Source organism: Leucopleurus acutus (genome assembly GCF_964270905.1).
Source record: "Leucopleurus acutus genome assembly, chromosome: 9".
NCBI lineage: Eukaryota > Metazoa > Chordata > Mammalia > Artiodactyla > Delphinidae > Leucopleurus > Leucopleurus acutus.
In genome coordinates, this window is record NC_139144.1 from 79,433,915 (window position 1) to 79,578,093 (window position 144,179).

The window sequence follows — 144,179 nt, forward strand, 5'->3', positions numbered from 1 at the left end:
TTCAAAGTTTATCTTATTTGACTTTAGAGGCCCCTCATACTCTTTGAATCAATTTCATTTAAATATAGAAAAAGATGTTTCTGTGGAAACAAAACCACATCTACGTAATTTTCTAGTGTAACTCTTTTTGGAAAATAGATTTTTGAAGACTTGAGGCATAATATTAAATTCTGAAGAAAACAAGAATAGAATATATAATACTGCTGGGCTTAGCATAAATTTAAGAATAAAGAGTTGGGAATAGTGAGGTGTGTTTTTATATGATAAATAAAAAATAAAATACCAACCAGCAAACGAGTTGCCTAGGATAAGAATAATCATTAAAAGATGGCAGTACTGCAGGCAATACGTAAACTTTAAAATGATCATTTGGCCACGATAAGTGTCACTTCGCATTATGAAGTTTTCTATGCTACGCCTTTCCTCCACTGAATTTCAGAGATATGATTCCTGAGGTCTGTAAGGCTATTCTGCTTCTTACTACGAGTTGGAGTTTGAATACTAGTCAAAAGATCCTTTGTTGAACAAAGGAAAGCACCTGGTTTGCCAGAGAGCTATTTCCCATCCCTAGCAGATTCTGTGCTCAGTTACAAGTTTGCAGGTAAAAATTACCCATTTCGATTCTCAAGGTCATTCCCAAGTGAGAAGAGAGACCAAATGGACAATGTAAGAACAGATACAAATCACACTGCGCATTTTCCATGATTCTCCAACAGAGTCAAATGAATGAAATGTGCTTCAAATATTACAAATATCAACAGCAGTTTAATCTTAATAAGGACAGGGGGCCAAGGAGAAGAGCAGAGAGGGTAGTAGATTCAGTACCAAGGGGTGTATGGAAGGGGGCAGCAGGTGCTCCTTTGCAATCACCGAAGCCTTGGGCTGTCCTTGCATGAGTGATCCCAGGGCAGCCTGGACTACCTTAATATCCTGCTGGTTCCTCTCCCTTGTACTTCCACCATCTCCCTCAGCTTTGGCTACCATCCTGATTTCCTGTAATGTGTGAAAGATCTGTCTTTCCACCCAAGAGTAGAAAGATGAGAGGTATTCCCACCAATGAGCACTGTACTCTCACTGCCTCTTCCCACCGTAATCATTGCGGTACTGGTCAGTCATCTCAGATGTTCACTTTCTTGATTGTGAAGGAAATCTGGATTACAAAACAAACATGACAAAGGTAAATAACAGATATAACTGTATTTGATGCAGATTAGCATGGCTATATGACATTAAACCACCCCTTTTGTATCTGTTATCTCTTTCCCCTTATGGATCCTTCTAGATGGGAATTTGCTGCCTTTCAGCAAGCTGGTTTATATCCTTACTTTCTCCCCTTTTGTTACAACACGAACGAGATATTTCATTTTACCCATTTTCCCCCCTCTGAGTAATGAGTTCAGTTTCGGCTTTATTCAAATTATAATCTCTGTTTATATTCAAAAAGGATTTACAGTGATTATTTTTCTAGTTGAATTCCAGGCACCTCATCAAAAATTGCTTTCTCAGGGAAACTTGCTTTATCAGTTGGCCCAGAATCCCTTTGACTGAATCCCTCAGAATCTATTTTCTCCCTTCTTCTTTTAGGCGTGGCCTTTCTAAGGGCATGATTACCCCCCTCCCTATCACCACCATCACCTGCCATCTGAGTTTACCAATCTCTCTTCTTAAAGTCTTACTGAACTTTGGGTTCGGTTTAGCCCTTAATTTTTTCTAATAATCACAAGTATGCTGACCTTGCCCACTGGATGACATAGTGAGCCTAAAATACAAAAAGTAGTTAATAAATAGTAATTTTTAAAAATCTCTTAGAAAGAGGCAGGAAAAACTATATGATGGATTCATTTAGCTATTTAATTTATTTTAAAAGGTTTACTTTAATTATCGATACATGGACTTAATGCTTATCTTCTCTGGCTATAACAAATAGTTGAGTTTGATTTACTTTCCTTTTTGAGAGACACTTTGTAGATCCTAACTGTTAAACATTAAAATCAAATCTCCTTTTTGAAAAGCTGTTTTTAAGTATGCATGTACATATGGGGAGTATGTGTGTTATAGATTTCTTCAGAGCTCATGCATAGTCAGTGCAAAAGGAAAGAAGATATTTATAAATTATCGCCGGCACTCATGAACTGTGGTGAACATGGTAATTGGCTCATGTGCGCAGCATTGTATAAAAAGTTGATCTTCCACTGGCCTATCCTTATGGTAAGAAGGACCTCAAGCCTTTTATGCTCACCTTGTAATTTCCTTTAGTTTTGACTGTTTCCTCACTAACATAATCTTCAGATTATGATTTAGCTTCCCCGATGGACTATGGAAAGAGACCCTGTTTCATGTGGATGCAGCATTCCAGTTCTTGGGTTGTTTTTTTTCTTTTACTGTAAATTAATACTGTCGTTCTGATGCCAGAACCGTGTGGGAATTTTAGTTACAGTGAATTAGCTCAACTGCTGATCAAACACTGACAAGAATGAGTCACTGAGCCTTCAAAGCAGAGGACTAGAGCCTGGAACGGGGTCACAGAATGAAGTGCTAGTCAGTACAACCTGCTGTCACTCTCAGCAGCCTTTCCTGGGCCAATTCTTCTGCAACTTCCATCTCCATATTGACATATAAATGTGTTCTCACAAAAAACAACGTTAATTAGAACGATCGTTTCCTAGATCACCCTTCAAGATACAGTGTATCCCCAGGTACTGTCAAACTCCCTAAGTCTGGATTCCAGTATCTGTGCCCTGTTTCTAAGGACTAAATTCTCAGTGCGCTGAGCACCCTGGAGCCCTGAAGCAAGCAGGGAGTAGCTGGAGCTCCAGAGGTGCAGCTGGGCAACTTCTGCAATACTATGATCAGAAGATCTCCTTCTTGAAACTAATATAATGTTATATGTCACTTATATTTCAATAAAAAAAAGACCTCCTCCTTGACCCCCTCTCCAGGAATGAACTCTTAGAAGAACTCTATATCAATAAGGTAGAGAAAATATATTCATTTAACTAATATTTATTAAGAACCTGCTTTGTGCTAGTGAGATACAAAATAGAACAGCTCCAGCTTTATCAAGGTTATATTCTCATGTCAGCAGGGCATGTGGGGAGCTAAAGAATAAACACATGAACAAATTAGGAAGTTTCATGTGTTAATAAGTACCGTGAAGATAGTCAAATGGGAAGGTGTTATAGAGAAAGACTGGGGGAAAAGAATACCACTAAGGGGAAGATGGCCAGAAAATACCTTCTGGAATGGAGACAATGAAGTCTCAACCTGAATAATGATGATCTAGGGGCTGCACATGTGATAGAAATTCAGATGGCCAGTGTGGCCAGAGGATGGGGAGCCTGGTGGAAGATGGCGTGAAATATAGCCAGAGACTAAAGGATGGAAGCGGGTGGAGACAAGAGTGAGGAGTTTGGATTTATTTTAGTTTCAGGTTTATTAGAAGGTTTAAGCAAAGTAGCAAGAGCCCAATCTCCATTTTAAAAACTATAACTCTGGCTGTTATATTGGTATGAATTGTAACGAGGTAAATGTAGAAACGAAAGTTCAAGTAAGAAGCAATATCCATGGCTCTGGGAAGCGATGATGATGGCTTAGATTATTGTAAAATGGAGGTTGAGGAAAGAAACCCGGATGGAATATAGTTTGGTTTGGTCAGAGGCAGCAAGACTAGCTGAGAAATGAGATGCAGGGACGAAAGATGGGTGGCTCTTTCTGTGTTGATATATGAGCAACTGGGTGGTTTGTGGTTCCGTTTAATTAGAGGTGGTAGACGATGAGAGGAACAGATTTGAGGGGGCTGGAGGAAGCTAGGGAAATAAGAGTTCCTTTTTGGCTAATTTAAGTCTTAATTGGTTCTTAAACATCTAGCGGTAGGAATAATCAGAGCAGAACCCACTGTCTGATTTTCAAGATAGACATCAGGGTGTCGATGTAAATTAGTGTATCCGCAGCATGTAGATAGTTCTAAGCTATGGGACTGGATAAAATCACGTAGGAGAGGGTTTATACGGAGAAGATAAGAGGCTGAGACCTAAATTACTCCAACATTTAGAAATCAGATAAGGGAAAGGAGCCAGAAAAGAAGATGGAGAAGAAGCAACCAATGAGGTAGAAGGCCACTAAGGAAATTTGCTAACGTTGAAGCCAACAGAAAGTATTCTAAGGAGAGAGAAAACCAATCAAATACAAATAAGAGATTGAGTAAGATCATCATGGCGAAATGGCCATTGGATTTCACAAGTGAAGGTTAATGGGACCTTGGAAAGTTCACTTTCTTAAGATATTATATCTGATGACAGGAATGTGATATACCACTTTTTCTATTTAAATTTCATAACCAGTCCAATGTTGAAAACAATTAAGTGGAAAAGAGTGTTATCTAGACTATAACATTCAGCATGGAAATGTTGACTATAAGTAAATGTAAAGAAAAGTGCCGTGCGATATAAAGGACAAATTAAACAGTTCTCATGACATCATCTGGCTTAAAATATTTTCCAGTCAAAGCAATTTGTAAATGTTAGAGTCAGTGTCTGCAAAGTTGAAAGGTAATTTTTATACTCAGATATTCCTAATGTCTAGTTTATTGAAGTCTTAAGCCACGTATATTTTAGCCATGAAGTAGAGATACATTGGTCCAAAAAATCATTTGAGTTAAAGCTGAAAACTATTTGTAGCAGATAGAAATAACTTTCTATGACTTAATATATTTTTTCCTCTAACCCAAGGTATGGTGACATGGTACCAAAAACCATAGCAGGGAAGATTTTCGGATCCATCTGTTCGCTGAGCGGGGTCTTGGTCATTGCTCTGCCTGTCCCAGTGATTGTATCCAACTTCAGTCGAATCTACCACCAAAATCAACGAGCAGACAAACGGAGAGCACAGAAGGTGTGTATTCAGTTCTGTGCAACCACGATTTAGTGTCTCCCATTTTGTATAGTAAGCTTTAAAATCCCCTACTGGCTATTCAGTGTTCTGGATTTGGTCGATAGTTGCATCAGTCAGCACAAGCTAAATCATACTATAGTAAAAAAGAACCTTCATATCTTAGTGGCTTAAAGCAACAAGGAGTATTTCTTCATCATGCTACAGATTGGTCTGGTGATAGGAACTCCATCTTGACAATGTGCATCTCTAGTCATTCAAGCAGGGTGTGAAAGGACACGATGAATCACACTGACTCCTCAAACCTCCTCCTGCAAGTGGGCCAAATCACTTCCATCTCTACTGCCTTAACCAAAGTAAGTCACATAGCCGTGTGTAACTTCAAAACAGGCAGGGAAAGACAATCCTCCTGTGCAACCAGAGACAAAAGGAAAGAAATATTTGGTGAACAGCACTAATGATAGTAGTAAAACCAAAGATAGATTCTTGGCAAATTTTATGAGAATCAGATTTCTTGATCTGATTCATCTAGTCTCTGTCCATCAGGGATCAAGCTGCTTCCAGTAGACAGGGGCTATTAAAGGGCACCGAAATAGGTCTCGGATGTCCAACATAGTTGACACAGGAAGTAGGAGAAATTTGATCATTAGTAGCTGAGTTTTATTTTTGGCCCAGCAGTTTACTGTTTCTCTGAACTTCACATCAGTGAACTGATCTCAGAGTAAACAGGTTGCATACTCCTTTGTGAAAGCAGGAAAACAATACCTACATCACAATAAGATTAAGATTATATGTAAATGTATATAAGCATATCATAATATTAACAAGATTTAACATTTACTGGTGGCTTCCTATGTGCCAGGTATTGGTTTGATGGTTTTTTTTTAAAATAATTTATATAGTCTTCTCAACAAGTCTAGAAGTTAGTTACCATTATTATTCCTATTTCATAGATGAGAATTCTAAACTACCCAGGATTTGAGAAATTCTAAGGTTGCATACCTAAAAAATTGGAGAACTCTCACTCAGTCCCAGGGATCTGGCTTCCAGGTTCATACACTTGAACACTAAGATAGATGCCTCTCAGAAAAACTGACTACAAGAGGGAGGGGATATGGGGATATATGTACATGTATAGCTGATTCACTTTGTTATACAGCAGAAACGAACACACCATTGTAAAGCAATTATACTCCAATAAAGATGTTAAAATAAAGAAAAACTGACGAAATGTTAGCACACTTCCCCTCCCCATTCTTTGTCCAAATAATCACCTTGAGAGTCAGGGCCCTTGTTACTTAAGAATAATTATGGAAATCTCTTTTACAGTTTCCTTAAGGCTATGGTGCTAGATTTCCAGGATTCTTCATGGATACTGTATCATGTCCTTTAAGAATAGATTTATTTTTTTAATATCAAAAAAAGCATTCATAACCATGACTAAAGTGGATGTACAGTATTGGCTATAACTCTAAAATATCATGAGAGATTTTGGTGCAGTTCATAACTGGCTTTGTAGGTAGTTCTAGAACAGGATTTTAAACGTGCTTTCGAACAATGTTGATCTCTTTAGTAAAGCAAAAAGTATACTTTATACTTCATACAGTATAAAATATAAAACCTCGTAAAGTAACTCTTTGGGAAGTTCAGGTTAATCAACGTGGTCACACAGCATGTTGTCCAGAGAATTTGTTGACATCCATTGTCAGAGGTCTGCTTCCTTTAGCAAAGAATCACTCTTTTAGCCTTGTAGTTTCTTGCTTTATGGAATCCCCCATTTTTGGACAAGTATCAAGCCTTTAACGAATTATTATAGAGAATAGTAATAAATAAAACTGATAATCCAATAAACAAGGCACCCTCTGGGCAGTTGTAGTCTCAGGCAGGCCACACTTTCACAAGCAGAGATGGAGGAATTTTGGCCACAGTTGGCCTCCATCAGGGCTTGTCATGTACCACAGCTGTGGCTCTGCCCACACACTACAGTCTCTCTACTGGGTACACACAAGTGCATCGTTTAAAAATAACAGAAATCCTACAAAAAGCATAGCTCTCCAGCATCCATCCATCTCCAGTCTAGAAACAACTTCTTTAATATAGCCACCTATCATTCATTTTCTCAATGCCAAAAAAAAAAAAGAGCTACCTGCATGAAAACTGTTCGAAGTACAAATCTGATTTTCAAATAAACCAGTCTTCAGAATATCTGTTCTTTTTTTAAATTTTGTCATCTGAAACAAGCAAATCAATATAGAAAATCTTAGAATGTTTTAGAAGCTTTTTTATCTAAATAAATTTAGAATGTAAAAATAAATAAATATGATATTTTAAAGTACACTAAATTGAAAAGCATGATTTATGAATTTTTTATCTTTAAAGTATCTCCTGTATTCTAAGTTTCTGCCATAATGCAATGAATTTTAATATTGTGACTACTAGTATATAGAAAGTCAAATATAATAACCTAATGTGATATGTCCAGTAAATAGTCTGTGACCAAAAACTGAACATAGTCATCTAAGAAAGAAAGGTGGATATGGAAATAAATAAGTTACTTATCAAGGGATATTTTCTATTTTCCTTCCCAAGAAATTTTTTAAAAAACAATAAACATTCGTTAGGCTAAGATAGTTTCGATTTATCTGGAACTGGGTGATTTGACAAATATCAGAGTTATGCAAAAATAACCAGCTGATTCAGTCAAGCAAGATGTCCATTCAGTAAAAGTGTCAGTCAAGCTGAATAATAAATATTACAAAATGCTTTTTTAGACCAGAATTGTTTATGTTTAGTCCCATTGACAGCACCAAGCTCAAGCAAAACCTTATACACAATTAAAATAAGATAGTCTTGCATATCTGCATTTGCTCTTTTCAATTAAAATAGCAAGTGTTCAGTATCTGAAGAAAAATCCTCTTCTACACATGCACACACACACACACACACACACACACACACACACACACACACACACCAGAATATAATGGCAGAATGTGGAGACATTCGGTCTCTTTTCTTACTCTCTTCAAATTTCTGAATCTTATGTCCCGGGTCCTGCGTCCTCAATGTAACTTCCCCTTGACAGACCCAACTCATAGGCATTTCTCTCTTCCTCCCAAATCTTACGTCACTTGCTATCTCTATTCTCTGTTTGGCAATTCTGTTTGACTTTATTTTGACTTTTATCTTTTTATGAGTATTATCTTCTTAGCCAAAGCTTAATATATCTTGAGAGCATTACCATGTCTTGCATTTTAGTGCCTTATACTTATTTCCATTGTTTAATCTACTATTTCTGGTATTCTGGTTGAAGGCCAGCATTCAGCAGACATTTGGCATGCTGTGCCACAAGACCAAGTAAACCAATTAAGTCATATAGTACTGTAGTAAAATGAAAGAAAAGTCGTGGCTGAAACTGAGATGGGAGGTTCTTTTTCTAACACAGTACATGACTTAGCTAAATAGCTATTCTGTCTCTAAAACAACTGTTTCTTTTTCCCTAAACTTAGAACTACTTCTGTGGTAGTGGTTGCCATAATATGTAGGTTTTCCATTATGGAAAATATGTCATTTTCCTTTGTTGGACAGTATTTTTGGGTAATGTACATGTTTCATTTATGAAAGAAAGTAATATTTCCTAATACTGAGGCTAAATGCTTGGAGAATGACATAGGTGAGACTAGTAACTATGATATAGGCAATATAATTGCATGCAGTGGTTGCAAAAAAATAAAAGAAAGAAAGAAAGAAAGAGGAGGGGAAGGTTGAGGGAGGAAGGGAACCAAAAAAGGCAAATATATATTTGCTGGAACATTGAATGTTCCAGGAGCCCAGTGAGACTTTAGGACTGAAGTTTCAACAATACCCCTTTCTGGAAACCCAATGTATATTTATATTACTTATTTCTGAATTATTACGTCAATTCTAAGTCATTTCCAAATGTGCTTGTCACTTCCCGTTGTTTTATTGAGTCTGTTCTGAAATCCTGGCTGCACCGTACAGCTTGAAGTTAAGCATTTTCTACCTTCCAACTTCATTCTCTAGTACTATCTCAGTATTTTGAGTCATCTAAACACTATCGTGCCAACCAAGAGCGAAACTTGTCTATTTTTCCCATCACTTATAACTATGATCTATGTACAGTTTTATTTTAACCTGGAATCAGCACACACGAAGAAGAAATTCACAGAGGAAGAGAGAAGGGACGGGGTTGAAGCCAGATGATATCTTAATGCTATTCTGCAAGCTTCCAACATCTCGGTGCTACTGTCAAATGCTGTGGGTGTGGGTAAAAGGGCACCTTGGTACAACTGTGGAGGGAAGTTTGGTAAAACCTATCAAACAAAACAAACACACACACCCTTAGATCCAGGAATAATGCTGCTTCTAGAAATTTGTCTTGCAGATCGGCTCATCATGACGTTCCAAGCAGGCAACATTTCTTGTATTAGCAAAAAATGCCTTAAAAGTTAATTGTGGTTGGCCTGCTAGCTAAATGATGCTTCTCATTCGTACAGTGGCATATTACACAACCGTAAATAAATGAGGTGGCTTTATGTAGATATGGGAGGAGTCCCACTTGTACTAAATGAAAACAGCTGAGTGCAGAAGAGTGTGCAGCATAGTCTCCTGAGTAAAAATGTATGCGTATATACATAGGAATATATATTTGCTTTTATATGTCTAGAATACTTCTGGTAAGATTCTCTAGAAATATTGCCAGTGGTTGACTCTGAAGAACAGGAGTAGGTAAGTCCAGAGAGACTTACTTGTTTTTCATGTACTATTGTAGTCTCAAAATTTTTGTCATATGTATATATTCATTCTCCATTTAAAAAATCTAGATAATTAAAATTGTTTTATTAAAAAGAAGATTCCAGGGCTAGAGACTGAGATAGTCTTCCTCAGGGTTGTTTAGAAAGGGAAAAGACGGAGTCATTACAAGTAAGTTCTTACCCAAGCCACTCCAGTTTCTTCCTTACATACACTCGTTATATGTGTCACACGAACAGAATGGTCACCAAAATAGTGCTTCCCAGGAAATGAAAACCAGACTCATACCATGACAGTCTGGGGCAGATATACAACAGCAGTTTTAAAGTAGAACAGAATATCAGAAGTCCAACCAGTAGACAAAGTGGATACATTTAGGGTAGTGGTAAATTTTTTTTTTTTTTTAGAGAGCCCATGTTGTACAGCGTCTACACTGGCCAATTTAACAAAAGAATTGCAAAAACAGAATTTGATATTTGAGGATGCAGATACAACTGAATAGTTTTCTTTAAAGGAAGGACTGAAGGAAGGGAGAGAGGAAGGAAGGAAGGAGAGCGGGAGGGAGGCAGGTAAGAAATAGAGAGGAGAGGGGAGGGGCGGGGTAGGGAAGAGAGGAGGAAAGAAAAAAAAGAAAGGCAGTAGCTTCCTGGAACTTAGTTACTAAATTTAAAAGAACATTAGTTTAAATGAAAAGAAGTTGGCTGTTGGTTTGCTGGGTCTTCATTTCATTAAGTAACTCAGATTGGGATAAGTGAAAATATAAGCCATACTGCTATTTTTCTCTTGATACAATTGACAGAAACAACACTGAAATAACGTGATCTTACTGTAAAGACTTAATTACAATTCTTAAACGTATAACCCAACTCCAAAGTAGTTCATCCATCTCACTGATAAACGTTAACTAAAATAAAGCACTTCAATGGTGAAAGTTTACTTCTCAGTAGTTACATGTGAGAAGCTGGCATGCTTTTAAAAATATGTGTGCCGACAGTAGGATTATGTAAGAATGCACTCAGTGCTTTAAGAAATCCAGTCATAGATCTTAATAGGACATTGCTTCTTCTTCTCTTACAGAAAGCCAGACTGGCCAGGATCCGGGCAGCTAAAAGCGGAAGTGCAAACGCTTACATGCAGAGCAAACGGAATGGCTTACTCAGTAACCAACTGCAGGTACGAGTCAAGCATTTCGTTTCCTTTAATGTTCAAATTATTGGTGCAATATTGATTTAGTTCTACTTAACCATATAATTTTATTGTGGGTAGTTGCGAAAATGGCTATGAAACAACAAAGGTGTCATCTTTTAATAACCTCACTCTGTACCATCTTTTCTCTTTTTTTTTTTAAGAGGAAAGAAATGTGTCTTTTCTAGAACTATCCACGAAAATTGTTTTCTAACAATGGCATCCCAGGCGGAATACAATGACTGTGTATGTTTAGTATACAGATTATGGTTTATAATACCATATTTGCACAAAAACAAACCAGGACTCCTTGGATAAATAGCCAATTCCATGCCTGTCGCCCTGGACCTTACTGGCTGGAGGCTGGAAGCTGGGCTATGAAATATTGCCAGTGAATCATGATTCCTATTCATGGTCGGGCAATATTTCTGCACTATCTCACAGAAACTTGGGAAAAGTCAAAAATTCTCAACGACTCAAATACCTAGGTTGTTTTTTTTTTAATTTCAAAATTATGTACGCTCCTTAAAGTTCATTTGAGTGGCGATGCGACGGCGGGAGAGTTGACATCTGTCTTGTTTTACTTCTTACTGAAGAGGGAACACCATTCTGTGTTATAAAGTTCACATGGTATGAAATATAATTTGAGAAACTTTACTTTTACCTCAAGACTCTCTTTTAATTTTTAGGATTCCAATCATCTTTACTTACATAATAGCTTTTGTGTACGTAAGCATGAAGGTGGTTTCAGGATTATCTAAGTACTAGATTAAATATTATTATCCCAGGCTTTCAAAGGTAGCTGGGAGATGAATGAGTAAAAGAAAATTAAATTTTCAACTCATGGAGGCAAGTCTAAAAGGCCAGACCGCTAATTTGATGAAAACGTAAATGCTGATTATCAAACTCAAAAGCAACTCTACATTTGATCCATTTTAGTTAAAAAAATAAATAAAATGCTGCCATTTAATCTCAGGAAATAGGCCAGATCCCTCTGTGGAAATATGTGGCTGAGGTTCTCATTGTTTGCAAATAAAATAGAAAACGCTTCTGTCTTCTCCCTGTTAACAGTCCTCTGAGGATGAGCAAGCCTTTGTTAGCAAATCCGGCTCCAGCTTTGAAACCCAGCACCACCACCTGCTTCACTGCCTGGAAAAAACCACGGTAAGGAAAAGGCAGGACTGGCTGCCCCTGCAACTCAGACAGTAATCCCATTGGTTTTTGTGAATATTTAATGCATCCAAGCACAATTTCACCATCTGCATTACTGCAAAATATACTAAAACCCAAAAAAATCCACAGTAATTGAAATTACTTTGAAAGACTGTAGTGACATTTCAACTTAGAAAGTATTTTAGAGACTTATTAAAATGTTTTTATCCTTAGTGGTAATCTTAACCCTAGGCTAAAATATCAGTTTAATGCAGATGGAAAGCTGTCTTCCAATAGCTGACTGCAAGTCCTATAGAATATCTTCTCCTGATTCTTAAAATGCTGATTAAACAGAAATAAAAATAATGAAGTTTAAGTGTTCCTGACATCTGGATAAAGGGGATAGCAATAGTAATAACAAAATAGAGAATAACTGAATATAAGCATTTCTTTCATTCACAGGTATAATAAACAGAGATTGATCATAAAAACTATCTGTTCTCATAAGAAAATGACGCATTTAATTACTGGCATACCCCTTGGGGCTGAGGATTCAGTCTGCCTTTCTCCACTTGTAGGCTCCCAGTTGGACCGCCTCTTTAACAAAGGCATCTGTTTTCTAGCTAGCTTGTCAAAAGGGATCACAGTCTGTGACCACAGAGCAGAATAAAACTTTCACCGTATTTGAATCAAGTCTGCTTGTTCACTCACCAGAGACACATATTTGTATTCTCAATTCTGACATACTGTCCATCCACTTATTCATATACTTATATAGTCTTTCAACCAACATGTATTACTTGTCTGTTACGTGCCAGACAGTGAGCCAGACCCAAGATACACCGTGAAGTCAGGTATGGCCTCTGCCCCCCTTGAGCCTGCAGGTTTGGGACAAAACATGGATGTTACTGGAGAAGGACAACTAGCAGGGGAAGCAAAAATGGGGCCCCAGTAGACTGGGGGCAAAGAGGGTGGAGCCAGAGGGTACCAGATCAGGCAAAGCTTCCTGGTGGAACTTGAGTTAAGAACCACAGGACCAGTATGAGTTAGTTAGGCAAAGAAATGAAGGGGCTAAAAGTTGATGTAAGCACCTGAGGAAGACTGGAACTTAGCCTAAGAGGAAGTAAGAGAACTTGAGGGTGGTCAGAGGAAAGAGGGTACCATGGCACAAGTAGAGGAGGAGAGGAAGGCAGTGGCCAGATAACTTTGTGTTTTGGAGGCACGTAAAGAATTTTGATCTTTATCTCGTAATAAATGGAAAATTATTTGAGCGCTTTAAACAGATTATATTAGTATCTTAAATAAAGATCTATACTTTATTAGGATAACTCTTTGAAAGTTAAATGATAACAATAATCAAATGTATGTATCCCTGTCTTTTTCTTTCTATTTCCATTTTTTGACTATTTTACCGTTTAGGGCTTTTTTAATCAAAAATTATTCAATACTAATTAATATAGTTTAAATTGAGCTACCTACAAAAATATACCTTAACCAGCCACAGAATGACTTCTTCCCTTTCAATCACTGATGAGATAAATTAGAATGTCACGCCTTATGACTTGTATTATGTATGTGAAATGTGCATTGTAATAGAAGAAAACAGATTGTGACTCCTTTGTGAGCTGTATTTTTTTCTATAAAATTTAATATTTAACATGAAATTCTGTCTCAGCTGATCATATTATCCTCTGGACTCTAAACAGAATGTTAAACTTCATTTACTTCAAAATGCTTGTCTCAGCAAAGAAATGGCAAAATGAGTAACTAAAACAGTATTTTTCCTATTAGCCAGTAAATTCCTTCAGTTGTTTTACTAATATTTTAGGATGAGAGATGATTAAGTGAAATTTGGCATGGACAAAGCCTTCTATTATAAGGCTATTCCCACCCACACAAAGAAAAAAAAAAGTAATTGAAGATATTCTCAGTAGTTCAGACCAAAAATGTTTTCCCTTATGTTTCTGAGGTAAAAGTATAGCATAGGCAATTTAGGAAGCAATTCTTTATTAAATATTTTAAAAGCAGATTTTACACTGTGTTTCACTAAGGTGTGGTATGTGAGATGATGTCCATCACTGTTGGCTTCTGGGTTAGAGGAACATAGACAGAGATCATGGGCCCAGCCAATGATGTATCATAAAGATAAGAATGTAGACCTCAAAAGTTCAGTGCTAACCCCTTCTGGGTCAAATATAAAGTGATGCATTCTGATAAATTTATTTTACTTATTGAATAAGTCTTATTTTACTTACTTAATAAGTCATATTTTTCTATATACTGGGAATATTAGAGGAGCATCTAAAGGAATGGGAATTGTCTTAGTTATCTCATTTTCTAATTAAAAAATATTTTCAATCCCATGTGAAAATATTTGCTAATATATAACAGACAATCTGACTTGGAACATTCTATTAAAGTAGTCTCTTTCTCATAACTTCAGTCTGTCAATTTGTTTAAAAATAAAGTACATGTGAATTTACACATTCCCCACGGGTATTATCTATATTCATTTTTGAGGGTTTCTAATATTTAGTTGATAACTTCCAGATTTTATATTTAACTTAATAAATGATATTTCAAGGTAAAGTTAGTCTATAAACGGATACTAAATCAGTCTGTGTATATCAATCTCAGGGTCTAACTAGAGAGATATTATTTTCACACAAAGGCCAACAAGAAGCTTTGATATTCTAATTATCATGAAAATGATATTTTTTTTACCCATAAGATAGTGTAAATGTACGTGGGCATATTTCATTTCTAAAAAGAAAACTATTCAAATCTTTTTTTCAGAGGTAAAATGTGATAATACTGTCTGTCAACCATACTTCAGGAAAAACAATAAATACATTTTTTTAAGTTAAAATGTGTTCCTGTGCTCTCTTCACATTTCTTACCACTATGGAACAGAATCACGAGTTTGTGGATGAACAAGTCTTTGAAGAAAGCTGCATGGAAGTTGCAACAGTTAATCGTCCTTCAAGTCACAGTCCCTCTGTCTCTTCACAACAAGGCATCACCAGCACTTGCTGTTCAAGACGACACAAAAAAACTTTCCGCATTCCAAACGCCAACATATCAGGAAGCCACCGAGGCAGTGTGCAAGAACTCAGCACGATTCAGATTAGATGCGTGGAGAGAACCCCGCTATCTAACAGGTACCTGAGATTAATCTGTGCGCGTTAACACACCTGTGCTGCTTCTCAGAGCACATCTCCACCTACTGTCATGTTGCCACCTCTGTGGCAATTAAATCCTAGTTCCTCGGGTCTAGAATGAAACAAAACTGGTCTGAAACAAGTAGGAAAATTAATCTACTGTAATATTCACTAAGAGTCAAAGGTGTAGCTGAATCAGTACTAAAAGAATAGAAAGAAGAGAAGAAGGTCAGGCACACACAAATGTATTCTTACCTCTTCAACCTCACAACTTTTTCTTGAGCAGATACCTCTACACTCAGGAGTCCCCTAAGTCAACACACATGGCCTGAAATGATAGTCAACACAAGCAAAAGAGACAAATTAAATTGACATTGATATGATTGAAAGGTATTCAACAGCACCCAAAAATATTCAACATAGTTAATGTCACAGTGAAAAATAAAACTATGCCCAAAGGAATCTTTTGAATCAGTATACAGTTTTGATCATAAAGGTATTTGGGGCCTCAACAAACACAAAACTCAATCCAATATCAAAAAAAGATAAGCAAAATGCTGAAATTGTTTACCTCTGGCGAGTTTGTGGACAATTTAAGTGAAATTTTTCTATTGGTATTTTCCCTTTGCTTCTGTTTACGTGCTACTTGTTTTGACCAAAATCATACATGTGTAATAATAAGTATGAATAGTACATTTCAACTAGATAAATCATTATAAAGATCAATTTCTGTCCAAAGAATTTTCCTTTGTTCTTCAAATTAAAAAGCTTATCTTTTCAGATTAACAATCTATTAATTCAGTGCTACTTCTTTGTTGGCATCCAACAGTCTTTGTGGAAAAAAATCAGATGTCTCTGGGATTAAATGGAATATTATTATTCCATTATTATTTCATTGCTCCAATATGAAATGTTGGAGCAATGAAAGATTTCTGTCTCTAAGATATTCTACCTGTATCTTGTTTTACATTTATTCCAAAACAAAGTAGAAAATGAAGAAGTGTTTATAAAGAAAATCTTAGCACAAACATTTTAATTAAGTTTTCTATGGAAAAAAAAGTAGTTTAAAGCTCCTATGTCTACCCTCCTTACTCCTACCCTCCTTCCCCCTCCCTACACAGAGTATATAACTCATGCAAGAATACCACTTGGGGAAATGTTTAAGTATTAGTAATGACTAACTTGAGTTCTTAATATTTGGCTGTCACTAAGTTGAGAGCCTTAAGGGCCTCATATATCCCAAAGAGACAAGGTAGTAAAGAGATTCTGTGGGCAAAAGAATTGAGGTTTATCCACAGGGTATGTCCCTTTCATGATGGTATCTCAAACCTCTCAGAGGTCCTGTCTTAAAGAAAACTATTTTACTTTGCTCAACTTAGGCTTTCCAAAACTCACCTGCTCTGCATTTTTGTAGAAAACACTTTGAGAAACACTGATTGAACCAAATTCAGCTGGCTTTTAGACATTCGTTCGATGTTAATGCCCTAATGTTCACGTTAATTTATCTTAAGGTTTGGTGTTTCATTTTTTTTAATCTTGGTGATTGCTTTTAGCCATTTAAAATGTTACTTATAAACATGAAAACATGTATTCCTCCGTTATTGGAAAGAAAATTTTAAGGAAACAACTCACTTTCTTAAATCTATGTTTTCCTCATCAGCCGATCCAGTTTAAATGCCAAAATGGAAGAGTGTGTTAAACTAAACTGTGAACAACCTTATGTGACTACAGCAATAATAAGCATCCCAACACCTCCAGTAACCACCCCCGAAGGAGATGACAGGCCAGAGTCTCCTGAGTACTCAGGAGGCAACATTGTCAGAGTGTCTGCTCTCTAAGACAATTGGAATCAGGTCCAAGAGAATTTGAGCCCTGGCTGTGGAAAGAATCCCAACGTGGAAGAAAGAAGAAACAATAAACGTTTCGCAGATGAAAACAACAAAGCAAGGACGTTGGTAGTGAAACAAAGACAAAGTTTCCAAACTTGAAGATGGAAATAAAACCACCAAAAGGCATTTCTAGATGGAGTCTAACCTGTCAAACTGAGAAATAGTCTGTGGCCCTTTGACTTTGTGAATGAGCACAATGAAATGCCGCCTATCGATGCTTCTTATGACCAGAACTCTTTTTTTAATAAAATAAATAAAATAAATCTTTGAACATAATGTTCCAGTTGAATGCAAAACAAAAAAATACGGAAAACATTTTGATAAAAATTTTTCCTGTTAAAACCATGAACATTGGCTATGATGAAGATTATTATTACACATTTAAAAAAAAAAACCTCATACAACACGTTTGCATTGACTGAAGGAAACCATCATAATGCATGCTAGAATTCTTTGGAGCCGTGATCTCAGTTTCCTTACGTTGTCTTCAGAATCGGCATGATAAACTATAATTGTAGAAAGAGGGAATTTCTGTGTACTTACAACAAGCTGATTGTTCATGTTCCATGGTGGGCTGTGCAAATAAACTCCTTTTAGAACTGCAGTATTTCTCATGGGGATGCTCACTAGTAAATCTAAAGTGTTCAGATAGCTCAGTATTAATTATTGTTTTACCTTGCACCTAGATACTGTTACAACTGCAATAATTCATTGTACACCTGTTGTATCAGGAATCAGGATTTTCTGTTGTTGTATTTCCAGATCTTCTTAGATACAGTAAGAGCCACATTCCATAGAAAAACTTCTCGTGTCGCCAGGTTTTAGATAACTTTTTAATCCAAAACCCTTGTGCCGTAAATGTTTTTCTGTAATATTCTTTGGTCCACTGTATTCCTGTGACAGTGCATCATTTGTTCCTGTATTTCTATAGCACCTTTCTATTGGATTTATCATCATCAGCTGGACTAATGTTTTGTAGTTCAAAGGACTTTCCTACTTTTGTATTCTCCAACAAGTTATCTTATAAGTAGATTATCATCATCGTCAATCCCCTTGTCAAAAATCAGGAAAAAAAGGAGTTGACATCTATGAATTATCTCTAACCTTTTTGCTGTTATGGAAAAGCCCAGATACTGGATATATCATTGTATGTTTCATGAAAAGAATTGGCTGGGATTAGCATCACAGGATCAGTGATCCCAGAATCTCACTTGATGTATTATTTATTTTGCTTTAGATCTCGAATACATTTTGAGAATAACTAGCGTGAATTGAAATGCAGAGATAAACTGGAGTGCTTTATGCAGCAATATTTGTTGAAAGCATGCTTTCTACGCCACTGGGGAAGGCAGCACAGATTTGTCTCAGAAAGGTTCCTGCATATTGCAAGGAGCAATTTTCTCCTCTAAATCAGGAGGACAGGAGTTTGATGATGCAAAATTGAGCTCTATGTACATTTAACTGAAAAGTCTTGATATCTTTTCACCTTTAAAATATATCAGCAGACATGTCTGCACGTGACAGTGTAAAAAAGTTTTATGTCCAGTGAAAAGTTTTGTTCATTCCAAACCACCACTGTAAGGAATAAGTTTAGCTTCAATACATGGAAAGAGTTAATAATTATCCCTCTACTATAGAGATTTTAAAATGCTTATCATAATTTATCATAAAGAGGAAATAATCCAACCATTTTCAAGTAAAGCCAGAAATTCTTGCTTCCCCTTTCTAGACTAGACTAGCTTCCAGAACAATGCTGTGCGCACAGTAGATTTATAAACACTTGCTGAGTGAAAGTCAGATAAACTCTACTATCTCATGGGAAGAACTGGCTTTATTCCTAGTATGTCTTTTTAAAAGTTACTAATCTTCCTGAAGCGTGAATATTAATAATTATATTAACACCTGCCTCATGTCACTTTATGCTTCTAGAGCAAATATATAGTGAAACTTCTTTGATGGTATTTGTTGAAAAGCTTTTTAAAAAGTAGGCTAAAGAAAACTCAATCAGGAATACTTAGGTCTTTTGATTCCCAAGGAAAAGTTCTATTTTCATGTTCTTAATATTACACTTAAAAATGCAGTTAGATTATTTCTGTTGCAATTCTGCCTCCTTTTCGACTTATCATTTATCCAGAACTATTAATTTCTTTAGACTTTCAGAAAAGAAAAAAATTTTTTGGTGTTTTAGGTGATTTAAAAATATACTGTGTTGGTGGTGAATGACTATTGATGACTGTGTTAAGTGCATCTGTATTGTAAGTGAAATGTAATTATTTCTGTGTGCCATATGGAGTAACCAAGGTCATTGTTTTTGACAATTTTGTTTGAAATTCGTATATCTTATTTCAAAGGATAGCATAATATCTGCATTATGCTGGGAAAAATAGACCTTTGGAAAATACTTAAATAAAACATGTGCATGCTTGAACAGGACATGGTTGACTGTTGCCCTGTTTTTTGTAGACTTCTTTCCTTTCCAAAATCTAGGGTGTACTACACTCTTCATACATATTTTGGAGAAGCCTGTAACATGGACAAACTCAAAGACCCCATCGATCGTGTGTGACACAAATCTACTCTAAATGGTGGAGATAATAATTTTCCGCCAACAATGGGAATTTAGGCAGAGACTTCAATAGAGAAGTTAATATCATTTAAAGATAAAAGAGTGCCGCTGCTTTAAATAGTCATTTTTGGAAATATCTTGGCAACTACACCTCCATAGCTACTAACTATGATAATGTAAAGCGTATTGCAAGGTTTTACTGGTTTTAAAAAAAGATAGTCGGGTTAAAATCAGTTGTATTTTATATACGATATTTTCAAGTAGAATGCTTTCTACAATGTGTGATCCACAGTTATTAGCCTGTTCCCTAAGCGCCGCTTGCCTCTTGCACAGTGTCGACCAGAGAGAAGTAAGGCTGATACCTGAAACTTATACACTTCTTGATCTCCACTGCTTGAGTTAAGCAAAGAGAAGCTCTGGGGTAATAACTTTGGTCAGAACCCAATTAGATTCTTAGTCAAAGACTCTTTTCTATCTATGGAAACAGGCGATTTATTTGTCTAGCTGTGTGTGTGTGTGTGTGTGTGTGTGTGTGTGTGTGTGTGTGTATTTATATTTATACACACACAGATTTTTTATTCTTTTTTTTAAAATATACACATACTGATGGTTTCTCTTCAACAGGGGACCAAAAGCAAGAAAATGTTAAGAGATTATTAGAAGAAGGAGAAAGAGTAAGTCATTTAGTTAGTACAGAGGGTGCTTTTAACTAGTGATAACTAGTGAGTCTCTTGAGTGGATAGTCTCCATTTTTTTCTTATTAATTATTTTCCTTTACAGTCCTTGATTTATTGAGATGCCAATCTTGCATTAAAAAGGTTCAACACACCTCCCTATTCCTTCAACTTAGTTATAGAGTTGACCTGAAAATAGCCTCCAGGGAGTTATATCAATGACTGCCGACAACATTGCTCAAGAGAATAAAAAGGGTTCTTGATAGATGACTCCTCTGAGTTTTATAAGAAAGCCAACTCCTCTTCCCTAGGGTGTTATTAAAGTGTTTGATTAACTCACAGGTACAAGAATGGTTATTGGTCGGCACTGTGTAAACTTCATCACAACTGTCAACACAATCATGTAGGTGACTGTAATTTTTTGAATTATTAAATTATCCACCTGAGCTGGCTGTGTTTAGGGTGGTAAAACAGTCTCCAAAAAGTAAGATTTTGTACTTATAAGGAATTGTGACTTTTGAACACCACATTTGCTTAAGACAATTATTTTATATATATATATTGCAAAAAGCTTTTAGAGGAAATAATATTAGATCCGTAATGTACCTTCTAATCCTGTGTTCTTTACTGCCCACCTTACCTTTTCCCTTATTTCTCTTCAAGCACTAATCATTCTTTTACTAGATTAGTCTCCCTCTTCCCCTAATCATTTTCCTTTCTGGTTTTTCTATGGAAATCCAATAAGTAACTAATGTTCATTCCATTTATAACTCTAGTTATTGAGTGCATAGGATGGACTAGAGATCGTGATAGGTGCTGGAGAAATAGCATTCAGGAATCCAGACCAAATCCTCCTCAAGGACTTATGTAGGGGAAAACAGCTTGGAGTACTCTCTACTTCACTTTGCTATTCAGAATCCTACATAACAGGTATCGTCCCTTCTGTCGTATTGACAGTCATTTTCTTACTTAATCTCCTGAAGATATCTCTTCAACAGAGTTTACATCAGATGGTGTTCTTTGAAGTACTTTCTAAAATCTCCCCATCATGTCATTAAAATCCTCGTTCTGTAGGGTATGGTTCTCTTTCTGTGGGGGGGGTGGGGTGGGGAGCGGAATAAGAGCGCATGAGTATTTCTAAAGAATGGAAAGCAAGACAAAGCAAACAGAAAAGGAGGTAGAACTTCACGTTAATGATTTGAGCATTGTAAAAACACAGCCTTTTCCAAGTATCCACTCTGCTCTTCCTACCATAGTTTCAAAAGATGTGAAGAAAGCTATTAAAACAGTTTTACAGGAAGAGTACCACACAGTGCTGCCGTGAATCCTAACACCACACCTCAAACTAGTTCATCTGACTATTCCCACTGAGATGTGTGCGAGAATGGCACAACAGAGCAGTAAGTCTAGAAAGAAAGGAAAGTTTATAATTAGTGGCACTCACCAAAAAGTTGGGCCAAGGTGGTCTATGTTAGTTCCAAAACATGGGGCTGGCTGAAGAAGGGTATTAAAGGGTGGGACCAAAGATGTAGACAGAGATTTGGAGGAACCCTAGAAGAAAAGAAAAAAAAGAAAACCCTAGAAAAAAAGGGCTACAAGGTGATAGAGCAGCATCCTTGGGTTTTGATTCTAATTGACAATCCAACATTTTTTTTGGTTTGATCAAGTTAATTCCTTTGTTAGAGCTACACATTACAACATCAAAAGGTATTTATCTTAACCTATTATCAGTTTCTAATATTTAAACATTGATAAATTGCTCAGAGATCTCTCAAGCTCCCCGTACAACAGAGAATGAAACCCTAAAATAGCAGAGTAAGGAACTGATACTGAGAAATGGGAGAGCTAAAAGAGCCAAAGCACGGACCTTGACCTTGGGTTGATGAATCTGTTAGATTTCCTTATCAGAGGCACTGGATATAAAAATTTCAAAAGTAAAAATGTCACACACGATATTACATAGGGCTTAATCTGGACTGAACGTGCTTTATTTTTATTCTCAGCCAACCTCGTAAGAAATGAATGTACAAACCATAGAGGAAAAATTCTGATTCATTCTTTTCAATATACAGGTTCTTTCTTCTGTAGATTCAAAATGGGCACTAAGTAACAATGATTATAACAACCATGAGAAGATAACAATAATAATGACTGATAATTTTTATTTAGTCCTAACTATATGCCAGTCACTGTGCTAATCACTTTCCATGCATCAATCCATTAATTACATGTATTAATCTAAGCTCTGTATTGGCCACATTCTGGTTGAGAAAACTTTAACACTGAAAATGGATGGCTCTGGGTTTTCCTAATTCAAATAATATAAAATTTTAAACTAAATCACAGAGTTCTATTTTGTAGAAATATTGATGCTATTTCTTTTCCTAGAGTAAAAGAGAAATTTTTTTAAATGGGAGGTAGGAGGAAGTCTAATTATATCCCTGCTCTAATGGTTACAATGTCATTATCAAAGATGATCAATTTTTCTTTCCATTTTCTTTGATCTAAGTTTTTGTCTTATCTTGAAAAATGTGCTATTAGTAAATATTCCTGATTGACTATTGGTGAATTAAAATAAAAATGGAACCTAACTGGGAAATATAGTGCTGTCCTAGTTGACAAAGATTTTCTAACAACTCCGTATCAGCATAGCAAACATATTGAGTTAATTTTTCAGGAACAGAGAGAATTATGTGTTAGAGCATACATCATCTCTTGCTCACTCCCCTTCTTGAGCAAGGCTTGCCAAAATTCTCAAGGTTGTTGATCAGGGCTGTAGTTACATGTGCAGCATCTAATTGGCCCATAGTCCACACCCTAGAGGCTTATAATAACAGAACATTTTAGCGTTAAAGTCAAAACCACAATTCCCACACTTCATTATCTTTTGTATCTTCCTCAAATTCCTGCAGACAAAAATTCTGGAGGACGATAATGAAATGCCTATTGGCATTTAATACCACATACAAAATAAGGCACAGAAATATTCAGATAGGCGAAGTGATGGCATAAATCAGTATTCCAAGTTAATATGATACGATTAAAAATATTTTTGGATTTTTCCATCCTCACAAAGAATCCCAAACTTTTTCTGTAGGTAGTTGATAGCTTTTATTTTCTCCTAATAAAATAGAAAGGTTTAGGAAAGGTGTAAACATGGACATTTGATTTATATTGAACTGTAGAAAATTTAATGTACCTTTTAAAATGGTACTTGGGATATTAAAATGGTACTTGGGATATAACTGTTTGTCATAAAACTTCTTTGGGTTTCATCATTTGCATGTTTTATGTTCCAAAATAATACTGGCCTATTAATAATTTATTTTTACCTTCCACTTCAATCTTTCCTTTCCTATTTCTCAAAAGGTAAATATATTACTCATTGGGAGTATCAATGTTGTGTCCAAAACTTTCTTTACATGAAAAATTAAGGTGCAATTATTATTAAAAAGTATAGAAATATTAATATTACATGTGGCCTATGATTTTCAAATCCTACTGAACATGATGATAAATTATAAAAATTTGCTTCCATGAAATAGTAAAATTTCTCCAAATTGTCTTACAGAAGGATAAAAATTCTCATTTCTGTTTTTTCCAAAGTAGGAATATATAGCAGGTAAACTCAACTATAAAAATCAAGCTATATTTTGAAAAGGAGACATAAATATAGTATCAGACAGCTCCACCAGTATCTAAAACAAAATGCATTTATTCATCCAAGTGTGCGCGAGCCCACTAATGAGAGACTAAGAAAGAAATGGGGCCATGGGTGACTGAAGGAACCTGAAACTGTATATGGTTTGGAAGATACAGAGTTTGAAAGACCAGAAGAATTCAACGTCATGTCAGTTTCTTTCACTATCTTACCTAGAATTCAGGTCATTGGCAAAGATTCTGAGAATTTAGTTCAATTACACTGCAGTTATTTACTATTAGATATAGACTATCAATTATGTAGGATTATTTGAAATTAATTCAAGACATTTCCCTCAACCATCTCAACCGAAATTTAGAATGAATGATAAAATGATTATAATAAACTCAATTTAGGAGAATAATGTTAAGGCCATAAGTCAAGAAGTGAGGTTATAAATGCTTCAGTTTATGGTGTCTGAGTGTCTCTGATTCTGATTAACTATGTTTCTGTAATAATCCCTGACCATAGTCAAAATTTAAATACAAATGAACTTCAGAGTGGCTATCGTTCATTTTTAATTAGCTGTACTTCCTTTCTCCTAACAGAGAAAAATTATGTTATTTCTTCTCATAACAGAGAAAAATATATTCAACAACCAAAATACACTTTAGAGCACAGCCTCAACAAACAGTTTTTCACAATATAAGGGAAAGTCAAACAAATAAGTTAACTTAAGCATCCAGTGCATTTCTCATAATAGAAACATGTAATATAAAATATTAGGGGCTTCCCTGGTGGCACAGTGGTTGAGAGTCCGCCTGCCGATGCGGGGGACACGGGTTCGTGCACCGGTCCGGGAAGATCCCCCATACCACGGGGCGGCTGGGCCCGTGAGCCATGGCCGCTGAGCCTGCGCATCCGGAGCCTGTGCTCCGCAACGGGAGAGGCCACAACAGTGAAAGGCCCGCGTACCACAAAAAAAAAAAAAAAAAAGTATCTATGAGCTCCTGCCTTATTCTTCCTACTTTTCAAGGGGCTAAGCCACTTTCTCTGGGCTTTATAATTTATAAGGTTCACAGATGTACACACATGCCCACATTCTCCAGTCCACGTTAGTCATTGTATATGACACTGTGGAGAACTGTGGACACACCCAGAGGAAGGAAGAAAAGTCCCCTCACTCAAAGGGAATGTTAATGCATCCTGAATATTAAGCAGTGAAGATGCAACTCAAAGTTGTGTGACGCCCCCTTAATGTATAGTTTAATGGCCATAGCTTCAAATTATATACATTACAAGAGATTTTCTAACAAAGAAGTGGGTTTTTTAAGGAATGATTCTTGCATTATACTTCAGCTGTGACAAAAACAGTTCTGCAAAGGGGTATAATGACTCTCAGGCTATAGAGGTAACCATTCTATTCATTCATTTTCTTTGTGAGCACATTGTACGTTCCAGGCAGCGTGTTAGGTGCTGGGATAAAACAATGACAAGATCCTGTTCTTGTTGGTATTGTAGGGAAGGAAAAATCATTTCCCTCTACCCTTCTGAGTTCCTGGCTGAGACGCCTTGTAACAAAACATAGACTAACAAGAGAAAAGCAAGCAAAGAAAAATAAAGATGTTTCTTAACAGTATACCTCATGTATATATGTGAGATACTCAGAGAAAATGAGTAAACCCCCTAAGTGGCCTAGAATTCAGGATTAAATACCATCTTAATAGGGAAAGCGGGGAGTGGGATGTAGGCCTCTTAGGGGACAGTAGACGATTTTTAGGAAAGATAAATGGGCCCTTTGAAGAATAGATGGAAGTGGTGATCATTTATGACAAAGTGTGTCTGGATGTGGGGCAGACTTCTAGTCTCCTCTTCTGTGACAAGACTCAGTCCCCGCTGGTTGAAGAAATGCCCGGGGAGGAGAAATGATGACAATTGAGTTGCTTTTGGAGGCTCTATCTTTATGCAGATAAGGGCAGTTCAGAGAACACCTGTTCCTGCCTTTGCTGTATTTCAAGTGCCTATAGTGCCAAATAATCAATATACCAAAGCAGCATATCTTGGAGTGGCAAGTCCTAAACACTTACAGTCATATCCTGGGGTGGCATGTCCTGCTACCTTTCAGTATTTATAGTCTACTCATTGACTTGCACCCAACATAGGCAGACATATATAGATAATTAAGCAATCTAAGTTCATAGTGACATACCAGGAAAAAAGTATCAAGTGCTCATATCAGCAATGCAATGGTGGTGTGGGGAGGAGTTGGGGGATACTTAACATGGTGTTGAAGAAATGGCCTGTAGGAAAAGGCATGTGAGACCTGCAGAAGGAGGAGCCAAACATGCACAGAACATTCCAGGCCTAGGAAGCACACATACATTTGCCTTGGGAATGTAAAGAGCCTATCTATTTTTTTTTTTTTTTTTTTTGCGGTACGCGGGCCTCTCACTGTTGTGGCCTCTCCCGTTGCGGAGCACAGGCTCCGGACGCGCAGGCTCAGCAGCCATGGCTCACAGGCCCAGCCACTCCGCGGCACGTGGGATCTTCCCGGACCGGGGCACGAACCCGCGTCCCCTGCATCGGCAGGCGGACTCCCAACCACTGCGCCACCAGGGAAGCCCCAAGAACCTATCTATTTGATTTCAGTAAAATTCATGGGTTTTAATATTTCCCTTCTACTACCTGTTATTTCAGGCGTTTATATGATCCGGGAGTGAAATTTTTCTGGGTATTTTGAAGAAATCAACAGTTTATCATTCTTGGTTCCTATTTCTTTCCCTTTCATAGTTAAGTGCCAAAATAAAGGTCTTTCAGTGAAAATGACAGCTAATATTTATTCATGAAGCCGGCAACGTGAGCCATTCACTTCCTTTCAACTCTCTGCAGCAGCTTTGGAGTTGGAGTTAGGAAGAACATTTTCCAAGCGAGGAAACTAACTAGGCCTGGGCCACAGCACCAGTGAATGATTAAGATGGAACTAAACCCAGGTCGGCTACAAAGCCCGTGCACATCCCCCCTCCAGCAGAGTCTCTCCTTTTGTTAACAGTATAATTAAATAGTATCAACTCTGCATGTAACACACAATTCTGGATTTCATCACTTAAAGGCAACAGATCTAGCAACAGCTTGTGACTTGCTTATCTCTGCATTGTGTTTTCGTCGCTGAAATGAAGAAGTACTTGCATCAGCCGCAGTTCATTCATTCACTTCATTAATTCAACAGATACTGATTAAGCACTGCTCTGCTAGACACTTGAAATAAAACAACAGACAAGACAAATACGATTCCCATCATCACAGTATCATTAAGCAAATAAAGACACAGATAATATATAATTGCAAATTGTTAAGATTCAAGGTCCAGAAAAGTTCTCTTTGAGGACATATCTACTGGGACTCAAAAGAGAGAAGTGAGAATTATCCAAAAAAGGGAAGAAAAACATTCCAGCTAGTCCCTAGAAGCAAACTTGAAATGCACAAGAGAGTAAAGCTCTTGAAACATTTGAAAACCCGTTAGAAGGGCTGTGTGGATGAGCCACAGTGAGTGACAGGGGGAGTGAACACAGGTTGGCAAGTGGACATGGCAGAAGACATGTCTGAATTTATAGGCCCTTCCACTTAAGGATTTTGGATTTTGTCCTCCATCCAATGGGAAATCATGAAGAATTCTGAGCAGAAGAGTGACAGGATCCAATTTGTGCTTTTTAAAGCTCACTCTAGTTGCTGTGTGCTGAAGAATCATTCGGAGAAGAGAGCAGGAAAGAAGCAGGAAGACCAATTAGGAACCCATTTCAGTAACTCAAGTGAGACACGAGGTGTGGCTGTGTCTCAGAGAACTGGACGACTTAAGGAACATTCTGGAGTTAATGTCAAAGAGACCTGGGACTTCCCTGGTCGTCCAGTGGTTAAGACTTCGCCTTCCAGTGCAGGGGATGCGGGTTCGATCCCTGGTTGGGGAGCTAAGATCCCACATGCCTCCAGGCCAAAAAACCAAAACAGAAGCAATATTGTAACAAATTCAATAAAGACTTTAAAAATGGTCCACATCAAAAAAAAAAAAATTCTAAAAAAAAAGTCAAGGAGACTTGGAAATAACTGGTGTCAGCATGAGAAAATTCTAAGAAAGCTGTCAATTTCTGATGTAAGTAGCTGAGTGGAAGAAAGTGTCATTTGCTGAGACAATCAGGAGTTTTGCTTTGAACATGTTATGAATCATGTAAGGAGCAGTCAGAAGGAGAATTGGTAAATATTATTAAATGTTTACTATATGCCAGGCACAGTTTTTAAGTGCTTTAAATGTATTTATTTACTTATCATCAGAAAAGCCCTATAAAGTATATATAGACAAAAAAGCAGAGGCACAGATTGTCGCAGACTTACGCAGAGTCACACAGCAAATAAATTGCGAGATTGGGATTGAACCCCAGCTTGCTGACTCCGACTCTGAAGCCTGAACAACTCCAGAGATCTCTCCCTTTGGTCTTTAAGTAAGCAGTCAGATAGCAGAGTACAGGGCAGAAAAGAGGATTCGCTGCAGAGTTATTCACTGGGGAATCAACATCACAGAGGAGGTATTTAAATTCAAGGGGATGGAACAAAGTGTAGAATAAGAGAGGGGTCCCTGGAATGGTCTAGGAGGAGCTACAAAGTAGTCTGAGAAAGTGCAGCCTGAGAGACAGGAGGAAGCTGGCTGAGTGTAGATGGATTTCAAGGAGAAGAGAAGGCTCAACCCACTGAATGCTTCTGGAATGTCTAGGAAGGTAAGAGGAGAAAGCGTTTGGGCGATCTGGCACCGCACTGGGCATCACTGAACTGAACAAAAGTACATGATGTGACGTGGTGAGAGCAAAACGTAGACTGCTTTAGAGACTGGAACTGGAGAGAACGTTCTGGAGCTGCTTGGCTCCAAAGCACAGCTCAGAGATGAAGACATTTTTTTTTAATGTATAATCTTTATTTTTTTATTCAATTTCAATGTAAACGGGGAGTCTGTACTTCTCTTATGTTTAGAAGAGGCTAAATTGACAATCTACATTTTTAAAAACCTTTGGCAAGGAAACAGATTACATGGGACCTCTGCCTAATAAAGTTAGACATCACCAAGTATTATATATTTTGAAAGGATTGTATTTGAAAAGACTGTAGATTCTTTAGGTCAAATTTTTGGGAAACAATTACATACCAGAATTAGACTTCGTTGGACACACCACCATAAAGTTTCTCTCTCCATCGATGAAAAATAGCAAATCAGGTTTCATACCCATCAAAAGCCTAATTGTCAAGGAAGCACTTAGGATGAAAACTCTGGTCTCAATTCAGTATCATTACGTTTAATATCCACCTCTAAAAGACAAAGCAAAAAATACAATCTACAGTCATAAAGACTTATTTTGGAAGTTGATTTCTAAGAGGAATATGGGGTAAAAGGAGGTGTTTTTTAAATTTTCTCAGCTTAAATGGATATAATACATGTTCCAGTCTTGGTAAGAAATATCTAGTAGATAGAAAAATAAAGGTTGAAGTTGCAGGAAAGAGAGGAGAAACGTAAAGAGTGAGGAAAGGGAAGGACAAGGCCCTGGATCAGAGCAGGACGGCTTCCTCTGGGGCACCAACGGGCACCTCTCTGAAAGTTTCCCTGGGTGCCCATGTGTGACAGACACGGAATAGTGACGGAAAATGCTCCCCTGCTGTCCTCTTCTTGTGGACCCCAAGGAATTGCTGTGTCTAGTGGGAACAAGCTTGCCCTTCCATTGTTCTGAATAAAAGGAGGAATGACTTTCTAAAGAGCACCCAGAAGTCTCTGAGGCACAAAACCATACCAGGCACGGAGAGCACTCAGAAAAATTGGGGAACAACTGACTTTTTCATTGTTCTTTTTTTTTTTTTTTCTATATTCCTTCTCTGTGCTCTCTTTCATTCCCCAGAGTTGCCCAGTTCTACAGATGAGAAGCAATCCCTGTGATCCAGGGAGAAAATTCAGGAGATGTCACCTGAGTCAGCAAACCACTCACCCACCACCCAAGGGTCCCTGGGTCTCCTTTTCTGAGACCCCTGCACTCAGTCTTACCTCTGGCTGTTGTCAGCAAGTGCTGGGTGGAACACAGTCTAATTAATCATAACTCACAAGAAGATACAGATGATGGATGCAACTCCCAGGATATTTGCAATTGAAAAGAAACCACTTAAGCTTAATGTATCTCTAGAGAAATATTAATATTGAGAGAGAAGATATCTGTGATCCCTGAGTTTTCTCAAGGGAGCCGTCTATTCTGCCTAATCTGCCTATCAATCAAGATGGCCCTGTATACACCAGACACACCACATACCCATGTGAAGGCACACACGCACACAGACATACATGTACATATACTCAGACACACACTAAGACACATTCCCAGACACACACTAACATATTGAGATACACATACATTATACACACCCACAGAGCATGCACACAAACACGCATATACACACAAACACACACAAACACAGATACAGATGCCCACAGTGTATGCTGACATACCTGTGTATGTGTATGGTGTATGTACTGTGTATGGTGAAGACCCGTGTGGCTGGCTAGTAGGCAGAGACAAGAAAATGTAGAAAATTCTAAGTCAGAGCAAACAGTTTGGGTTTATCATTCTAAGTGGAATAGAAAGCCATTATAAGAGCTTTAAACGCAGGCGTGACAAGAACTGATTTTATTTTCAAAATACCACCGTGGCTGTACTCCGGAGAATACTTACAAGGATCAGAGAAGAAGCAGGGAAACCTCTTAGGAGGCAATTGCAGTGGTCCAGATGAGAAGAGAGCTCTCTCAGACTAGAGTGGGAACAGTGGAGACGGAGAAAGTGGTAGATCCAGGAAAGACCCTGAAGAAAGTGCTGACAGGACTTGCTGAGGGATTAGACATGAGACAGGGAAACGCTTAAACAGCTGGGTGGATTTGCTGAAGACGGGGAAGCTGGGAGAGAACTCTGAAAGCAAGAGTTCGGTTAGCCATGGTACGTTTTAAACTCTTGTGATCATTCTGGAAATGTGAAGGAGCAGCTGGATATATAAAACCTGAACTACCAGGAGAGGTCAGGGCTGAAGATAGAAACATAAGAATTTTGAGAATAGGGATGGGGTTTGGAGCATGGTACTAGAGGGTGTTGGGAAGGTGAGCGTGCGCGGAAAGAAGAGCTCTGAGTAGCTGGGGACTGTCCAACATTTGAAGGCAAACAGAGAAGGAGGGGCAGCAAAGAAAGTAGAAGAAACTCTCAGTGAAGGATGAGAGTTTCATCGTGGGTGAGTTTTCTTACTCATTCTCACTCTCTCTCAGATCGCTTGCCCTGAAGCAAGCTGTCTGCTGTGCTGTTAGGTGACCGAGGTAGAGAGGACAGTGGACAGCTGGTCTCAACTTGCCAGTCATTTAAGTAAACCTACTTGGAATTAGATACTTTGTTCCCAGTCGAACCTCCAAATAACTGCTTTGTCATCCAATGTCTTCATGAGACGCCCTGAGTTAGATCCACCCAGTTGGGCAGCTCTCAGAAATTGTGAGATAATAAATATTCGTTGTTTTAAGCCACTACATTTTTTTTAATTGAGGTATAGTTGATTTACAATCTTGTTTTAGTTTCTGCAAAGTGATTCAGCTTTATATATATTCTTTTTCAGATTCTTTCCCCCTATAGGTTATTACAAAATACTGAGTAGAGTTCCCTGTGCTATATAGTAGGTCCTTGTTGGTTATCTATTTTGTATGTAGTAGTGTGTATATGTGAATCCCAAACCCCTAATTTATCCCTCCCCCACTTTCCCCTTTGGTAACTAAGCCACTGAGTTTTGTGCTTAATATGTTAAGAAACAATAGTTAACTAATTCCTCAGCATAGAAGACAGAAAATGCTGTGTAACTGTGTGTAATAAGCTTCCCCTCTACTGTTCTTACTGCTTTACTCTGAAGAGAAAAAAAAAATCCTATCTGCTAAGCGTATTTGGAGAGACCAGAATTGACAGCATCTTTTATCCACACAGAAATGAACCCTTGTGGCATGGACCCATGTGTGGGCAACATCTTCCACCTTCAGCTATTTTTGGTCAAAGTACTACCTACCTGAATCAGTATTTTTGGTGATGAAACACAACCCCATAGGGTCGATATACTGTGTTTCATGAAGGATTCCCAAAAGGAATTGCTTTGAACGTTTCCCAATCTCCCTAAAATTGGAAGGTCAAGACCAAGAAAACACGGAAAGAGTAAGGAGAATGAAGAGTTGGGGAGATGGAAAGGAAAAACCCAGAAGCCCAGGCTCTACCACCACCCAGCTGTGAGACCAGGGAAATGTGTCCAGCCTTTGCGCCTCAGTGTGTACATCTCTGAAATGAATTTCTGCCCATCCCACAGAGAGATGAGAGGGTTAAATAAAATAAAATAAAATGTGTGCAAAGCCCTTTCAAATGACAAGGTTTTAGGGCGATCCTGTCTACTCCCTCTGTTAGTGGTGTGTTGATAGAAATAGCTGATTAGAGGTCAGTGGTTTGTTTGAGGATAGAATACATTTATTCACGTGACCCTGAATGTTCCTCTTTCAAATTGTTCATATATTGTATGAGCTCAGCACATTTTACTCCAGAGCACACATTTCTACCGAAATGTGTCCATGTAGCTTCATAAACCTGATTCAGCTATTCTTCTATTTTTCTTTTATAAATGATTATTAGAAGCTTTGTTCTTTCTCCTCTTTGATAATTCTTGGTCTGAACTATTTTTATCGAATTAAAGACACAGAAAATCTCAGGGAAGGGCTGTCGGTTCTGAGTCGGGTTAACCAGAGTTTTCAGCATCAGTTTCTACTCCCATTTCTCTCTGTTAAAATCATCAAAAAGAATCACAGTAATCATAGCAGTCAGTGGTAAGCAGATGATTGTATTAAAGGCCACTTACACATAAAACCCACACTTTGAGATGAAATGTGTATAAGCAAAATATATGTGCTCATGCTTGGTTATTGAGGTAACTGTGGCGTTGGACTTCAATTTTTCTTTTTTATTAGCTTTTTCCTTTCCTAACCTCTAATATGAAGGAAAAGGGCATTCCTAGGGGAAGCTGCTGATCTCCAAGAATGAATGAATAAAACCATCATAATGGCAAGATCGATCCATCTAACTAATCAGAGAAACATGGAGAATTAGCATCTCTTCGTAAAACATTTTAAAGTAGAACATAAATTTCATCTATTTTTGTCTTTGTCTTCTTGGAAGTTAATTTTTTGTAATCAATTCTTTTTAAGGGCCTTTATTTTAAGAATCACGTTTCCAAAACCCCTGTGATGTGATCTGTGCTACAAACATGTTAACTTGCAACCGTTGGCTTCATCTTGATTGTTTGAGATTTTAGAATATTTTTAATATAAAATATTTTTAAAACACTGAAAAATAGGAAGAATAAACAAACACTTGTGTTCTCACCACTACGACCCAACAAATGTTAATGTTTTGCCTTGTTTGGTTCAGATATTTTTAAGAAATGAAGCATTAAAACGACAGGTGAAGCATTTCAGATTCCAATTTCCTCCTTCCCTTTTCAGGCACAAACCTTACCTGTGATTTGTAAGTTACACTGTCCCTTTACATATCAATAGTTTTTCTACATATATATATATATACACACACACACACACACACACACACACACATACACACACACACACAAATTAAATGAAGTTGAGATGCCAGAATGTCTTTGGTATATTGTAGATGGACACATTCAAATGCTTAGGGAAGCAGGAATTTGGAGTGAATTTGTCATGTGTGTCCCTTTCACCAACCCAATAAGTCTAGAGCAAGGGAGTGTTCAGAAAATACTACCTTTACCAATGCATGGAGAAATATACTGGTAAGGAAAGGATCAACATCCTAAAAAGCTCAGGGTGCTTTAAGCCAGCGATGATATTGAGAGATGCTCCCTCTGAAACGGGCTCCCTGATTCACAGTCTTAAGGGACAGCTGGAGGTGACGATCCACACGGGCAGCAGGATTAGAGAGCAGTAATCAAAATAGTTTAACCCACAGAGATCTTTGGTAGTGGCTAATTGACCTCTGCTTAACCCACAGAGATCTTTGGTGTTCCTAGACCAAATATATTTGGACACTGTATAATATAAGAAAAACATTTTTAATCTTTAATTCTTGTGAGCAGAGTCTTGACTTTTGCTGACACCATGGAGAATCACAATTTGTTACTCAGTTCGCAGATCTGAGCCAGTTTGTAAATGTGGCCCCATAATGAAAGGAGAACCAGATTCCCTTAAGGATCCCCCTTGCCACACTACCACAAGAAAGTTGTGTAAATCTTCTTCCTTGAGTTTCCCAAAGCTACCTGCAGTCATTTACTAGTGTGGCTGTGCACTGGAGAAAGAGGAATACCAGACTCTTCAGAGATTATTGAACTGGCTCTGAGCTAACACTAATCTGGGGAGATCCTATGCAATCCAGTACTCAGAGGAGGGACTTATGGAAGCCAGTGACCTACATTAAATGGGTTATAATACAGAGAAAGGAATGCAAAAGTCAGAGTCCATCTCACAGTGGACCAAGTGGGTGTGTGAACTCACCTGTGCTTACCTGTGCAGCTTCTGAATGTAAATCATGCTTCAACAACAGAAAATATATCCACTGTAGCTCTTTGATCCAAGGAGTAAGGACTGTAAAGCAGGAAGGATCAAATGACAGTGGTTGGAATAGCCCCCTCCTTTCAGAAATCACCGATAATATGTCAGAGATGAGTGCCACTATCACATTTGATAGTGTCCTCTCCATTTAATTCACCTACGTGGTCTATGCCAAAGGCACATGGATTTTGTAGACTTTTATAATCAAGTAGTGTTGCCTCTTGCACTGTGGGTCAAAATGTGATTAGTAGCCTGTTGATATTAAATCTGCTAAATGCTTTTTCTCTAGACCAGTTAGTAAAGACCAAAGAAGCAATTTGCTTTTATATGGCAGGGTAGTACTATAGATTCCATTTCTTAATTCAGGGCTTTGAAGACTCTGGCTTCTCTGTGGTAATCAAGTTCCAGGGATCTTGATCATCTGTTTGTCCAACCAAACATTATGTTGGCCTGCTCTCTGGGTAATATCATTCTCATTAACCCTGTAATTAAACGTGTGGGAATACTAATACCGGGAAACTGAATTCCTGCAAGTTGTCCTTCACCTTGACAAATATGACACCATTTTCTCAGCGTGCAATCCCTTTTCTTTACTTTTTCCCTTTACCTGATTAAAAAAAAAATCACATCTCTCCTCACAATTTTCCCTTAAGTAGCCTCTCTTACAAGATGTGCTCATTTTTTTCTTAACTTCCTGACCATTGCTTCTCTGTGTCTTTCACTGGTTGTGCTTCTCCAACACACACACAAATACTGCTCAGTCTCTGTCATTGCTCATAATCTCCTCACGTGGAGTGTGCTTTTGTGTCAGAATTTATGAGGAAAGAGGACTCCAGTCCAGAAATGTTGAGTAGAAAAGGATTTAAGACGGGGAATTAGAAGCGTACCCAACTTGAGGGCTAGGGGAAGCAGAAGTAAGGCCAGAAGGTTATCAGAAGTTTAGAAGTGATTGCTCGCAGCAATGAGGCCACCAGTGAGAAGTCAGACAACAGCTGCCACAGGAATAAGTGAAGACTGAGCTTTCTGAACATCATAAAAATGCTCTCATTGGAATAATCTACCGAGAAGCCATGTAAGAAGGACATTTTGAGGAATGATCTCCAGACTTATTTCCTATGAAACAGAGGAGAACGAGGAAACAGAGACACTGCTGAGTTAACAGAATCCAATTGTTTCCAAGGCCATAAACAAGGCTCTAAACAAGGCTCTAAACAATCCAATTGTTTCCAAGGCTCTAAGCTCATCACTAATAAACATCTGTCTCTAATTGGAGCTTCTCCTTTAAGAACCTGTATCATCCTGACTTTGCCATGACAATCTCAAATTTGAATCCAAAACAAAATCTTTTTTACATCAGTTCCACCTTCGAGCTTTCTCTTCTGTCTCTGGGACTGTATTCTCCTGAATTTTTGACTTCCATGTCAGGAAGTCAAATTTTATTTCTTCTTCACACTTTGTGAGTTTCATTGTTTTCTACTTTCCATGACTGGTTTCTTTTTTCTCAACGATGCTGGACACATAATACTGCAAGATGTCATTACCCAGTTTCTATATTTCTACATTCAGTTCTCCCACCCTTCAGAGTACTTTTCTTTCCATCTATCCTCCATGCTATATAAATGCAGATTTCGGAAATAAGGCTCTGCTGATAAATACCCATGTGGGGTTCTCCATGTCCACAGAATCTTCAGAATACAGTCCAAAATTTGTACAAGGCCCTCCATTATCTGACCCCAACCTACTTCTGTGTTTTTATCTTCTCCAGTCATAAAGGGCTTCTCTCTGCTGTGGACACACACGATGCTAACACCCATCTCTTTGATTTCCTTATAATGACCCTAACCTGAAATATCCTTCTCATTTTTTTCTCGTTAAAATTTGCCTCATCACAAGTACAATTTTTCCATGATGTGCCAAAACTTCAGCCTACTTTGATGTCTTGCTATTTCTGAAATCCTGTATCTGTACCACACACTTTGCATTTAGCCTTAAACTATTTTTCAGTGTTTTTAATTCAACTCACACATTAATGAGTACCTTCAGTTGCCAGGAACTGTACCAGGCACTGGTTAACTATTCCATGTCCATTTGCCTATCTCTCACTTAAACTGTGCGCTCCTTGAGGCAGGGATTATAACTTATTTTGTTTTTCTGGTCTTCACAGTGTCCAGCGCAACTTATTCTACATAGCAGATGTTCAATGGATCTCACTAAATTGAATTGAATTGGTCTCAAACTTGGCAAGAGAAAAATGAGAAGATGAATTCCAAAGAAAACAAGGAGAGAATAGAAGGAAATTAGGAACCATCATTAGACATCTGATTGTCAGATTGATTCATACTGAACCTCAAGCAGAATAATAGCACATTATACCTTCATCACAGCAATTTTCTTCAATTTTGCCAGAGCACAGCTTACCAGAGGGAAATAGATTTCTAAGCTATGCATGTGTGGAGAACTTAACAACACAAGGGCAGTTAAATTCTCACACACTTAGTCCATTATATATAAAAGGTAATAGACCAAGGCTTAATTTTTAATTCTGGAAAATCCATCTATTTTTTTCCCCTTTAACTGTTCGAGCTACAGGACGCTGACCTTTGACAAGCATTTAAACAATGAATTCTAAAACAGGGGGAACTTTCTCCTTCCTCAGTAAGTAACAGATGCTTTCTGTCTTTCTTTACTAGATCAATCAAAGATCTTTATTTATAGGCCTATTTCTGTTAAACCTTCTTTTAAGAATAAGAAAAAGAATATATTCTGAGAGCACCATAGAAATGTTCTGGGCTGGAGCATAATGAAATCCCTGAGGAATGGAAGAGATGCTGCATCTGATTGCCTAACTTGTCGCTGAATCATTGCAAGGTCCTAACTGACAAAGCTTAAGAGCAGGCTCAACATTTGATTTATTCAGCTCTGTCCAGGCAAAATTACCTTGAAGTAAAGCAGGAGAAATTATGCAAAGTTCTAATAAACTATTAACGACTAGACACTAGGGTTCATAAATTGCTCAGATGGTTAACAAAAAAAATGTCAGCAAAACTCAGGGCAGAACTGAGAACATCCACTTCAAGTAGGAGAAAGGTAAGAAGTGAACCACAGTCCAAACAGGCCAGTAGAGACCTAGCCTATGGGAAATGGGGTTCAAACACTGTCAGAGCTTAAGACACCTCCTAAATTTCCTAGCATTCCCATGACAGTTTCCTCGTGCCATTTTTATTCCCTCCCTCCATATCCTCTCAAAAGCAACCACCGATCTGCTTTTGTCACTACAGATCAACCTGCATTTTCTAGAGTTTTATATAAATTGAATCTCATAGTATGCACTATTTATAGTTTGGCCTCTTTCACTCAGAATAATTCTTTTGATTATTACCGATATTGTTTTGACTATCCATAGGTACACAATAGGAAAAGGAATATGCCTTGGTACCATATCTAAGAAATTGCCTGATCTGGGGTTACGAATTTTTTCTATATTTTCTGGCAGAAGTATTGTTTTAGTTGTATATTTATGTTTGTGATCAATTTTGAATTACTTCTGTTCATGGTCTGAGGTATGGAACAAAGTTGCAGGGTTGGGGGGAGGTTTTTTTGTTTCTGTGTATGGATATCTAAATTTTTCAGTGCTATTTGTTGAAAGGAAGGACTATCCTTTTACCACTAAATTGTCTTTGCCACTAAATTGTCTTTGCACTTTGCCACTGAATTGCCTTTGCACTTTTATCAGAAATTAGCTGTTCTTATATGTAGGGTTTATTTCTGGACCTTTCATTCTGTTTCATTGCTCTATTTGTCTGTTTTGACATGGGTACCACATAGTCTTAATAGCATTATAATATTTTTTGAAATCCGGTAGTATTCATCCTCGAACTTTGTTCTTCTGTTTCACTTTTAAAAAATATTTTAATTCTTTTGCATTTTCATATGAATTTGAGAATTAGCGTGTCAATTTCTACAAAAACACCTTCTAGGATATTGATGGAGATTATATTGAATCAAGAGATCAATTGAGGGCAAATTATCATCTTAACAATAATAATAAGTCTTCTGATTCATGAACGTGCTATATATCTTCATTTCCTTAGGTATTCCTTAATTTCTCTCAGAAATGTTTTATAGTTTTCAATGTATAGGTCTTTCACATCTTTTTTTATTCCAAGAAATATCTTTAACTTTTAGTATTTTAATGTAATTGTAAATGGTACTTGTAAATTTCAATTTCTGTATGTAGTATATAGAAAACAATTTAGTTTTTCATATTGACTTTGTATTTTGCATTCTTACTAAAATTGCTTATTAGTTCTAGTAGTTCTTCTGTAGATTCCATTGGATTTTCTACAGAGACAATCATGTGGTCAGCAAATAGAGTCTGGATTCCTTTTATTTCTTTTTCTTGCCTTGTATAATAAAAAAAAGTTCTTATATATTTACTCATGCAGTAGGCCCTCTATTATCCTTTGACATTTCTTGTAGTATGGTCTTCAGGCAATGGATTTTTTCAGCTTTTGTATGTCTGAAAAAGTCTTCATTTTATCACCATTGAAAAGATATTTTGAATGGGTAGAGAGTTCTAGTTTGATGATGTTTTCTTTCAACACCAGACATTGTTCCACTGCCATCTTGCATACATTGTTTTGTCAAGAACTTGACTGTTATGCTGATGCTTTTTCTTCTCTACATAAGACTGTTTACCTCTGGCTCCTTTCAAGATTTCCTATGTATCACTGGTTTTGAGCAAATTGATTATACTGTGCCTTGGTGTAGTTTTTTTCATATTTTGGTTGAATATTAAGGTTGGGGTCCTTTGATATTCTTGGATCTTTTAAAATCAAACTTGGGAATTTTTCTAACATTATTTCTTCAAATCCTGCTTTTGCCCCTTTCCTTTGAGGATGCCAGTTACATGTATGTTATAGACCATTTGAACCAGTCACAGCTCGATGATGCACTTTTCACTGTTTTTGATTTTTTTTTCCCTATCTCTGGCTTCCTTTTGGTGTAATTTATATTGCTATGTCTTGAAATGCATTAGTCTTTTCTTCTGCAGTGGCTAATCTGCTGTTAGTTCTAGCCAGCATATCTTTCATGTCACACTTTATAGTTTTCATCTCTATAAATTTGTCTTTATTAAAAATATCTTCCCTAGCTCTACGTAATTTTTTAACACATGGACTACCACAATAATTATTCTTTTAATATCTTTGCTAACTTTAACATATATTCTGGATCTATTTCAATTTATGTTTTTCTCCTCATCAAGGGTCACATTTTCTTGCTTTTTAGCTGATAATCTTTGATTGAATATCAGATTTTATGAATGTTCCCTTGTTGAGTGCTCCAGCAAGGAAACGTTTATATTTCCTTAAATATTCTTGAGCTTTGTTTTAGATGTAGTTACATTATGTGGAAATAATATGATAATCCAGGGTCTTACTTTTTTGCTGTGTTTGGTGCCAGTAGAGTCATATTTATTCGAAGGCTAATTATTCTCCACTACTGAGGTGAGACTTTCTGAGTACTCCACCCACTTCCCTGTGAATTATGAGGCTTTCTAGTCTGCTAGTGAAACAGCACAATTCCCCGTCCTATGTGGGCACCAGGCACCATTTACTCTAACTCTTTTGAATATGCTAAGCAGTACTCTTCTGAACACTCAAAAGGGACAGTCTACATATCCACTGAGCTTTTTGTTTGTGCATCTCCCTCTTCCACCATCCTGTCCTCCAAACTCTTACTGCCCTGGTCTCCTGGTATTCTGAGCTCCACCTTTTCTCATTATGGACTTCTCTAGGCTCTACTTAGATTCTCCCTTCTTTCACCACATCTTGGAAGCTCTCTCAAGGCAACGAGTTGGGAAAACCACAGGACTCACCTCATTTGTTACCAGTCTCTTATAGATCACTATCCTTTATTGCTTGATGTCCAGTGTTTTAAAAACCGTGTTTCAAATATTTCATTATTGTTATGTATTTCAGGCAGGAGGGTAAATTTGGTCCCTGTTATTCTATCTTGACTGGAAGTGGAAGTCTTATTTTGCACTCTTAATGTTGATAAGGTTAGACTAAAGAATCTCTTTTCTTATAGAAACAAAGACAGTGTGTATACCTTCCAAATTTTTAAACTAAAATAAAATTTTAATTAAATACATTTAAAGGACTCTAGCTTGTCCTTTAGATAATATCTATCAAAAAAGAATGTGTCAGGACTTCCCTGGTGGTGCAGTGGTTAAGAATCCGCTTGCCAATGTAGGGGACACGGGTTCGATCCCTGGTCCAGGAAGATCCCACATGCTGCGGAGCAACTAAGCCCGTGTACCACAACTACTGAGCCCCCGTGCCACAACTACTGAAGTCTGCGAGCTAAGGCTCATGCTCTGCAACAAGAGAAGCCACCACAATGAGAAGCCCACACACCACAACAAAGAGTAGCCCCCATTTGATGCAACTAAAGAAAGTCTGCACACAGCATTGAAGACCCAATGCAGCCAAAAGTAAATTAAAATTTTTAAAAAATGAATGTGTCACACATATACGAAACAAATGAGTATAACTTTTGAATATACACAGAAAATCAGGAATAAGTACAAGTTAGTAAAATTCAGCAATATATTAAACTGACAATATGTCATGACCAAGAAATTAAAAATAATTTAGGAAATTTGTTAATACAATAGCTCTCTTGTAAAGTAGTTAAGAACATGGACTGTGAATTTAAACGAACCTGTTAAAATCTCAACAATCACTTACTGGTCATATTGGGTTGGCCAAAAATGTCATTCAGGTTTTTCCGTAACATCTTACCCAGACAAACTTTTTGGCCAACCCAATATAATTCTGGGCATGTTCCTTAACATTGCTGATCCATACTTACCTTACCTTTATTATAAAACTGACTTCCTTGGAATTCCGAGAAGAATAAATGAAACACTTTGACCCACTCAGCAAAAATGTTTTCGATACCACATATTTTTTTAAAGTTACTTCCTGGAATATGCATGGAAATTGCAACGTTAGTAGTGATCTGCTCCAATCTCCAACTCTCCAGAGATTTCTTCAGGGAGGTGTACTGTGCTTTTACTCTGTACACTCCCGGTTAAACAAATGTAGATTTAAAAGTTCAAGGATTGCGGGTTAGGCATAAAAGCATTTTATAAATCTAAGACACTATTATATTATTAGGCCACAGGTACAATTTAATAGTTCACTCAGACATTTATAAGACTTGGCCAAGCTCTAAATGCATTCTGCATATCCAAGCTACATCCATTTATAGCTAAAAAGTACTTAGCCTTTGATAACCCAGTGTCCTATCTCACTCAAGAACAGATGACCTCCTTTAGAGCAGTTCCTCCTTCTTGGAATCATTTTGGACAATAGCTTTTGATTCATTTAACCAACTCACAAGTCATGCATATATTAAGTCGTATACACAGTGAATAGATTTATAACATACATAAGAAACACTGTCTAGGCTTATGCAAAATGCTGAGTGGGATATGAAATGGCATAATATTTTCTCTCAAGAGAGACAAGATGTATAAAGATAAAATACTAATACTATAAATGAAAAATAATAGAAAATAGAAAATGCAAGGACCAGACTAGCAACAAATAAATACTGAGCTCAGAGGAGGACAGATTGGTGTGGGGTGAAGTGGTAGAGGAAAGCTTCACATAGGAAGTAGCTGCTGAGCTAGGACCTAAAAGGTCGAGTGCAAGGTAAACTTGTGGAGATGAAGGCATGTCAGGGAAGCACCACAATGCAAGCAAAATCAAGGAGGCACGGGATGTGTGGGATGATAGAGGCAACGAGTGAACCATGGTTGGCTCATCTGGCAGTGTATAGTGACAAGTGGGAAAGTTTTAGGGTATAGGTTTGGAAGAATAAGTTCAAGTGGAAGATTTTATCCTGCAGGTAATTAGGAATGCAGCAGAGATTGCTGGTTGACACAAATACCCACTTTCCCCTCTTTCTATTGTCATCCAATTTCCTGGTTTAATGGGTTACATGGGTATCTGGAACAAAGACTATTTCCCACACACCCCTGCACCTATGAGATGTGAATGAAAGCCGCGTACGCTTCTGCTTCTGGGTATGTCCTCAAAGGGAAGAGGCATGCCTCTTCCCCTTTCACTTTCCACTTTTCTCCAGCCTGCTGCCTGAACTGTGAAAGTAGAGTGTGCCACCTGAGACCAGGTGAATGAGAACACTGTGGAACAGCCGAGTAGCCAGAGAGGAGCCTGAGTCCTTGACACCCTCAGGCAACCAAGACTTGGGCTACTCACACACATATAAAGTCACTTCTATGTCGTGTAAGTCACTGTATATTACAGCCAACCCTGTGTGCTGAACTATTGCTTCCCTGTAGTCCTCCCTTAGCCAGGCAAGACCTAGGCTGGCCAGTCACCTCTGACCTTCATGTACCCGGTGTGTTATAGAAATGACTTCTACACTAACGAATTGGGAAGCTCTGTCTTAGTTAAAACAGGGAACCCCTGGAAGAGTCTGAGTAAGGAAGTGACTTGCTAAAAATTGTGTTTTACAAGAATTAATTTGAGTAACATATAGCAGATCAGTGTTGCCTGGGGCTAGAGGTGGGGATTGGAAGAATTTATAGCGGGGCATGATGGAACTTTTTGAGATGATGAAATGTGCTATATCTTGATTGTGGTTTTGGTTATGAGTATATATATATATATATATATATATGTATGTATTTGTCAAAACTAACTAATACTTAAAATAGGTTATATATATGTGTGTATATAAATATATATAACCTCAATAAAATTTATTAAAGACCTTAAGTTGGCTGTGTGTGCAAAATAGGTCAATAGGAGGAGACAAGAGGTAGGGAGAACAATTTATGACTTCAAACAAACCTTTAGATTGTTTAGACTTGTTCTGGGGAAATAGTGGGAAGAATGAAATTAATAGACAAAAGACTCATTTTGAGGGAAGAAGTAGCAGAATTTGGAGACAAATTTGTCCTGGAAATATTGATTCACATGTGGGAGGATCTGGCTTTTCTATGTAAGGCATGAGCTGAGCTTCCCCACAGGCTGGTGAAGATGCCACATCACAAAACGGAGCGGGAGGAAGATTGAGCCCACTCACTAGTTAAATATACTTCCTCAGTCTCTCCAAGTCCCTCTTTTTCATTTGTAAAATGAGGTTAATGATGCCTATAGATTGCAAAAAAAAGTTGTGAAGAACATAGAAAAAAATGTGGAAAACACCTAGCACCCTCTGGCCTGGCACCTAGTAGGCACCCTGAATGCAAGAGATAAAGAATGGTTGTAGGGCTTCCCTGGTGGCGTAGTGGTTGAGAGTCCGCCTGCCGATGCAGGAGACACGGATTCGTGCCCCGGTCCGAGAAGATCCCACATGCTGGGCCCGTGAGCCATGTGAGCCATGACTGCTGAGCCTGTGCGTCCGGAGCCTGTGCTCTGCAACGGGAGAGGCCACAACAGTGAGAGGCCCGCGTATCGCAAAAAAAAAAAAAAAAAAAAAAAAAAAAAAGAATGGTTGTAATCACACATTATAATAGAAAATAAATGAGCTTCCAAGATGATATCAAAGACTCTCCATTGTGGTTCTAGGAGGTGCTCGGACGTGAGAAAATAACTCAGTTACTAGGAAAGACAAATCCACTTGTAAATCATGGGATGATAGGAAGGGGCGTCGGGTGAGGCAACATGGCAGTTGGCAGTGTGTTTTCTAAAGGAGGAGGCTCCTTCTGCCACAGAAGTTTCAGTGGTGTATGCATTTCTCTTTACCTCCCTTGACTCACCTCCAGGAGTGGGAGTTGAGACGAAAAGAAGCTCTTATAGCATGCTGCTTAAGATTCCCCTCATGTAAGATCTGGTTCTCAGCCCACTTTCTGTCAGGCTTCCTGAGATCTGAAAGCAATGCATAAAAATTCTCAGGCTCGGCAGTGAACTCTCTTGAGCTCCAGACTGGAATTTACAGCCGCCTGTACACACCTCCGTCTGCACGTCCTGCAGGCAGGTCCAACCCAGCATGCCCCAAACCAAATTAATTACCCTCCCACACACCTGCTCCCCCTCCAGTCTTCTGTCCACGTTAATGCCATCGCCAATTTCCCAGGTACAAAATCTAGACATTTCAGTTCTTTCGCTTCTCATCTCACACTCCCCAAGATCGATCTGCTATCATTTTTTTGTGGATTCATCTGTGCTCTGCACTGTGTTTTTGACTTGTGCTGCCCTAGTGAGGATTCATCTCTCTCCCGGACCACAGCAACAGCGATCTAGCCAGTCCCCCTCCAGAAGATCCAATGTCCTGCAACTCCAGAGTGTTCCTTACCTAGACTAGCCAAAGGATGGCCCACCCTGAAGAGCTGTGTAATGGATGTACCTGTCCCCCTGCCCCCAGCTTCTCACTTGGCTAATCCAGTTAAATTGCAGAAACACAAATCACTTCCCTTTCTGAAAATACTTCAATGACTCATCATTGAATTTACAGAACAAAGTCCCCAAAGCCAAATTTCACTCATTTCCTTTCCCATGGTATCTCTTCAAGCCTTCTATGCTCTGTCTAACCACATTGAATGGCAGGCCCTGCTCCCCAAATAATGTAACTTTTTAACCTCAGAGTCAGTGCCCCATGGAATACTCTGCACAAGCTAGCTAAGCTCTTCCTGACTCAGGTCTCCTCGATGTAGCTACCTTCATTCCACTGTCCTCCATCTCATATTCCTAGGCTGAGTGTTCCTATACTAATCTCATCGGTGGATAGCACGAGTGTCTCTCAATCAGATTTTACAGTGCTAGAGGACAAACACCGTCTCCTGTTGTCATCTCTCAATCTTCAAGGCCCTTTGAATTGACTGAGTCAGTTATTCTCACCAGTCTGAAAATAATTTTTTACTTTAAGAAATGGTGATTTTTACAAAAGAAAGCTTTTAAGAGTATCAAAGAAACAGTTATTTGTTTGCAACGTACCCAAAAAGTGAATTCCCTCAACTCTACTATATTAAAGACACTTTTTAAAGTCCCTTGCAGTTTTATTATTCCAGGTGCACTGATACTATAAGAGGCCTTTGTAGTCCACTGCTATAAATGACATTTGTTCCCGTTAAGCAGGCGTATAAGTGTATGAGATGGTTGTCTAAATTAATGTTAACTGTTTTAGACAGTATTAAGTCAGGTAATATATCAAAAATGTAGAAATTTATAGGCAACACCAGAAAATCTACAAACAACAAATGCTGGAGAGGGTGTGGAGAAAAGGGAACGCTCTTGCACTGTTGGTGGGAATGTAAATTGATACAGCCACTATGGAGAACAGTATGGAGGTTCCTTAAAAAACTAAAACTAGAACTATCATATGACCCAGCAATCCCACTATTGGGCATATACCCTGAGAAAACCATAATTCAAAAAGACACATGCACCCCAATGTTCATTGCAGCACTATTTACAATAGCCAGGTCATGGAAGCAACCTAAATGCCCATTGATAGACGAATGGATAAAGAAGATGTGGTACATATATACAATAGAATATTACTCAGCCATAAAAAGGAATGAAATTACTTCATTTATTGAGACGTGGATGGATCTAGAGACTGTCATACAGAGTGAAGTAAGTCAGAAAGAGAAAAACAAATATTGTATATTAAAGCATATATGTGGAACCTAGAAAAATGGTATAGAGGAACTGGTTTGCAAGGCAGAAATAGAGACACAGATGTAGAGAACAAATGTATGAACACCAAGGGGGGAAAGTGGTGGGGTGTGTGTGGATGAATTGGGAGATTGGGATTGACATATATATACTAATATGTATAAAATAGATAACTAATAAGAACCTGCTGTATAAAAAATAAATAAAATAAAAATTTTTAAATGTAGACATTATTTATAATTTGGGCTTTTTTTTTTTTTACGGAGCTCAATACAATATATGCTTGTTCTTTCTGTGACTATATGTCAAAAGAGAAGCAGCCAAAGTTGACTAATTATTCAAATAATTCAAATAATACTCACAGCTGTCAATTACTTGGGCATTTTAGCGAAATTATGGGAAGTTGAGTTGTTAAGGAAATTAGAAAAAGAGATGCTTTTGGTTCTGACTGAGCAAGTTATCTACTCAATTTTTATTTAAATTATGGAAGAGATGAAATCTAGCAGTTGATTTCAAATATTGTATTCCTTAGACTCGTTTTCTTTTAAAAATTACTTTAAGAAACTGGGATATGAAAACATTGAGAATATAAATTGACCTAAATGGGCATATGTTTGTATCGTATCAGACAGCTACATTATCAATTAGCTCAAAAGCCAAACTTGAAATGTAACTGGGCACTTCTTGTCATTTCTCAGTGAAGGCACACACTCTTTTTCTTTTTTTTTTTTTTTTCCTGTACGCGGGCCTCTCACTGTTGTGGCCTCTCCCGTTGCGGAGCACAGGCTCACGGGCCTAGCCGCTCCGCGGCATGTAGGATCCTCCCAGGCCGGGGCACGAACCCGTGTCCCCTGCATCGGCAGGCAGACTCTCAACCACTGCGCCACCAGGGAAGCCCAAGGCACATACTCTTATAGATTACTTTTGGATTTTGGAAATAGTTATTATTACTTTATTCAATCATTTCTTCTCATATATTTCCCCTTGCTAATATTTTTGAACGGTGAAAGTGCTTACAATGTATAAAAATTAGACACAAATTTTTACTCTTTAGAAAATATTTATTGACACGTTTTAATTTTCTTTCCATTTTCTGAGAAATAAACATAATACACAAAATACAGTAAAATGCACTTTTCCCATTTCAAATAAATATAGTTTACTCTTATAAAAAATTTAATAATCTGTGTAATTCACCATAGTATCTTAATCAGTGAAATAAGGCAAAGAAAATCTCTAGCTAAATTGTCACTTATTTTTATGATTCTGTCAACTTTTTGCTGGGGAAAAGGAAAACTATTCTCTGTAGAATTATATTGAGACTTGGAGACTGCCACTTCTTGTTTGGAGAAAGCAAAGATAAGTTCCTTTACAAAGTGTTTAGTGTCAAAAAGAGTCTCAGTTTGGCAGAAAGATAATATCCAGGTCTTTGCTGAATGAACTAAGTTATATGTAAACTTTTTTGTTAATACTTCCTAGAGACCAGACTACATTCTGAATTATAATGATTCCTTTGTATCACTAGTCATTTTTCAAAATTAGTGGTTAAGTATTTAAATTAATAGTTATGTATGTAATATAAACCCAAGTAAGAATTTTAAAGCTCTATTAACAGGGAAGGTTAAAAACAATGCTTCTATAACAGGACGAATGTATCCATTTCACAATTGTTAGGCTTTAAGTTATAAGAACTGAAATCTACTGAATTATACAGACTTAACACAGACTCATATACACATATATCCCTGATCAGTTTAAGACAATGTTTAAGTTTGCTCTTGTAAGTAGTAAGAATATTTTTATTAACCAGCAAAAATCATGTTTAGGTAGTCACCAATCTTCAGAGTGTACTTATGTATAGCCTATTTACCCTCAAAAGAATATATCACCAAGTAATAAAAGTCATTAGTACTGTCTAACTTCCTATGTTAGCAGTTATTTGGAACTTTATATACTAGCAAGCTTATGGAAGTGAATCAAATTTACTGTAGCTCCAATCCCACAATAGCATGGCTCATTTACATGGATGCAGAAATGCTGGTCGAACTATGCCAAAGCATAAACCTCAAAGCATAACTGTGTCCAGTAAAAATCTTACACAGGCTATAAAGTGGGTATTAGATCAGTCCTCAGCATTATAAAGGGCATCAACTATTGTCCAGGTGGTGCCTTATAATATATATACTTTTCCCACTTTCTTCTAAAGGCTGGAACATTATGTGCTTGGGTATCCTTTTATGGCAACATTTTTATTTCTACACACTTCTGAAACAGTTAAGTGTGTGCTCAAAAAATTCACAAGTCCAATAAAATAAATTTGTGGTTTTCTTCTTTGACAGTCTTTATAATTCCTCCATCTCAAAGTGTGTGTTGAAGCTGTTTGCCATGGATGTGTGTTCAAAGATCCTTGACGGGCTTGGTTTCAACAGTTCCACTGAGTGACAAGGCAGGTGCTGATTGGTGTCATTCTTCAGGGCCGTCATTTGGTCTGTCCCAGGCTCCCTTCTATCATAGTAGAGAGCCCAGAGCAGAGTAATGGTGAGAATCATGGCCAGGATCTGTGTCACTCCAATGGAGATCCCCAGAAACCTGAGCACCTGCAGTTGTTTGGTTCCTCTCAAAAAAGAATACATCTTCTTCCCACAACCCTGTAAAAGAAATAACACAGTCAATGTTACTTTGGATGTGTTACAGTGGGTCAAAATAGTGAAAACAAGTCATCTGTATCAGTTAGTGGAACCAAACGACTTGAGTTATAAACTTGAAGACAGTGATTCTCAACAGGGAACCCCTATGAGCAGCTGGAGGAGAGATAGAGGTGTGCACTCTTTGAAAAGCCTGCCCATGTGATTCTGAAGAGTCTACTCCTTCTGCTGGCTTCCCCACAATCTGAAATTGAGACTGGTATAAAATACAACATCTAGAGCAGGGGTTGGCAAAACTCTTTTTGTTAAGGGCCAGACAGAAAATCGTTTAGGCTGTGCAGGTCACACGGTCTCTACTGCTATCAGTCGTCTCTGCCACTGTAACAGGACACAGCTATAGACAGTATGTAAATGGATGGATGTGCCTGGGTTCCAATGAAACTTCACAGATAAAAAGACAGTAGGCCAGATTTGGGGCTTAGGCCATATAGATGGATGACCCCCTGATACAGACTGATCTGAGATTTTTGAAAATAATGTGTCATTATTATTATTATTTGTATTCACTGTTTGATTATAGCTCATTTGGTCAGACATTTTTCCTTAAAGATCAACAATGTATCCCCAGTCTGTTGCTGAAACTTGCCAGTGAGTGGAAATCAATCTGTTGCCTTCCTCCTACTGCACATGTGTGCACACACTTCTGCCCACTGCCTGTAGCAGAAGTACACATGGGGGAATTTCTATCATGACACCAAGTTTTAATTCTACCAGGTAGGGGTTTGAAAGGTACCTTTAGCTCCCCTTCAGGCTAGAGACAGCTGACTTCAAAAGATTAGCAAGGTTTCTGTTTGTGCTTAGTTTTAACTACAAAGGCTAAGGAGTGCCTGTGGTAGATATAGAAGAGATTTCTGAAAGAAGAGGAGAGGAGGGGGAAAAAAGTTAAGAGAAAGAAGAGTCATGACCGAGGAAAATGGGGGGCAGGAGGAAGCAAAGAAAAGAAGGTAGAATGGGTCTAACAATTGTCATAAGTTACCTATTAGGTGATCAATGCATAGGCTACTTGCCCTGTCTCTAGTGAGCCCACAGCATAGAAAAGATAATTTACCCTTCAAAAGGGAAGCTGATTCTAAATTAAAGTGAAAAATCTAGAAAAAGTTAAAATTATAATAAAATTCACGAACTTTGAAGATTCTGAGATTTTTCTCTATTTGGATGATAACAAATTAGCCTGCCACAGTTTCATGGATGTTGCAGAAGACAGAGACAAAGGGCTTTATTACTTATAGCAATAGCAATAGCCAGGGTACATGCCAGTTCCTCAAGTCCCAAGGGCAACATGAAGAAGGCCAGATGATGCCTGCACACACAGAGGATTACATTATGGGAAAGGAACCCCAAGCTTAGGGAACCCTAATATTTTATAATGGGCAGTAAGTGCACCTGCCCCTCATATTGGAGAGAGACATTATCTTCATTATACTAGACAGTAAACAAACCTGCCCTCTTCTCTGAAGGGAGACACCGTCTATCTTCAAGGCTGTTTTCTATGCAAACACCCTTGAAAAGACAGTCCAGAACAAAGGCAGCCAGTGTCTCTACTTGTAAGACACACAGAAATGCAAGAGACCCATGGAAAATTATCTCCCAACAAGAACTCAACTTTTTGAAGCTTTTATTCTGAGTTTGGGATAAAAGCGACTCAGTGCTTACCCTGCTGAGGCAGTCACATGAATAAAAGGAAACTGATAATTATTAAAATAACTGCCTCCTTGTTTTATTCCCCAGATTCCATAAGTAACTAAATCAAGGAAAGCAAGACTATTGAATCAGTTGCTAATTTGTGCATTATACTGGAGGAGAGGAATGAATAATATGTAATTCTTAGATTTCCAAAGACACTGATCAGTAAGTGTACTCTCATAAGCCATTACTCTCAAGAAGTAAAAATCATGTAGAATTAGTCACAGACCCATTTCAATAACTACCATTTTTGGTATACTATGTAATGCAAATGAACAGCAAAACGTTAGCAAAGTTTCATCAATTTCACCCAAAAGGAAGTTAAAATATTTATAATTAATACTACTTAACACTGGTTTAATAAAATCACTTCTCTGGTCTTCATACCTATTTAATACACACACACGTGTGTGCATGGGTGCACGCGCACATGCGCATGTGCGCGCGCGCACACACACACACACACACACACACACACACACACACTGTGGGAAACCAAAATAGATGTCACAATCTCCGAAATTCAAATATTTTTCAAAGAGTTCCACTCAGGTAGTGTATCAGAGCCCATTCACTCTTATGCTTGTGTGTAATTCCAACAAGCATCCTTATAGGACACCATATAGATCATGACCTGTAGAGTCAGAACTGTGAATTCAGATCCCTCCTCTGCTACTTATAAACTATGTGACTTTGGGAATGTTACTTAATCTCTCTGTGCTTCAGTTTTCTCATCTGAAAGCATGAATGATAATAGTGCCTACCTGTTTGGGATGTTGGGAGAATTCAATGAACAAGCACATTTAAACATTTAGAATGTGATCTCACATATGGTAAGAGCTCAGTAGGAATCAGATGTAACTGGTACGTCAGCCCACAGAAGATTAGAAAGCACAAATTAAAAGAGATGCAAAATCTATGAAAAGCAGGTATTAATGGACAAGAAGGAGTACACCACCTTTTCAGAGTATAAAGTATCAAAAGTACAGCATTGTGTCACCACCGATTATTAATGAGACAGTCCTTGCCCACAAGAGCCAAGGTGGCGGTCACTGTTTCTCAAGACAGCGATGTAACTATCCAAAAAGATTTTTGCCACTGAGATGATGGATCATGAGCCTCGTCATGAAGCAGAGAAATCTTTAACATAGTTTGAAAAGAGACAACCAAAAATACTTAATTAAGAGGGTTTAGCTTCAGACATTTGGGAAATTAATTTATATTAACTTATCATTTAACATCATTGCTAAGTAATGCAGCACCAGATCATCAAATCCATCTTTAAAGAAATTGATATAAAATGGCTTTGCATTGTTTAGTTGATTCCTTAACTATGTTTTCAGTATTTATTACAAAGATGGTTCTTTAATGGATAAAGGATCAGCATGCGATACCAATATGTTGGTAATAATAATAAATTCCACAATTAAAGCTAAACTACTCATGAAATACATATGCTGATGATTCAACCCTGTGAAATGCTGTAAATCAATTATTGTTTGATTTCTACCTTTTCAGTAGTCCCTGGTGCTTAAATTTTACCCATATAGATCTTCCTATGGGTATAAGATCTCCCACCCCTTTAGACTAATTCACTCTAAGCTGAATGTGCAGAAAAGGTAATATTTTTTTTTAATCTGTGACTAAAACAAAGCAGAGATTGATAACTAAGCTACAGTCTACTGTGTTTCATATTTTGGCATCAGGTAAAGTCTCTTTCAATTTTATTTTAAACAATCACATTTACCCCAAAAAAAGGTACAGCAAATTATATCATCTAGGATGGTTTGGGAATGTGATATATTAGCTAACACCGAATGTTCTAGAGTGGGAGGGGAACTTGGAAGTCAATAACTCAACTTTCTAACTTGTAAAAATATGGCTAAAAAGCACTTCTACAGTGCCATCCACAAAACTGGCAGAGAATCGTCTCTGAATAGTCTCTCCCCTACATAAACAGTGAAAGCACTAGCAAAAATTGTAAGAATCAACTTTTTTAGAACTCTGGAAATTAACCAAACACTTGCAGCAATCTGGGGAGCGTTTGTTCAAGAAAAGCACCTGAACCTCAGTAAGAACAAAAAGCTTTGTGGCATTTTAATTTGCCTTATTCCCATCTCCCCTCCCCAGCTCTGCAGGAGCCTTGAAAACAAACAGCCTACGATTATGGTAAAAACCCGTGGTCTGGCAGCCACCAAAGGCAACAGAATAGGGTTGGAGCTCCTTCAAAGCCCCATTCTCAGAGAATTGTCATTATTTGTCCTATCTGGTGGTTCCCTGGAAGAGCTCACTTGCAAGGCTGTCTTTATTTGACTCGACTTGCAGCTCAACCAGGGCGACAGCCTTTTCCCCTGGGGATAGTTGTCAAAAGCATTTAGAGGTAACTGTTCAACACTGAGGCTGCCTGAGGTAGTGGATAACAGTTGCACACAATGGGCTAGTCAAAAGTTGAAAAGGAAAAACTGGAGAATGTGAAATCCATAGGGGGTTTGGCAGAGCTCTAACATATTTGTGGGGATCTAGAAAGTTACACATGTGAGTAGAGCTCTGCTCAAGCCCAGGGCTGTGCACAAGCTCAGGAAAGACCTAAAAAGGCCCTAAGATCTCACTTCTGGTTAACCTTGAGGCTCTGTACACCCTTGGCAAAGGCTGGGAGACTTACTGGTTCCAGGTATCTACAGGAAACTTCAGTTCATTCATTAAGTGACCACTAAGCTAAGTGAGCCAAGATTTCAGTGGCCACACAGGACAGCGAGTACAGACTTTACAGAGTTAGTTCAGAAAAGTAATTAATGAACAAACACAAACAACAAACTTTGGGGAGGGGGGAGAATCTGATTTCCAAAGTTGCCACATTGTATTATTTTAAATGTCCAGTTAACAACAAGAATTATAACACATGCAAAGAAACAAAAATGTATGGCGCGCACACACACACACACACACACACACACACACACACACACAAAAGCCATCCCAAAAAAAAAAGCTCTTCTAAAGAAAAGGACTCCCTGCTTCACTAGACAGCCCTTTCCACACGTGGACAACACTAATTCTTAACAAGCATTTCCCTGTTGAAAACTGTCTTCCTAATAAGGATGCAGTAGTCCTAATTCTGCTCTTGTGACTTGTTTTCCATAAGGTAGAGAGCCATATTTGAAGTGTCATCACTTTCCCTTTAACCACTCGCTTCCCTAGGCTAAATATTCCTATAGCTCTGTCATGTTTTCCAAATATAGACACTTCATCATCCTGATGATTTCTTTCTGGATGGTGTTGATTTTGTCAATGTTCCTTTGAAAATAAAACTGATTTCTAACTCTAAAAAACTAGAAAATGCAATGAAATATTAAGACAATCCAGGCTGTTGTGAATGGGTTTGGATGCCAGCGAAAAAAGCTTTTCAGTTCTACCAGAGGAGTGGACATGGGATTGTATCAATATTGCTCGGTCAGGACCTGGCCTCCTTAGAGATCACTGGGCCCGAAGATTGTCTCCCTGTTGAGGTGGGCAAGGGTCGTTTATTCAAAGCAAAGGTTCTAGTGAGACTCCTCAGTTTTTATAAATAAGTCAGTCTTATTACTTCCTCATTTAGTTTACAAAGATAACCCCCAAACAAGACAGAATTTTAGTATTTAGTTTAGTACTAAGTTTGTTATTGGAATTCATTCATTATATTTTATTATTCTCTATCAGGAACTCCTCAGAAAGAGGTGTTATCTACAGATGATTTAAAATAAATGAAATCAATTGATGTCTCTAGGTACTCTAAATTGTATCCAAATGTCATACCAGACCACCAAATTCTGCCACGCTGGAATGTATTAACCTGTGCCCCTGCATACTATTTCCCACTGAAGTGTATTTTAATGTTACTGAAGAACACCATAAGAAATTTCTCTACAAAATTTGTGAAAAATAATATTGAAGATATTTTCCTAGATAACTTAGAGTAGTAGATATAAAATCCCACTGGAAAAAAATACTTTTGGATTTTGCTCCCTTTGAAACATTAGAATACTTGCCCTCCAAACATTCAAATGATGCAGGTGATTAGGTGCCATTTCACCTGGGCTTTCAGAAAGCTCAGGGGCAAATACGAAAGTCAACCACAGTTACCCCATTTGCCTTCACATGAAGCATATCTAGCTACTCTTTCCTTCAACCTGACTTTCCATCGCTATTTATGTAGCTTTCCCTTCCAGTTTTATCAAGCTATAATTGACACACAGCACTGTATAAGTTTAGGGTGTACAGCATAATAATTTGATTTACATAGATCATGAAATGATTATCACAATAAGTTTAGTGAGCATCTATCATCTCATATAGATACAAAATAAAAGAAAAAGAGGAAACATCTTTTCCTGGTGATGAGAACCCTTAGGATTACTCTCTTCACAACTTTCATATATAGCACACAGCAGCGTTAATTATATTAATCACGTGGTACATTACATCCCTAGTACTTATTTATCTTATCCAATGCTACTTATTTGTATTATTCATCCATTGTATCCTTTTGTTGTAAGCTGCATTAAATCCTTTAATAAAAACAGATACAAAGTATAAATATACAAATAAAAGCACAAATCTCTCTACATGGCACACAATTTGATATTTCTTTGGTAACTTAGGAGGCATTGTAGAAACTTGCAGCATACTAGGTATCATGCTGAATTCCAATGAACTATTTACACAATTACTTAAAGTTAAGGATTAACTTTCCAAAAGAATATTCCTCTTCCTGAGAAGACAGTATTTTTCCAGATTTCTGTGTATAAAATAATTGTCTGCCTCAGCCACTCTTTAAATTCTTCGTAGAAGCAGCTCCAGGGTTTACTGTCCATTCTGCATCACCCTCTTTGAAGTAATTCAGTCTGAACACAAGTTGTGAGCGTATTCTGAGCCAGTCAAATAATCACGCATAAGGTTGACACTTTTTCAGTGTAAACTCGGAAGTTTTTGTTGAAAAGCAAGACACTAAGTCTAGAGAAGAAAAAATGGAAATATGTCTCTGTAATCTATTGTACTGTTCATAGATATTTAGTTGCATAAACAAACATTTCTGTTGAGTGGGTCAAAAGGGGAAATAGAAATGTTAGAGTTCAAAACTGCATTCCATTTCACAAAGGTTTTTTTATTCAAAATAGGAAGGAACAGAATTGCATTTATTTGCTTTTCTCAAAATAAAATACTCTGAGGTGATTTATCCTGAATATGTTTTCTTCCTAGATAAAGCCACATTAATAACCTCAGATAATTCAAAGGTATGAATAAGACAAGTTAGCTAGTCTACTTTACTTGCTGCAGTATTAAAATTCTGGTCGACTGTAAATAACAACACTACCTTTTTATCAGAGAAAAATCACTAAACCCCATATTTCCTGGAATCTATTTGAAGGCATGTCAGGATGCCTCATTTCACTTGAGGAAATTATACACTTGAAATTATTCTCTGATCTGTCTCCAAAATGAGTTTCTAAAATTAGAAGAACCCCCGTGGCTTTTCGGTACTCAATATTCACAAGCCACATCAAAAAATTAGGCAGACCTCTAATGTGCTTATGAAGATAAAGTATAAATAAGATCTAGGTGCCAATACATGCCAGTATTGATATTCCTGTTGTTGAGTTTTCATCATAAACATAACTCCCAAGTTTGAAATGACGTGTTAATTACCAGGTACAAATATATAATATTCAGACCTATTTATTTTAAAATTGAAAGCTGAGTGATAGCAGTTCATGAGTTCATGAGCTTTAAAGAGGTTGGAACAAAAGTTCTCCACTGATAATCATAAGCTCTGCAGGGAAATAAATCCTTCCTTAAAAAATAAAATTCAACAGCAAGTAATAAAATTTACTACAGGATTTTCTGTTCTCTTAAGAATAAAGTTAGCCAAACCCATACATAGGAAATGCAGTAGAAAAAGTCTTCATGTATCTCAAAAAACTCACATCTCATTTAATCCTCACAAGTTCCCCATTAGAGAAGCACAATCCTCAAGTTTAAATGACTGTGTTTATTGAACATTTGTCATTTTCACCAGATATGTGGTTATAAAGAAACTAGCTTCAGCAAACTCAGAAGGTGGTATTCTCCCTAGGGAGGTGAGGTCCAGGGGCAGGCATTCCCTGCCTCACTGAACAGAACATGTACAAAGCCCTCATCAGACGTCTCTCACTGGGCCCTTCTGCCCCCTAAATATTTGTCCTTAAGAAGTGGGAAGGTGTGAAAACAAGCAAAGTGGGAAACCACATGAAGTCCCCAAAACCCTGACCTAAATTCTACCTTCAACCAACACAAATAGGACTAGAAAATGAGTATTTTCCTGTATTACTAGCAAAATTCTGGGCAATTTGGTTAGTTAAAAATCTAATCATAGATCACTAATTTTTCTATTTACTCTAATAAATATGTTAACAAGTTCCTGTTATTGTCATTAGCTACCACCATGCATTGAAGATTTGTGTTTATGATGTGCCTAGTGGTTTGCTAAGGGTTTCTTAAGTAGCTCTATTTATTTTTATAAAACCATAATGAGGTAGGTACTATTATTATCTCATTTAATAGACAAGAAAATTGAGGTTTAGAAGTGAAAAAAAAATCTATAAACACTCAGCCTTCTCCTCACCATGTACTCCACATCTTGAAATTTTAGTGCCTAACTGAAGTATGGGCTTTGGAATCAAATAGATCTGAGTTTAGACACTTACTAGCTCTATGAAATTGGACTAGGTCACCGAGCCTCTTTGTGCCCCACATTTCTCATCTGTAAAATGGAAATAATAATACTGTACCTTCACAGAAATGTTTTAGGGCTGAAATGATGTAATGTATATAAAACGCTTGCTCACAGAGTTGTGTATGTGTCTCCTATTGGAAAAATCCAATGTGTACTTTTCAATCCCTAATTTACTTTAACTCTCAGCTATTACTGTAGTAGATACTACAAACCCGCACTATTCTAAGGGTTGTAAACATGCTAATTCACTCACCAAACAACTTGAGATGGGTACTCTGGTTATCCTCACTTTACAGGTAATAAAAATGAAGCACAGAGACGTTTAAAACTTGCCCCAGGTCACACAGCTAATAAGGAGTAGAGGGAAGGTTTAACCCAAAGAGTCTAGTTTTGGAACCTAGCCTTAACATCTGAACCACGTTTCCTCACTAAGGAAAACTCATTCTTAGAATCCTCTCCTTCTTTGACTTTCAGGACACTGCTTTCCATTTCTTCTCTACCTACAATAGGTGCCTTCTCCACTGCCCTTATGGGTTTCCATTTCCCAACTTCTGTCCTCTGCTGCATACCTTACACCATCTCTTTGTGTGGTCTTACCTCCTCCTGTGCATGTATTGCCTCATACACACTGATAACACCTGTAAACTGACAGTCCCCCCACCTGCTCTAGGCTGTTCTCTACTCTTCACGGTAGGTGGCATTTTCTAGGGGAACACAGCCTCCTAGCCAGAGACCACATTTCCCAGCTTCCCTTGCAGCTAAGCACAGACATGTGAGCCAAGAGAATGTGAGCAGAGGTGCTGAGGGCAGAGCTTCATGCACTGGACGTTCTCCTTCCTACTTCCTCCTCCTCCCAATTGACTGGAACTGGAGGAAAACAGGGGCAACTTTGGAAGACAGGTGTCATAAAAGGTGATGCTATCTCACCCCTGGGTCCCTGGGTGAACTTGTGCAGCAGGGCTGCCTGGCAGCCTGGACCAGCTGAGTGGTACATGAGAGAGAAATACGAGTCCTACCTCATCCAAGCCACTGTATCTGGAGTCAGCACTTTCCTAATTAGTGCACACAGATCCCAGATCTCTGGCTGAGTTCCGTCTCCTGAGCTTCATACTTCCTACTGGGTTTCTGCACATGGAGGACTTGACGGGAACCTTAAACCCAGCATTTTCAAAATGGAACTAATCAAATCCTATCACTCCCCTCAATGAACAGCTTTCTCATCTCTCTAGGGTCCAAGTCAATGTCAGGTGTCCTTGTCCTTGCACCTTCCCTGTCACTCACTCCCCACACCCACCCCAATCATCATTCAGTTCATTCTCCCTCTTAAATATCTTTCATATTCATCTCCTTGCCCTCCTCAGTGGCACACCTGAATTCCAGCCCTTACAATCCCTCACAGTGAATTACCTGCACAGTTTCCCACCTGATTTCCCCCCGTCAAGACCCAATTCTCACCTCAACTTCTGCTCCACAATGCCGACCTAATGATTTTTTTTTTTTTTTTTTTTTTTGCGGTACGCGGGCCTCTCACTGTTGTGGCCTCCCCCGTTGCGGAGCACAGGCTCCGGATGAGCAGGCTCAGTGGCCATGGCTCACGGGCTCAGCCGCTCCGCGGCATGTGGGATCTTCCCGGACCGGGGCACGAACCCGTGTTCCCTGCATCGGCAGGTGGACTCTCAACCACTGCGCCACCAGGGAAGCCCAACGACCTAATGATTTTTTAAGCACATATCTAAAGTTGTTACTTTGTGCAGTACTTTTTCAGGTCAAAATATTATAATGGCTTTCATATCAGTACCTTCTAAAGGCAAAGTTTGCAAGTCTCTACTAATAAAGCACAAGAGGAAAAGTTGCTTGAATACTGAATAGGTAACAGGAAGCTCACAACTGAACTATGTTGAGAAAGAGAATGAAAGAAAAGAAGAAGGCATTTGTATACCTGAAGCAAAACTGGCAGAATAGTTCAAGGCCTGATTAGATCAAGTGAAGCTTGAATATAAAAGGGATTCATCCCCCCTCCACCAAGACCAAACTTGTCCTACAGGGCTTCAGATGATAAAACAGATATCACCCCAAGTCCGAGTCAACCTGATCCCTGCCAGCAGTTACGGAGGAGATAATGAAGTCAGCAGAGAGGCACGAGGGAGGGTCTTTGCCTTTATACAAAAGAAAACTGAGAATGGAACTTCTTAGGTATATTCCATCTAAATAACCCCTGGGCTTGAAAGCTGCCTATGGTTCACTGTCTGGGCAGGAGATTCTTTGTGTGTTTATCTGAGAATGGAGCTTCATTATTAATAAATCAGAATCCCATGGCAACTCTGTTCTCAGTTTTACTTTCCTAACAATGTCTCAAATTTGTGAACCTGTTTGTCACTTCATTCGGCAACTACTCACAGACTTCAGGATAAAATGCATGCGTTAGCAAGATATACAGGGCTCTCCATGAGCCAGCGTCTGCCCTGTCCAGCCCTCCTCACGCCTGTGCTCCCACTGTGCTGTCTTGCTTCCAGCTCTAACTCTGCACCATTGCCTCTGCCTGAAATGCCCTTTTGGGCCCCATACCCCCCAAATGATTTCTGCAACTGGCTAACGCCTGCTCAGCTTTAAGACTGGAGGCCCAGTGAACTACTACCTGCTCTGTGGGCTCTCACTGCACATCTCAATCGCAAAGACAGTGGCAATGAAGGACTGCCCACCCAGTGTCAGGCTCCTTCCTGTGTCCCAATCAAGATCATCTCATTCCTACCTCTTCTTTTAGCCACTGATGTGAGGATCATTTCTATGCAGATGTGATCAACCTCACATCAGTGCAACTGGATGGTACCTGGCCAGGGGCCTAAGCTGTTACCTCTTGCTTCCTGCCTTGGGCTTCTCTTTCAACACTTGCCCCTAATTTTGTTTGTTTGGGGTGTGGAAATTTACTTGGTCCCAAGAAGAATCTCACTAGCAGCTTAAGAGCTGGATTCCCTGGGAGAAAAATAATCTATCCCACAACTAGGTAGAGATTGCCATAAGGCCACACCCCCATTTCCCCACCATGTCCTTTTGTACCCACTGTACTCTGCCATGTTTCTTCCTCTGGCTCAGAAGTGCTGAGATAATATTTCTATGTGTAGGATGTTGTGTGTGAAAATTATAAAATAAAAGTTGTTTCTATTAGTCAAAGCAGACATATAGTACTGACTCACCTTCCTAATTCTCACAAAGATGATGACAGGGGAAGAGTGTTAATAAAATGTGTTGAGAGCTGAGATACTTCTCCCCAAAACTGTACACGGATTATAAAACAAATACTGTTTGCCAAGGACAGCAGCGTGCAAAGGAGATGGGTGAGGAAGGACCTCCAATCTGGGTGAGGGCTGAATTCTTAACTCTCAGCTCACAGAAAGGTTGATACACAACTGAGAGAATAAAAACCTCAGACAAGCCATCCCACACGGTCACCATGAGCTGCCCCCAGCTTTAACCTGGGGGAGCACCCCTGCATGTCCATTTACTATCTGTGAGCATTGGAGACCTATACACACCATCACCATCTGGGTTCTTCATCTGGCAAGTCAGGACTCAGAAAGATCACATCCCCTTCACACTCACACCCCTGCCCTCTTCCATCTCTTTATTTGTATGTAGAAGTTTTCTGTTACTCAGAAAAGAAATAAACAACCTTCTAAAGAGGCAGAAATGGCGTGGAGCAAAATCATTTGCCGCAAAGGAAATTATTAAGAGTATTTGATATTCAAACCCAATACGCCATGGAACATACCAAGACTAAGCATCCAAAGAAAAAGGGTCCCAAAGGCACACAGCTTCGTAGAAACCATCTTTCTGTCCGGCCCTTACATAACCTCTGTGAATAACTATTCTGAAGAAGCAGTCAATCTCTTTTAACAGTAGTTCTTCTCCTAACTACAAAACAAAGAAATGTGGTTTTGGAAGCATATTTTACTTGACTCTCTCCCCCTTGGTTTTACATTTTGGGTTGGTCCATTTGAAGTAGGGCCTGTTGTGAGCTTGTTTACATCCATTTATTTTTCTTGAGGTGGCATTTCAGTTTCTTTGAGGAGGTGTTTTTTTCTTCATTTCCTATCTGAGAGCAAACACTGCAACTATTCCCTACAACTGTGGTTCTTCACACTTTTAGGTATGGAGCCCCAAGAAAAGCTGCTGAAAGCTATAGATCCTACTCACTGAAAAATGCATATAAAATATCAAAAACAATTTCAACAATACCACTTTTCTCTTGAAGCCCATCCAAGAACACAGGTCCATGGGCAAGGGGTTAGAAGTCCCTGTTCTACCAAAACTTTTTTTCTACCAGCCTTCTTTATTCTCTCTCTCGTCTTATTCTCCAATCAAGTCTAGAACTTCAGTAACTGGTATGATGGAAAACTCGGCAGGTGAAAGAAGGAAAAGACGCATCTCAGTCTTGTATTTTACCAACTTAAACTCTGAGTCTGAGGTTTTGCTGAAGCCAAGTCTCACACCCACTGTTTAGACAGTGTGGTTACACAAACAGTCCCAAATTGCAGGGTAGGAAGCAGTCAGGAATCGTTGGTCCAGGCCACCTCCAGGGGGGCTTCTACACTGCAGTTCCCTAGGCTAAAAAAATACTCTTCAATGGATCTTTGCATGGCTGGATCCTTCTCACGAACTGGTCTCAGTTCAAATGCCACCTCCTAAGACAGCCTGTTCCTAAACATCCTATCTTAAATAATTCCCTCACCAATAAAGCCATTCTTTAGCACATGACCCTGTTCAGAGTCTTCAAAGTGCTTACCGCCACCTGAAATGATTTTTTATTGCTGTTTTTTTCTTGTTAAATGTCTATATCCCTAACTAGAACATAAGTTATATTGGAGGAGAGTTTTTTGTCTGAAACATTTTCCACGGTATCTTCAGCGTTCACAATAGCACTTGGAACCCAGGAGGCACTCAAAACTGTTTGAATGAATGAATGGGATAGAACCAAATTGAGGGTCAGAGATAGTTTTATAGATTTTTAAATCTATACTTTTATACAAGATTTTATACAATCTATACTTTTATACAAGTGGATAGCTCATTATGGATATTTGAGGGGCTGTGTGCCAAACCCAACAATACCACTGATGGAAATGTTTTTAAAATGTGCGATTGTTGCTATATTTCCGCTCTGTCATTTTTCACAGATTTCAAATATGTCATAAAATATGACATATGGGTCAGGGACCATGCAGGCCACCAGATGGTTGAGAATGATTTATTTCCTTGATTTCAGACTACTGAAGAAAGACTACAGGAAGAAAGTCAGTTCTTATCTCTAAGCTTACAGAATATGAAAGATAAAAGGGACCTTGAAGTTCATCTAGTCCAGATTCACTCTTAATTTAAAAATCCATTCTACCCACCAATGACATAGTTATCTGATCTTGACTTTAATATTTTTAGTGATGAGACACTCACGACTTTACAAGAGAACCTTTCTCACAACTGGACGGATTTTGATGAGCAAGGTTTTCCGTCTATTGATTCAAAATTTCCTTCCTGTAACTTCTGGCCCTTGGAGCAACAATGAATAAGTCTAGTTCCTGTTCGGAATGATGAACTTTGAAGACCTCTAAAATATCTCCTTTCAGTACTTGCTACTTCAGAATAAATTTCCCAAATACCAACAGCTGTCCCTCACTTGTTCACCCTTTCAGACCCCTCATCTTTCAGGTGGATGATCTCTGGGCACACTGCAACGAGGAAACGTATGTTCTCCTGGGCAAAGTGGAATTAAGTCTTATTTTTAATGATGGATTTAATTGTACTTTTGCCATAAAGCTACTAAGTGATCCACTTTTGTAAGTCAGCTATGCATATAATTATGCACTATGTTACCAATCTCAGCATCTGTTATTAATTGTAAAATGCAAAAGCAGATTACTCTCATATAATAAACCTCTGTCTCTGCTGGAAGTTTGTCTAAAGAACATCTCGTCACTGATAATGTCAGCTTGCTTTTCAAAGTCTTTTGATGAAAATACGAGAAAACTTTTAAAATAATATGGGCCATCAATTTGCACCTGCACAATAGTGTGGTTTCTTTTAATCTTAAAATTCATGTCACAAGCAATTCTAGACATCCTGAAATTAAAGTGTCTCATTATGAATACTACTAGCAAAAGTGAATTGCATTTTTAAACAAAAGAATTTTATTAAATGTTTAATTGACTGCCTTTCAACTAAATAATAAAACTGAAGTGAATCTGTCCATACTCAGACTTTGTGGGAAGATATGGTAAATTCATTCATGTTTTGTCATTCTCAGGATCAATATTGGTTATAATCATGTTACCAGTGTTGATCACTAAAGAAAGTAGAAATTATTACATATGTAGCCCAATAATTCCCCATATTGACTTGCTACTCCTAAAAACTAACAAATGGATTAAGTTCACACTAGGAAAGTGGATAGGTTTCAATTCACATGTCAACACTTACATCTATACTGTAATCCTCTGGGGTATTTTGGTTTTGGATTTTTCTGCAAAATGGTTTATTATCCCAGGAGGAGGCTCTCCCTGGGGCTTACATCTTAATAAATAAATGTCTGTCTGTAATCATCTGTTTTTTAAAACCTAGTGGTAAGTTATGTATTTGAATATCCACAATTACATCTGCATCTAATATTATCTTAGAAATATTAAGCTTGATTTCCTGTTTTATGAAATCAATAGGACTTTAACTGGTGAACTTGTTAGGTGACCATCCCTACTACAGTCACCAACCAATATTTACCTTTCACTCAGAAAAAAAAATGTAACATAATCACTGAGAAACTCAGAGACACTGACTCAATAATTCTTCGTTTAATATACAATATCTTGTATATTCCTTTTCATTCAAAGCAAAATGCTACTAAGCATAATATGTTTAAAATGATAACATCCAGGGCTTCCCTGGTGGCGCAGTGGTTGGGAGTCCGCCTGCTGATGCAGGGGACACGGGTTCGTGCCCCGGTCCGGGAGGATCCCACATGCTGTGGAGCGGCTGGGCCCGTGAGCCATGGCTGCTGGGCCTGTGCGTCCGGAGCTTGTGCTCCGCAGCGGGAGAGGCCACAGCAGTGAGAGGCCCGCGTACCGGAAAAAAAAAAAAAAAAAAAAAAAAAATGATAACATCCAAACACAATACTTCCCAGTAGTGTGAGGCATGACTATAAGTATTTTGATTATCTTTTAAAGTAAACACCTGAGTTATTCAGTTGCTTCAACAATTCTTGTTATGAGATAAATTTCATCCCCTCTAAATTCATATGTTAAGTCCCTAATCTCCAGTACCTCAGAATGTGATCTTATTTGGAAATAGAATCCTTGCAGATATAATTAGTTAAGATGAGGTCATACCGGAGAAGGGTGGGCCCCTAGTCTAATACGACTGGTGTCCTTATGAAAAAGGGAAATTTGGAGACAGATGCCAACAGGGAGAATGGCATGTAAAGACAAGGGCAGAGATCTGGATGATGCTTCTACAAGCCAAGGAACACCAATGATTCCCAACAAACCGCCAGAAGCTGAGGCATAGATTCTTCCTCATACGCCTCAGAAGGAACCAACCTTGCTGACACCTTGATCTCAGACTTACAGCCTTTAGAACTGTGAGACAATAAATATCTGTTAAGTTACTCACTTTGTGGTACTTTCCTGCCCTAGAAAGACTAACACAATTCTGAATCTCTTAAAGATATTTGGCACTCCTCTTTGTGGCCTGCCTTCAGAGGCCAAAGCACTTCATTTTGGGTATCCTTAAATGTGGCAAAGGCTTGTCCTCTAAGATGAACTTTTTAGCAGTCAAAAGTTATTCATCTCTAAGACATGAATGAAATGAAACATTTGTGTGGGTAATCCAGCATCATTTTCAAATTCATTAATTTACACTATAAATTAATACAACTGATTTTCGAGCATCTCTACAACTGACTTTGGCAGACAGCCTAAAAGATGTTTTGAACAATGACAGTATTTCTAGGGAAAATCAGGTGTGTGTGTGTGTGTATTATATTATGAATGATATAAATTGTTACTTTATGTTAATATGATTTGTGGTACCCAGATACTTGACCGGTGATGTATCTGGGAAATGATCCCAGCCCATCAGCCTGAGCAGCTTCCCTTCCACCTGATTCACATTTAGAGCTTCCATTCTAGATCAAGACTACAATGAAGCCTTCTATAAAGATGGAACTGTCTTATATCTGTGTTGGCCTACACAGGAACTGCTAGTCCCAAGTGGCTGTTGAGCCCTTAAAATGTGGCTAGTGCAACTGAGGAAACGTAATTTTTATTTTATTTTATTTTAATTGAATAGCCAATAGCCACTTGTATCTATTGGCTACTATACTGGAATGGTGTAGTTCTAGATTTTAATTTGAAAATAGGATTTCTCTGCTAACAAAGTTTGAAAATCACCATTAAAGATGAAGGAATAGGAAAGCTTCTGCAACAAAGGAATAACAGATGATTCTGATGAATTCTCCTGGAAAACATAAATATGCAAGTTTCTTAGCCATTTGATAACTGACTTTAATCCCACTGAGCACCTAACTTCATTAAATCAGCTAAAACTAAATCACTGATATTAGCCAGCAGGGGGACCTGAAGAGTCGAGGACAGCATTTTCTCTGGAGAGTAGAAGGGTTTTTGGGGGTTTTTTGGGTTTTGGTTTTTTTGTCCATCCCCTGCCCCCATGTTTTAGCCTATATGGAAGCCCTAAATACACATTATGCTCAAGAACTACAAACCTTGTCTTCCCCAGTGTCCGGAGTTAGTCACACACTCTGCATGTCTGTTTTTAAAGCGCTCTTAGGAAGTGGCAATAGAGCTTGGTTCTAGACAATACAGTTCAAAATCCAATTAATTCTAAAACCTAGCCTTTCCAAATTTACTTTGTTAAAATGTGATTAGTATTCAGATTTTTATATTAACTTTTAGCTTTGTCTTCTTTCTCCACATTTCAGAGGAAAACAATTTTCGGGTCCCTCATATTTAGACAGAAGAGGAAAATTGCATTGGCATGTTGTTGATTCTTTACTTCCATGATAAGTTAACGACATATGGCCTTACCTCTTGATAAAGGTCACTGAGATCTTCCTGGTGGGCCTGTTTGGAACATCCTGGGAATTCCCTAACACAACAGGAATCTGGGGGCCAGTCCATTTCTGTCATTTCCAGCCAGTCGGTGAAATAGACAACTCCACAGCACTTGAACTGCAAAAGAATGACTGGTCAGGCTCAGAAACAACAAAAATATTTTCTTAACTTATGGGAGACTGAACGTTAGATTTCTTAAATATTTGCACCCAGAGCTAAAGTCACTTCTGTCATCACCTAATGATATGTGCACATTTTATGTTGACAACAGAAATGTAATAGAGGACTCCATAATGGAACAATTTTGAACAATAATGCCCATAACACATGAAGACAGATCAGGCATGACTGAGTCTTACCTCCCCCCAAATGTAAAATCCTCTACAAGTGATCACATAGCAGCAAAGTTAATACACACTAACAAAACAAATAGCTGAAATCTTATATTTAACATTAAACCTCTAGCTACTAGGGAATAGTTGATCAATCTATTTGCATATTGCCTAGTTACCAACTTAACTGCTTAACAAATTCAAATATTATGTTAAAACTTTCCGCAATCTCTGTAGAAAGATTTTTGGCCAACAGCCCACATCACAGAGATTACCCAACTCGATTCATTAACCAGAACATTTCCAAAAATTTCTCAGATGGAAACATAGGTTTGGTCAACAAATTTTTATTCAACTGAGTGAGAATCTTGAAAAAAACCTGTCATATTCTATCACCATAATCTCAGAAGAAATGATGTGTCTTTAGTGTCAATAAAGTTGGATTTAAGACAAACTATGTTGTCTTTGTTTCTTTTTAGTCTCATTTCACCAACTATTAACAAAAACCTTCTCTGGTCAAAGTGTAGAAACCCTGCTTAAGGACATATGTAGATTAGATTCAGAGTAATTACCTATGAAAACTTTCTGTCCTTGGGTAGAGGGCAGTTACTCTTCCATATAGTCAGAAACAAGGGTTATGTATAGGCAGTCACGGAGAAGAATTTTGCCAGGAGTGACTGGCTTTGAAAATTATGTAGCCCAACAAATCAACCTGTGCTCACGATTAACACTGTATTGTAAAATATCACAATCCACCATTTCAAAATTTCAACTAAAATAAACTTTAAAGAATTCTGAATTTCTTACGTAAAATGAAACAAGGAAATACAAAAAATCATTTTACATTTTTTCACTTGCTTAAATATCTAATTTTTGTGTGTGTGTGTGTGGTACGTGGGCCTCTCACTGTTGTGGCCTCTCCCGCTGCGGAGCACAGGCTCCAGACACGCAGGCTCAGCGGCCATGGCTCACGGGCCCAGCCGCTCCACGGCATGTGGGATCTTCCCGGACTGGGGCACGAACCCGTGTCCCCTGCATCGGCAGGTGGACTCTCAACCACTGCACCACCAGGGAAGCCCAATATCTAATTTTAAAGAGAAAAAAAAAAATGGTCATGAAGAACCTAGGGGCAAGATGGGAATAAAGAGACCTACTAGAGAATGGGCTTGAGGATACGGGGAGAGGGAAGGGTAAGCTGAGACGAAGTGAGAGAGTGGCATGGACATATATACACTACCAAACGTAAAATAGATAGCTAGTGGGAAGCAGCCGCATAGCACAGGGAGATCAGCTCTGTGCTTTGTGACCACCTAGAGGGGTGGGATAGGGAGGGTGGGAGGGAGGGAGATGCAAGAGGGAAGAGATATGGGAACATATGTATATGTATAACTGATTCACTTTGTTATAAAGCAGAAACTAACACACCATTGTAAAGCAATTATACTCCAATAAAGATGGTAAAAAATAAAAATAAATAAATAAAGAGAAAAAAATCATCTTGAGTACTATAAGTGATGAAATACTGATGCTATGAGTAATACTAAAATTTTCCAAGAAACTTTAAAAATAATTTTAGTATTTCCTTCTTATAAATTTGTTCTAAAATCCACAAATATACCACAAACATCACCAATTAAGTCAAACATAAGTTAACATCATGCATTTTACATAAGTCATTGAGTATCCATAAAAAATACATGTAGTAAAACGACCACTTTCTAAAAATCATAAACTACTACCTTTCCAAGTCAGTCTTTTTAAATCCTTGCACGCAGAAGAAACCTACTTCTCATTTCCTAATGTCATGTGTGTTTCTGTGTTGCTGACAGGAGGACGGTTCTGGGAACATGCTCACTCCGTCCACAATAGAACAGCCCATTTATCTGGCCTTCTCAGGAAGTGAGGTGCTCCACACAGATGACTTTTCCAAATAACTTATGCATAGCATGTTCTGTGCCAGATGCTTTTTTTTTATTTTAATAAGTCACTGAGATATTGTTGCTTTTTACATGGTTGTTTTTCTTCATCAATAGAAGATACTGAATTGATACTGAAAATTCTCCTGGAAACTCCCTTAAGCAAACCCATTCTTAAGCCACACATGACTATGGTCTACGTCTCCTTGGAGTCTTGCTGCCTCTTTTAGAGCCACATTGTGAGATGGGGCCACTCTTCTAACATGCTGTCAAACCGGAAAATTCCACCACCATTTTACATAAGCAGAACCTGAGGCTCTAAGGAACAGGACAAGTAAGTGGCCAAGATCACAGACCAGCCAGCGGTGGAGTCTATTTGTTCTCAAGCCTATACTCCAACTTCTATGTTAGAATCAATCAATAAATACAGTTCTTAGCATCAGTTTTTTTAAAGGTATTAAATAAACATCACTAGGGCTTAAGTGAGAGTCCACTAAAGTGAAGTACATGCCCAGACCTGCACCGAATGAGGAGTCAGGAAAACTGCAGCCTGACAAGGTTGCTCTACAATTTATTTTGGGAGAAGGTGGTTAGCTGAATTGTGTCCTTCCGCCCGACAACCGAAATTCACGGTGAGGTTCTAACCTCCAGAATATGACCATATTTGGGAAAGTCTTTACAGAAGGCATTAAAATAAGGTCATAAGGGTGGTCCTAATCCCATCTGACCTACGCCCTTATAAGAAGAGGAAATTTAAACACAGACACAGAAGAAAGATGACGTGAAGACACAGGGAGATGACTTCGGCTGTCTACAAGCCCAGGAGAGAGGCCTCAGGAAAAAAGCAATCCTGCCGATGCCTTGATCTCAGACTTCCAGCCTCCAGAGTTGTGAGACAATAAATTTCTGTTGTTTAAGCCACCCAGCCTGTGGTACTTTGTTATGGCTGCAGCCCTAGCAAACGAATACAAGGGGCTTTTAAAAATTCTTTCAGGAGGCCCGGAGGTCTTCACCACCTCCTCTGGAGTGAAATAAGCCTATGATGTAAAGGAGGGAACTTACCATACAACAAATCTAAAAATATGTGCGCTATCATTTGTAGCGCTGTACATTATCGACCTAGGGTGGCGCCCTCTTTGTACCATTAGAAAAAAACTCATTTTGTTTTTTAATCTGGATTATCATGGTCCACATCACAATTGTCAGAAAATAAAGAGCTCTAGGAAGCTTCCACTCCGGGCAGTAGCTGAACACAGCTTATTATAAATTCCCTAACGCTTCACTTATTTTCCCTTCAGTTGTTTTTAGTACAAATGAAGAGTAAACAAACAAAGTCAGGAAGCAGTTAAATAAACAGGAAATCTGTGCTGCAGTGATAATTTTCACCATCTCAACAACTGTAACACAAAGAGCCAGATTTGGAGATTATCCTGGACTTGAACCTCTGCCTGTATCCAAGACAGAGTAACTGAGCAGGGAGCAGGACATCTGTTGTGCAAGACCCTGATTCTCAAATGCTTTGGAGCCCAGCTTTAAATGCCAGTAAAAGAAAGAGATAGACTTGGTCATCTGGGAATGTCACTCCAATCGCAAGGAAACTGCTTGGGAGAAGAACTTAGTTTGAATCAATGGTTAACTTCAAGTCACCAGATTTTAAACATCTAAATATAGTTCCTGTCTGAGAGGATAATGGGATGCAGTGCTATATGGAAGGTAGGTAAGAAAAGCTAAAAGCACGTAACTTTGTAATGTTATTGTTAACAATAACTTATGATCCCATTTTATCTTCTCAACACCTGGAGGAGATAGGTACTTTTATTATCCCCATTTTATAGATGAGGAGACTGAAGCTTAAGGAAGTTAAGTAAATTACAGAAGCTCATGTAATAGTAAGGAGCAGAGCCAGAATTTGAACGAAGTTCTTTCTGACTAGAAAGTTCATGCTTTTAATGATATGCTGAGTCCTAATTTCCAAATAAGACCCATGATTTTAAATTTTCAAATGATGTTTAAATTACAGATAGCTCTAAAAGTCATGAAAAATTATCCATTCAAATCGAGCTTGGGTAATCATCAAGGAATTCTCATTAAAAAAGGAAAATTTAGTTTAGCAAAAGGGCTTTTAAAAGATTCTAAAATATATGTGAACCGTGGGAAATGAAGCGGAAATGGTGGAAGAAAAGCAGGGCATAGAGCTACTTAAAGTATTTCTCAATAAAAAATTACACCAGTGGTAACTGAATCATCGGCTTAACTTTTCAGCACAGGGAAAATGACCAAAGCCAAAGTTTTGAACACTTGTTTTGAAAGTGTGTCATTTATTCCATACCCTCTACCTCAGAAAAGGTAGCACTTACCTCTCTCTGAAAAAAGTTCCAAGCATGAGTAAGCCACCGGTATCTCGGTAAGCCATAATTTGTCATTCTGGCTTTCAAAGTGACCATGTCTGACCACTGTACTGGAACCTAGCGATAGAAAAGACAAAGTATCAACAACGGTAACATGCAAACAGCCACATTCAGACACACATACATTCACAGATTCACGCACACACACTCACTCATAGACTCATCCACATACTCACACTTACTTGGAATGTACTGCCATTGCCAAACACTGCCTTAAATATGTATTTGTTTGTGGCTTAAATTAAGCTCAGCGTTATTAAATACTTATCAAACAATCTCTACTTGTAGATTTTTGTGCTAAATGAGGAAGTACTTCATATTAAGCAAAATAATGCGAAATCACTTAATGCCGATATCAAGTTCAAGGAAATCACAAAGAAGTAAAGCTCTATGTTCTGTAGATACACCCGAGCTCCTCATAACAAGTGATCCCTGCTGCAAAATGCCCTTTCATTTGATTTCGTAATGCTATGAAATGGTTCTTTGAAGTGACTGCAGATTATGGAACTAAAATAAAGGGAGAAGAATTAAGGGAACGAGTTCAGCTCAAGCCAAGCCTCACTCTAGAATAAGTCTGTAAACTTTTCAAAAAGTGGATTTTAGGGCTTCCCTGGTGGCGCAGTGGTTGAGAGTCTGCCTGCCGATGCAGGGGACACGGGTTCATGCCCCGGTCCGGGAAGATCCCACATGCCGCGGAGCGGCTGGGCCCGTGAACCATGGCCGCTGGGCCTGTGCGTCCAAAGCCTGTGCTCCGCAACGGGAGAGGCCACAACAGTGAGAGGCCCACGTACCGCAAAAAAAAAAAAAAAAAAAAAAAAAAAAGTTGGATTTTAGAGGCATGCTAGAATTCTAGAAAAATTGTTCTGAAATTAAAGCATTTTTTTGTGCTCTGCCTCTTAAGGTACCTAGCACCATGTCCCTGAACAGTTTTTAATCATGACACAGCTTCAGGTACACAACACAATAGTTGGCAAGAAATCTAATTAGCATATCATGTTATGTTTTGTGTACAGTGCTACAGGAGAAATGGGGTCACAAAAATCCTAGTCTCTCCACACATGTGTTATTAAAGTAACTCTTGGGAAACTAGACAGACATCCTCACCTGATCTATGGAGCAATACTGACCGGGCTAAGTCAAGCAAATTTGACACTAACTCAATATTCATAATATTTTGAAATCTTATTTTTAAAAATAGTAATATCGGCCTTTCCTGGTGGCGCAGTGGTTGAGAGGGGGACGTGGGTTCATGCCCCGGTCCGGGAGGATCCCACATGCCGCGGAGCGGCTAGGCCCATACCGTACCGCAAAAAAAAAAAAAAAAAAAAAAAGCAATATCAATAGTAGTTTAAAACTTCCTGGCCACAGAAAGTCTTCATTTTGTTCCTTTGTTAATTTTCTTTTTTATTACTTGGAAATGTACAATACAAAAGAAAACACCCCAACACCTGGGCACACAACTTTGTTCCCTAAATAATGGGCTGACTGGGTATACCATGTGTTCATCTGGTTCCAACAAAGTTCAGAGAACTAACCAAAGTTCAAGCTATGCGCTATAAATTCTTATTATCTCATATCCTTTTGAACATAAAATAAATATAAGTGAAATAAATTCTCTAGAAATTTATAATCTGAAACAGTTAACATGATTGACAGATTTCATCTAGTGAAGGAATGATGAATGGGAGGTGAACATGTATACAAAAAACAGAAATAATGGGAAAATAGGCTGCCTGATGCTCAATCTCTTGATTTGGTTATTAGAACAGTCTTATTTTTAAGTTATTTTCCAAAATAAATTAAGTTGTTTCCCACTTGTGACCACAATTGATCTGAAACCAAATATAGCAAGAAACACAGGTGGTCACTGAGGTTCGGGCACAAAATACAGTGCTCTGGCCATAAAGGAAAACACACATGTATTGGCTCCTTGCATGGAACAGAGAAAAGCACAAAGCCCATTCTAGGCAAAGTCTGGGTTCTGCAAAATTTCGCAGCTCATAAAGTTTAACGGCACTTTTCATTCACGTTGCTATTAGTGCAAAGGCAATAATAAAAAAAAAAATTCTGACAAACGTTTTTCCTAAAGGACTACTTTCCACATTTCACTTTTAAACCGCCCTTGTTTTATCCTGGTGACTTAATGGGGGAAGATTTACACAAGCAAAACAGTGATGTATGCCTTCAGCGGGCACGGCAGTGTACACCCATCTAGTACCATTGTGATACTAAAAAAATACTTGCAGATGGCCCCTTCACAGAATAGAAGCAAGTATCTAAAAAGTATCAATTCCTTTCTGTTTCCTCAAGTTCCTTAGGATTATACTAGAGTCAAAATATTTCCTTTCAAATACCTTAAATTAATTCATTTCAAACTTGTTATAATTTAGGAAATTTATCAAATATTAGTATGATATAAACACTGTTCAAGCCATTTTTTTAAATCCACTAGAAAGTAAACTCATTTTTAAAAACCTTTTAATTACCAAAAAGAACACAAAAGCTGAGATGAGGAGATCAAGAATTAATTATACAATTTACTACTCATTGCTTGAATGTTAAGGAGATCCATGTGTTTTTTGAAATTAGAAAAAATTAGTAAGACACCGAAACTGAGTCCCTGGAATCCATCACTTTTTCATTCCCTGAATATGCCAAGTTTCTAGGGATGGTGTGAAAATATGATTCTCAAAGACAACAAGAGCATTCCTATTGTAAGAGGAGATTTTGTTTTGAAGATAGTGTTTAACTGTATATTAAACTAGTTAGAACCTGCCCTGACTTTTCAATTTTTAATAGAGAAAAAAATAACCGTAAATTCTCTCTTCTTACTGAGAGTTGTCACACATTGAAAGCATGCGTGTTTTCAGACGGGTTCAGCTGTCTAGCAGTGCCAAAGTATCGTTTACATGTAAATTGAAGTATGTAGACTACCCACTAGTCTGTAATTACCACTTAGCATTCAAAACAGTGTCACAGTACAGTAGCAGATTTACCATAGAATCTTTAATAACTGCATCAGTACCAGAGATGTCTTCAATTTCCTTACACAACTGCCAAAATGCCTCTCAGAAACAAATGTAAAAGAATCTGCTTCATGGGTGGTGGTGATGTGATGAATTGGGAGATTTTGATTGACATATATACACTAATATGTATAAAATAGATAACTAATAAGAACCTGCTGTATAAAAAATAAATTAAATTAAATTTAAAAAAAAAAAGAATCTGCTTCGCTTCTTAAGAGCTCTTAAATTTTAAAATGTTGAAGACTGACCTGGGGAACTTGCCACAAATGCAGATACTCAGTCCCTGCCTTTTCCTCTATTCCGATCTAGCAGCTCTGGCCTAGAGCCCTATAATGTGCATTTTAAAGAATCACCCTGGTGGACTCCTGCTGTAGACAGTCCAAAGACTACATGTTGGGGGAAAAAAAACATCATCTTCCTGAAACAGAATTACTCTGCGAAGCTCACAGTGGAAGAATCTGACCTGCCACCACAAAAACAGCCAGACTTCACAGACATGCAAAGGTGCTCAAACTCATTGATAATCAATGCACCAATTTTCACCAATGAAGTGAGCAAACATTAAATAAGTAATAATGCCCAATAGAGCAGAGGTGAAGTGGAGTGGTATACCGAACATGACTGGTAAAATCTTAAGGTTAAGAAACTCTTGTTCTCATTCATTCTAACACACACTTCTTAATTTGGAAGATGGTTCGGCTTCCTGCAAACAGAAGGTACATGTTTCCTAGCCATCAGTGTACAGCTGCAGTCAGCATTTTATAAGGTTTTCATGTAGCTTTTCAACTTTTCTCAAGTCCTGTTGCAAATGTGAATATTTCCTATTATACACTCAGAAGATGGTAAAATTATTTTAGAACATATATAATTTTCAGTCTATTATATCCATGTTTAAGCAATCTGTGGAATTAAAGATATATATAGGAATAGAGGAAATGAAAAATTACAAATTATGCTTTGGAACTATGCTTTAGACACAGAAAAGAAAATGCTACATTTCAGAAGTATTGGGAGTATTCATTGTTACCAGATAGCATGAACATTCAAATTAATAATCGTGTGCCTAACAACTCCAGAGTATCTGATTTAAAAGGCTGAACGAATATTGTTTCAGACTGTGGTTCCATTTTGAACTCACCATAATTTCCTGCTCATATGTCCAAACACCACAAGCCAGTTCTACACAGAAAATGACAAGTAAACTTCCAAAATACTGTAGAAGAACAGAAAATGAATGCTGTTAGGATAGACTCAAAGTAAAATATGGTCATCAGAGACAAGCTAAATATTATTCAGTGTTGTTTGTTCAAAGGACAAGAAAACGGAGGCACATATTCAAGAAGCTCCCTCCCTTGGGAGCAGATGGGGAGAATTTCAGCAAATTTTGAGATATCGGCAGACAGCATTCAATACTCACCTAAGTGGGTCGTTTGGATGGTGCTTCATTTATCAAATGCTTTCATAATTAATTCACTCAATGGATAAGACTACCTCATTTTACAAATGAAGAAATTAATGTGAAAAGTATACAATAGGACTTGCTCAAGAACGTGCATCATAAAATAAATTTTGGAGCCCTAAAGGGACCACTGCAGCCATGTTCTTTGTGCTCTTCCTTGCCACTTCTCCAGTTGTGGAGGTCACTTTACAGAAGGAAACAGTAAAAGGGTGAGAAAGAAGAGGTTCTCTGAAAGTTCACTAATTCCAGCAGAATTAAAACAACTCCACTGCTGTCATGAATCCTCCGCTCCATTTATGGTGCCAGTCAGGGTGGAAGGATCGGGTAGTGATGATTATTGATTATTCCTCTTCACTGGAATGACAGCTCTGTCAAGGGCAGAAATTTACCGTGTTCCTTGTCACAAAGTAGGTGCTCAATAAATTTTTTTTACATAATATATGAATAGATAAGAATATATGAAAACAAAGCAGAATGTGGTGTGGAGAAAAAGGAACCCTCCTACACCGCTGTGGGAATGTAAATTGGTGCAGCCACTATGGAGAACAGTATGGAGGTTCCTTCAAAAACTAAAAATAGAGTTGCCATATGATCCTGCAATCCCATTCCTGGGCACATATCCGGAGAAAACCATAATTTGAAAAGGTACATGCACCCCAAAGTTCATAGCAGTACTATTTACAACAGCCAAGACATGGAAGTAACCTAACCTGCCATCAACAGATAAATGGATAAAGAAATGTGATATATACATACAATGGAACATTAGCCACAAAAAAGAATGAAATAATTACATTTGCAGCAACATGAGTGGACCTAGAAATTATCATACTAAGTGAAGTAAGTCAGAAGTGAAGTATTTGTCTAAAGACAAATATCATATGCTTATATGTGGATTCTAAAAAAAAAATGATACAAATGAACTTATTTGCAGTACAGAACTAGACTTAGAGACATAGAAAACAAACATATGGGTACCAAAGGGGAAAGGGAGGGAGGGATAAATTAGAAGTTTGGGGTTAAAATATACATACTACTATATATAAAATAGATAACCAACAAGGACCTACTATATAGCACAGGGAACTCTACTCAATATTTTGTAATAACCTATAAGGGAAAAGAATCTGAAAAAGAATAGCTATATATACATATATATGTATAACTGAATCACTTTGCTGTACACCTGAAACTAACACAACATTGTAAATCAACTATATTTCAATAAAAAAATTAAAAAATAAAAGTTAAGAAAAAAGCAGAGTGGTACAATGGAAAGAGACTGGGAGCTGCCTTGGACTGGGTGATCAGGAAAGGGCTCCATTTTGTGTGTGTGTGTGTGTGTGTGTGTGCGGTACGCGGGCCTCTCACTGTTGTGGCCTCTCCCGTTGCGGAGCACAGGCTCCGGACACGTAGGCTCAGCTGCTCCGCGGCATGTGGGATCTTCCCGGACTGGGGCACGAACCAGTGTCCCCTGCATCGGCAGGCGGACCCTCAACCACTGCGCCACCAGCGAAGCCCTACGCCTACATTTTCTTTTTCAGGGAGCTCTGAGTCCTAGTCACCCTCGTGTTGATCACTGCACAGAGAATCACTCAGTCACTAGTTTAAGAGCTGGATCTGAGTGAGGCATCTATAAAACTTGGTGTTAATCCACAGTTTAAATAAAACAAAGCCAGTGAAGAATTAAGCAACAACTCCCGTTGAGCTCTGTTATGGCAGGTAGGGTACATACATATCACATTTCACGACAAAACCGTCTGCTGTCCTCAGCATTATTGAAACACGTGTATATCTCTCCTAATGACGTCAGTATGTGTCTGTCAAGTCCTTATGTTCCCAACACACGTGGTTTGCTGAGATGGTCTGTACCAAGCTAGTCTGCAGGGCAACTCACCCCTCTCCTCCATGAGTGCTGTCCTAGAACAGTGGAAAGAGCTCTGAATTTGGAGTCAGCAGACTGAAGTAACACACTCTGTGATCTCTGGAAAATCATTAAACTGCCCTGACTTCAGTTTGCTCATCTGTCTGATGAAGATAAAAATAAAGTCTTCTTCACTGTTATCATCAAGGCTGATTTGACACATGGGAAATTGTTTTGGAAAATTTTAAATTTTGAATTTGTAAAGCATTATACAAATGCAATTCTGAACTCGTTTGTGAAATACAATCCAATATGGACTTGCCCTTTCCTCCTGGATTTGACCTTCATTCCCTGCAGTGTGCCGCAGTTTCTTCTTCATCATTGTTTTCCAGTATCTCATCTCTTGTTCGTTAGCATTTTACCCTTCTCTTTCCCCTTGTGTGCCTGGGTATCTCTGTCTCCTGTATATCAAGCTTCAGAGGCTTCAGCTTTTAAACCAGTCGGCTGCCTCACCCACAATTCACTGCACTCACTAACCTGCCAGACCATCGGTTCTGGCTGGCAGGGATCTTGTTCGTAAACATTATTTTATTCCCAGTGCCGAGGCAGGACCTGTCACACAGCAGGTATTTAATAAATGTCAGTGGAAATAATGATCAGCTTACCAACTGAAAAAACCAATTTCAGGTTTCCTTGAATTTCTCTGACTAATTTGAGCTCTGAGTTTCTTGTTAACATTTGACTCCCCTTGACTTTGCTTACACATTTCTGTACTACATTGCCTCTCTTTTACTGTGTGTCTTTCTGGAGGATTATAGTATGATAGCCCAGGGTGCCTTTAAACATATAAGACAATTTACATAGTTAAGGAACCATATGCAGACTCTCCCCATCTTTCCTGAGCTACTATCAACTGAACATTTTAAATAAATAAAGCCTGAGAAAGTGTTTATACAAGGGACTTAGAATGCAATTATTTGCATTAACAAACTATTTTATTTGCTTTAAAAATTAGTTGATACAGACTTTCTTAAAACAGCTAAGTTCTTCTACTGTAATTAAACTAAAATTTGTGTTCTATGAATAAGTTTTATCCCTAAACATATGTTCATGCAAAAACTGCATCAAGTAAGGCAAGCTGATAATAAGATATACCCTCAAAATGATGCAATTAATTAGTGATTTTTTTTTTCACCAAATCTCTCAAGCCGAGAATAATTACCTTTCAGTTCAGAAATGAGTGTCCTTACTGATTTAGATAACAGAAGATTAGATAAAACACTGTAGGTGAAATTGCTTTGTTGACTTTTTTCAACTATACAAATGGAAGAACATGAGCTTTGAAATAAAATAGACCTGGCTTCAGATTCTGGCTCCTTTACATACCAGTTGGATGACCTTGGGCAAACCACTAAGGCTCAATTTCCTCATCTGTCAAATGAGAGTGTTAAAATTGCCTTGCAGTGTTGCACTAAGGATTCAACCAGGTAGAGTGCTGTCCCACAGGAAGCATTACCTAAAGGGTAGCCACTATTAACCATATCGTAGTATCTATTAGAATATAAACTCCATGAGTACAAGAGATATTATGTTTTAAATACTTAACATACTGCCTGGCACAGAACATGTACTCAGTGAATATTTCTTGAATGGATGTAACTATGACTGGAGAATGACAACAAGTAAAACTGTTCATTTCCTCCTAAAGACTGTTAGTGTCACTCACTCTAAAGAGTCTTCTAAACCCACAAGTTATTTGGTAAAATCTTTAGTAAAATCCCTGTCTAGTGAGAAAATAGCTGGTATTTTTCAAAAGATCTTTATTAGGAAACGAGGGCAGGAAGGGCGTGGAGGGTGCGAAACCACATTCTTTTTTAAAAATACTGAAATCAATTCGTCTGTTATTTTAAATAAAGCGTTGGCCACAGAATGGCAAGAATGGCACAGTTTAACTAGTCCCTTTGTCCCCTGGATGTATTTGAGGAGGAACGTAAAGGCATGAAATCCCACCTTCCTATTTAACCCTTGGTGACCTGTAAGTCAATGCATCCTCCAGTAGAAATAAAGGGGATTCATTTCTCGTATTAAAGATTATTTCATCTCATTATATGTGTACAGACAAAAGAATAAAATCTCCAGGAGGTCTTTTCTGAAAGAAACATTCATTTATGAAAATGAGCTGCTTCCCTGACACCTCCCCCACTCCCCAGGATCTCCCACTAAAGAAAGTAGATTAAACACACGTCCTTATCCCTTCTCCCTGTTGAAGCTTCACTAAAACAATAAAGGGATATTTTAAAAGACATAAACCCAGAGATAAAGGAAAAGGGAAAGAAGACAACAGCAAGTATATTTGGGAAGGTACAAAACAAACAGTTGAGTAGCAAATTTCTCAGCAGTCCCCCAAAAGCTGAACGCTTAATCAGTAGTGGAGAAAGTAGGGAACAACCTGATTCACATACAGAGTCCCTCCAAATGCTTAGCTGCTGGAAGCCCTGGATACTTGCAGAAGTGGATGAAAGTAGGGCTAAAAAGAGGATGATTTGTTGAAAACTTGTTTAGGAAGAAGTTAGAGCCCTCAGGTCCCCTCCCCTACACTATGTAGCTGGGTACTATCCACCCCTACCAGTAAAGAAGTTAGGGGTTATTCTGTGGAACCAGTAAAACAGAGTCTCAGGACTGGGGACACTAGGTATAGTCGAGGATAAAGCAGAATACGGGAAACAGAACTGGAGTTCAAATTTAAATACCTTTTCCGCAGAGGTTCAAAACCAAAAGAGCATTGGATTTCTCAATAAAATATTGGAAGCTAGAGGCAGCAGGAGGATGTCTTCAAAATTCTAAGGAAAAAAAAATGATTTCCAACCTATAATTCTATAGCCATTAGAATTAACATGGATGGACCTGGAGATTATCTTACTAAGTGAAGTTAAGTCAGACAGAGAAAGACATGTATGATATCACTCCTATGTGGAAACTAATTTTTAAAAAATGATACAAATGAACTTATTTAGAAAACAGAAACAGACGTGCAGATATCGAAGACAAGCTTATGGCTACCAAAGGGGAAAATGTGGGGTGAAGGGATAAATCAGGAGCTTGAGATTAACATACACATATATACACTAATATGTATAAAATAGATAACTAATAAGAACCTGCTGTATAAAAAATAAATAAATAAAATAAAATTAAAAAAAAATACACACACTACTTATATATGATAGTTAACCAACAAGGACTTACTGTATAGCACAGGGAACTCTACTCAATATTCTGTGATAACCTGTATGAGAAAAGAATCTGAAAAAGAATGAATATATGTATATGTAGAACTGAATCACTTTGCTGTACACCTGAAACGAACACAACATTGTAAATCAACTATACTCCAATAAGATTAAAATTTAAAAAAAAAAAGGAATTAACCTGTAAGGGTATTTAAAGCCATTTTTAGGCATGCAGGCTTTTTAAAAAATGTATTTCCTATGTATGTTTTTCAGGAAACTACTGGAAGATATGCTACCTCAAATGAGAGACTAAACAGAGTAGGACAATGACTTGGATTCCAGGAAACAAGGGATCTAAAACAAAAGGGAGGCAAAGGAAATCTCAGAATGGTAGTAAAGGGGGTATTGCGTGACGGCAGCAGCTTCAGCAGTCTAGACTGGAGTGGGTCTAGAACGTGCTGAGAGATTTCTTAAAAAAAAAAAAATCATCGATAGAATACTCCAAATATTTGAATATATGAAGAGAAATCGTACACCAGGGGAAGTTTAGAGTTGATTTAGACAGAAAAACATAGAAAACAAGGAGAGTTACGAATTCCAAAAAAAAAAACCCAAAGTATTATTCCAGAAAGAAAAAAGTAAACCTGGTAATTTACCTGGCCCATCTGTGAATAACATTTACATAGTCATGAGCATGTAACCACTGTTCTAACCAAAATGATAATATATCTGTGTCGAGCTGAGAGAGGAAGTATGCATGGGGCGGGGCTGGAGGGTGGTGCGGCACTGAGGGCAGGAAAAGATACCAGTTCCTCATCTTGCACAGACGTCAATGGATAGGGCTTAAAACTAAAAGAATGAGAAGAGTTAGATAAATATGTGATTTAGAGATATGGAAGTAAATTCCAAGGGAATCTGCAAAAAAAAAAAAAAATTGAAAGCAGTTGCCTCTTTCTTAGCAGTGGAAAATGATAAAGGTAGAGGACTACTATTTTTCATGAGAAGTATTTTGGAATTAAATTTACTCTACCTTTTGTGTATGAAGCACTCTGATAAAAGTAAAAATAAAATTAAAACAAACAATAGCCCTGCCCCGAAGACTCGACAATCAAGAGAAAGACGCTGGTAGCTGGAGGATTTTATATTTTTTACAGAGAAAAGGTTATTCAAAAAGGCTGAAAATTATAAGTAGCCTAATTACACTTCATGGTTATTGGGAGTAAAGGAGGGGGGGTGGCAATTGGAAACTTATACTCAGGTGCTGTCATCCTTTTCCTAAATGTACCTTCAGTAGCTGAAAATAGGGATTCTGTAACAAAATGCAAAAAGTTTATATTTAAATGTGATTTACAGACCCGCCCCCCCCACCCCAGAGGTCTCTTTCACTAGACCTTATTTGGAAATTTGAATGTCTCCTCCAATATTGCTCATAAAACCACACAGGCAGTCTGCTCAAATCAATGCGAGCTGGATTATTTTCCAACTTGGAGAATTCACTTCAGTCACAAAATTTTGAAGTTTAGAACTCTATGTTATGGGCAATTTCGTTCAAGGAGGGAGGCTTGGATTTAGTTTATTTGCTCGAGAAACACACGTTTGTATATATAATCAAGTATTGTGAGTATACAAAATTAAAAGTATATAAAAAGTATGTAAAAAATAAAGTATTCTTATAGGTATATATGTGTATGTGCAAATGTATGTATGTACATTTATTATGTCAAAGGTATATATATACATTGTGTAAGTTATTCCCCAAAACATATTACAAAAATATCATTAGCTGTATGTTTGAAAAGAGAAAATGGAGCTAGGTACATTGAGAGGCAACAGAACACTAAGTTTTTCAGAGCACAGTTCCTGGATTCAGATCCCAGCTCTACCACATCGTAGTTGGGCAAATCACTTAACCTTTCTGTGTCTCCGTGTCTGCATCTATAAAGTGGAGATAACAATCGTGGCAACCTTATAGTATAGTTGGGAGAATTTAATGATCCAATACACATAAAGCACATACAATAGTGGCTGGCACATAGTACATATTATATCACGGATGTTGGCAGTGGTGTTAGCAATACCTCACGATCCATCATCTATAGACCCCCCCCCACTACTGAACACAAATGCACACAAGTACATGTTCACACGGGTATTTACAAAACCTTTCTTGTCTTTGAATTAAAACACCTACATTCCCATCTCTGACCTTTTCTAGTAGGAAAAAAAAAAAAAAAAGACTACCAGTAATATCAAAATTTTAAGGATGGCAAAAAAATTCCTTTTTCCCTCCTCCAAATAATGCCTAATTAAAGGCATAAATGCTGCTTTAACTACTATATTAAATTCCTTGACACTTTATCTCAGTAATTCCATCTCTTTTTATGTTTTGACCTTACATTAAATCAGTCAGATCAGCTTCTTTTAAAGTTAATAGTAAAATTAACTTTTGTTCTTATTCATATCTTACAATTTTCATAATGAAATATAATGTCATATAGCCAATGAGTGCTTAACAGTTCATTAAATTGAACTTTCATAAAAACACTAATAAATGAAATAAGTATTACTTATGTACTGCTAATAATTGATTTAATAAAATTTCAAAGAAAGTAATATTTGTTTTGTACAAAATATTTCAAATAATTTTCACTTTGGGGAAAATAGATTTATTTAAAATTTTTCCTTTCTAACTTCCATCAATCTAATGAAAAGAAGAAAGCAATCTGCCCTAACAAAGCCAATCAATTTATTGAGAATATTAAACTTTATAAGCAGTTGAGAAGTATAGGAAAAGATACTTTCAATTACTAAGAGCTTTTAAATAGGAACTATGTTCTATTGATATAAAACTTATCCTCATCATATCCAGTTTTATGGATAGAGGACTCTGTGATATATACTATCTAAAGGAAACAAAAAATCCTATATCCAACCTACGATAAATAGACAAAACAGTTATTCTCCAAACTGTTTTCCTGTATAAATGCCAACTGGAAAAGAATTTTTACATTAACACAAAATTGTAATGTCTTCCACGAAACACTTATATATATAAATTTCTCTGTGTGAGCAAAGCAGATAATAAACCACATATCACAGAACCTCCTCAGTGAGAATATATTTCACTGGGTGAGAAGTAAAAAGTATAAACACTGTAAAAGTTATTTTAATCTGCTAGTCTCTTAATTCACAACTAAAAACTCAGATTGTTTTCTCATAAGTAACATTCAACATAATTTAAAACCACAAAAGTCAGATTTGCTTATCTTGGAACATTAATACAACCTGAGACTCACCTCTCCACAAATAAAAACTATTTCAAAATATAACATACTTTACTGGACATTTGAATATTTTAAAAACACGGTGCCTTTTGACTCCTACCTACGTGCTACATAACCAACTCTTTTAATAAACAAAAAGTTTGATGAAAGGCCTGCATTCACTAAATGATAAATGATAAACTCCAGTCTCTACCCTGTCAAATGCTAAACTCTGCAAGCTTTCAGTGCTAAGTATCTCTATGTCAGTTGTTTATTTTTCCTTTCCCAGTGATTGGAGGTTTAAAAATATTATATTACTTAAAGTTAGTAAATAAGAGAATTCCAGTGCCAAATATTTGTACAAGATAATGGAACGGCTGACATTCTGTTAAGAATCCACCGGGACTAAACTACTAACAGTCCAAGAGCACTTGTGCTTAGAACACACGTCCACACAAAGCCTCTGTTTTAGCCAAGTCTAAAACGATGTCATAGCAGACACAGGCTTGGTACTTTCTGAAGGCCAACTATTCACCATGTTCTGTGTGTCTTTACAAAATTTTCCAAGAAAAGGCAGCATTAAATTTCCTCTCTTTTAAGAATTATAAATGAGATGAGTTCAGTCTAATTTAGAAAAAGCTAGAACTATAAACCAGTTTTTGAAGAAACAAAGTCTTGGCATTCCTGAGCTCATGCAGAAAGGTGAGCTAAAGTAAGAAAGTATCGGTATGCTGTGGTCCTTTGTTCATGCTTACATTTGAATAAATACATAGAAGAATCTTTGTAATAATGTATGTTAATTTACTCCCCTTTTCCATTTTATTTACACTGGTAATTTGTTGAGCTAGTTTCTCTATCAAAGATGTTGGTGAAGTTCAGATTAATAAGCGTTTGCTTCACACGCCGTTCAAACTCTGAGACAGAGAAACGTATTATGCCAAAATCAGAGGGACTTAGCCAGGGGCCACGGGTTCTCGGGGGCAGTGATGTATATTGTGACAGGTAACACATTAAGGGTAAGGCAATAAAGCAACTGGACACGCTAGACAGGTCACCATGTATATAGCTTCTGTTGCTTTGTAAGCCAGGTCAGCTAAAGTCTGCATGCTCGGCCCCATTGCAAAAGATTTACAGGGTGTTCCTGGTCTCGGAAGAGGTTGTTTCTATGTATTACTGGGCTATTCCTCAGAACGCAAGTCAGGAGTCCCCATCACCAGAACCTCGGCAGGAAAGTACAGAGGAAGTATCCTAAGCAACACAGTCAAAGAACACCAGGCTCAATTCTGATCCAACTCATGCCTCTCAGACGCAAACACGGCCAGATACCTCACAAACACAAGAGGAGTGAGTCCATTACCACCTGCGTCTTTAGGACAACATCATTTACAAGACAACAGATTAGGTAATTGGAAATTTCAAAGGATTTTATTAGGTAGGCAGGGAGTTCATACTTTAATATCTGCAATAACTTTTGAATCATTCTATATTTGTGAAAGTATCTTCTAAATCACTTTCTTTTGTTTTACCTTTATTTTCAGACAAGATATACATTTTAACTTACCTTTGTACATTCTCCAGAAAAACCTCAAACCTATTTGTTAAAAAGAGTATTAAAGGGAAATGTTTCCATTAAATTTTATAAATCCACGAATACAAATATTTATTATAAGTGAAGAGGTTCATTCTTTTTTTTCTTCTTGATAAACCTATTCCAGCAAAAACACTTTCTTCCTAAACCAAAAATATGTATTTTCTTTGTTAAAATAATAAAGTAGAAGAACACAAGCTGATCCACAGTCATGCTTAATGTTCAGGGAAAGAAAACTATATGTGAATAATGATAAAATCACTAAATTGTCACCAAAGTTGCCCAAACATCAGTAATTCAGTCTAATTGGTAGAAGGAACAATTTGAATTAAATAGCATGAATTACAGATCAATTAGAGAAATGCATGCTTGTTACAACAAATATTTTAGCTATAAGAATATTGAAAATTGATAAGCAGATCCTTAAAGACCTGCTTTTATAAACAGAGAAATGATGATTTGAAAGGAGCATATCCATTATCTGTAGGTAAGTGCTTCTAACATGCTTAAAAAGTTTGTTCTCAAACAAGTTAAGCAGTTCTACAACAATCCTCTGCTACTAGTCAATTGTTTATGGAACGTTTTTTTCCCCTGAGCCTGGGAAATTGTGGCAGCATTCCAAAGAACTACTGTTCAAACCATTCCACAAGAGCCCTTGGCTGGCTGGTCTCCCTAAGGGCATCCTAGCCCCACACCCAGTTTCCTGGTGCCTACTTTAGCTTACTAACTATAATTTTGCTATTAAACCTGAATTAAATACATCCAGATTAATAAAATTTTGTTTACAATGTACATCTGGGAAAAAAATTCTAAAGCATTAGCTAGACTGTCCCACCTGAAAACCTTTATTCCTTCATCAGTAAAGGCACATTGTTAGAATAAAATACATCTTCCATTCTCTCTTCCATCATTAAAAGGGTTCTCTAAATGTGAAGCCCCCTTAGCCCAGAGTAGCAGGACCAGGTAGCTATCTTCTCCCAGGTAAATGAGAAAAAGGCCCAGAAGAAAGCAAGAACAGACACTGCTTCCTGGGTTATGTAGCAAAAGAGATATCCCATCACTCTGCAGCTCCCAAAACTTCACACTGCAGAGTATGTGAACAAGATATATTCAAGACATCTCCATAATTTGGCCCTAGGTCACACAGCCAAGTCTCAGCCTTGTAAGACTGGCACACGTCTATCCAATGACCTACACATGCCCTTTGCCAAGCACTCCGTGAGCTTCTGAGTCTTTTCACAGCTGCTCCCTCCACTAGCCTTTCAATTCCTCAAAGTCCGTTGCTTCCCCTGCAAAGGCCCTTCTCCCACCTCTGCCCATGAATCACCAGCCATCCAAATTCTGCCCTCCCCCTCAGATCTCAGTTCAAATGATTCCTCATGTCCTTTTATTAAATGCTCTTGGTAGAACAAGGCTATCTATTGTTCCTTACAGTTCTTTTACAGTACTTTAATAACACAAAAGAGAACTTTTAGAATTAAAATATTTTAATTACAAAAGGCAAACTTCTCCAAGTCTTGTTAAAAGTTATCAGTCTGTGTCTTCAACTCGGCTGTGTAAACCCTGCACAGAACCTGAAAATTTATAATATTTTAAATGCTTGTTTCCTAGAAGAGGCACTGAAAAGATTCATATTTTTACTTAACTAGCAACAATTCTTACATTGGCACGTATCATCTAATAAAATTCCAACTTTCTTAAAGATGTTTCTGAAATGTCTTCATAGTTGTAACCATATTGCGGAAACTTGTAGTTTCCAAATTTTTAAGTTTTAAAACTAAAATAATGGTAATCTAATGAAAGTTCAGGGATAATCACTTATTTCCGAATAATTCAAATGTTGTGCTTAAGAGGAATACTAAGCGATACAACTACAGTGTTTATATATTTTAAATAAAATTTAAATTAGTGTTTCTGTCATGTAAGCTGAGAAGATTCATCTTAATCTGAGCACATAATTGGAGCCTGTAATAACCCTTTAACTGAATAAAGGGGGAAATGGGGACTTCCCTGTTGGTCCAGTGGTTAAGACTCCATGCTTCCACTGCAGGGGGCACAGGTTCGATCCCTGGTCTGGGAACTAAGATCCCACATGCCACACAGCGAGGTCAAAAAAAAAAAAAAAATCTCTTCTACGAATAAAGGGGGAAATATATGGATCACAATTCTGAAAAAGTAGGTGTTTTTAATTTAGGAAATTTCATGAAAAAAACCTTTAATTCATAAGCTATTATTTAGTCATCAAATTCATCAGATATTGCATATTAAGTAAATATTCAACATCATTTTTCTATACAGGTTTTCTGAAAGCTACTTTCCTCATTATAGCTTAAGCAACTTAATTCTCTCGTCTTTTACGTGTCATTTGCTTGTCTATTGATTTAACTCTGTTTCCTGAGTCATCTAGACACTGATATGATTTTGAATGAATAGCTACTGTTTTACCTTGGCCAAGGGAAGTCAATAGATGTTGGATCCAGATGTGAAAGCAAAAACTCTACACAATTGCTGAATTAACCTCAAGGTAGCATTTGCTGAACCTGTAACCAGCAGCCACAGCAGAATCACCCCTTCAGAGCACGTGCTGCCTGAGAAATATCTGTCACTGAACTCTGAACAGACTAGGGATATTCACCAAATCAATGGGTATAGATTTATATGGCTTATATTTAACCAAAGCTATCGCAAATGTATATAATAAGAAACAATATATAACAAAGCTTAAAATGCGTACCATGACAGAGTATACCTAAATTACACCAAAGTCAGAAATACAAAACCTCGAGCCATTCATACTTCAAACTCTGAAGTAAGCAAAAAGTCCAAAGAACACTCAAGATCCTGTCACAAAGACCCACCACTAAGGGCATGAATATCATGACATTTCCTTTCAGAGACATCTGCTTGTGTGCTTTTCTGGGGTATAATTAGAGACAGTCAAACCAACATCACTGAAGAAACAGAAAGGTTAATGGAACTCTGTCCTGGGCTTTGTGTGCATACAAAACCGAGATGTGCAAGCTGAGCCTCCGGATGCAGAAATGCCTACGTCATCTTCAGTTTCCTCTGCTTGAAATTTTTGTGAGTTTAACAACTAAATTTTAAAGCTATAGCTCTAAAAGAATTCTAGTTAACATGTCAAAATAAAACGCATATATTGAAGGGATATGTTTCTATTAGATGAAAAACGCATACATATTGAATAATACCCCGTTTCCTCGTGTCAAGTAATACAACCATTACTATCATGTGCAAAAATTCTGTCTCAGCAAAGTCTGCTGAATTCAGCTGCCTTCCACTCAGTCCTCAAACTCTAGTCTTAGTCTAGACCCCGTGCATGGCTTCCAAAGACTGGGGTATAACCACTAACCAGCCTTCCCAATGCCTCCAGCCCTTAATGTTATCATTTCATTAAATGATGGAAACACCCATTGACTCTATAGTCCAAGGGATAACATCAGACTCTCCTACAAAGACCTTCATGGTTGGACTACTTCATGCGCTTTTCACTGACACCATAGTTACACAGAACTTCTAAGTTTTGCCTAAACTTGCCATGTTCTTTCACTCTTCTGTATCTTTGCACATACTCTTCATGTGGCTTCCCTCCTCCACCAGAAAACTCTTACACATTTTCAACATCCAGCTCAAATAAAGACTCTCCTGCCCAGCCTACTGGAAATCTCCAACCGCTCCTTGTTCAGGGTTCCCACACTAATTTATTTATAACCTTAATACTGTATCGTGCTGTGATATTTTCTTTGCAGTCACCCATTTCATCTTTGTATCTCATGTCTATCACAGACTGAGTACTCAGTATATGTTTACAGAGGGAAAAAGGAAAGAGGGGGGAAGGACAGAAGGCAGAAAGGGAAAGAGAAGTTGTTTGATTCTTGGACAGGATAAGGGAGAACGATGGTCGAATTTTTAGAGTTCCTTCCTTAATAAGGACATTAAAAGATTATATTTTTAAAAACGGAATGACTACTGAATACCTTGGATTACAGATGAAGCATATTTAAATTTTATAGAAATAGTGCCATTAATTAATTAAATGTATTCCAGTCACTGGGCGTTGGAATGAAACACGTATAGACTTGTATAAGTTGAATCTGAATGCTAATGAAAGCAGCTAGCAGGTGTGTATCTTCAGGCATCCTACTTCCCCTCAGGTGTAAAATAAGTCTAACCATATAAAGTTGCTATAAGTATTTTCTGAGAAAACAGAGTGAAACTCTGGGTAGATGCTGAACGTGCAATCAATGATATGATGGACTTTGATTTAGAAATAAAGGTGCTAGGCTATCAACCAAAACTATAAATAGCAAATAATAAAGATATTTAACTTAATAATTTAATTTTAACTTAATGGGTTATAAGGAGCTGTATAATTATTAAATGTATAACTAGTTAAAAGAAAGACTTAAACAGAGTCAGTAGAAAATTAACTACTATTTAAAGATATTCCTGTTTTGCATTATGATTTTAAATAACAGAAAACTGAGGATGGTTAATTTCTCCATGGCCATTAAAAACGTACTTGATTTCTCTTAAGAGAATCATTTCAAATCTGGTTCAACCACTGGATATTTTAAGAAAGCTTTAAAAGTGCTTCCACACAATCACTAGCTATGTGCAAATTCTCTGGGATAATAAAAGTGAAAAAAAAAGAAAAGAAAACCTTCCCTTTTAAATACAAGGTACTGATCTTAAACATGTAAGGCTCAGGCAACTTAATTTCTGACCAGTGCCTGACAAGTTGTGGTTTGCTGGCAGCCGAGCATATATTAGCATCACTCTCTGACAAATGACGATCTCCTGACGGTGGTGTTCAGCTGTTGTCGATATTGTAAACATGTCTGTTCAATCTGTTTACATTCCCCCTGAGCTGGCACTGCCTTCCTAATGCCTCTGTTAATAGCAAGGTAGAACTGCAATAACAAATGAATTTCATTTAGTCTACAGCTAAAAGCCTTGGGAAGTACCCATCTAAAGCTTGAAACCAATTTCCATTTAGCTTTAATTTCTCTTGTAAAGAGAAAAGGAATTTCTGTTACCGAAATTACTTTGAAAGTCATGGCACATTCAAGCTTATCTTCCTATTCATTTTGGCTTGTTTTCCCAATATAATTAGAATTTAATTACTTGTAATATCCTCCTATATGTATATAAAATTTGCTGTTCTGTGACAGTTTCATATTTATTAAGAACAAATCTGGTTAGAGCAGGGTTGCCAAATTCAGCAAGTAAAAATACAAGATTCTCATTTAAATCTGAGTTTCAGATAAAAAATAATGTTTTAGTAGATGTATATCCTAAATATTGCATGGGACAAACTTATACGAAACTATTATTTGTCGTCTATCTGAAATACAAGTTTTATTGGATGTCCTGTAGTTTATTTAGGAAACTTAAATTAGGGTGTTTTAGCAATCTGCATCTATAATTCAATAAAAGGGTCGACTTCATGACCAAGGTTCACCAGAAGTGTTTTCCTACAGGTGGTCTCTTAGCCTGCAGTTGTTTTGTTGGAGGGGTGAGCGTGGGAAGGCAGGTCGGTTATAAAGATCTGTTTTGAGCCTCTCTCACTTTTTCTTGATCAGTCTGATGAATAATGGCATTTTGACTTTTGCTTAAACAGCACCATAGCCCAGTTGCCAGACCTTTTCTTAGTAATCATTCAAGAGCTGTGGCAGCTCTCAGAGATACTGGTGGTCTTTTTTTTTTTTTTTTTTTTTTAAAGCTTTCTTCTCTAATCTGGTTTACAGGTCTTAAAAGTGAAGCGCGATTTTGAGTACAAGGAAATGGACAAGTTGGATTGAATGCATTGGGCTTATTTAAACATTTGTATCCAAAATTAAGGAACCTCCTAATTAAAAAAAAAAAATTAGGATAAAAAGCTAAAGGATAAGAGGCCCGCATACCACAAAAGAAAAAGCTAAAGGACATAAAGGAAGAAATCATGTGAGTTTCGTTGCAAATATTTGCCAAAGACCTGACATCCTGTCATATCCTGCGTTAGTGCTCACCCCATTAAGTGCTCACTGTTGTCAAAACCTATGTAACAGCCAGGCTCCTCCCTTAAAATCTCACCCTCTTCACTGCCTTCCAGACACCATCCTCCCTATCTGATGTACTCACACTGTTCTAATTTCCTGTCTATTACTCGATTTCATAAAAAGTTATTAAAGCAATAGGCAAGATGAATGGTTCATATTATCAAGTTGTTTGTAGTCTGACAGTTTGGGCTGGTTATAAAAAAAGGGAAATTTATAATAGGAGAAACGCACTGGCCTTCAAAAGTTGAGACATGTCTGTTGGAGACATCGGTAAAGGCCCAATGAGAATGGGCTTGGCAGTCAGAAACACAGAGGTCTGAATCAAAGCTTTACCTGCTAGTGCTGAGTGACCTTGGACATATTACTGAACCTCTCTGAACCTCATTTGTAATCATCTCTCTTAGATGATTGTTGTTGAGTTTAAAATGAAAGATCATAGGGAAAATGTTTTATACAATGTGAGATGCCTAATCCTTAAGATATACTAAGTATTAATAATTAAATAATACTAAGATACTTAAGCATTTAAGAAAAGGCAGCAATTACAGAGTAAAATAGTGAAGTTGTTGTAAACATGTTGTTCGAACTAGACTGTGATGATCTGAATACCATATACTCCATTTACTAGCTATGCAAACAGGCAAATCACTGAGCCAACCTGTGCTTCCTTTCCTCATCTATATTATGGGAATAATTATAGTATCTATCTCGAAATTGATTAATTAATGTAAAGCCCTTCATATAAAAATTTCATTTAAACCTCTACGAGTCTGAAAGCATTACAGTTTGTCAACACACGAGAAATGTTAACTACTTTGATTATCATCATCATCTTTGTCATTATTACAATTTCAGGAGGTAGTATTTCAGGCAAATTGTAATGGGCTGGTAGTACTGAAACAAAAGCATTAAGAAGAAATTTCCAGCTAAGGGACGGCAGGAGTAAGAGCAGGAAAGAACAGTCACAAAATGAAGTAGGTAAGAAAGCTAAAAATGGCAGATGAAGGTTTGATTGCAGAAGAGCTTGATGCAAGATTGAAGTGTCTCTAAACACTTCATTACCCAACCAGAAGTCTTTCAAGGTTTCGGAACAGAGGAGTAATGTGATCACTGTTGCATTGTATTAACTGGCAGCACTGGTTTGGGGTAAATTAGGAGACAACAGAGGCAGGAAGTTTAGTTAGGGGGCTCTGCACTGTTTCAGCAAGAAGTCAGGAGAGGGACCTCCCTGGTGGCACAATGGTTAAGAATCCGCCTGCCAGTGCCGGGGACACGGGTTCAATCCCTGGTCCAGGAAGATCCCACATGCCGCAGAGCAACTAAGCCCGTGTGTAACAACTACTGAGCCTGCGCTCTGGAGCCCGCGAGCCATAACTGCTGAAGCCCGAGCACCTAGAGCCCGTGCTCCACAACAAGAGAAGCCACCGTGATGAGAACCTTGCGCACTGCAATGAAGAGTAGCCCCCGCTCACGGCAACTAGAGAAACCCTGTGCACAGCAACGAAGACTCAACGTAGCCAAAAATTTAAAAATAAGTAAAATAAATTAAGAAAAAAAAAAAAAGTCAGGAGAGCCTGAACCTGGGCATTCCAAATAAGAAAGGAAGGGACGGGATCCCAAGATTGTAAAACTAGAACCGACAGGATTTGACAACTGTTTAGAGAAGGAGGCTATGGAAAGAAAGGCAGAGAAAAAACTGCCTGAGAAGCAGATCAGATGCAGATCAGTTACGAGCAACAGGCAATTGGGAGCTGAGACCACAAATCATTCTTCAAGCAAAGGAAAGGCTGTGCTGGGTTTAGACAGAGTAACATCTAGGAACTTGCTAAGAGGAGACAGGCAGCCCGATGGGAATGGGGAACAAACTGCCACAGATAGTCAACGGGAAGGAACAACCAAGAGCTGACGGCAGCCAGGGACACGTGGAACAGCGATGCACCAGAAGCTGCTTTGTGGAAAAGAGTACATCCACCAAAAGGGGCGGGATGGGATAAAGCAGTATCAATCTATGCCAGTCATCCTCCTGGAGGAGAGGCTGACCCCTTGGGACTGAGCTTGGAGCTCTTCTCTAGCCTCAGTACTCAGAGTAAATCTTATTAGAGGTCTTGTCAGACAGTAGTGAAATTGCCTATCCACTGTGTATACACTGGTCTGATGGCAAAGGCTAATAGTGCCTATATTCTCCATAAATGTTTGAAGAATGGATGAATGAACAAGTTTCTGGCCCTTAGAACCTCAGTCCTCCATGTCACCTGTGCAGCATAAGGTTCTTTCCAACATCACAAACTAGCTCCCATGCACAAGTCTCTATGACTCATCCTACCCCAAGGAGAGCCCAAATTACCTCGTTATTTGTCAAATTGTTTTACTTGCATTCAAGCAATCTAATGGAATGCGTAAATGGTTTTCAAAATATGTTCTTAAAAGTCTTTGAAGTTCCATGAAATACGCTATCCTACCCCACCCCACCTCCACAGTCCAGGGACCATCCAGAATCATACCAGTTGGGAGGAGGAAGAACAGCAGCTATATTTAAATTGGTTGTATACATAGGACATCGTTGTAAGATTGTGGTTTTAAAAAAGGATTCTGAGATTTTTTTTTTTTGAGTTTCAATACCTTATCCATCCCTTAAACTGTAAGTTTCATAAAAAGTAAGTACTTTAGTTTGTTTAAATTATTGTCCAAATTTCTTGAATTGCAACATAGGTGCCAAACCCTTCCACCTCCTCTCCCCTGAGAGAAGAAAATTAATGACATATTATAAATAAAATACAGTCAAAAGCATTGTATACCAAAGTGAACAGAAGTAAGGCAATGGGCATGTCCCCTTTCTCTGCAGCATTTTCTGTTTTCCAATCATGGATCTAAAGAGTTATCCTCCACGAAGCCAAGTAATACATTAACACAGGTTGTTCTTGTGAAATGCAAAGCTTTAGTTCAGCTTCACACTAAGAGTCTGTTTTAATGGGCTTGGGACGGGAGCTAGTCAAGCCCTGGCGTGCGGGAGCTGTCTCCTGAGAGCCAATCTGTGCTCATCCCTCCCCAGCTCTGCATTCAGTAATGGCAAGTTGGTAGCCTGAAATCGACCATGCTGGGAGTATTTACATCACAGAAATCTTCAAATGCTACAAATCAGGGCTTTTTTTCTGCTCAGATATCCAGCTTATCAGCACACCATAAAAACACCTTTTTTTAAGTTCCCTACAAGAAATGAGTGCACAGATACCATTGAGAACTACGGCAAAGAAAGGAATATACTCAATGAATTACTTTTTAGGAATCTGATATGTCTGCAATTACATGTTAGCAGCCTCAACCCCCTGGGGCCGTTAACATATAATATTTTATACAATCAATGAGCTTCAAAACTCTATCTGTAAACTGTATTTTTAATTGACTCAAGTTTTTAATGTTAAAAGAGGGTTTTCTAATTTTTGAATTAAAGGCATAATCATAGATTTTGGAATCATAGAGCTTGAGTGCTGAAGGGAATTTAAGAAGTAATTTAGTCCAACTGTTCCAGAATTTTTTAAAAAACAAAACACTAAAACTATAGAAACTGAGACTCATATCCACTAACCTATGTAAAGGCAGTGCCGGGATTATGATGTCTGTTTGCTACCTCACCACCTGAATTTCCACATGGGTTTAAGTGGTGGGTTTGCTTAAAACAAGAAAAGAGAGAAAGAAAGAGAGTTCCATTATGACGTCTCAGTTCTAGTCCCGAGGGGGCTGTTGGAGTGGTAATAAGGTCCGTGACACTAGAAAAAATTCGTACTTTCAGATGAAAATGTCAACACATGGCCTGAGTGAAATAATTAAATAGTGTACATATTTCCGCACCTCATCTTCTGAGTACAGCAAATACTTGTACTGAAATCGTCTCTCATGGAAAGAACACTTCCCTTCTCACAGGATGTTGAACAATGAGCACAGATTAGGGAACCGCTATCACAGTTCCCTAAGCATGTAAGCTTGTGCACTGATGAACCAATTATACATTACTGGTTGGTCTTTTTAACCACAATAAAGAATAGATATAAACACCGTACCCATGCAAGAAGCAAGAGATTTCTTTTTACTGTTCCACAGTATCCTAACATCCCCACGATGATCAGGAAACAGCAAACAGCAATCATGACCGGATGAACCACAGGAAAATAAGTCAAGATGACAGCCTCCTCTACCCTGAAAGAAGAACAATAATGTCATATTATAAATAAAATATAACCAAAATGCACCCAAGACATAGTACAAGACACAACTGACTTGTGTTAATAATCCTTTAAATCATCACGCCTCAAAGCTGAAGACTGGATTTCTATTTCAGAATCACTGAACAATCACCAATTTGCTTGCTTGTTTTATTTTTTGTCTTGTTTGGTTTAGTTTTTTATACAAGTGGTAGTCTTCCGACCTCAGCTCATTTAAAATATAAGATAGGGGTTGTCAGTAAAAAGTCGATCTAATATTAGCTCTGAAGCCTTAACCTGAGGAAACCACATGAGACTTTTCACTATTTCTTTTTGTTTATAAATTTATTTATTTATTTATCTATTTATTTATTTTTGGCTGCATTGGGTGTTTGTTGTTGCGCACGGGCTTTCTCTAGTTGTGGCGAGCAGGGACTACTCTTCGTTGCGGTGCACGGGCTTCTCATTTTGGTGGCTTCTCTTGTTGTGGAGCACGGGGCTCTAGGCGTGCGGGCTTCAGTAGTTGCGGCGCACAGGCTTAGTTGCTCCGTGGCATGTGGGATCTTCCTAGACCAGGGCTCGAACCCGTGCCCCTGCACTGGCAGGCAGATTCTTAACCACCGCACCACCAGGGAAACCCTTTTCAACATTTCTTAACTGAGAAGACTCTCCCTACTCTTCTCTGGTCTGGGACTCCATATGCAGTATGCACTTTCTCCCCAACAAATGACCTTTCCCAAAGATGTGAAACACTGCTATGGAAGGGAAATTGGTCTGAATTAAAAGGAAGGGAGGGAAATGCTTTCTGCTAAGACTGTGAAAAAATTATTAACTAGAGCCATAACAGTACGAGTAATAATTAAGATAACAAAAAACGACCATTACAAAGGGCTTACTAAGCTCCATCGTGTTAAGGACTTTATAGAAATGTATCTCAGTTAATCCTTAGGAAAATCCAGAGTGGCATTTAGTACAATCCCCACTCAGAAATGAAGAAACTGAGGCTCAGAGAAGTTAAGTAATTTGCCCCTTGAGATGTTAGTGGGTCAATCCTTGAAACTGGGTAAGAAAATGACATTTGGGGTTTGGTTTTCATTAGCTCAGGAATATGAAGGCAAGAAGAAGTTGGCGATCATTTTCTTAAGGAAAAGTAGCTGTGTCGTCCTTTATACACAAATATGACACGGCTGGCACACTGTCAGAAGGACAGGCAAGTGGTATTACCATAACCAGAAGTGTCCTCCAGAACCAGTGGCACACCTTAATGATATGCTGGAAAATGCAAGTGTTGCCATGGGCAGGAAAAACTTTCCAAACGATCGTGGATGAGCACTACCGTCTAAACACCCTGTTACTTATAGTGTCTGAGGAAACCCTGATGAAAGAAATCAATCTTTTTTTTTTTTTTGCGGTACACAGGCCTCTCACTGTTGTGGCCTCTCCCGTTGTGGAGCACAGGCTCCGGACGCGCAGGCTCAGCGGCCACGGCTCACGGAGCTAGCCGCTCCGCGGCATGTGGGATTTTCCCAGACCGGGGCACGAACCCGTGTCCCCTGCATCGGCAGGCGGACTCTCAACCGCTGCGCCACCAGGGAAGCCCTAGAAATCAATCATTAATCATAAAGCCTACCTTGTTTCTGCAGTTAAAGTCAGAACATTATTTAGGTAGTCCCTCATCCAAGCGGAAACTGCCAACACGCTGATGGACATTAACTGGGGGGAAAAAAAAATACAAACTGGTGACGAAGGATTTATGCACCATGCTCTGCAGGACTCATAATAAAAAATTAAGGATTTTATTTACATAATCATTATGTTTTTTCCTAATTACCATTTACCACCTGTTGAAATTTACTATTACTATAAATATCTGCCATTCTGTTTTGTAATCATGTCATAGCTACTAAATAGAATGTCACTAAACAGTATACAGATAGCGGAACTATTAGATACGGTAGTTCAGGACAGGAGTTGTACAGAACAACTAAATTATCCAATGTACAACATAAGCCTAAAACATGTCATATGTAAAAGCAAGGGAGCAATGAAATACTACTGATGTTGTCCAGAAACGTCACAGGAGCTAACTTCAAAGGACTTCCATTGGCTAAAGTTAGACAATTTGAGCATGAAAATAATAGTCATAATAATAATAATAAATACAACGGTTTAAAACATCCAATATGCTAAAATCTATGAATTCACAATAATCGTTAAACAAAACTCATTAGCCAGCTTTGGAGGATGTTGGATATTCAACTCATTATTCAGAAAACTGATAAGAATCCAATATTTATCCAATCTTTCCTATACGAACTAAAGAAAAGAACCAAAGACTTAATGAAAGATTTTAATGGAAGAATGTCTGCTAATAAGTACAGACAGCACGACAGAATGTCACTATTGGATAATCTTTTCTGAAATAATGGCTCTCTTGGCAAAGATCCTCAACGACTGCCAAAATTATCAAGTCAGTGGCTCTCAGTCCCGTCTGTACATTAGAATCAACCAGGACTCTTAAAAAAATTACTGAGCCCAGATCCACCCTGAATCAATTCTTGGAAGTGGGGTCTGGGCATCAAAAGTGGATAAAGGCTCCACAGATATTCTAATGGGTAGTTAGGGCTGAGAACTACTGCATTAAGTGTGAAAGGCTGATGGGGACTTTTAGAATGGAGAGATACGGTTGACATAAAATACCAGATGCCCTGATCAATCTTAGTATCATAAAAAGAGGCAACTGGATATAATAATGTCCCCAATATGATGCAATCAGAAGTACTCAGAGATACCTTTGAGGTTAATTTAACCAAAAAGTCAAACCTGAATCTAATCAAGCCTCCAGCTCTATCAGTTTATAGGAAGTACAGGGAACAGATTTAAACTTGTTAAATGTCACCATGCAGATGCAATCAACAAAATCAAGAATATAAGAAATTTTACAGAACAAATGATCTGGTTTCTTCAATTTAAAAAGCTGGCAGGTGGAACAAAAAGAAGGAAGGAGAAACTGTTATACATTAAAAGAGATTTCAGAGATTGTCCAAGGCAATGTCAGGATCTTGGTTTGGATCCTGATTTAAATGAACCAACCACAAAGAGCCATTTATGAGAAGACTGGCGATATTGGATATTTGAAAATATTTACAATAGCCAGGTCATGGAAGCAGCCTAAATGCCCATTGACAGACGAATGGATGAAGAAGATGTGGTACACATATACAATGGAATATTACTCAGCCATAAAAAGGAACAAAAATGGGTCATTTGTAGAGATGTGGATGGACATAGAGACTGTCATACAGAGTGAAGTAAGTCAGAAAGAGAAAAACAAATATCATATATTAACGCATATATGTGGAATCTAGAAAAATGGTACAGATGAACCAGTTTGCAAGGCAGAAATAGAGAGACAGATGTTGAGAACAAACATATGGACACCAAAGGGGGAAAGCGGAGGGGAGGGGTGGTGGAATGAATTGGGAGATTGGGATTGACATATATACACTAATATGTATAAAATAGATAACTAATAAGAACTTGCTGTATAAAAAAATAAATAAAATAAAAAATATTGACATCATAAAATAAATTATTGTTTATTATTTTAGATATGACAATAGTATTTTTTTTTTAAGAATCCTTACCTTTTACAGATACATGCTGAATGGTTTAATAAAAAATCCCGACGCATGGGGATTAAGTGAGAAGTGGAGGCTGTGTTGGTAACTGGGGATTAATTATACTGTGCTTTCTACTTCTGTATGTTTTTAATGGTCCATAATTTTTAAAAAAAGATTTTTTTTTAAACAGCAACTATCTAGAACACATTCAAAATGAGTCTTCCTGGGAGGCTTTTCTAAAAGCTGAAGGTTAACTCTAAGTTCTGAAGGCCTTTCCTATTTTGATGGAAATTTTTCTCAAATTGCCTTATACTTATCTTCTTAAGTGCAGTATAATGAATTTCAGCTTAATTTGATTTTTAATAATTTCTGGCATCTTGATGAACAGTGATTACCATTACGTTACAGGTTTTCTGTAAATGCTGAAATAATGAACATACAAGATAGGAATGAGTCTTTACTGACTCAAGGAGTGGCTGTAAACATGCTTTCTGGATAAGGGCTCCTAGGTCAGCAGAGCACGTGGAGCTCCACCTGCCTGGAAAAGCAGCTAGTGAATTCACGCATCCTTCATCCAGTTGCAAATACAGTAGATCCCCGCCTTATCCGAGGGGGATATTTTCCAAGAACCCCACTGGATGCCTGAAACCTTAGAGAGTACCAAACCCTATATATACTAATGGTTTTTTCTATAATAATGGGCAGGTAGCATCTACACCTTGGATACAGTGGACAAAGGGATGATTCACATCCTGGGCCTGACAGTAGGAGATTTCATCACGCTTCTCAGAACTGCACACAATATAAAACTTACGAATTGTTGATTTCTGGAATTTTCCATTTTATATTTTTGGAACACTGTTGACCGTGGGTAACTGAAACTACAGAAAGTGAAACCGAGGATAAGGGGAACTACTGTATTTACTCAGCCCCAACCATCTGCCTTGTGCTGTCTGTGCTAGAGTACAGACCCAACAATGCATAAAAGAAGCAAGATGTCAGCCTCTGTGGGGCTTCTTACAGAACACAAGGAATAAATACGTAAACCAGATAATGACAGACTGTAAAAAGTGACACGAAGCACGGAAAAGTGAAGTAACCTGTTCAAGGTCTTGCAGATTCTAAACGGCAGGGCTGGATTCAAATCCAGGCCTTCATCTTTGAAGCTTCAGGGTTAGTCACTAAATGCCTTCCAAGTTTACAAACGAGCCTTATATTCCCCAAACAGCGAGGAGATGCACCTGCATAGCATGCAGGGTTCCTTAAAACAAGGGAGGGGTGGGGTTGCAGGGGGAGGTCCTCTGTAGGGGTCAGGCTCAGTCTGAATGTCTGAACTACTTTCTTTGCTGAACGAGGGCTCAGGGCTCAGTGGCTTAAAACAGGTTAAGAATCCTGGGATCACAGTTCAGAGGAGAATTAGGCCACTTATTACTATCCTCATTCCTGTTGGGAATGAAGAACAGATTGTAAACCTCATAAAAGTTACCCAGTGGATCAGCCACAGTGTATTAAACATGCTTCCAGCTTCTGTAAACTTGATGCTTTAACATCTGTTCTACATGCTTATGCTGGACACACCTTAGTCTGGACAAACTGATAATATGCCTGAGTCACCTTGCCTTGGCCACCTTCCACCCGCCCTTGTGAGAAGTCCTTCTTCAGGGCCCACAGTTTTCATTTTCAAATACAAACCAACCAATCCGGAGCCCACACTCCCAACCACCCCTTTATTGAGCTCTCTCCTTCCAGGCCACTCTACACATGCCCGAATCACTGCAAGGTCCAGATGCCAGACAACTAGGGACAGAGGCTGCTGAAATTATTCAAACTAGCCAAAACCTACTTATCCTGCCTTGCCAGTTCCTCCTTGAAGAAGCCCCAATGAAAGCACTTGTTCAGTCTCCCTCTCTCCCTGCCTCGCAATGGACCCCACCATGAGGAGACCTGTACTCTATCTCTTAGGATCTGTGAGTGTAACGGACTATCTTTTCAATGGCAGCTGTCTCCTGATCTGTCGATCTTACCAAACCTCAATAATCACAGTACCTATTACAACACACAGGGCTAGCAGGGGACCATGGACTGCTTGATTAAATCTGATGCTAGGTGGTCTCCCTCTACTTGGCTATATGTGGGTCTTCAAATACCTTATATGTTTCAGGGGAACGGGAAAGTCTACTAATGTGCTATTTTATTTAATTACCTTAATTCTTTTGCAGTTATAAATAATTCTCCCCTCTCTTTATCATTCTTCGAAATAATAACTGATCTTGATTTCTCCATCCTTTAATTTCTCACAGGCTGTTTAGCCAATTTTCAATATCATAGCTCTAAGACAGCTATCAATAAATTATCAGATTCTTCATTTTGCATGATATAGTATCAGCGGTTGTCATTATATACACAGTACTTCCATTCATAACAAAAATGTCATTTTTTAAAACGGCATATTCCAAAACATTTCTAGTACTGTAGAACAGTTAAGAGCATGGGTTCTGAAGTTATTCTTTCTTTCAAAAAAATATGTATTGATCAGCTGCTCTTTGTCAGGTACTGTGCAATGTGCTAGAGATATATACTGATCGGCAATAACAGGCACCAGCTCGATTCTATGGTGAAATTTACTAAGTGAAGAGATCACGTGTTAGTCAAGTGTTGGTCAACTCATCAGAGACACAAATATGTAACTGCAAAGTGTAATAAGACTAGGAAGGAATAATACAATTTGCTGTAAGAACTTCTTTTGGGGGACTCCCCTGGTGGTCCAGTGGCTAAGACTCCATGCTCCCAATGCAGGGGGCCCAGGTTCTATCCCTGGTCAGGGAACTAGATCCCTCATGACGCAACTAAAATATCCCACACGCCACAACGAAGATCCCACACGTGCCATGAAGACCCCGCGTGCTGCAACTAAGACCCAGGTCAGCCAAATAAATAAATCAATTAAAAAAAACAATAAATATTAAAACAAAATCCTTTTGGGGTGACTGACCTATTCCATGGGGTCAAGGGGACTTCTCCAGACAGCTAAGATCTGAAAGATAATTATCAAGTTCATTAGGGAAAGGGAGGTTGAAAAGAACATTCCAGTCAGAAAGAACAGCAAAGGTCCCGGGGTGGAAGGCAGCATGATATGTGCAAGGAAGGGAAACCGGCAGGGAGCAAGAATGGAAAGCCAGGCAGGGGTCAGAGCACACGGTCTTAGAGGTCATCATGAGGCATATGGTCTTGACCACAAGGACCATAAGAAGCCATTGTATCAAAAAGCCTTGGTTTGGGCTTCCCTGGCGGCGCAGTGGTTGGGAGTCCGCCTGCCGATGCGGGGGACGAGGGTTCGTGCCCCGGTGCGGGAGGATCCCACATGCCGCGGAGCAACTGGGCCCGTGGGCCATGGCCTTTGAGCCTGCGTGTCCGGAGCCTGTGCTCCGCAGCGGGAGAGGCCGTAGCAGTGGGAGGCCCCCCTACCGCAAAAAAAAAAAAAAAAAAAAAAGCTTGGTTTGAATTTGAATTCCAGCTCTGCTCCTTTTCATCTATATGACTTCGGGTATGTCATTTAATCTTTCCTAAGCTTCAGTTTCCTCCTATATAAAATGTTATAATAGCGAGTCCAACTTCATAGAGCATTCACAGGATGAAAAAAGCGTAGGATTCTTACACATATTCCCTGTTACTATCTTATACATATTACCTATTCCTTTTGACCTCAGGCCTTTCTCTTAACCTTTCTCAGTTTAGGAGACAACTCTTAAATCAGTTCATAGATGTGATCTTCAGATATTTGAAGGTCTAACAAATGGATGGGAAAGGCCGCTCTGGATAGAACTGTCTATTGGACTTCCATAGCCATTCTTATTTTTGACATCTCTAAAACTGAACTCATTTTCATTCTTCTCGAAACCTGTGTGTCCCTCCCACTGTTTTTCCTGTCTCGGTAAATGGTATAATCAATGCTTCAGTCACATCCACTGGCACCTTGGCAAGCAGCCTGAACCTCTCCCTCTTCCTCAGTCCTAAATCTAATTGCTTTCAAGTCCAACGGATTGTTCCTGCAACACACCTGATAAATTCCTCCCCCTTTCCTGCCATTCTGGCTAGTTCAAGCCCTCAGTCTCTTGCCAGGCAATTATAATCACCTTATAATAGAACTCTCCAGCTCACAGATTCCACCTCAAATTCACCCTTCAGTTAGCTTTATAAAACACAGATCGAGCGATTCTGCTTATAAAGCTCTAATAGCTGCCCCTTGGGGCCCCTCCCCATCTCTCACTTCCACTTCCCCCAACTCTCTCTTAGAGAATAAGTTTAAACTCTACAGCAGGACACACAGGCCCTCTTCAGTCACCCTTTGACCTATCTCTTCAACTTATTTCCTGCCAACTCCTTCCCACACACATTCTGTCCTTGGATGAAAAAAGTCCTGCTTGTGCTTCTCTGATATGCACCACACAGACCTCCCAAACCTATGGCTTTGCCCATGCAGTTCCCTCTGCCTGGAATGCAGTCCTGCCCCAGCCTTTCCATATCATGAGCAGAGCAACCTTATCCTTAAAGACCAGCTCAAACATCAGCTAGAATGTAAAGTTTTCCTCCCAGCTCCCTCCTTACCCAGAGTCAACACTCTTGTCTAGACTTCACAGAGCAGTTATCTACCGTCTCCTATTTTTACCCACCCATCTCATTCCACTAGAGGACACAGACCACTGCCTCTAGCCCCATCTCACAGTAGAGTACCAGGCCCAGTAGTAAGACCTGATACATATTAGATGAATGAATGAGAAAATAATTAAAGAAAGATGATTTCAACTTGCCAGATAAGCTAACTATTGGAGAACTTTAGCAAAATCAGGAGATGCTTTAAGTAGAACTGAGCTTTCTATCACTGGAAGTTTTCCAGTAGAGAGATGCTTGCTGAATTACATGATGAAAAATTTATATATCAGGTCAGAAGCTGGCTTAAGTGTTCTCAAAAGTCGTTTAAACTACAAATGTTGCATTCTACTTAGCCCCGCTGTTTTTTTCACTGTAGTCACCGAAGCATTGTAGCTGTGCAGAGAACATCAGTAGAAATGAATAATATCAACACAAAGCTTTATCTCACAGTAAACAAGCAATTCTGAAAATACACTGCTTTTTATTATGACCTTATTTCCAGCTGCATTAAATGGCTGAGAAAGTTCAATTCTCAAAGAGTGATTTTACTTACTGTTGAGAAAATAATAACAGTAACAACAAATACAGTGCATGCTATAGCAAGGAACTAAGCTAAAATGAGACAAGGTCACTTCAATAACTAATCCTAATGCTATCAAATCTAGAAGGACAAATTATGCAACCAATTCAGGACTCCTTACAAATAATGGTATTTTCTACTACCTTTCCAAATTAAAATAAAATAATTCTTCAACTGTCATTCATGATGATTAAATTATTAGGACACTGTAGTTATCACATGTAACTAAGTTTATAGCTCCTTACATCTTCTCCAATATTGCAAAATATTATCTGTAGTTCAAGGAAGTATTTAGAAAATAACACAAAGATTACTTTAGAGAAATATATTTAATATACTACTTGGCAGGACCTCTGCCACCTTCTGTCTTGCAAAAAACGTTCAGAAAATGCTAGCTCTCAACAAATATTTATAAAAATGAAATTTGCTGTGTTGCAGATATATTCTGGTTTTGCTTGAATTTAATCATGTAAAAAAAATAACAAGAATCAAGTTGCTTCCTATATCAGAATTTATTATGAAATGTATACCTATAGTTTCCAGGAAGTAAGGTTGCAGTCAAAAAATAGACATTTACATCCTTCAACTGTCTGGCATATATAATATATAGTCTTATATAAGGTGACAGTAACACTAACCATTTCTGCTCAAGGCGGACAGATGTCTAAAGCCAGCCACCTAAACTTTTCTTTTTATGTCAAATCTGTTAGCAAAGAGCGGAATGTGGAAGAGAGACCAGGAACTTAGTTACATTTCTGTCTCTACAGAGAACTTGGACGAGTAATTCAAACTTTTAGAAACTCTTTTCGCTCATGATGAAAATGGAAAAATTGAACTAGATGCTTTTAAAATTCCCTTTTTTTCTTAAAAACAAAAGGATTCCAATTATTATTTATTAAAATGTAAAGGTAAATCAATGTTTTTTGTTTTTGTTTTTGTTTTTTTGCGGTACGCGGGCCTCTCACCGTCGTGGCCTCTCCCGTTGCGGAGCAACAGGCTCCAGACGCGCAGGCTCAGCGGCCATGGCTCACGGGCCCAGCCACTCTGCGGCATGTGGGATCTTCCCGGACCGGGGCACGGACCCGTGTCCCCTGCATCGGCGGGCGGACTCTCAACCACTGCGCCACCAGGGAAGCCCGGTAAATCAATTTTTGATAATTTGGAGGCTAGCAGTCCAAGGCAAGTACTTCCCAGGAACATGTCTGTCTCAGTTCCCAAGCCTGCTCCCATCCACCTTTTAATCAGTTCATGCCTCAACCAGCTTCCCTTCTGGGGGTCTGGGGGGGAGCCGGGAGCAGCAGAAAAAAGCAAACAGATCAGACTATTTGCCTGAAAGCACGGGCACTGTAAATGATGGCTGACACAAGTTCCGAAGATTCCTTGTGGGTATCATTTAAGCACGAACATCTACTAATTAAGGATGAATAAATCAATAGCACCTTGGAGCTGTGCTGACTAATACTTTTTATAGATCATGTTGCCCTGCAGACAGGGTGACCATACATCCTGCTCTGACCAGGATGGTTCCACTTTAAGCCTCTGTTGTCCTGTCATCATTATTAATAGAGACAACCCCTTATAACTTCACTCTCAAAATTGTCCTGATTTCCACAATAAATGATCTGGTCACCCTATAGGCAATGCAGGCAAAAGAAGGGTGAAAGGCCTCATTCTACACCGTAGTTTCTGTGCAGCCCAATGGCCCAGCCTGTGACTGTTCTGAGTGGGGAACGATGCCTGAGGGGCCTGTGAGTCCAGTTGGCAGCAGGGCTGGGCCCCAAGGAAGCCTCCACGCCCTTCTCCTTCTCGAAATGCTTCCTTAAGAAGCATGCAGTGGCCTGTCTTTGCTCAGCTGAGCCAACCGCATTAAGAAAAGTGTATTAGCTTTGCCCCTGAGACTAAAGCTTATTGAATGTTTATTTTTAAAAAGCACTAACGTTTCTCGAAGGGCTCTCCTTTATTCCTTAGGAAGAGTTAAAGTAAACTGGAATGCCTTTCATAGTACAAAATTGTGGGGGGGTGGAGAGCAACAATTTACAAAGTAGTATTTTAACATGAGTATATAAATGCTGTATGAATGCAAATACCCACTTGCCCAGAATCTCTTTAGGGTCTACGGGGGTCAGACACCTAAGGTTCACTATAGAAAACCGGAGAAAAAGCAACAGAACATTGAGTCTTCTGCTTTCTTCATCTAGCTTGCATATATCCCAAAAGTGTGAGCCAGATTTCCTGTCTGCTTTTTAGGCTTTCTTTTATAAGCTTCTTTTCATATTTTGTCGAGGGTAGTTCCTCTCTCTTGCTACTCTGTGGTAATGGTAAGTGAAAGACAATGGCTCTTATCTGCTGGTGAGGAAAGAGAGTTTAAAACTACAGGTGGGATATTATACTTTTAGAAAATAATAAACAAACGTGATGAATGTTAAGTGTTCACCAATTTCAAGAATTTCCAAAAAGAACCATATGTATCCATTTTTCCAACAGCAGAAAATTATCATCTAAGAATGGCAAACACTCACGTCATAAAGCCACAGAAGTTGTCTTTAAAATGGAGGAAAGCTTTCATTTATGAAATACTATGGCATTTAAAAAGTAAAAGTGTGATACATTTGAAATAAAAATAACCCATTTCCTCGCTCTATCGTGGCCAGAATGTGAATCATGGTCTCCAAAGAGCTCTCAGGGCAGTTTACTCACGTGCACTGTGTCTCATGTGCCTTTTCCCGTTACAAATCCACAAAACTCATGACAAACCTCGAAGGTCCAGTATCTGTCTGCCAGCCCCAGTAGAGCTGAACCAGGATCATGCTTCTTTACAAGTGAAAGAGCCACTTCAACAGACGGCAAATCAAGGTGACCGGATCCACAGCAATGAAAGAATGCAGTGCATCTGTGATCTTGAATATTCTATGGATTGTTTCCTCTTAGACAGGTCTATACCTCCCACTTAAAAAAATTAAATATGCGAGATACACGTTTTTACTGAAAAAAAAAAAAAATCACTGTTTGATATTCAACTCCCAGAACAGAAAAACAAAATTGTATAGGTCCTCAGTGTTTTTCCAAATAAGATTTATTTTTCTTTCCCTAAAATCTTTGTTGGGTAGAGAAGGGGAGAGGGTACCAGTATAGTAGAAATAGATAAGAAAAAGTCTATTTCAGATGCTAGGAGAAGAGTAAAAGGATACAGCTTTTGATCCTGCAGTTAATGAGTGCAGGTATCTCAATCCCACAAAACTAGAGGCCAGTACAGTCGCCCTCTCCACACTCAGGATGAACTCAGGTTCACGCCACACTAGTTTGTTCTCCTTCTAAGTCCAATGAGAACTAAAAGCAAGGACTAAAGCCTTGCTCCTCCAGATGGGGCACTCAGACCAGCAGCAACAGTGTCACAGAGGGGCTTTAGAGAAATGCAGGCCCAGCCCCAGACATACTGAATCAGAATTTGCATTTTAACGAGATGCCCAGGTGATCTGTATGCACGTGGAGGTTTGAGAAGCACTGCTCTAGGGGACTTGGAATGAGCAGGTGGACAGCTAATCCCTTCCTACTGAAGACGTTTATTTCTCTGCTAAATTCAGCACCGTTTCCAATAGTACAACTTCTGCCGCACTTAGAGAAAAAAAAAATTGGACTTTGAATCCCTATTCTGCTACTTACTGGCAAGTTAATGAGCTTCACTGAGTAACTTCTCTTTACCACCACCCGCCATTTTCCAGGCGGAAAACGAGAATTAGATGAGAATTAGATGAAAGAGTAGTGTAAGGATGCCCAGGAATGTGTGAGGCACAAGTAAGGAAATACAGGATCTGCAAACATTGCTTTAACTTTGAAAGAATAACACCAATGTCCCCAAAGTTAGCATATACATTTCATATAATTCCAAAAAACTCCTGACAGATATTTTAATTGTATAAAATCATCTCAAAGAAAAAGAAACCTTAATCAAGACAAGAAAGGCAGGTGCTTTAAAAGAACAGAAGAATAAAAAAAGATTATATAAAACTCTAGAGAAAAATTCTACCGAAAAAACATATAAAAATTTGTTTATATAAAGTGATGCTCAAGCTCACTGATAGCGGGGGAGGTAAAGAATAAAGTAACAGTGAAATAACACTTTAAACCTCTTAGATTGGTAAAAACTTAAAAGTTTCATAAGATGGCAGCAACATTACATGTATATGATGTACATATAATGAGGTATATTGGTGCTTCTATTTCTAGGAGATAGATTCCCAGGACAGGATTACTGGGTCAAAGGAATGGAGGAGCGGTAGCAATAGTAGCAGTATTAATCACAACAATAACCATTACTACTGCAAGGATTCCTTTGACTCATCAATCCATCTCCTGGTAATCTACTTATTACAGTAAACTATTCGTGAGCATCATTATTGTAGTAGTAGTAACGACTGCGGGTACTACAGCTACTACTGCTACCGCTACGACCTAGATAGCGCTTATTAAGTGCCACTGTTCAAGCACTTCACATATATTGAGTCTAATCCCCCAACAACTCTAAAAAATTCTAAAAAATAGGAACCATTCCTATTTTGCAGACTAGGAAACTGAGACACTTAAACGTGCCTGGCAAACATAGTAAGAACTACATAAATGTTAGCTATTTTGTTGTCATCATTACATATCCTCTGACACAGCAATCCCGCTCCTGTAACTCTAAGCAAATGAGAAAAACAACCTAATAAAAAATGTCATGAATATCTATATGAATGTACATGAATGGGTATACGTGGACAGGTATGAGTAAATACATCTTTGTATGAAATAAAGAAAAATAGGGCTCCCCTGGTGGTGCAGTGGTTGAGAGTCCACCTGCCGATGCAGGGGACACGGGTTCGTGCCCCGGTCCAGGAGGATCCCACATGCCGTGGAGCGGCTAGGCCCGTGAGCCATGGCCGCTGAGCCTGCGCGTCCGGAGCCTGTGCTCCGCAACGGGAGAGGCCACAACAGTGAGAGGCCTGCGTACAGCAAAAAAAAAAAATAATAATAATAATAAAATAAAGAAAAATACAGAGGGATGCTGAGTAGGCAGTAAACTCGGATTATTTTGTTGGTGGGGAGATGATACTTGGAGAAGAGGAGGGCTGGAGAAAGGGGGAAGCAATTTTAATAAATCAGAACACACAGAAAGTGAGAATGTTGAAGTACAGGATAACAACAAAGAAATAACATTTTACATTCTTTGGGGACACAAAGAGCCCTGGAGGAGTTTAAGGAATAGGCATTTTTAAGCAAATGTCATTACTCAGAAGAGTAATATTTTTGTTAAGTGATTTGGGTTCCCCTCCACACACACACATAATACAAGTTATTGAGAAAATTTCCAAAACATTATTCTATGTTGCACAAAAAAAGTCCTAGTAATTCCAAGGTGCGAACACAGTAATCGTCCATGTAAAGGCACCGTCTAGGGCCAAGAAAGCTGAGTTCTGCTCCCGGCACTGTCACCATTGGGCCATCTGACCTTTGGCTTCCCGTCACTAACCTACACTTAGTTTTCTCATTCCCAAAGTAAGGAAGTTCGACCAGATCATCTTAAATTCCCCTTTAGTTATAAAAATGTGATGATTCTGTAATTAAAAACAATAAAGTAGAAAAGTGAAAAACTAATAAACAGAAGTGACAATTATCACACATTTTAAAGGAACAAAGTTCAAAATCTTAATACCCTATAGTTAAGCAGGTAATTTAATGACCTTAATTAAATTAAGTTTGTACATTTAAATTAAATGTACATTTAATTTGTACATTTTTAGAATTAAAAACTGCAATAAGATCAGTTAGGTATTTTATATTTCCAAGTGGTGAATATAACTACTCAATGCTTTAAGTTTCACGTTGAGAATAAAAGTTGCCAGTTTAGATATCTTTCAGATTACTTCCTGACGTAAGGCTTCATTTGTCACCTTAAAATGGAGCCATCCATAAGGAGTAGTTCAACCAAAATGTCACTCTCTAGAGACCACATGTCATAACCCTACAAAAAAAAAAGCTGGTAAATGCCAGCTAGTCAGCCAAATAAATAAATTACTCATTAAAAACTGTAACAGAACGTTTTGAATATAAATTATTAATAGAACACAAATTTGGGGAAAAAAAACCTAACTGCTTAAGCAGGACAGCTTCCTGAAGCAACCTTCAACGTTTAAATTTTTACAGTTTCCTCAAAAGTTTTGTAAATAACAATGTGATTATTAATAACACTTAATGAAAATTTATGCCTGGGTGCAATGCATAAAAAGTCACTAACTCACAGGGCATAAAGATTTCCATGAGCTTGTTAAATTTTATGTATTTTATTTCCTTAAATGGTTATGGGATTTTCCAAAAGCATACACAAAATTCCTTAAAGCTTTGCCAACTTAGAAATAGTTACACGGAAACCACCTTTTCAGACTATATGGAATCTCCCAGAAAAATCTACTTAGTCTTTTGATAGGATATCTGGGTATGAATTCCTACAAAAACATAGTAAGACTTCTGCCCCCACCAGATTTTATAGGATGACGTAAGGAAACAATTTATGGCTTGCACAGTTATCTGAAATTCCTGAAAACAAGCAGTTCCCTAAGTAGTGTGTCAAAATTTTCTTATCTACAAGCACAAGCACGTGCATTTATTTATATCCCCAGATTAACTTCAAGTCTAATTTTACTGCCACTAGTATCCAGCGGTGGATTTCTTTTTTTTAATTACAAATGGAACTTGAGCTAGATCAAAGGCATTTTAAGGTCAAAATTTACTTCTCTGAAAAATAGAGGGTGTGATCCCGTGTAATTAATTAATGCTTAGCCATGCCCTTTGGCGCATTATGTGGTGGCTATAGGAAACCGAGTCCAGCCGTCCCCACCTGTTGGTGCAGTGGACTGCTTGACTTACCCAAAAGAGCAGATTGAGCGCGTAGAGCAGGCAGCGCAAACACTTCACAGAATCTTCTCTGGCCATTGTGAGCCCCGGGAGGGAGAAGCCCCATCCTTTCACCACATCCTACCCCCACGGGCAAAACAGCAGCGATCTGCAGAGGGCGGGGGATAACAGGGGACTTCTCACCACCGCGCTCCTCACCCACAGCCCATCCCTCCTCTGCCAGCCCTCAGATGGGTGCAGGTCTGGTCCGAAGCCTAGTTCATTCGAGACATCGCTTCATCGAAAATCATTTGTTAAAGTTATAATAGTAACCTAAACTCCCCAAAGTTCCAAACAGGCTTCAGATAACACCTGCTGGGAAGAGAAAAGATTGTCTCCCCGGATGAATGAAGGCGCGCAGTAAACTCGGGTTCTCAGGGGACACGCGGCGGTGTCCTCTGAATTCTGATGAGACGCTCTTTAAAACCTCCCTCAGTCCACGCCCCTCCTCGGGGAGAGCTCTGCTCCGAACTGTCCCGAAGGTTGGAAACCACACTCCCGTCCCCCCCCCCCCGGAGATGTCACAGACGCCGCGGGCGACACCGAAGGTGAGAGTGTTCCTCTCACTGGGACAGTTCCTGGGCCCCCCACCTCCGCACCCCCTTCGCCATCCCGCAGCTCGGGTGTGAACGCGGGGCACTGGAGGGGGCGCAGCGCTGAGCTGGGATTCCGCCCGGCGACTAGGGTTTCTCCGGGAGAACACGAGCAATGATGTTTGGGCCCCGGAATGATGGATTAGCCGGGGGCGGCGGGCGGGGAGCGGGGAGGGGCGCACGGGAATTAGGGCCGGTGCAGCTGTGCAGACGCCGGGTTAGTCATTCACGTCCCCCTCCCCCGGCCCCGGCCCCGGCCGCGACCCGGCTCTCCCAGCCGCCCGAGGAGCACAAAGCCGAGCGCGGTCAGCCGCCCCGCCACCCGGGCGCGCGCCCCCGGCAGGGCGCGCGGGGAAGCGCCGGCGGCGGGGAGCCCCGAAGCCAGCACTCTAAGTAGTTTAGCACACAGCGCCGGGGGCAGCCGCCGCCGGCGGGCTGGCGGGACAGCGGGCAGGAAGGACGAGAGACGCGCGGCCACTCACCGTCGGCGCTGGGCTCCGCGCCCCGATCCCGCCGGGGGACAGTCGGGGACGCACTGCGGGGGCTCATCGGGGCAGCGACGCTCCTCCTGGAAAGCCGCAGGGCTGCATTGACTCAAACTGGAGAAGCTTCCTTCTCTTCCTCTCCCCCCGCCGCCGCCGTCGCCGCCTCCTGGGAAAAGGGGGAAAAAAAAAAGTCCTGGGCAGCAGTTGCTGGAAAGTCTCTGCTAAGCCACCTCCCAGCGCCGCTGTCCCTCCCAAGTCCTCGCCAAGTCCGGACGAGGCAGCGGCGGCAGCCAGGGCCAGCTGCACGAACTCTCAGCGCATGCTCGGGCCGCCGGCTGCCCGGGTTGGATCCTAATGGGTGTTTCTGGTCCCCTCACGCGGCGTGAGCCCCCGAAGGGACGCCTCACCTCTACAAGGGCCAGAGGGAGAAAAAACCTAGGGACTTTGGAGAAGTCCGCGCAGCAAGCCCCTTAAAAATGGTGGTGTCGGAGGAGGGGAGGCTGGGTTATAACCATAGGGAACAGGCTTTTATTATATGAAAATATTTGTGTTTGAGAAGGGGGGTGAAGGAGTGGCCCAACCCGATTCCTGCAATGAGAAACTAGTTTTCACAACCTTTCTAGAACCACCTCCTGCGATTTGTCACTAACATGGTGCCCTGTGCTCCTTCTTATTGCTTTGTTGCCCTCCCTGATTTAAAAAAAAACAGTTCTTTCCCACTTCCATGGTGCACTAATAGCATTTACTTACACCCCAGGGTAGACATGTGGAGATCTGACGGCCAGAATAGGAAGAACATGTTTAACTCTTTCACAAGTAATGCAAAGTTTCAAAAATTTTCTCGCAATAGGATTGTTTGAGCTTTAACAGGGTAATTTATCTTGAATTGTGTATATGGTAATGGGTTTTGAATTTTTTTAACAAAAAATTCAGGAAGTATTCATAGTAGGAGACTATACTTCTAAAAGTACCTTCCCTTTTGAAAGTAAGAAATTTCAGACGTAAAATATGGTGGAATTTTGATGTTTTATGCCTTGTGATAGTCCACATCTATGACTACTTCTGTGTGCATTGTGTGGCAAATAAAACTTCACTAACAAATGTGAATTACTTGAAATATAAACATCTTTGAGAAAACCTAATAATAGGAGTCCTCCTTCAATTTCCTCGGGGGGTGGGGAATAAAATGGAGTCCTGTGTCCATCACCGCCTATCTAGAGTCAGTTGCTACAAGACCAGGGTGACGAAGAAACACACATTCTCATGTGGAGAGAAGTAAAATTAAGACCTAAAGAGAACTTGAGTGTCCTGGGTTATGGGAGGAAAAGTCTTGGCAAGCAAGTCACTAAGCTGTGTGTAAGGCAGCAAGCTCTAAAGAGCACGAAAGCCATCGACTCCAAATACCAAGACAAATGTCCAGTCATCCACCAAATGACACTACCTCTGGCAACAGAGTATCTTCTGGAGTCATAGAGAAGAGCAAAGAAACCCACTTTAATCCTCAGTTACTGCTCAAATTAGGGTGTATGCCAGTTACAAGCAGAGGGCTGCTGAAACCACCCACCATCTGAATGCTGTTGGTGCCACACATTCCTCTAAGTGATAGAAAAATCCCCACACTGAGGGCAGTCTATGACTGCCATTAAAACTGACAGAAAGAGTGCAAATCATTCCCAGGTCTCCGAACAGAGATCCTCTTCTATTTCTAGAAAGCAGGGAAGTACCTTTTAAGTCATAAACCTTGAAGGGCCCTAGAATAATAAAATTTTAGAGGAAGATGCTTTAGAAGTACATCTCCCACCACCCCCACCCGCTTTTAGGAAATGAGGAATATAGAGCCACGAGAAGTTTTCAAAGTTGCTCATTTACACCTCTCGTCAAATCAGATCCCAAGCGAAAATCCAGAATCATACTCTCTAACTAGTTCAGTGATTCTCAAAATTGCTGTATATTAGAACCACTTAGGGAGTTTTGGACAAATCCTAATGCTCAGGCTATAACCCACACTAATTAAATTGGAATCTCTGCAGATGTGGCCTGGGCATCCAGATTTTTCAAAGTTTGCAGGGTAATTCTAATCTGCAGCAAAGTTTGAAAACCACTGCAACTAACACTTTACAGATGCCTTAAAACTAGCAAAGGAGTTTCTTCAGGTTTAGTTGGATCAAATCCCTCACCTGTGAATTGATACCTGGGATTATTCCTATGTTAGAAGTTAAGAAGAAAACAGAGCTGCAGTTACTGTTCTAATATTCCTGAAGAATGGTATATCAAAGTCTGTGATCAACATCTCAGCAGGGGAGACCTCACCACGTTTGAGGCATTGCAGAACTGGGTAGTTTTAATAGCTTAAACCTGACCATACCTCCCTATAACTGGTACCACTCAACTCTAGTTCTTCTGCCTTTTGGAATCCACAGCATGAGCAATCCTTCTCCCATATGACAGCCCTTCAACTCCCTGAGGGCAGCTTCTAGTCCCCTCCTCTCTAAGTCTTCTCTTCTCTAGGATCATAGAAGCGCAGTAAGACTTGACATCACAGCTGTCATTCTGTCGGCTCTACATTTTTCTCTGTGAGAATAACATTTTTGTGCACAAAGGTAGGATAGAAAAATCCCAAAATGGGCATTACAGTTTGAATGTAGAATAACACATTAGGAAGGCAGAATGGTCTGTTCATTGCCCGTGAAGTAGGAACCCAGTTCTCTGGCCATGTATACTTCACTCGTGTACCTTTGAGTGTGTGGCCACATGCTGAAGATACTAATAAGATGGGTCCCTGTCCTTCAAGAAAAGGCAAAACTCTTCTTTTCAGTTTAGAAAACAATAGCAGCTACTATCTACGAGCAGTCTCATGTGTGTCATTCCTACAGTCAGGAGCAAAACTCAGCTAGCTAAGCAGTAATGTAATACAAGTTCTTCACTCCACAAGGCAGCTCATTTGTCTACATCTTATTGCACTCATTCTGCTCAAGTTGTGCAGAGGGAAGGAGCTGCATAGGTATTTGGTAGGATGACTGAATTTCTGTTGCTTCTTGGTATAATACCCTTACAGTACACCTGCAACGGTCCTTCACAATCAATACAGGAAAGATGTTTTGAGAAATATTATGTTTTGAGAAGTATTATGTGTCTGACATCATAGATGCTTCTCATAAAATGTCTTATTAATTCCTCATAACGACACAGTTGGATACTGAGACTCGGAGAGTTGATTTCTCCAGGGCCATACTGGTAGTAAGAAAAGAAAGTGAGATTCTAAGATCGGTCTGACTCTTTCCACTGTTAATCTGCATTACAATAATATTTCAAATCTTGGTGGGAATGCACTGACAAGTTTCAAGAATAAAAATATTCTAGGCAATTATTATTACTTCTTGAGCATATGAGGCTGAATTTCAAATATGTATACTCTAACTATGACTGGCGAATCTGCTTTCACCTTTTACTTCTGAAAGAGTATACTCAGTCAGACCTGAGAAAAGCCTTTCGGCACTGAATTACGTAGACTTCACTCACTACAAGCTTAAGGTTGGCAAATATAAAATGCAGGATGCCCATTTAGGTTTGCATTTCAGATCAACAACAAATAACTTTTCAGCATAAGGATGTCCCAAATATTACATGGGACAAGTATAACATTGGACAAACACATACTAAAAAATTATTCATTGTTTATCTGAAATTCAAATTTAACTGTGCATCCTACATTTTTATTTGCTAATTCTGACAATCCTATGCAAACTAGAAAATTCAACTCAAAGTACTACAATAATGATATAAGTAAATATATAATTTCACATAACAGTGTGTGTTCAAAAATAGCAATCTATCCAGTCAGCAATGACATCAGTTCTTTTTCCAGCTTGCTCTTTTGATATATACAGCGTGTCAACTAACATCCTTGGGCTACATCTTCTCATACTCACAAGATAACTGTGCAAATCCAGGCACTACGTGCAGTTATCACTTCTTCTAGAGAAGGAAGAAACTCTTCCCACCTATGGCTCTCCCTTATGATCAAGGAAACCTCTCCCAGAAGTTTTGCAGCAGGTTATCTGTTATGATTCATTAGCTAGAACCCTGTCACATACTGATGTATGCATGGATTATTGGCAAGGCTATGGGTCAGCCATGACTGGTTTAAAGCAATCAAGATGCCTTCCTTGTGCCTGGAGTGACTCTTCTCTGAAGCGCACGGCCAAACAGAGGAGGGTAGATAATAGAAAATAATCAGATTTTTGTTTGAACTGCGGGGTAGAGAAAAAACTGGGTGCTGCCGTCTTCTCTCGCATTCACTGCTGAAACAACCCAGCTCTCACCCAACAATTTCTGTGGCACTACTCAGCAAAGGCCCTTAGTTCCTGAGAGAACCACTGAAGCAGGAACCTCCTGGCAACAGCGAAGAACCCTAAGAAAACCCAGATCACATCGTTTCCATCCCACGCCATCAGCTTACATCCTGTACCCACATTTGCCTTTGTACACCATATGATTGAATAGAGAGCTGTCCAGGAGCGAGCATGAGCATTTGAATGAGAAAGCAGGTTCTGGCAGCGGTGCCCCACTCTGCCCAGCCCGTCCCACGGGTTCTGCGGGCCGGTGTGGAGAAGTGCCCTTCTGGGGGCTCTTCTGCCCCTCGCCAGGGTTTTGAAGTTGGAGTCACAGGGGCCAATAACTCATCACGCCGGCACTTTGGAGGCTGCTGCTCTGCCGGCGACTCCGTGGAGTCCTTCATCTCCCGAACACTCAAAGCTGAGCAGGGAAGGAAACACGGCTGGGAAGAGTGTAGCCCTGGGACTGGGACAGTGGATTTGGGTCAGAAGACATGAATTTGCAAACTACTATTTTCTAGTAGCCTCTTTGAACTCACGCTTAATGATGTATGACTTATAGGGCTATTGTAAGGATCATTTTTTTAAAAAATACAAGATATAAATGGAGACAGACCTTCAAGATGGTGGAAGAGTAAGACGTGGAGATCGCGTTCCTCCCCACAAATACATCAGAAATACATCTACATGTGGAACAGCTCCTAGAGAACACCTACTGAACGCTGGCAGAAGACCTCAGACCTCCCAAAAGGCAAGAAACTCCCCACGTACCTGGGTAGGGCCAAAGAAAAAAGAAAAATCAGAGACATAAGAATAGGGACGGGACCTGCACCAGTGGGAGGGAGCTGTGAAGGAGGAAAGGTTTCCACACACTAGGAAGCCCCTTCACGGGCGGAGACTGCGGGTGGTGGAGGGGGTAAGCTTCGGGGCCAGGGAGGAGAGCGCAGCAACAGGGGTGCGGAGGGCAAAGCGGAGAGATTCCCGCACAGAGGATCAGTGCCGACCAGCACTCACCAGCCCGAGAGGCTTGTCTGCTCACCCGCTGGGGCGGGTGGGGGCTGGGAGCTGAGGCTCGGGCTTTGGAGGTCGGATCCCAAGGAGAAGACTGGGGGTGGCTGCATGAACACAGCCTGCAGGGGGCTAGTGCGCCACGGCTAGCTGGGAGGGAGTCCGGGAAAAAGTCTGGAGCTGCCTAAGAGGCAACAGACCATTGTTTCAGGGTTCGCAAGGAGAGGGGTTTTAGAGCTCCAAACAAACGAGCTCCAGAGACGGGCGCGAGCCGCGCCTACCAATGCGGACGCCAGAGACAGGCATGAGACGCTAAGGCTGCTGCTGCCGCCACCAAGAAGCCTGTGTGCGAGCACAGGTCACTATCCACACCCCACTTCCGGGGAGCCTGGGCAGCCCGCCACTGCCAGGGTCCCAGGATCCAGGGACAACTTCCCCGGGAGAACTCACGGCGTGCCTCACGCTGGTGCAACGTCACACCGGCCTCTGCCACCACAGGCTCACCCCGCAACCATACCCCTCCCTCCCCCCGGCCTGAGTGAGCCAGAGCCCCCGAATCAGCTGCTCCTTTAACCCCATCCTGTCTGAGCGAAGAACAGATGCCCTCAGGCGACCTACATGCAGAGGCAGGTCCAAATCCAAAGCTGAACCCCAGGAGCTGTGCGAAAAAGAAGAGAAAGGGAAATGTCTCCCAGCAGCCTCAGGAGAAGTGCATTAAATCTCCACAATCAACTTGATGTAACCTGCATCTGTGGAATACATGAATAGAAAACGAATCATCCCAAATTGAGGAGGTGGACTTTGGGAGCAATGATATACATTTTTTTTCCTTTTTCTTTTTTTGTGAGTGTGTATGTGTATGCTACTTTGTGTGATTTTGTCTGTATAGCTTTGCTTTTACCATTTGTCCTAGGGTTCTGTCTGTCCGTTTTCTTGTTGTTTTGTTTTGGTTTGTTTTTGGTTTTGTTTTTTTTTTTTAATATAGTTTTTAGTGCTTGTTATCATTGGTGGATTTGTTTTGGGTTTCTTTGCTCTCTTCTTTCTTCTTATGTTTTCTTTTTTAAATTACTTTTTTTATTTTTTAAAATTATTTTTTAATTTTTATTTTAATAACTTTATTTTATTTTATTTTATTTATTTAGTTTTTCTCCCTTTTCTTCTGAGCTATGTGGCTGACAGGGTCTTGGTGCTCTGGCCAGGTGTCAGGCTTCTGCCTCTGAGGTAGGAAAGCCGAGTTCAGGACATGGTTCCGCCAGAGACCTCCCAGCTCCACGTAATATCCAACAGTGAAAACTCTCCCAGAGATCTCCATCTCAACACTAAGACCCAGCTCCACTCAACGACCAGCAAGCTACAGTGCTGGACACCCCATGCCAAACAACTAGCAAGACAGAATGCAAAACCACCTATTAGCCAAGATGCTGCCTAAAATCATAAAAAAGGTCACAGACACCCCCAACACACCACCGGATGCAGTCCTGCACACCAGAAAGACAAGATCCAGCCTCATCCACCAGAACACAGGCAATAGTCCCCTCCACCAGAAGCCTACACAACCCACTGAACCAACCTTAGCCACTGGGGACAGACACCAAAAACAATGGGAACTATGAACCTGCAGCCTGCAAAAAGTAAGTTATACAAAATGAGAAGACAGAAAAACACACAGCAGATGAAGGAGCAAGGTAAAAACCCACCAGACCAAACAAATGAAGAGAAAATAGTCAGTCTATCTAAAAAAAAATTCACAGTAATGATACTAAAGATGATCCGAAATCGTGGAAATAGAATGGAAAAAATACAAGAAACGTTTAACAAGGACCTAGAGAACTAAAGAGCAAACAAAAAATGATGAACAACACAATAAATGAAATTAGAAATTCTCTAGAAGGCATCAATAGCAGAATAACTGAGGCAGAAGGACGGATAAGGGACCTGGAAGATAAAATAATGGAAATAACTACTGCAGAGCAGAATAAAGAAAAAAGAATGAAAAGAATTGAGGATAGTCTCAGAGACCTCTGGGAAAACATTAAACACACCAACATTCGAATTATAGGGGTCCCAGAAGAAGAAGAGAAAAAGAAAGGGAAGGAGAAAATATTTGAAGAGATTATAGATGAAAATTTCCCTAATATGGGAAAGGAAATAGTTAAGTCCAGGAAGCACAGAGAGTCCCATACAGGATAAATCCAAGGAGAAACACGGCAAGACACATATTAATCAAACTATAAAAATTAACAACAAAGAAAAAATATTAAAAGCAGCAAGGGAAAACCAAGAAATAACATACAAGGGAAGGCCCATAAGGTTAAAAAGCTGATCTTTCAGCAGAAACTCTGCAAACCAGAAGGGACTGGCAGGACATATTTGAAGTGATGAAAGGGGAAAACCTACAACAAAGATTACTCTACCCAGCAAGGATCTCATTCAGATTTGACAGAGAAATTAAAACCTTTACAGATAAGCAAAACTAAGAGAATTCAGCACCACCAAACCAGCTTTACCACAAATGATAAACGAACTTCTCTAGGCAGGAAACACAAGAGAAGGAAAAGACCTACAATAACAAACCCAAAACAATTAAGAAAATGGTAATAGGAACATACATCTCGATAATTACCTTAAATTTAAATGGATTAAATGCTCCAACCAAAAGACCTAGACTAGCCTAAGACATAGACATAGACTGAAAGTGAGGGGATGGAAAAAGATATTCCATGCAAATGGAAATCAAAAGAAAGCTGGAGTATCAATTCTCATATCACACAAAATAGACTTTAAAATAAAGACTATTACAAGAGACAAAGAAGGACACTGCATAACAATCAAGGGATCAGTCCAAGAAGAAGATATAACAATCGTAAAATTTATGCATCCAACATAGGAGCACCTCAGTATCTAAGGCAAATGCTAACAGGCATAAAAGGGGAAATTGACAGTAACACAATCATAGTAGAGGACTTTAACACCCCATTTTCACCAGTGGACAGATCATCAAAAATGTAAATAAATAAGGAAACACAAGCATTAAATGGCACATTAAGCAAGATGGACTTAATTGATATTTATAGGACAGTAAATCCAAAAACAACAGAATACACTTTCTTCTCAAGTGCTCAAGGAACATTCTCCAGGATAGATACATAGATAGATAGATCATATCTTGGGTCACAAATCAAGCCTTGGTAAATTTAAGAAAATTGAAATGTATCAAGTATCTTTTCCAACCCTTGGTAAATTTAAGAAAATTGAAATCGTATCAAGTATCTTTTCCAACCACAACGCTATGAGACTAGATATCAATTACAGGAAAAAAATCTGTAAAAAATAAAAACACATGGAGGCTAAACAATACACTACTTAATAACCAAGAGATCACTGAACAAATCAAAGAGGAAATTAAAAAATACCTAGAAACAAATGACAATGAAAACACAACAACCCAAAACCTGTGGGATGCAGCAGAAGCAGTTCTAAGAGGGAAGTTTATAGCAATACAATCCTACCTCAACAAACAAGAAACATCTCAAATAAACAACCTAACCTTACACCTAAACCAATTAGAGAAAGAAGAAGAAAAAAACCCAAAGTTAGCAGAAGGAAAGAAATCATAAAGACCAGACAGAAATAAATGAAAAAGAAATGAAGGAAACGATAGCAAAGATCAATAACACTAAAAGCTGTTTCTTTGGGAAGATTAACAAAATTGATAAACCATTAGCTAGTCTAATTAAGAAAAAAAGGGAGAAGACTCAAATCAATAGAATTAGAAATGAAAAAGGAGAAGTAACAACTCACACTGCAGAAATTCAAAGGATCATGAGAGATTACTACAAGAAACTCTATGCCAATAAAATGGACAACCTGCAAGAAATGGACAAATTCTTAGAAAAGCACAACCTTCTGAGAATGAACCAGGAAGAAATAGAAAATATAAACAGACAAATCACAAGCAGTGAAATTGAGACTGTGATTAAAAATCTTCCAAAAAACAACAGCCCAGGACCAGATGGCTTCACAGGCAAATTCTATCAAACAGTTTGAGAAGAGCTAACACTTATCCTTCTCAAACTCTTCCAAAATATAGCAGAGGGATGAGCACTCCCAAACTCATTCTACGAGGCCACCATCACCCTGATACCAAAACCAAAGATGTCACAAAGAAAACTACAGGCTGATATCACTGATGAACATAGATGCAAAATCCTCAACAAAATACTAGCAAACAGAATCCAACAGCACATTAAAAGGATTGTATACCATGATCAAGTGGAGTTTATCCCAGGAATGCAAAGATTCTTCAATATACGCAAATCAATCAATGTGATACACCATATTAACAGATTGAAGGAGAAAAACCATATGATCATCTCAATAGATTCAGAAAAACCTTTTGACAAAATCCAACACCTATTTATGATAAAAACCCTCCAGAGAGTAGGCACAGAGAGAACTTACCTCAAAATAATAAAGCCCATGTATGACAAACCCACAGCCAACATCGTTCTCAATGGTGAAAAACTGAAAGCATTTCCACTAAGATCAGGAAGAAGACAAGGTTGCCCACTCTCACCACTATTATTCAACAGAGTTTTGGAAGTTTTAGCCACAGCAATCAGAGAAGAAAAAGAAATAAAAGGAATCCAAATCAGTGAAGAGGAAGTAAAGCTGTCACTGTTTGCAGATGACATGATACTATACATAGAGAATCCTAAAGATGCTACCAGAAAACTACTAGAGCTAATCAATGAATTTGGTAAAGTAGCAGGATACAAAATTAATGCACAGAAATCTCTGGCATTCCTATACACTAATGATGAAATATCTGAAAGAGAAATAAAGGAAACACTCCCATTTGCCATTGCAACAAAAAGAATAAAATACCTAGGAATAAACCTACCTAAGGAGACAAAAGACCTGTATGCAGAAAACTATAAGACACTGATGAAAGAAATTAAAGATGATACAGATGGAGAGATATACCATGTTCTTGGATTGGAAGAACAACATTGTGAAAATGAGTGTAGTACCCAAAGCAATCTACAGATTCAATGCAATCCCTATCAAACTACTAATGGCATTTTTCATAGAACTAGAACAAAAAACTTCACAATCTGTATGGAAACACAAAAGACCCCGAATAGCCAAAGCAATCTTGAGAAAGAAAAATGGAGCTAGAGGAATAAGGCTGCCGGACTTCAGACTATACTACAAAGCTACAGTAACCAAGATAGTTTTGTACTGACACAAAAACAGAAATATAGATCAATGGAACAGGATAGAAAGCCAGGAGATAAACCCATGCACATATGGTCACCTTATCTTTAACAAATGAGGCAAGAATATACAATGGAGAAAAGACATCATCTTCAGTAAGTGGTGCTGGGAAAACTGGACAGCTACATGAAAAAGAATGAAATTAAAACACTCCTTAACACCATACACAAAAATAAACTCAAAATGGATTAAAGACCTAAACGTAAGGCCAGACACTATAAAACTCTTAGAGGAAAACATAAGCAGAACACTCTATGACATAAATCACAGCAAGATCCTTTTTGACCTGCCTCCTAGAGAAATGGAAATAAAAACAAAAATAAACAAATGGGACCTAATGAAACTTAAAACTTTTGCACAGCAAAGGAAACCATAAACGAGAAGAAAAGACAACCCTCAGAATGGGAGAAAATATTTGAAAATGAAGCAACTGACAAAGAATTAATCTCCAAAACTTACAAGCAGCTCATGCAGCTCAATATCAGAAAAACAAACAACCCAGTCCAAAACTGGACAGAAGACATAAATAGATATTTCTCTAAAGAAGATATACAGATTGCCAACAAACACATGAAAGAATTCTCAACATCACTAATCATTAGAGAAATGCAAATCAAACTATAGTGAGGTATCACCTCACACCAGTCAGAATGGCCATCACCAAAAAATCTACAAAAAAATAAATCCTGGAGAGGATGTGGAGAAAAGGGAACCCTCTTGCACTGTTGGTGGGAATGTAAATTGATACAGCCACTATGGAGAACAGTATGTGGAGGTTCCTTAAGAAACTACAAATAGAACTACCATATGACCCAGCAATCCCACTACTGGTCATACACCCTGAGAAAACCATAATTCAAAAAGAGTCATGTGCCAAAATATTCATTGCAGCTCTATTTACAATAGCCAGGACATGGAAGCAACCTAAGTGTCCATCAACAGATGAATGGATAAAGAAGATGTGGTGCATATATACAGTGGAATATTGCTCAGCCATAAAAAGAAACGAAATTGAGTTATTTGTAGTGATGTGGATGGACCTAGAGTCTGTCATGCAGAGTGAAGTAAGTCAGAAAGAGAAAAACAAATAACGTATGGTAACACATATATATGGAATCTAAAAAAAAAATTGGTTATGAAGAACCTGGGGTCAGGACAAGAATAAGACACAGACGTAGAGAATGGACTTGAGGACACGGGGAGGGGGAAGGGTAAGCTGGGATGAAGTGAGAGAGTGGCATGGACTTATATATACTACCAAATGTAAAATAGATAGCTAGTGGGAAGCAGCCACATAGCACAGGGAGATCAGCTTGGTGCTTTGTGACCACCTAGAGGGGTGGGTTAGGGAGGGTGGAGGGAGACGCAAGAGGGAGGAGATATGGGGATATAGGTATATGTATAGCTGATTCACTTTGTTATAAAGCAGAAACTAACACACCATTGTAAAGCAATTATATTCCAATAAAGATGTTTAAAAAAATTATCCAAATTAGCACTCTTGTATAAAGTCCTAGAAGAATTTCCTCTTAACGTTTATCCAAACCCATCCTCTGTACAAAGTTCAGAGATTTGGATTCATTTCACTGGCTAACATTTGTACAAATAATCCAGTCGTATTCAGTAAATATTTATTGAATTGTTACTACAAACTCAGAACTATGCTAGGAGATAGCAAAAGTTCTAACATAACTTTGACTCTCAAAGAACTTATAACATCATCGGCATACTTTCTCTTCAGAAAGTGAAACTTACAGAACTTAAGAACTCTTTCCCCTTATAAAAAGTCTTAATTGACAGTTCTCTGAAACAAACTATAAGGAAAAGGAAGGAATATAGCTTCCATTTACAAACAGCTGCGAAACCCTACTTTTCTTAGAAAGATCCCTCAGGAGTTACTCCATTATCTGATGACATCAGCTTCTTATCATGTCCCCAATACAACAGCTAGGAGAAATAAACCAATATTTACCATGAATATTAGACATTTGTCTTCATCTGCTGCCCCTTCAATTCACTTGCCATGTTTTAAAACTTTTAGTTTACTCCAACAGGGCATTAATAAGACATTTATTTATTTATGCTAGATACAAATATTTAATTTTTAAAATTATTTGCAGTCAGCTAATCCAAACTCTCGAGTGTCCTCAACCTACCACATATAAACTATTTTATGTAACAAAAACAACTGTGATCTTGTGATTATAATTCAGCCTTTACAAAAGTTCTATCGTTGAAATTTAGACTTTCTATTTTTATGTTATTATTGTGTGTATGTGTATTAGCCATAACCACCGGTGGCAAACTAGAGATGTAGTGAATTTTCATTTCATATTTCATGGTATGAATGTGTGAAGGATTGACTGATGAATATGAAAAAAAGCTAGCATTCCTGCTTTCTTTCAGTGAGGGTACTGCTTTTTCTTTTTTCATTCCTAAGAACTAACAATTGTCATTATGATTTACCATCTTTGTATTGTCACTATTCTCTCTTAGAAAGTAGTCTCAGAGGGTTAGTATTCACAGTAATAAAGGAAAAGATATCATGACAGGGACATAAGTCAACCATACATAAATCATACAGGTAGTTTTAATAACTTACAAGCATTTCTATTATCTTAATATATTTCTTAGCTTTATCAGGAATATTACTCACTGTAACTGACTAGAAAAAAAGACTTGGGATGTAATATGCTTGTTTTAGAAAACGTATACCTATCTTCCAAAATGACTAGTAGGAACTGAATTATGTGTTTTCCTTGTGAGTTTTATACTGATGGTGTTTTATGAGCCCCAGTCACCTTAGCATTGGGTCACAGAAAGGAAACTTCTAAGTCTGCCAAGGTGGAAATGAGTTGGTTCTCACTTCAGAGAAAGTGGCTTCAAATGTGGCAGCAGCCAGCATGGGCTGCAAGACTGACCATATGTTAACTTAATTAACTAGGTCCCAAGATCCATTCCTTAGATCAGACATAAAAATGAGAATGTAACAACTGAAAGTTTATGTTACTTAAGTTTACTCTCTGTCTCAATCTTTTCTTTCTTTTACGGTCCCCAACTTGCAGGTGTACTAAGAACATTATAATCATTTCTCCTCTTCCCTCCCCTCCACAAACTTCACTCTATTCAGGCCGGTGTCACCAACTATCCCATGAACTTCATGTATTTGCTGTACATCCGAAGTTTCACAGACGTGCCTCATTCAGTTATGGGAGTGGACGGGGATGGCCAGAACCTGAAAATTAGACCAATCAATTAGGGTGTGACTGGAACTTGATTGAAGAACCATCAAAGGGCGATGTAAATTCAGGCAGCCAAGCGGAACCAAGAATGAGGGGAATGCATTGGCAAGGGCGAGGTGGAAATCTCAGCAGGAAGACAGATGGCAGCATCAGAGAGGTCCAGCAAATGGTAACAGGCAGGTGCCCTGGCAGACAGACAGAACCCAGTGGCACAGGAGTTGGGCAGCAAAAACACGAAAAGTTTCCCAGAACAAGAAGAGGACCTGCCTCCCCCCAGCACATCAAGGTGATTTAGCTCCTCTCTGCCAAGGCCCAGTCGGTGAGGCTGGTCCACAGAGATGAACGCAGGCTCCTAGAAAACCATGATTCAAGAACAAGAACCATCGTCCCAGAGAAATTCCTCTAGTTTCTACTTTTAAGAGTCATAATATTAAGATTACAAAAGTTTCTGGTTTCCAGATTAAGGAAGATCCTACATGCTGGGCTAAGGAGTTGGCCCTTTATTCAGAGGCAATGGCAGCCACTGAAGGGTTTTGACGTGATCAGAAGAATAATATAACCAACAACAGCAGGGGTTTAGAGTCAGACCCGGATTGGAATGCTGGCTTCTCACTCGCTGGGCTGGTAATGTGATAATGAGCAAATGACCTCACCTCCATAGGTCTCAGTTTCTTTATCTGTATACCTACCTCCTAAAGTGGTCATGAGTGTTATGTCATAGGCGAGGGGCCTAAATTTAGCTGGGGTCACACTGTCCTTTGAGGCTGAAGTAGAATGGCTGAGCCTCTTTCCCGCAAGCAGTGGGTAAATTTGTTTTCCCCTTGTCATCCCTCTGCAGATTCTTGAGATGGGAAAAGAATGGGAAACAGTCCTTCTAGAGTTCTGAATCAGTTTACAGGTCACCTTGTCACCCCATGTATTCTTTTCTGTAAAGGGCGACAACCTTCAGAAAAAGATCCCTTCTCTCTCAAAGTATCGCCAGTACAAGCCTCCATTCGTAGCTGCCTTTGAAGTCTCAAAGAATCTGAGAGGATTTTTGTAGCAGCATCACATACAACTCAGAAACAAATATTAGAAATCCTGTGGCTGTTCTAGTACTACTTATTTCTTCCTGGTTGACTTTTCCTGAAGTTTCCATGTTGACTGACTCCCTCTTCTCTATTCTGCTCTCCCTCTGTTTATACTCCAATCACAAATTCCTAGTCATTTCCCATGCAGACGACATAGCTATCTTTTCTGTCTTATAGTCTTCTATCAAACTCTGCTCTAGAGGTCTCAGCTTTCAGACAATTCTTTTCCTAAGAGAAATTCTGATGCAAGGAAATTAGCAAGAGATTAGCAGATCAGATTAAGATACAGCCTAGAGTATAGACAGCTAGTTTTCGGAAGAGAACCTGGGATTAAGATAGCTGGGAGGACGGTGTCCCTGATGGCGCAGTGGTTGAGAGTCCGCCTGCCGATGCACGGGACACGGGTTCTTACCGCAGTCCGGGAAGATCCCACATGCCGCGCCCGCGTACCGCAAAAAAAAAAAAAAAAAGCTGGGAGGAGTCATTCTGGGATCAGAACAAATAACAGACCCTGACCTTGGAAATTTCCTTCCAAGAAGCTACATTTTGATTGGATTAGGTTATAGAGGACTATTTGCCTGGTAGCATTACTGAAAACAGTGTAGGCAACAGCAGCCAATTCGTGGAGTTTACCGGCTGTCTGTGGTCAAGGACGGAGTAGAAGAGAGCCCTACCCGTCCCACTGTCACCCCAGGCTGGCGGGGGCACACCCAGAGCTGTGCCATCCTGAGGAGCAACAGGAGAGGCTTAACGCCATGCCGGGAAATGGACTTCACTCAAATGACCCAGGCAATCCCTCAACAAATAAACAAGCAAATAACAATAACAAGCCCCAGAGTGGGAGGGAGTGACCAGAACCTAGAGTTGCACAGTGAATTATCTAAAATACCTAGTTTCCAACAACAACAAAAATGTTGAGGCCTGAAAAGAAACAGGAAAGTGTGACTCATACACCAGGGACAAAAAGCAGACAACAGAAACTGCTTGTGACAGTGACCTGATGTTGGGTCTAACAGAAAAAGATGTCAAAGTAGCCATTATAAATATGCTCACAGCACAAAAGGAAGTACGGCTCGAGAAGTACAGGAAGGAGTGACGGCAGTGTCACATCATATAGATAACATCAATCAAAAGATATAAATGATAAAAGCCAAATGTTTTTAAGTGCTCTAGTCTCAATGATATATTTTATATTTATACATAGAAATACATTTCATATAAACAAAAAAATATATATAAAACAACACATTATATCCATGAAATGTGTTGTTGGTCCCATGACATATAGAAATATTATTGTAATATGTTGGCCAATGACAGCAGAAGGAGGTGGGTGGGAGCAAAACTATAACAGGCCAAGGAAATGACTATAGGTGATAAAGTAATTATTTTATAAGATAGAAAGGAAAGAAGGAAGGGAGGAAGGGATTCCCCTGTCTACTTCATCAAAGATATTGACACCAGCCCCTATCTTCCTTAGCAGTTACTTGCTAAGTTCCTGATGCCCTTCTGAGTTCTCAACCCCACTCTGGTGCTGAAACAAGCCTGAAGTCGCAGTGCAGATGGTATAACAGGAAGGCCAAGCCTATTTGCTACCAGAGCTTCTGAGATTCCCTTTGTCCCCCAGCTGTGGCCTGTCCCTATGTCCCGACGCTGCTGGTCCAGTACTAATTATGAGCTCCTGCCTGCTTTCCCCACCTGACATTCCAATTTGGATTCTTATTTAGAGTCAGAAATCCTTCCCTAAACCCTATCTTCTTGGCTAGGCCCTAATACTATTCTTAATCTCTTTCTCTAGAGGCTAGACCTAGCTCCCTATATTTCATTTGCTTTCTTACTTTTCCGGGACCCATTGGGAATGGACCCTTAAACCACTACAGTGCTCCAACCTGCTCAACTTGGAATTTTCTTGATGTTCTTCAAGATCCCCCCACCCTCATCAGCTCCCCACCACCATCACCACCCTCCAACACACATACATACACACACTCACACACACACATTGTTTGACCTTCTTGGATACTAAAACCCGCAAGAAGCAAGTCTGGGTCTGCCTTGACCCCTCAGACATGTACCTCAACCCCTAGAGCTGGGGCACTGTCCCCAGATCTTTCTGATATTGACCTGTAAAGATTTGATGGCTTCTGTGTCTCTGCGTTTGGCCCAAAGTTGCACGAGTTTAACAGTGAATATTTTAAAGTCTCTTTTCAGGACTGATCTCACAGCTTATGGAAGTAAGCAGGTTATTAGCTTCACTCCTGAGCGAGTTTGTGACATAACTGTCTCCTTACTGTCAGGCTGGTTTTTGTTGGTTTGTTTGTTATTTTTGCTGATTGTAGCAGGCTTGCAACAAGCTACATAGCTCTCCCCTTGCCTATACCTTGCTCCCTTTCCTGTCAAAAGCAAAGGAAGAAATCTTCTAATCTACTTTGAGCAGAAAATCAGGAGAAGCAAGATGACAGAATGGAACTCAGAGTCAGAGGAAATATACTCTAATGGGAGTCTAGAAAAATGCATGAGCTTCAGTGTAAGGATTTCATGTTGTCTGTTTTTGCATAAGGAGTGTGTGCATGCGTGTGCACATGTATGTGTTTTATCCATCTGTGTTCTGTGTAGTTAAGGTTCTAAAATCAGTAACTCTGGTCATGTCATGAAAGTATTACTGAACTAACCTTTTGAAAAAAGTCTCTGAGAAAATATTTGAAGGAAAATTTACTTTTCGCAGATTGTGATATTCCAAATCTAATTTTGTTCTGAGCTACTTCAAGCCTACCTGGTGAGTGAAATGACCAGTGAACTGGGAAGCAGAAGACTGAGGTTCTCATCCAGATTTTTTCTGAGCCAGAAAGCCTAGAGTTGTTTAATGGCTCTCTACCTGGAGACGTGGAAAGAGTTTTTCATCCCTAACATTCTATTAACTTCTTTCATTTTAATATTATAGTTCCAACATCGAGCGATTGGACCACATATTTTAAAATTCTGTCCTTTTGAGTTCTGACAAAAATTACTAGCAATAGTAGGTGTTTTAGAGGCAAAATATTCATGACCTAACATCCTTTACTTAAATCTAAACACAAAGTGCTGATATGGAGAACGTCCTTCAATTCTATTGATAACAATAGTTCAGCGTTTTGATATTATTATGACAAATCACATCTCAATTGTTAAAGTTCAAAGTTACAACATTATTTTACATGTTATCTTTGGTTAAAAAAACAAAAAACAATCTCCTGCTTCTCAGAGGCTTTAAAATGGTCCTCGTGTTACATAAATCAAATACTTATATCTCCTCTAGGTGTATCTAGAATTTTAAGTGTTAAATTTGCTTTCTTTCTATTCTTTTATCTTTCAAGTTTGAAGGTGGCTGTGAATTAAAACATACAATTGTATTATGCACCCACATTCATACTTAATCTTATAATTTTTTTGAACATTGGACATTCATAGAAGGCAAAATTGTAGTTTATTAATCTGTGCTAATTTGTAGTTACTAATTTCCTCTGTTCATTCAGATTCAAGACCATAAATCATGATTCATTTTAACCCATTATTCTTTCATTTACAGGATAAAAATGACAATATTATATGATTTTTATGACTTAATCGTCACAAAATAATTAGTACAGCAGTAATCAATTATAGTTCAGTATAAGTACATTTGACATTCTCAATTGAACAGAATGAGGGAAAGTTCTGATTTTCAAAAGATATGTTTTCTGCTAAAACGAATGGTAGTGCCAAATGTTTTAGAATTTTTTGCCATGCAGATAATAAAACTGCAGCGATTGGACTAGAAATATCAAACTCATTTCAATAACTGGCTCATTCTTAAGACACACTTCCCACTTTGTGTTCTGCATCCTCTACATGAATACTGAAAAGGAAACACTTAACGAGCCCTGATGAATACAACAATTATAACACAAAAGAAATCATTAATGCATCAGAACAGAAGAGTATGGTTAAAATTAGGCTTTGGCTGTAATTATCCTCCATTTGAGAAATCTTCTTAATGTAAAAATGATAAAACAAATCATGAGTATTTACTTAGTCTAATTAGTTAGCAGCACTAAGGCACATTTAATTTAATCTGTGCCCTTTTTATATACTCTGTTCTAATGATCTATAGAAGATCTGAATAGTTTACCACTTTAAACCTTTTACAATACCCACATCATAAAATCTTTCTTCTACACCCTTAGCTCCGATCCCCACAAAACTCCCCCAGACCAATTTCCCACATTGTGCTTGGTTACTTGTGCTGAAGCGTTAAAAGAGGGAAAGGATTAAGGAAGCATTGTGTGACTGGAGTTAGAACAGAAGGGGAATGAGGGAGGGAAGGAAGCAGGAAAGGGGGAGGGACACGAGGAGGGAGGGGGAGAAGAGGAAGAGATATTGAGGGGAGAAAGAAGAGAAGGAGAGGGGAAGGGAGGGTATGGGAGGAGGGGGAAGGGGAGAGAGGCGAGGAGGTTGAAATAAAAAAGAAAGAAAGAAGAATCAGAAAAGGAAGAGTTAATGAGATGGCTGAACTGGAGAGAAGCAGAAACACAAAGATAGTTTTGCACTCATCACTCATCCATGAGTCAAGCCTATGTTTTAAAATTATCTATCTACTTATCTATCTATGTTCCTGGCAGCAGATTTTTTTTTTTTAGTCATCCTTTTTTTCTCTGGGATAAAACACCTGAAGATAGGACTAAATTCTGCTTATAATTCTCCAAAACAGAAAATTCTCCAAGTTCCCTAATAATTTTTTCTGTCCTTCCATAACCAAGGAAAGTCCGGGCAACCCAGTTGGACTGAGAGTCTATCCTGTTTCTCAGGATCATGAGTTCTTGCTGTCCTCTGGAAATGTGGCCCTTAATCAACAGAGGGCTAGTAGAAGGGTAGGAACAAACAACCTGGGTGCTGGAAAGCAACTTAACGTGTGTACTCTCTGTTGGATATCCACTCCATTTAGATAGGCAGGCAGAGTTGACTCGTATCCAAATCAGTTTCTTCCCCTGGTCGCATCAATGGCAAAAAAAAATTTTTAAATCAATCTTTCCTATTAGTACTTTAAAAAATAACTTACGGTCGGCAGTTTATTTGCTGATTACCTTTTTAAAAACCATGCTTAGAAAAGCTGTGCTAAATGAGTTCTTCCCGAATCTTTACATATAATGATCCCGAGATAGTTCAAGTGCATGCGTACACTAGAACGTTGTTTCTATATACGAACGAAATCATGATTTGGATCTATAAAAACCATTTGATAATAATTCAATTTTGATTAGAGATCTGAGGTAGAAAGTAACTCTCAAAATAAGTAGCTCCAAAATCTTTTCTATCACCAAAATTAATGTGTAGTAAAATAAATACCTGATGAATGATCAAGGAATCATGCTCAGATTCATTATTGAACCAAAATATATTTTAAAAAATATGCTGCACACCATTGATTCAAGTTTTCAAGAGGGAGGGAACATTTGGGAACTCATCTAATTTCATCAGAGTTTATATTTATCTGGCAAGCATGGATATGGCTCTACTGGTCATTAAACTATGAAATGCTTCTGAAATAGCTGCTGCTCTGAGCCCTTGGCTCCCCAGCTACCTGGCCCACACTCCCACAATCTTTGACCATCTAGAAAATAAAGCATTAAGGCTGGGGCAGCACTTGCCCTCCAGGAACTATGCAACAGCCATTCTAGTTTGTTGTCGTCTGGACCATAATGGTATTAAGTATTTTAAGTGCAATCTCTGAATGGAATACGTGCTGCCATTTTTCATCAATAGGAGAGAGTATGTTTGCAGGGGAAGGAGTGATATGATAACCATAGTCTTCTGTTTGTTTGTTTTTAAACTGCAAGCTTTTACACACTTATTTCCTTCAACGAGGGCCAGCCTATCTCACCCTGTCCCTGGATATCATTAGAACTTGTTCTATATATAGGCACCAATACGGTGACTCAACTTCCACTGCCAATGCTGTGCTCCATTTCGGTACGCTGTTGCTCCTGGTGATGTAGGCATGACTGCACTGTCATTGTGCCTCCCTTCTTCTCACGGTTTTGTCCACTACCCCCTTGGTTGAAGTAGAAGAAGGATATGCATGTGGAGGGCTGAGCCAGTCCTCCTCCAGCCAGTGTAACAATTCTTTTAAGAGGTTCGCGATCAGAGCGGTTTGGGACCCCAGTATTTTCCTGTGCAAATTTTCATTTGCATATTTGAATATTCATTTGAATATTTTATTTAGTTTCCCGAGGCAAGCTTCCTTTGGCGCTGGGTTGAAGGTAGCACTTCTAACAGAGATCAACTCTCACCAATAATTACACTGACAAGTCTAAAATGGGACAGCTTTGCTCTCTCCCCTTTTCAAATTGAGTTCCCTGGGATGAGGACCACTGTTGAGAGAAACCCCTCCTTCCTCCAGAGGTGCATCCCAAAGGCCTTGGTTCAGTTCCACCATGTCAGGGCACCATATCGCTTCCAGAAGGTAAATGAAGCCTTCTTGGCGCCATCTAGGTGTGAGATGGTGTTCAGGAGATGAAAAGCCGTTTTCATCTCCACCGCATGCACACAATGGGTCAGGCTACAGGAATGTACTTCCTTTCCCTATCTTCGTTACTACCTTTAGCATCTTCTCAATTATTATTCTTAATTATTCCATCCTAATCAAAAACATATCCAAAATAATTGTTTGAGTTTCTATTTTACATGAAACAGTACTGAGGTGCTGAATAAAATAGCACCATCTCTTCTTTCTCCATTTTGTGAAAAAAAAAATTTTTGCTGATGTAAACTCTCCTCATTTCGAATTCATTATTTTGTTTTCTCCCTCTTCTCTGAGGTAAAAGGGCTTTGGGTGAGAAGTGATCGAACATTGATGTGTCACATGAAACTTTCCCTTTTCCACTCAGCACTAATGAAAATATTTGCCTTCTACTTAACTAACAGGTCTTTTCTTTAAAACTTGCTGAACTTGTTTTTTAACGTAGTAACTTCGGTGCAGACCACAATAGGGATGCTTCAGATTTTCAACTCTTTCATTCCTTAGGGAAGAAAGAAAGAAAGGAAAAAAAATCCCCAAGCTTACAGGCTGAATAAGGAGAATGAAAAAAAGATTCTTAGTTCATAAAATAATCATTCAAAACTTTCATTGGCTTATTAAATGATTGCTTTCCATTAAATACCAAACAAAAAAAGCTCTTACTGTCACAGACATAATAGATGCAAATTGCCAATATAATTTTATTTTATTTTATAATCATGTGGAAAGCACAAATAGAAATGATCATCCATCATTAACAGGTATATAGTGCTTTAGAACTTTAACAGTAATATTTACTGATTGGGCTAACTCAAACTGAACATATGGCATATCCAAGTTTTTTATACCCTTAAAATATCTCAATTCTACCTGGAAATGCCCTTCTGTAAATCTACCCATGCAATTTTTAAAAATTGGTAAGACATAAAGGTATATACAGTCAGCATAAGAATACTTTAAACTGTTTCATCTATTCCACAAAATTATTCCACTGAAGCTAAATAAATAGTCATCAAATTACTACCCAGAAGAGTCAGCAGCTGCTTCTATTTAAGGCTTTCATATATGTCTCTACTGTCCCCTCCCTACTCCTCTAAATTAACCCTGGAAGGAGACAGCAGGATTAGTTTCAAGAGTTCTTTCTCCCTGCAGGGCACTGGGAGATGATGGAATGGGGAACAGCTGCATTTCCTGAGCCCACTTTGCCCCTTCTTGTTATTTTTCTTCCTTTTCTTTCCCGCCAGTCTCACCCTACCCTTGTACCATCTCAATTAGTTCTCAAGCTTTAAATTACATTGATATCTTGACGACTCCTATAAGTACATCTCTAGGCCAGAACACTTCTACTGGGAACTCCAGATTCTAGCATCCAACCAGATACAGGTTATGTCAAGTTCATGTGTGCAAAATGGAACTCTTAGCAATGGAACACCACTTCTGAACAAGTAGTAAGTGGGATCACCATTGATTCGAACCATTTTTCAACCAGAAATCTAGATTTTATCCTTGATTCGTTCTTTTATATCGACACTGTATTCACTCTAATGGAAAGTTCTATCAATTCTACTGCAAAGCATACCGCAAATCCGTCTCATTTTCTGTCCCCATTGCCACCAACCTAGTCAAACAAACTGCAGTCTCTCAACTGGACTACTCCCTCAGCCTTTGGCACATTAATATTTGCTCCCCTCAATCCATTCTCCATAAAAATACAGTAGGAATTACTGTCCTATTATGACAGAAAAGGGAAGTGAGGTTCCCGATGGTAAATAAATTTGCCCAAGGCTACATGGCAATAAAGGGTAGAGCTAGAATTTTAAGCCAGGTGGATCACGCCAGAAGCTCAGCAATTTATCCCATTCCATATAACTACAAAATGGATCTAGCTAGCTCAGATTTTAAATTCTTTTTACTAAACTATATTGCTACTCTATATTTCAAGGAAGAGTGACCAGAGGGATACTTTTCATGTCTCTGAAATTAAAATGGGCCAGAAAACTCATACATGCATATATACATATATATATGTGTACACATCTCTGTTATTCAATTTAAAAGGTGCTTTAGACAAAGACTTAATTGAAAAAGAGTGAATTTCAGTAAGACTGTCATTGGAGATCTTTTCCCTTTCATAGAGCTCTCTTTAAAAACCTCAGTCTTTTTGCATCCAAATGTTGTCACCATCTTTGACCTCTCTCTCTCTCTCTCTCTCTCTCTCTCTCTCTCTCTCTCAGATCATCCTATTTGATTCTTTTAACATTGTTTAGAGTTGGAGCCTGATATAAAATGCCTCTTTCAGAATTTCAGCAGCCACAACAGTACGTAGAAGACAACCCTTTTTATAGTTGCCACAAGTTTTAAAGTCTGACCTTTTGCCTCAAATAATCATGGGGGGGCGCGGTTTAAAAAAAAAAAAACAAGCATCTACTGGCTGTATGAAAAAAACGAACACTAGGGCATGTGGCTGGTGAGTGAAGGAGACCTTAAGGAATTAAATAGGCAACCCAAAATCTATAGGGACAATTGCTGGGCTTAGGGATTTTTCTCACTCCAATGGGGCATAGGATATGTGATCTCTGGGAGATTGTATGAGGGCAGAGCTTCAATCCCACGAAGTCTGAAGTTCGAGTTTTTGCAGGGTATCATTTACACTCTGCAGATCATCGCCTAACTTTGCACAAGGGTCTTTGGAGCCTCTGTTTGGCAGCCAGCCATGATTCACCGCAGCAGCATATTGTCAAGGCAGCCGGTCCTTGATCTGCACACACATATACACACACACACAGCCCACTGCAGAAATTAACCCTTTCTCACCTAACAACACATACACACCCTTGTTTTTACACTACCTATAAAAATCACATCTGTTATTCCATTGAGGGCCAGTTGTGTACCAACTCTTTTCGTATAATATCTCTAAGCTTTTCAACAACCCTATAAGATAGATATCATCATTTTCAATTTATAGATGAGAAGACTAAGAGGTTGAATATCTTTCCCAAGGTCTCAGATCTAGTGTAAGGCTGAACTGTAATTCAAACCAAGATCTGTCTGGTTCCCAAACGCTCTTGCCATTGATAACTAGAGATCTATTCATGCATCACACAGTAGGACCTAGAGAAGGGGCAAAAGCTCTTTTGAAGTGCAAACTCATGAAAAGTCATTAGGAAGTTAGGTAAATTCCATTATTAAGGTTACAAGTCTGTCTTCATTATTACCAGAGCTGACTTGCTTGAGAAACATAAAAACCAATGATTACTTAAAGTGTGTGCTTTAATCACAAGGATATGTCATATTTTAAATATTCAGTACTTTAAGGAAACAGCGTATTTTAATAAAGCACTAAAAAATTATAGATGTTCCAGAAAAGGAAGGGAATTGGCAATAATGTGGTCAGAATGTAGTAGATTCAAGGTCAGTTGCCTAACTCTCAACGGGCCATTCTAGGTTGGCATTCTCTAGTGAATTTACCTAATCTAGACACTGACATCGACTTTTTGATATCACAATTTTGATCTGTGTCTAATACTACAAGTGATTCCTACTAAATGAGAATTTGGGTTCCTCCAGATTGGTTTTCATGTGGAAAAAAATTCATTAATAGATTATTAGTTAAAAAAATATTCAGTTTAGTATAGTTATATGTAAAAAAGGATTAGTTCTTCTTTTCAGTTTTCAGTTATTTTATAAACCTATTATCCCATGTAGAAAGCTAACACACTTTCACAGTCCATTTAAAGGAGGTCTTTGGTTACTGTCTGGAACCAGTTATAAGTCTTGTTAATTAAACTCCTTTTAAACATTTTAAACTGCACTAATGCATTTAATATGCTCAATTTTTTTCTATGCATATATGAATTATCTAACAAACTTAATCAAGTATTTGAGGAATACTTAGAAAATTAATAAATGAAACTTTAAAAATGGTTTCAAGTTTTCTTAAATCTTCAAATACTACTGGGTTGGCCAAAAAGTTCGCTGGGGTTTTTCCACGTGGAAAAACCCCAACGAAATTTTTGGCTGACCCAATATTATAAAATTGATTATATTCAGTCTAGACACATGATTCTATATCACTTCTCATTTAGACATTTTAAAACAATATTACAAGCTTGAGCTGTTTTTCTAACACATAATGCCTCTTAGGCATTACAGATACTTAATTTAGCGAGTATACACACATTAATTAATGTAAAAAATTAATATTTCATTTTGGTTCTCTTGAATATTCCTACAATTAATTCCAAATCTTTCGGATATGAAAAATTCTTTCCCACAAAGGAAACATATCATCTCACAAAATTTTAGGGGTTATTTCCCCATATGACTTTTGGAGCTGTCTTCTAATCTGCTCAGTGACCTCAGGCAAGTCCTGGGATAAACCTGGATCCTGTCTGTGCAGGGCTGGAATGTACTGAACCCTGTAGATTGTAGCAGCCTATAATAAGGACTTCCACTGTGAAAGAAGAAAACTTCATGTGGCTCATATCCATTAGAAGTGAATTACATCGTTATCTAATTTTCAAGTCAGGTTAGGGTCTCCAACTCCCACTCAGGTGGCCATACCTCTTAATTGGATTTTACTTTCCTGAGTTCTTAAGACAAGTAAATGTATTCACGTCTAGGTATAATGACATTGGATTGTAAGGCAATCCTGCATTTTCTCACATTAATCAAACCACCCAACTCTTCCCAGTATTAAAACACATTAAATTGAATTCTGAAATGTCTTGGAGCCTTGTCTGACTCTACTGCTCACAATTTCCAAGGTCATCCTATTGACAGACTCATCTCTTAAGGGCAGATGCACATTAACCAGGCTCACAAAAGTAAAGTGTCAAAACAAAATGCCAATGTATTAATTTACAAGGAGAAACAGAACTGGTAAGGAAGCCGTGCACGTAAAATCCTCTGGTGCACACATTATTTTCCTATAAACAAGCCTCGTAAAGAGGTGAGCTTTTATCTGAAGGCTGCTTGGTGAGTACAGAATCAGAACAAGAGGAATTAAATATATGATTTGGATAACTAAGGACACCAGCACAAGACAATCTGATATACCCGCCAGGGTTTAAAGGAGCCTAATAGATAACATCCCTTTCTACCCTGTAAGTTTGGTACCAACTGAAAGGCAAATATGGAGTCAAACAGATGGAGCTGTTACTGATAAAGGCTAGAGTGAAGACACAGCTTTAGCTATGCAACTAAGTGCACTTGATAATATTTCTCCATTGAATTAGACCAACTGACATTGTCATTGGTACAGCTGCTCAATCCTAGGTACCACCACAGCCAGGTGTCTGACTACAAGGAAGTAGACAGACCAAAATTGCATGTATACTATGGGAAGGTTGGTTTCCATATAGGGAAGAGAGATATAGAAAGAGAGAGAGATGGGGACAAAGAGAGACATCTTTCTCTTCCAAATTTTACTTATTAGGTAAGACATTTCTTCTCCTGTGGGAAGAAGTAAACAAGGAAAAGAAGGGCCAACAGGGTTTCTCTTAGGGAATCCTTCTCAATTCTACATACGGAATAGGAGATAAGTGCCCTACAAGCCCTGGCAATACCCACCTCCATGTGAGGGATTGCTCTGCTCTGCTGAAGGGCCAGGAAAGGGTTGTATACCTGGATCAGGACAGCTTCTACCTCTGATGGAGTCAGGATGGGCACAGCCCATGAGAAAGATTCTCATTTTCCCATCCTTCTACTGAAGATCAATCACTTTTCTCACCTGTAGTTTTTTTTTTAAGTTCTTTTAATATAAAAAATCAGGTTGATGTCAAGCTTCATGGGCCTGAAAGCTAGTCTGTCTTTCAAAATACTCTGCATGTCTCTGCTCTGATCTGTTATTATATTTCAATCTTAATTCCCTCAACTCCAAATTCAGGAAGGATGACCCTGTCTCCCACCACCCCAAATCATAAGAGAAGTACTGAATAGATTCTGTGGAGATAAAACTCCACCACGAGATGGAGAGGTTCTTTTCTGTTTACATGCTCTTGGGAACCTTCATTTAATAGCAGTAATTGCTTTCTTTTTACAGATAAATCTGGCTTGCTGCTCAGTTTTTCAAAGCTAAAAAAAATTGCTTAGGAATAAATACATGAGTGCTGAGTTTATTTTTTAAGAAAGGGAAGATTAATATAAAAGTTAAGAAAGTAGTTACTTCTGGGAATAGAGGAGGGGAAATGCAATTGGTAAGGAACACAGGGGACTTTCAAGTACAGTTAAATGTTACATTCCTTAATCTGAGTTGTGGGTACAGAGGTGTTTATTGTTACTGCATATACACTAGTTATATGTTTTAGTATTTTATATATGAATAGTACATTTCAAAATTAAAAATAATTTACTGAATAAAAATGGTAAGTGTAACGATTCCATTTATGTAAAATTTTATGTATGAGTGTGTATGTGTAAAAATAGAGATGTGTAAAATAACAATCATTAAAATATCAATAGAAGATCTCTCCAGATGGTGAGACTTCAGATGTTTTTGGTTTGTTTATGTTTGGAGGGTTTTTTCTGAATTGTTCTTATTAAAATAATTAGAAAAATCAATAAAGCACAATTCTCATTGTGAACCAAGAAGAAATATAACTCCTGCACATAAAAATTATTAAATAAAATTGTATATGTAGCATTGTTTTTTCACATTTATTATTAAATTGTATTCCTAAACATGTATTTTTCTCAGGTTAAAGAAAAAATAATATCTGGTATATTGTATGCTACATGGGTTCAAACCTCACTCTTGGTACCAAAATCTGTATTGTTTTTCTATTGCTGCTGTAACAAGTGACTACAAACTAAATGACTTAAAACAGCACCAGTTTATTATCTTATAATACTGAAACTCAGAAGTCCAACACAGGTCTCACAAGGTTGAAATCAAGATGTTTGCAGGGCTGCATGCATTTCTTGAGGCTCTACAAGAGGATCCATTTCTTTGTCTTTTTCAACTTCTAAAGACCATCCATGCTTGGTGGTCTATAGACTCTTTCCTCCATCTCTCTAACCATTTTGCCCTCTGATTCTCTCTTCAGTCTGAGAGGGTCTTACAAGCTCTCACATGATTAGGTTGGGCCCACATGGATAATCCAGGTATTGTCCCCACCTCAAGGTCCTTAAGATTACCTATATCTTCAAAGTGGCTTTATCCATGTAAGATAACACAGATAGTCACAGGTTCCAGGAATTAGAACAGGGACATTTTTAGGTGGCCATAATTCCACCTAGAGTAGCGGGCTTGTAGATACAGAAATGTAATTCTGATCATTCTATGTTTATACATATATAATTTTCCTCTAACTTTTAAAAAGATATATTGAGAAATTTCTTTTAATCTTCAGAAAGCACATCATCAAATGTGACCCTAATTTGAATTTATTCAAAATAACTTCTAAACAAAAAATGGAAAACATTGTTTATGATAATGACCCAGTCGAAAAATAGGTACTTTTTTTAATTGCCAAAGAGAAATTCAGTCACAAAATTACGGAAAGCCCAAACTTTATAGATCATTTAGGGATTTAATAAAATAAGGTTTCTTCAACAAACTTTTAAAAAGATGATATAACAAAACTGCCACAAAGCTGAAGTAAGAATTATTGTACATATTATATATATACTTCAACCAGGGTTAGCTTTCCAAATGGGTGACAAGAAAGCCAGTGAGAGCCAACTGCTGCACCCTACTCAGACCACTTCTTACACCCCATCTGTTACCTGTGTCAAAAATTCCTCCAAGAGAGATTCATTCCTTTGAGTTCAAAACGTCTATTAAAATGCCAGTGCTAAGAATATAAGCTAAATATTAGCAAAAACCTCGGCTTGGATTTGTTAAAAACTAGTATAAAAATTGACATTTGAGGAGAGAAGTGAAACAGAGGAAATCTACTAGAAGCTAGGAGTGAGTCATTAAAAAGGAAAATGCAACAATCTAACTTTACCTATTTTCTAATTTTTAATGCACCATCCTCTACCACTAATAAGACAAGTCATGTCAACCAGCCAGGGGATGATAAAAATGTAAGAATATACAGGAATTTTTATTAAATTAAAAAAATGTAATGTCCTGACCAGAGAGAAGAGTGATAAGGAATTCTTGATGAAATAATACGAAAGCTAGATATAACTTTCAAGAAATGGAAATAAATTTATGCAGCCTATCATAAATCATTGATCATATTTATGCCTAATGTTCTATAATATTTTCCCAGCAGTACCCATTGTTTATTCATATTAATAAAAAATCACCTGAAATTAGTGCCAAATGCCCTATGAAAATACTGCAAAGCAAGGACATTACTTATAAGATTACTTCTGCTTCTGGTCAAAAGAGTTTGAAAGCTTTACATCACTCAGCGGCATATTTCATTTTAAGCAGCCTTGTCTACTTTCATCTTTGTGCTATGTATAGCATGCTGGACTATCTTCCTAAGATCAAAGGGAAACTCACTGTACTTTATTTACAAAGGCAATTTTAATGGGTAACAAGGGTAGTTATTTTACTACACTGACTAGTCCCTTTGAACTACTATCTTCACTGATCCATAGACCAAGCTCAAATGTGGAGAAGGCTTCCTTGAATCTGGAAAATGTTCTTAGCCTAATTGGTGCACTTTCTTTGAACTGCATGACATTGATTTTACCAGGCAGTAAGTGCACAACAGAGGTTCCTTCAGGACACACAAGGGCTAAAGTCCTTTTGGAAACAAAAACCAGAACAAATAAAAAATATACCAACACTGCAAGATAGAAAATATTGGATCTCAAAATCAAAACTGGATAAGAATAACTCCTTCCAAAGTCTATGATTATGATATTAGTAGTTTTTACAGTAATTGGCACAGTTCTCTGTGTTATCTGGCTACGGGATAACTTATAATGCCCACTTCTACTTTGATGTAAGTAGAAAATATGTTTGTTCTGTGTGTGACATTGATACCAATGTGATAGTGAATATATGTGAGGCAAGGTGTTGCAATGGAAAGAATATAGATTTAGGAATTTTGCATTCCAATATATCACATAGGTAGAGGGTGATTTTGCCTAAGTTGTTAATATCTCTGAATCTCAGATTCCTTACGTTCAAAATAGGAAGTCCCTTTTTGTGATAGACATCAATGCTGCTCACCAGAATTTCTGGCTCTCCTGCTTTGAGGCACATGAGGAAGTTACATTCTGTTCCCCACTGAAGTGACACATGCTGCTGTAATTTGCTTTGACCAGTGAAACGTGAGTGGAAGTAACATGTCATTTCTGGGAAGAAACATTAAGTGGCATTATGAAACTTTACAGAAGTATCTTTGTTTTCAATTTTGGAAGGATGTATTGATATGATATGGAATTGCAAGTCTGAGCAGTCATGGGGAAAGGAGCTGCCTTTGAGAATTACCTAGATCTAGGCTCTTTTAAGCCACTGAGAGTTGTTATTATAGGATAACCTAACCTATCCTGACTAAACATCTTTGTGAGATGAATGAAAGGATGAAGTAAATTTTATATGTATATACAAAGCACCTAGCTGAGTGCTTAGCACATTTTATTTGATTAACAAACACTAAAACAAAAGCCCAGGACCAGATGGCTTCACAGGCGAATTCTATCAAACATTTAGAGAAGAGCTAACACCTATCCTTCTCAACCTCTTCCAAAATATAGCAGAGGTAGGAACACTCCCAAACTCATTCTACGAGGCCACCATCACCCTGATACCAAAACCAGACAAACATGTCACAAAGAAAGAAAACTACAGGCCAATATCACTGATGAACACAGATGCGAAAATCCTCAACAAAGTATTAGCAAACAGTATCCAACAGCACATTAAAAGGATCATACACCATGATCAAGTAGGGTTTATCCCAGGAATGCAAGGATTCTTCAATATCAATGATTCTTCAAATCAATCAATGTGATACACCATATTAACAAATTGTAGAATAAAAACCATATGATCATCTCAATAGATGCAGAAAAAGCTTTTGACAAAATTCAACACCCATTTATG

The 144,179-nt window shown here is 38.6% G+C and overlaps 2 protein-coding genes across 2 annotated transcripts in view; one reads left to right on the forward strand and one right to left on the reverse strand.

The window, feature by feature from the left end:
• Positions 1 to 16,996, forward strand: part of KCND2 (potassium voltage-gated channel subfamily D member 2) — a gene marked incomplete at both ends in the record, with an annotated part of 466,944 nt that extends 449,948 nt beyond the window's left edge. The window contains 5 exons of the mRNA XM_082845995.1: positions 4,728 to 4,890; positions 10,738 to 10,833; positions 11,917 to 12,009; positions 14,911 to 15,158; positions 16,819 to 16,996. Of these exons, the coding sequence (XP_082702121.1) occupies positions 4,728 to 4,890; positions 10,738 to 10,833; positions 11,917 to 12,009; positions 14,911 to 15,158; positions 16,819 to 16,996 (778 nt within the window). The remainder of the gene's footprint in view (positions 1 to 4,727; positions 4,891 to 10,737; positions 10,834 to 11,916; positions 12,010 to 14,910; positions 15,159 to 16,818) is intronic.
• A 30,299-nt stretch (positions 16,997 to 47,295) lies between these two features.
• TSPAN12 (tetraspanin 12) lies at positions 47,296 to 113,189 on the reverse strand. The gene is made up of 9 exons (XM_082845996.1): positions 113,103 to 113,189; positions 112,693 to 112,861; positions 111,591 to 111,726; positions 97,468 to 97,550; positions 95,697 to 95,832; positions 75,317 to 75,391; positions 71,099 to 71,206; positions 66,467 to 66,610; positions 47,296 to 48,892 (listed from the first exon to the last, which is right to left on the reverse strand). Exons 3-9 carry the CDS (start codon positions 111,654 to 111,656, stop codon positions 48,587 to 48,589), a joined length of 918 nt encoding a protein of 305 aa, XP_082702122.1. The 5' UTR covers positions 111,657 to 111,726; positions 112,693 to 112,861; positions 113,103 to 113,189; the 3' UTR covers positions 47,296 to 48,586.
• Between the last annotated feature and the right edge of the window lie 30,990 nt (positions 113,190 to 144,179).

Bases quoted from the DNA above. Each gene is read 5' to 3' on its own strand.
- TSPAN12 (XM_082845996.1), bottom strand. From the start codon at position 111,656: ATGGCCAGAGAAGATTCTGTGAAGTGTTTGCGCTGCCTGCTCTACGCG. The intron at 97,551-111,590 runs GTAAGTCAAGCA...TTTTCCCCCCAG, and splicing joins CGCTCAATCTGCTCTTTTGG to TTAATGTCCATCAGCGTGTT. The intron at 48,893-66,466 runs GTAAGGCCATAT...TTTCTTTTACAG, and splicing joins TCAGTGACCTTTATCAAGAG to GGTTGTGGGAAGAAGATGTA.